Raw genomic sequence first — 144179 nt, 5'->3', positions numbered from 1 at the left:
TTTCGCCTGCCATATGAGTTCTGTTATACTCACAGACATCATTCAAACAGTTTTAGAAACTTCAGAGTGTTTCTATCCAATACTAATAATTTGCATATATTAGCATCTGGGACAGAGTAGCGGCAGTTTACTCTGGGAACATTATTCATCCAAGCTACTCAATTACTGCCCCCCTGTCACCAATAAGTTAAAGGTGACCAAGTAATTCTGCCATCTAACCTCAAACAGTTCATAAATGACCTTGTACAGCAAACCAAAGACAATCTAATCAATAATAAGTTGAGGATGATACAATAGAACAATGTACCAGAAAACAGGCCACAATAGACTCCCAGAAGGACTGTACCGACTGGCTCACCTTTTTTGCTTCGCTGTAGAATGTCGTTAGCCTCTTTCAGCGTGACACCGGCTGGGGCCACCACTAGCTCCTCCCTCTTAGTCATGGCCTCCTCCAGTGGTCGGCTGTGGTCCTTCTCGGAGAGGAAGTCGATGTCTCTGGAGGTGATGATGCCCACCAGCTTGCTGCCCATCTTGCCAGTCTCGGTGACAGGGATGCCAGAGAAGCCGTGGCGAGTCTTGGCCTCGAACACGTCCGCCACCGTGTGACGCGGACTCATTACAAGAGGGTCTGTGATGAAGCCCTGCTCAAACCTCTGGACAAACAACAAATATCTGTTAATCAACCATTGTGTGTATAGATGCACCGCAACCCATTTAATACCAATCAATCTAAAATGATGCAAGTCATTAACTACAAAGGGTAAATGCTTTCATAGGCGTTTATGGGGTCTCACCTTAACCTTGCGGACCTCGTTGGCTTGGAATTCAGGGGTGCAGTTGTGATGGATGAGGCCGATGCCTCCCATGAGCTAAAAGGCAGTCAAAAACACCCGACAAATAAAACACACTTTTGGGAGACGGAATACTGTTTATGGTACGTTTCCCCCCCAGCAACACAAAACACTTTGATTGGGGCAGATGTGGAAAGCACACAGTAATTTCTAGCATAGAGGACACACATATATATATATATATTTTACTGGCTCGAATGTCAGGCTGCAAGGTCTCACCGCCATGGCGATGGCCATCGATGACTCTGTGACTGTGTCCATCGGGGAGGAGATGAGAGGCGTCTTCAGGGTGATCTTCCTGGTCAGGGCAGAGGTCAGGTCCTGGTGGAGAAAGTAAGGAGGACATATTGGCTCAATAACCCACAACATGTTCAGGAAATCAGTCACTCAGCACAATAGATAATATTAAATCAAATCAAAGTTTATTTGTCACATGTGCTGAATACAACAGGTGTAGTAGACCTTACAGTGAAATGCTTACTTACAAGCTCTAAACAAAAGTGCAAAAAAGGTATTAGGTGAACAATAGGTAAGTAAAGAAATAAAACAGTAAAAAGAAAGGCTATATACAGTAGTGAGGCTATAAAAGTAGCGAGGCTACATACAGACATCGATTAGTCAGGCTGATTGAGGTAGTATGTACATGTAGACATGGTTGAAGTGACTATGCATATATGTTGAACAGAGAGTAGCAGTAGAGTAAAAGAGGGGTTGGCGGGTGGTGACCATCATTGCTTGTAATGGTAAAGGTTGCTTTCTCAGTTGTCCACTAGGGGGCAGACATGCTCCAACAAGCAAATTTGTCCTATGTGGATTGGCCTAAGGAAAATGACAGCTTTTGGTCACGGCTCTCAGGCATGTTTCCAATGGCTGACTGGACGATGAGTCTCAAAGTCTCAGATGAGAGTTGCAACAGCAAGTAAAGAACATGCAACTGGAAAGCAGACATCGCCATCTGGCCTAAATGTAAATTATCACATTTTATCTGGGCTCCCGAGTGACGCAGCGGTGTAAGGTACTGCATCTCAGTGCACGAGGCATTACTGCAGTCCCTGGTTCGAATCCAGGCTGCATCACATCCGGCCGTGATTAGGAGTCCCATAGGACAGCGCACAATTGGCCCAGCATCATCCGGGCTAGGGCGTCACTGTAAATAAGAATTTGTTCTTAACTAACTTGCCTAGTTAAATAAATGTAAAAAATAAATAAATGTATAAACCTTTCATCAGAGAGACAAGACCGATGTTGCTTTGACTAAACTGATGCATGTGACTGAGGGGACCCAAGTCTTTCTGGAGACGTTTTTGCACAATCAGTTTTTAACAAGGTCACGGCCTATCTGCCAACACACTGGGAAAGTTCCCTTTTCTAAAATAAAACAATCACGGCCACTTCCACAGTCTTCTCAGCTGGGAGGGAAAACATGGCATGAGAAAACCATGAGAAAACCATGAGAAAACCAGAGTGTGCATTTTATGACATCAAGAGCTGTCCTCCCTCATCTTTGGCAAATGTAAACTACCATACCAACTATTGTGTTTCTGAAATGGGGGGGTGAAGAAAAAGGCTGGACACTGGCAGCCATTTTGTTAGCTCAACTGCACCACCCTGCCAAATTCTACTAACCTTTAAAATGGAGAGACCACCTCTGCACATGGTGTGACCAGCAATAATTTCCCCATTGAAACACCAGACAGAGGCCCACCTCACACGTATAAAACATCCCTGTGTGGAAGAGGGTGGGGGGGGTCTATTTTAAACTAGTCTAAACAAATATTATTGCATGAACTCTGACTGTATTCACAGTTGAGACAGACAAACACAGGCTCGTCCAAGTTACCAGACTGACTCCACCGTCAAGAAAATAGACCGGGTTACAACCCTACGGAGACTACCCACAACGCCACGGCAACAACGCAGACAGGCACCTTCCACAGCAACAAGGGCTGTGTTCTAGTCTGGACAAAAAAGGAGATTAGAGATATCAATTAGATTAAAAACTCCTGATGGACAAGAGAGAAGGGCATGGGGATTTCACATAAAGCCTGAGATTAACACTCACATCATCCCCTGAGAGAAGAGTGAGCAACCAACCAACCAGGCACAACCGTAAACAGAGAGAGACAGAAAGACAGAGAGACCAGATGTGGGAGGCCATCTTGGTAAAAAATAGGGTGGCTAGGAGGTTAGGGATGACGAAGGAAGCTGAGAGCAAAAAAATATTTTTGAAAAAGCTGCAATTACAGAATGAGGTTTTGGCTTTGAATGCAGAGGGTTGTTTGTGCATCTGTGTGGACACAGCAGACTGTAAAAGGCTTTGGTTTCAGAAGTGGCTCTGGCAAGGAGTGTCTGCTGAAATAATAAGAAATGTGTAGGAAGCAATACTGCTCCCACTTGGTGCACCCATAGTCATTATCCCTGTAGTTTTCAGAGATCTGGAAGGACCAGTCTGGGGCGGCAGGTAGCCTAGAGGTTAGAGCGTAGGGGCGGCAGGTAGCCTACTGGTTAGAGTGTAGGGGCGGCAGGTAGCCTAGTGGTTAGAGCGTAGGGGTGGCATGTAGCCTAGTGGTTAGAGCGTAGGGGCGGCATGTAGCCTAGTGGTTAGAGCGTAGGGGCGGCAGGTAGCCTAGTGGTTAGAGCGTAGGGGTGGCAGGTAGCCTAGTGGTTAGAGTGTAGGGGCGGCAGGTAGCCTAGTGGTTAGAGCGTAGGGGCGGCAGGTAGCCTAGTGGTTAGAGCGTAGGGGCGGCATGTAGCCTAGTGGTTAGAGCGTAGGGGCGGCAGGTAGCCTAGTGGTTAGAGTGTAGGGGTGGCAGGTAGCCTAGTGGTTAGAGTGTAGGGGCGGCAGGTAGCCTAGTGGTTAGAGTGTAGGGGCGGCAGGTAGCCTAGTTTTTAGTAGGGTCGGCAGGTAGCCTTGTGGTTAGAGCGTAGGGGCGGCATGTAGCCTCGTGGTTAGAGTGTAGGGGTGGCAGGTAGCCTAGTGGTTAGAGTGTAGGCGTGGCAGGTAGCCTAGTGGTTAGAGCGTAGGGGCGGCAGGTAGCCTAGTTTTTAGTAGGGTCGGCAGGTAGCCTTGTGGTTTGAGTGTATGGGCGGCATGTAGCCTAGTGGTTAGAGTGTAGGGGTGGCAGGTAGCCTAGTGGTTAGAGTGTAGGGGCGGCATGTAGCCTAGTGGTTATGGTGTAGGGGTGGCAGGTAGCCTAGTGGTTAGAGCGTAGGGGCGGCATGTAGCCTCGTGGTTAGAGTGTAGGGGTGGCAGGTAGCCTAGTGGTTAGAGTGTAGGCGTTGCAGGTAGCCTAGTGGTTAGAGCGTAGGGGCGGCAGGTAGCCTAGTTTTTAGTAGGGTCGGCAGGTAGCCTTGTGGTTTGAGTGTAGAGCGTAGGGGTGGCAGGTAGCCTAGTGGTTAGAGCGTAGGGGCGGCAGGTAGCCTAGTGGTTAGAGCGTAGGGGCGGCAGGTAGCCTAGTGGTTAGAGTGTAAGGGCGGCAGGTAGCCTAGTGGTTAGAGTGTAGGGGCGGCAAGTATCCTAGTGGTTAGAGCGTTGGGCCAGTAACCAGCAGGTAGCCTAGTGGTTAGAGTGTAGGGCCGGTAACCAGCAGGTAGCCTAGTGATTAGAGCGTTGGGCCAGTAACCAGCAGGTAGCCTAGTGGTTAGAGCGTTGGGCCAGTAACCAGCAGGTAGCCTAGTGGTTAGAGTGTAGGGGCGGCAAGTATCCCAGTGATTAGAGCGTTGGGCCAGTAACCAGCAGGTAGCCTAGTGGTTAGAGTGTAGGGCCAGTAACCAGCAGGTAGCCTAGTGATTAGAGCGTTGGGCCAGTAACCAGCAGGTAGCCTAATGGTTAGAGTGGAGGGCCAGTAACCAGCAGGTAGCCTAGTGATTAGAGCGTTGGGCCAGTAACCAGCAGGTAGCCTAGTGGTTAGAGTGTAGGGGCGGCAGGTAGCCTAGTGGTTAGAGCGTAGGGGTGGCAGGTAGCCTAGTGGTTAGAGCGTAGGGGTGGCAGGTAGCCTAGTGGTTAGAGTGTAGGGGCGGCAGGTAGCCTAGTGGTTAGAGCGTAGGGGCGGCAGGCAGCCTAGTGGTTAGAGCGTAGGGGCGGCAGGTAGCCTAGTTTTTAGTAGGGTCGGCAGGTAGCCTTGTGGTTTGAGTGTAGAGCGTAGGGGTGGCAGGTAGCCTAATGGTTAGAGCGTAGGGGCGGCAAGTAGCCTAGTGGTTAGAGTGTAGGGGCGGCAAGTAGCCTAGTGGTTAGAGTGTATGGGGCGGCAGGTAGCCTAGTAGTTAGAGTGTAGGGGCGGCAAGTAGCCTAGTGGTTAGAGCGTTGGGCCAGTAACCAGCAGGTAGCCTAGTGATTAGAGCGTTGGGCCAGTAACCAGCAGGTAGCCTAGTGATCAGAGCGTTGGGCCAGTAACCAGCAGGTAGCCTAGTGATTAGAGCGTTGGGCCAGTAACCAGCAGGTAGCCTAGTGATTAGAGCGTTGGGCCAGTAACCAGCAGGTAGCCTAGTGATTAGAGCGTTGGGCCAGTAACCAGCAGGTAGCCTCGTAGTTAGAGTGTAGGGCCAGTAACCAGCAGGTAGCCTCGTAGTTAGAGTGTAGGGCCAGTAACCAGAAGGTTGCTGGATCGAATCCCTGAGCTGACATGGTAAAAATTTCGTTTTTTAAAATTTGATTTAGTAGTTCTGCCCCGGAACAAGGGAGTTAACCTACTGTTCCCAGGTAGGCCGTCATTGTAAATAAGAATTTGTTCTTAACTGACTTGCCTAGTTATATAAAGGTTATATGAAAAGTAAATGTAAAACTGGAGGACACTAACCAGTTCAACAGGCTAAGAGCAGCCTTCATCGTATGGCTTGTACCTACCCATTACTCTACCCCATTACTCTGAACACTTAAGAGGAATGGGCTAGGGAAGAGGGTCTCAGAACAAAGTTGAATTGAGCCCATGAACAGAACAGTAGGCTGAAGCTTGGTCGAAGGGTAGTCTGTAGCTCAAAACCTATATTGAATTTTATTCGCTTTCTAGAAGTTCTTGAGAGTCAGAGAAGAGAGGACTACTCACCACATCGTCTGAGGTAAAATCAATGAAGCCCGGCAGAATCAGGAAGTCGCTGAAAGACAGACAGAGCAAAAAGTCAGGGGTCAAGGTTCACAGGTTGTCATGACTAAAGAAAGATGGCTTAAGACAAGAGGACTACAATATTCATAGTGCAGTGCAATGCAACTGCCAGCCAACTGGTGACAGTGGGTCAGAAGTGGCCTATTATAAACCCCTCACCCTTTTCCCCACCCAATTTCAACGTTTACAAGTACCTCCACCATGTTGGAGTTGGGTCCAAAGCAGGAAGTGTTGAAAGCCAAAAGGGGAATATGTGCAAATTAGCCCCTAGAACTGCCACTTCGACCGAGCCTGGTAACGATATAGGAAAAACTAGTTCTCACAATGGTTGAGGAGTCTGACCCGAAAGTTGCCTGTGATATACATTTGAATCAACTAAACTACAAGTGAGTTTGCGTTAAGAACTAAATAGAAAATGTCTTGATCCCAAAAATGGTACGTTCATAAGTTCGCCCTCTAGTGATCGCTGATCAAGCTGCCCCTTCCCTTTGCCTTGTACTCTAGTCTAAAGAGAAACACTGTCTCACCCTGTTAGTCCAGTGCTTCACAAAAGCATCTGGGGTTCAACTTCATTTCTTACACTGTATGAACACAATGGCAGGCAGAGAGAGAGCGGTAGAGAGCATATGAGACAGAGGGAAAAAGAAGGATGATGTGTTTTTCACAGATGGGTGGATCTGGTGGTTTGGCAGATGGGTGTGAAAACACAGACAGACTGGACAGAGAGGGAGAGACGAATAAGTGAGTCTTTGTCTGAGAGAGAGAGATGGGGAAAAAGTGAAAACCAGAATAAGAGGGAGGACAGGAGAGAATGGGCTCTAAATCAGATAGAACGGGAGGAGCGAGCGAACGGGAGGAGCGAGCGAGAGAAACAAAAACAGAGAGAGAGAATGGCCCCCTGTCCTTCATCATCCGTCAGACCATTCCTCTCTCTCCTCCGCCTGTGTGGGTGAAGAGATGGGGCCTAAAATATGTCTACCAAACGGGACAGGGAGGGGTCCGCCTGCAACCGCCAGACACCTCACAAACATCAACACAGTCTGGCACAGGGAGGCAGAGGGGAAAATATCTGCCAGCATTTAAGGAAACCACAAACCTCCACTGGTTCTGGATCAGCTCTCACTTGCCAGACCAACCCCTAACCAGCATGAGCCAAACAGTTATGACCATTCAACCACTAAGTAGAGAAAGTGGGTAGGTCTGATTTAGAGTGCACTTACCTGTCTAGTCTTGCATACTATTAATGTTTAAATATCTATTGCCTGACAGTTCTGTTATTAAAACCGCTTCGGGCCCTAGTAATGCTGGGTGCGACGTGATTCATCTTCATTTCATGCAGACAATTTGACACAAGCCTGGATAGCACTACTTCATAACGTGGTTCTACACTTCTGCAAAGGCAGTGCACTACACATGAAGAATTATGTCACGATTGTAATCTTTTCATTTCTCGTCCCTTTGCCACATAAGTGGATTGAGAATACATTATCTTCTACACCAATGTTCCGGGAGAGAATTGCGTTGGAGAGATGAGGGGGCTTGAACAGGGCTAATTAGAAGCCGAGGATGATTAGGTGGTTGTGATCATAAGACATCATCATGGAATCATCCCATGAAGCCATTGACAGAAAATGACTGCATTGATGAATACTTTATGACAGGGGTAATATATGATATTAACACGCAGCAGAGTCATCTGCAGTACTAGAAAATGTTGAGTTGCTGAAAGAATATTGATCCAGCTTGGTGAAATGGTCTTGAGACCCTGACAGAGCATCTCAGCTCACCCTGATCCAGCTTGGTGAAATGGCCTTGAGACCCTGACAGAGCATCTCAGCTCACCCTGATCCAGCTTGTTGAAATGGCCATGAGACCCTGACAGAACATCTCAGCTCACCCTGATCCAGCTTGGTGAAATGGTCTTGAGACCCTGACAGAGCATCTCAGCTCACCCTGATCCAGCTTGGTGAAATGGCCATGAGACCCTGACAGAGCATCTCAGCTCACCCTGATCCAGCTTGGTGAAATGGCCTTGAGACCCTGACAGAGCATCTCAGCTCACCCTGATCCAGCTTGGTGAAATGGTCTTGAGACCCTGACAGAGCATCTCAGCTCACCCTGATCCAGCTTGGTGAAATGGTCTTGAGACCCTGACAGAGCATCTCAGCTCACCCTGATCCAGCTTGGTGAAATGGCCTTGAGACCCTGACAGAGCATCTCAGCTCACCCTGATCCAGCTTGGTGAAATGGCCTTGAGACCCTGACAGAGCATCTCAGCTCACCCTGATCCAGCTTGGTGAAATGGTCTTGAGACCCTGCCAGAACATCTCAGCTCACCCTGATCCAGCTTGGTGAAATGGTCTTGAGACCCTGACAGAACATCTCAGCTCACCCTGATCCAGCTTGGTGAAATGGCCTTGAGACCCTGACAGAACATCTCAGCTCACCCTGATCCAGCTTGGTGAAATGGCCTTGAGACCCTGACAGAACATCTCAGCTCACCCTGATCCAGCTTGGTGAAATGGTCTTGAGACCCTGACAGAACATCTCAGCTCACCCTGATCCAGCTTGGTGAAATGGCCTTGAGACCCTGACAGAACATCTCAGCTCACCCTGATCCAGCTTGGTGAAATGGTCTTGAGACCCTGACAGAACATCTCAGCTCACCCTGATCCAGCTTGGTGAAATGGTCTTGAGACCCTGACAGAGCATCTCAGCTCACCCTGATCCAGCTTGGTGAAATGGCCTTGAGACCCTGACAGAACATCTCAGCTCACCCTGATCCAGCTTGGTGAAATGGTCTTGAGACCCTGACAGAACATCTCAGCTCATCCTGATCCAGCTTGGTGAAATGGTCTTGAGACCCTGACAGAGCATCTCAGCTCACCCTGGCGAACACTTTCATAAGGGAGCGTGTATTCAGCTCCAGCGTGTTGGTGTGGACAGTAAACCTGCCAGATTACAGCAGCAACAGGTAAGCAAACACCTCAATGCCAGTAGGCCTTAGAGCCAGTGAGAATACATCTGGCTTTCTCAATTTATCTTGCCTTCGATTCCTTGCATCCCCGCCTCCCTCTCAAAATACATTGGAGAAGAAAGTCAGAGGGGAGTGACTTTAGACCCTCTCCTTTAATAGGGTTAAAAAGGAGCCGAGGAGATAGGGAAAGACGAATTGAGATTGAGCCACTGTCGCTACCGTCCTGGGTAGCCATGTTTGTGAGGCAGTTGTCTGTGGTTGCCATGGTGGAGACAGCTGTATGATACAGGTAATACGGGCCCAGACTTCCTCTGATGTCGTCCCCCGAGACGCTCACATGACAGTACCTTGGGCTAGTCATGTGCTCTGCCTTGCCTTTAAGCAGGACGTGCTTCATTAAGGAGTGGAGGGACGCGTCGGTATCACACACACTGCCTAATCAATTAACCCTTGTGAACTGGGACTAACTCTCCATTCAAATGTGTAATGTAAATAGTGAATACACTTATTGTGTGGATGTTAAGTCTGAACCATAACATTTAGTCATTTAGCAGACGTTCTTATCCAGAGCAACTTACAGCAGCAATTAGGGTTCAACTGTAAGAAACAAAATGGTTGAGTTGTACCTGCTTGTTGTCTAAATATTGTTTTTCTCACAAACGCCACATAATCGGTTTAGAATGAATATATATAGATTTTTTTTTAACCCCCCCTCCCCTCCAATTTCATGATATTTCATTGGCAGTTACAGTCTTGTACAATTGCTGCAACTCCCCTACTCTGTTTAGGCGAAGGTCAAGAGCCATGCATCCTCCGAAACACAACCCTGCCAAGCCGCACTGCTTCTTGACACACTGCTCGCTTAACCCGGAAGCCAGCTGCAGCAATGAGTCGGAGGAAAGACCGTCCAACTGGCTACCGTGTCAGCTTGCAAGCGCCCGGCTCGTCAGAGCACTGCTGCACCACTTGGGAGGCCCTACGGTATCCATTTAATCTGTAACATAGGTTCCATAATAAATGGCACCCTATTCCCTATAGTCAAGAGTAATGCACTTTGTAGGGGACAGGGTACCATTTGGGACGGAGCCACATATAGTCAAAAGACATAGGCTACAACATCAACACAAGGACGTGAATGTTACTCTATTTTAACAAGTAGGTGTTGGAAGCATTTTATAGCAGATAGTCATTTTTGTAAAGTCCTCTAGCCAGAGGTATGTTCAAGAAGCAAAACGATGCACAGAGTTTTGGGCAACAGTCTTGGGCAAAGGGGTGAAATTAGTGAAGTAGCTTGCTGTGGCAACATACCAATGCAATGACCGTCTGCCATATTGGGGCAGTCCAATGCATTGCTTGTTGAAATCAAGTTAGTTTTAAACAGAGTGAAAGTGGATTGAGGGTTATTCAGTGAAAGTAAAAACAAGTGAATATGAAATGAGCAGATAAAGGGCCTTAGGATATGAGTGCAGTCAGATGTCATTACTGGATAGATTAGACAGTGATTGAATGTCTCAAAGAATCAAATAGCAGTTCATGCACTATGATTCTTCAGAGCAGTTAAAGATGCAGTCATATCATTACCAGAAGCAAATATCATCCTATGGTGCAGATCAGGTTAATAAGCAATCAACCCCCACCACCCCTGTCCTACTCATTCATCTGTAAAGATCAGTGTTTTTCTCAGCCAGCTAAAAATTAAAATACAATTGGTGGCGAATGTAGTGTTTACTTCTGCCAAATTCATCAACAAGGTACTTTATTGATTCAAATCTATTTTTAATGGGACAATCATTTGCTTCCCCTATATGAACTCATCGTTTGGAGACAATAGGTTTTTACAGTATAGTGTATATAGTGTCAAAATGGTTGAAAAGTCAACCGTTTTACTCACTTGTAAGTCAACCCGTCGCCTTTAGAGCATAGCTCTTCTGCCGTTTGACCATCAGCGACAACAGACTGTTGTTGAGCAGATCTGCGATTCAAAACGTGTTGGCCATCATTACAAAGCGCCGCCCGCATATCGTCCATCATCGCTTGCGCTTAGGTTTGGACAGTTCGAGAGCGTACTTGCACAATACGGTTCTATTTGGCATTTGTATTGTGGTTGAACTGAACTTACTTGTAGGTGAGGCCGTCTCCAACGGAGAAAAGCTGTTGTGCGGAGAGTCCGTCTTCTGGGACATAGCCCGTACCACCACTGATCAGGTAATCAGCCATGCTGTCAAATGAAAAGGACGACAAGCAGGCATTAGATTGTAGCATTTGATGCATTTTCAAATATAATTAGCCATCAATAGATGAAGGGTTAAAAGGTGACGACGCTTTGCGCCTGTGAATGACTATCAGTGCTGAGTGATTAACCCAAAACGCTGGTGTTTTGTTATTGTATTATTTAAACAAGGCATTTCGTTCAGGTTTCTTCTGTGATAGCAATGCGCATATTGCGCAGTTTCTCTAGAGACAAATGATATCAAGCCCGAACTGTTCGATGTAGTAGGGAGTTGTAGTTTCCAAAAGGCCAATATTCCTTAGTTTAGCATGGAAAACGTGGCATTTACCTATAATGACCATAATCCATTTCATGCCTACTTGTCCATCTGTGTTTCTTTTAGCTTGCCTCATTAAAGAGACAAGAAAGCTCGTTTGAAAAGGAGAGCAGTTGCTTCACGAGGTACACTACACAACCAAAAGTATGTGGACACCTGCTCGTCAAACATCTCATTCCAAAATGATGGGCATTTATACGGACACATTGCTGCTACAATACAAACATCTCATTCCAAAATGATGGGCATTTATACGGACACATTGCTGCTACAATAGCCTCCACTCATGAAAAACAGCCCCAGACCATTATTCATCCTCCACCAAACTTAACAGTTGGCACTATACATTCAGGCAGGTAGCGTTCTACTGGCATCTGCCAAACCCAGATTTGTCCATCGGACTGCCAGATGGTGAATCATGATTCATCATTCCAGAGTCCAATGGCAGCAAGCTTAACACCACTCCAGCCAACGCTTGGCATTGTGCATGGTGATCGTGGGCTTGTGTGCGGCTACTCGACCATGGAAACCCATTTCATGAAGCGCCAGACGAACCGTTCTTGTGCTGATGTTGCTTCCATAGACAGTTTGGAACTTGGTAGTGAGTGTTGCAACCGAGGACAGAATGTTTACACACTATGCGCTTCAGCACTCCTGCTTTGTGTTCTTGTGTGGCCTACCACTTCGTGGCTGATCCGTTTTTGCCCCCAGACATTTCCACTTCACAATAACAGCACTTACAGATGACCGGGGCAGCTCTAGCAAGGCAGAAATGTAACTGCCTTATTGGAAAGGTGGCATCCTATAAAGGTGCCACGTTGAAAGTCACCGAGCTCTTCAGTAAGGCCATTCTACTGCCAATGTTTGTCTATTGAGATTGTGTGGCTGTGTGCTCGATTTTATACACCTCTCAACAACGGGTGTGGCTAAAATAGCTGAATCCACTCATTTGAAGGTGTGTCCACATACACAAAAGTATCTCTACCTGAAATTGACAGTTGGTATTCAGCAGTCAAAAAAGTATGCCTTGTTTTACATTGAAGAAATACTCAAATTGTGATTTTGTCAGACAGCAGCTCTATAGAGGTGAGATGACTTGGAATGAAATAGTCATCAAATAAAACAAATGGAATATACCAAACTGAAATATTGCATTGAAGTAAAATAATGTGAATAAATGGTTAAGTGATAAGCAGCCACTACCATCATGTACATTTTATTCAGTTTCATTATGTGTTGTTATTATGGAACCTGAAATCATGATTTCTTTAAATAGTCCAACTGAAACCTAGCCGAACTTACAAACCCAGATCGCTGCGCCCTAACGACTATGGGTTTTCAAAATGTGGATGACCCACTAACATCTATAAGAAACCTTTCTATTAGAGGGGGCATGCTGGCAAAATATAGCCTTACGAAATTAACCCTTTCATGCACGGTTGTGTAAATATACATGCCTAAAATAGCAGCAGCACTAATGTTAAATAAAACACGTTGCTTTACATTTTTTCATGTTTGATATATATAGATATATATATATATATTACAATTTACTGTATAAACACCAGGAACATAGAGTAGTTCTTTATCTTTATTGCTTGTGGTGGCTGTCCATGCAAACAAAACAGCCATCAAGCGTGTTAAACAGTGATGTGTTCAGCAAAAACGTTTCCTTCAAGCACATATTTATCCAGACTACCTACAGTGTTCTGGATAGCTGCTGAAAGGCAACCGTGAGCAATGCCTGTCAATACCATAGCTAGCTTCAGTAGTTAGCTAGCACTTACAACCGTTATCTGGCTACTGTACAGCTGAGTACCTAACAATGGTTACAATGCCTTGAGCTCAAAATACATGCGGGGAGAATAAAACATGGCTATATTAACGATTAATGACTAATCTAGCCAACTGTCCACAGCCTAAGTATTTATAGATTTCCATCCATCATATGATGTCTTTAACATATCGTTTGCATTGTATTTTATCACCAAAGCTGCACTATAAATTAGCCATCTAATTTCTTGCCACGCAGGTCAAAATGATCAGTGCGTTATTCAGCAGGAGCATGTGTCAGCTAGCGGTAGCCGGCTAGCAAGCTAACTAACATGTTTCAACTCATTACTGAAGATGCTCTGTATTCTATGCAATTAGCCACCTCACCACGTTCTTAGTCTTACTTACAGTTACATAGTGTTAGCTACGTTAAGAAAATGTGAAACAAAAAATCAATTCCAGCCCGTTTTCTACCTCTTGAAGCTGACCACGTTGAAGGTGTTCGGAAATGCGAACTTTCCAGCTGTAGCTAGCAAGTCCAAAATGAGCGGAAGCAATGTGTGCTTTCTCTATTATGGAGGTAACCAACCCACAATTAATTCCCCTACTACAAACGCAAGTGATGATGCGAGGCTGGTCCAAATTTGATTGCCTGTCGCTGCTAGTGTATCCGCGTTAATAAGAAGAAGAATATTTTCGCAGAAGCGTCGAAAACGGATGCGTCACATCCCCTCTCCTCCCACGTGGGGCGCTCATTGAATACGAAAACATGAGGGTAAAATCCCAACTCAATCACAGATTTTACAGGTTAGTGAGATTATATGTCCTTGTAATTTATGTAATATACCTAATATGCAGAGTGCAGACCATACATCTTTTGGAGGAGAAAATCATGCATTTAGGCTACAGGGAAATTGGCACTATAGTCTGGCAGTGCCAATGTCCATATATTATCATTTTATAACCCACATATAACCACATATACAGCCCTCCTACCATCCGTTTTTGGATCAATCAAGAATCATAAATCATTCAAATGTGTAGAAATCAACTTTTATAATGCTTATCTACTTGTATTTTGACAAAACCCACAAATCAACTATTCTCAGATGGTTCAGTGAGGTGCAACGTTTGGTGGTATTAACTGAACAGCACCACTGTTAGATTTACAAGTCACATGCCACCAGTTACTAGTAACCAATTATACGGACGACAGTGGCATTTTCTAGTCTAGATTGACTTCAATTGACCAGTAGAGCCAGCCAGGCTACATACCTCCTTTAAATAGCCTGGATCACATTTGACACATTTACAGTAGATGAGGCTACACATTGACGGAATTTACCCTAATTTTCTCCTTCTTATCTTGTATATCATGGCCTATGACTTTCACTTCCAAATACAGGACAGACTATTTAAAACAGAAAGAGAGAATGGCCCCGTCCTTTATCATCTGTCGAGACCATTCAGATAATAAAAGCACAAAAGTCAATAGACCATTGGTGTTCAAGCTGACGGATTTGGGAGAATCAGACTGAGTTATTTAGGCTTGGCCTATTGTGCTGTATGTTGACCTGTGAATCCACAAGCATTGCATACCGAACAGTTCCACACTCTCCCATGTCTGTGATGGTTCAGGGTTGGGAAGAGGAGCACACACACACACGTACACAGACATACACAGGCAGATGAAGTAGACCTCCCTCACAAGCACACACCTTTGTAAAAGGAGGACGGACAGCTCACTGCTGTCAATACCATCAGTGGCTGACGGTAGTCACTGATAAACAATTGCAACCTACCATCACGCAAGCAATGTCGCAATAAATTTACATTTTGTTCTTCCTTGTCACCATCGTTTTCTGGAGAGTGGAGAATTCTAACCCATGCACTCTTGATCCTGTGCATGAAATGGAGTGGGACTGCTGTCGCTGTGTGCACTCAACCAACACACAGATATTCAGAGCAAATAAAACCAAATGCATTTGTAATGGTGACTAGTGATCCACCCTGCATTAAAACAGAATTTACCCCAAGTACATTTATCATGGGGATGTATATTGTCCCTTGGCCTACTCCCTGTGTGGCACTATACCAGGAGCCCCTCGTCCAGTACTATGCAAAACACAGAGGGCCTTCCCAGCCTTGAGAAGTACCAAGGTGATCTGGCGGGTACTGTGTGCTTGAGTTCATTGCTTTAAATGTGGGTCACCCACAATATGGGTCAGAGATTCCTCTATGCACACCCGGTGGCTATTTCAAGCATTGATTCAAACCCAATCCCATTAAGCTCTCCACCTGCTGCCCTAGCTGCAAGGCATAAGGGGGACCTGCCACTCCAAAAATAGCCTTGAGGCAGTTTCTGTTGTTTTGGCATCAGAGTACGCCACTGAATCATAGCTTTTCAATGTGTTTAGGGGCCACGCTCAGAATGACTCGCCATAAACCATATAAGACACAGGCGTCCTAGAGCTTCATTATGGGCTAACAAGGAGATTTAACTTCAAGGTTATTGACAAGCCAGGCTAAACACAGGGCTATGTGGCAGTGTAAACTGATACTACTCAATGGGCTGTATTTACATATTGTAACCATGGTGAAAGCAGAGTAATGAAAAGTAGTCAAAACAAGTGGGAGGAACTAATGCCACAGCTTGAATGCTCATCAGTCAAATATACACTGAATATACAACAAATTAGAAACACCTGCTCTTTCCATGACATAGACTGACCAGGTGAATCCAGGTGAAAGCGATGATCCCTTATTGATGTCACTTATTACATCCACTTCAATCAGTGTAGATGAAAAGGAGGAGACATTGAGACATTGATTGTGTATGTGTGCCATCGTGAATGGGCAAAACAAAATATTTAAGTACCTTTGAACAGGGTATGCTAGTAGGTGTGAGGCCACTGGTTTGAGTGTCTCAAGAAGTGCAATGCTGCTGGGTTTTTCATGCTCAACAGTTTCCCGTGTGTATCAAGAATGGTCCACCACACAAAGGACATCCAACCAACTTGACTGTGGGAAGCATTGGAGTCAACATGGGCCAGCTTCCCTTTGGAACGCTTTCGACACCTTGTCCATGCCCCGACCAATTGAGACTGTTCTGAGGGCAAAATGGGGTGAAACTCACAGGAAGCTGCCGAGGGCAGGACAGCTCATAATAATGGCTGGAAGGGAGTAAATGGAATGGCATTAAACACATTAAAACCATGTGTTTGATATATTTGATACCATTGGCTCAAGTCAATATCATGAGCCCGTCCTCCCCAATTAGGTGCCACCAACCCCATGTGGTGCAACTCTAACTCAGGTTGGATTTCAACATGAGTCAGCTCCAGAGTTGCTACGCTAGTAAACTATTCTACATTTCAGCAAGAATCTAAAAATCTTCTTTGCCTGGCCCTTCACTAATATGTTGTTCTTTTCAAATGGATGCCAGTTTATTTCACTAAGTAATACTCTAGTACAGCTTTAACCATAATCTTGCTTTGCCCAACTCACCTCTCAGGGCCAAAGCCAGCTTGGATGCGGGTGGCGCTGTATCGCTGTGCGGCCGTCTCATGCCCGTGCCCATGTCCATGCCCATGGGGGCTGAGGCGGAAGAGGTGCTCCGCATCTTGTGGTGAGGGGTTGGAGCTGGGACAGGGTAGCTCTGTGTCCCCTACGATCCTCCGGTAGTCCATCTGGTGGCTGTCTCGCTCTCCATCCACCCCAAAGTGTTCGTAGCCGTATCCCTCCATGTTGGGTCCAATTGCCAAGCTCTCTTGCTCCAGTCTCTCACTCTTGTCGGTGACCTCACCGTTGCACTCTGACCCTCCTGTCGGTGACGTCCCTCAAGTGGACTCAAGTCACGTAGGGACTGGGTGTTCCTGAACCGGGCTACCAGCTCAAAACAATTCCAACAGAACAGAACGAATTAGAACGATCTCAGCCAACCAACCAGACGAGTCAAAGGAGCTGAGGACCTGAGTTTGAAAAACAGAGCTACTTGTGAGAGACACAACACATTCTCTGGTTCAACACATTCTTATCTTGGTCTCATAGCTCCAGTGTTGTCTTTACCGTCAACTTTGTTTTCGAATCCCAGGTCAGATACAAAAATACTCAGAGAGATATGAGAGAGAGAGAGAGAGAGAGAGAGAGAGAGAGAGAGAGAGACAGAAAGAAAGAAGGTAGTTATGTCCCTCCCTCCCCCGTCTCTGTGCAGGGTGCACCTGCAAACCAACCCACAGTGTCCGCTAGGCGTGTCAGGAGAGGGTGTCACCGTGGTAATGCTCCTGCCTGGATGGCGTCGTCGTGGAAATGATGCCGGAGAGGCTTGTCGTCGTGGAGTCGTTGCCGTCCCAACGTTCCCCTTGTCCCTGTGAGAGAACTAATAGTCACTGACCTGAAGGGAGATTGTGGTGGGAATGGGAGGAGTGAGATGGCAGAGAGATATGGCCCAGACTAATAGAGGGAGGGAGAGGTGGATAGAAAGAAAGATAATGCCTGCAGGGATAGAGGAGAAGCAGAATGGGATACTCAGTGTGTTTTTGTCCAGTCGAGTGCTGCTCTATGAATCTCTCTGCGTACAGCTTAACCCTGTTTTCTGTCAGTGGCACACGTCGCTTTCACAAAGAGGATTGGGGAATTAGAATACAGTGGGCTGGAGATACATGCAGGAGGCAGAGAGGGCACTTAAACACACTCCAAATAGACTAGCACTGTCGCCAATGTGTGTGTGTGTCTGTGTGTGTGTGTGTGTGTGGCCGTGGGACAAACCCACAGTAATATAAAATAATTCCACAAACTGCTTGAGATAGTACCAAAGTATGGCCTTGAGGAGGATGCCTGGCTTGCCCTGGGCACAGACAGGTTCAGGGAGGTACAAACAGTGCTCACAATGCACCACAGGAGAGAGTGTAGCTAACACAAGGGTGACAGCTTCTTACATAGCCCCTGAAATACTCCTCAAATGTTCAGTACAATCTACAGTATATGCACAGTACAAACCATTCTGCTCCCAAAAACGGTGTGTGGATGTACCTTTAAATAGGCCAGTCTGAGGCCTGTACTCTTAACATCTTCCAGACAGGGTTTTACAAGCTTACAAAATAGAATGTTAAAGGCTCATTTGACATGGAGCTTGGAGCTAGCTATAGCAACAACCAAGGTAGTGGGTTCAATTCCAGCATGGGCCCCACATACCGTGCATTCAGAAAATACTCAGACCCCTTGACCTTTTCCAAATTTTGTTACGTTACAGCCTTATTCTGAAATGGATTCACATGTTTTCCCCCTACACACAATACCCTATAATTGCAAAGCAAAAACAGCATTTTAGAAATGTTTGCTAATAACAATGGAATTATCAGATTTACATAAGTATTCAGACCCTTTACTCAGTACTTTTTTGAAGCAAACTCCCTCCAGTCTTCTTGGGTATGACGCTACAAACTAGACACACCTGTATTTAGGGAGTTTCTCCCATTCTTCTCTGCAGATCCTCTCAAGATCTGTCAGGTTGGATGGGGAGCGTCGCTGCACAGCTTTTTTCAGGTCTCTCCAGAGATGTTACATCAGGTTCAAGTCCGGGCTCTGGTTGGGCCACTCAAGGACATTCAGAGACTTGTCCCGAAGCTACTCCTGTGTTGTCTTGGCTATGGGCGGCAGCGTAGCCTAGTGGTTAGAGCGTTGGACTAGTAACCGGAAGGTTGCGAGTTCAAACTCCCGAGCTGACAAGGTACAAATCTATCGTTCTGCCCCTGAACAGCCAGTTAACCCACTGTTCCCAGGCCGTCATTGAAAATAAGAATGTGTTCTTAACTGACTTGCCTGGTTAAATAAAGGTAAAATAAAAAATAAAAAAATGTGCTTAGGGTCATTGTCCTGTTGGAAGGTAAACCTTCGCCTCAGTCTGAGGTCCTGAGCGGTCTGGAGCAGGTTTTCATTAAGGATCTCTCTGTACTTTGCGTTAATTTTCCCCTCGATCCTGAATTGTCACTCAGTCCCTCCCGCTAAAAAACATCTGCACAGCATGATGTTGTCACCACCATGCTTCACCGTAGGGATGGTGCCAGGTTTCCTCCAGACATAAAGCTTGGCATTCAGGCCAAAGAGTTCAGTCTTGGTTTCATCAGACCAGAGAATCTTGTTTCTCATGGTCTGAGAGTCTTTTGGTGCCTTTTGGCAAACTCCATGTTCCTTTTACTGAGGAGTGGCTTCCGTCTGGCCACTCTACCATAAAGGCCTGATTGGTGGAGTGCTGCAGAGATGGTTGTCTTTCTGGACAGTTCTCCTATCTCCACAGAGGAACTCTGGAGCTCTGTCAGAGTGACCATTGGGTTCTTGGTCACTTACCTGACAAAGGCGCTTCTCCGCCAATTGGTCAGTTTGGCCAGGTTGCCAGCTCTAGGAAGAGTCTTGGTGGTTCCAAACTTCTTCCATTTAAGAATGACGGAGGATCACTGTGTTCTTGGGGACCTTCAATGCTGCAGACATTTTTTGGTATCCTTCCCCAGATCTGTGCCTTGACACAATCCTGTCTCGGGGGCTCTGCGGACAATTCCTTCGATTTCATGGTTTGGTATTTGCTCTGACATGCACAGTCAACTGTGAGACCTTATATAGACAGGTTTTTGCCTTTCCAAATCATGTCCAATCAATTTAATTTACCACAGGTGGACCCCAATCAACTTGTAAAAACATCTCAAGGATTATCAATGGAAAAGGGATGCACCTGAACTCAATATCGAGTCTTATAGCAAAGGGTATGAATACTTATGTAAATAAGATATTTCTGTTTTTTATAAATTTACAAACCTTTCAAAAACCTGTTTTCGCTTTGTCATTATGGGTATTGTGTGTAGATTGATGAGGGAAAAAATTATTTAATCCATTTAGAATAAGGCTGTAATGTAACAAAATGTGAAAAAATTCTAAGGGTCTTAATACTTTCTGAATGTGTCGACAGAAAGTTGCAATGGGGAAAACATCTCTTAAATGGGCTCTTCTCTTCATTTGTAAAAAACAATGTCAGAGGAAGAGGCTGAGAAAGAGAAAGGGAAAGAAATAGGTACCAGTGAGAAAGAGGTATCTCCCCATCACCCCTTTCTCCCACTCCAGACCTGGTGTCTGAAAGGGGTCAGGAACAGGTGACTGAGTGTTTGTGACAGTTGCTCAGACTCGAGGACGGAAAATCCTCTTATGCTGCCTGTGGAGAGCATAGCAACGCCCCATCCTTGTCCGTGCAGTCAACCCCTCCATGGAACCCTCTTTTCGCAGCTAGGTCAACACTGGAGCCGAAGCCTAACGCGAGATCAGCACGCTTGTTACTGTAAACTTTTGTGGAAATCACACACTGCTATCTATGTGATATGCGTCTCAATTCAAGTTCAGATGTGCTCCTCTGTGTTGTTTACCTCGAAAGCATATATACAAATGCACGCACGCACACACACGCACGCACACACACACACACACACACACACACACACACACACACACACACACACAATGGCATAGGGAGTTGGGTCACTTTAGTCCATTATCTGTACACCGTCTTTGTGACCCTTCCGCTCATGTATTCATGTGTGTGAACCCCCGCACACATGCACTGGATTACCATAATGTTAATGGGTTTCATGTGCAGTATGTGGCAAGGTGGTGTTGGCCGTACCCCTTTCCTGCAGTCAGTGATCAAAAGCACCCTTTTTGGTCTCATGTGTGGAATGTTTTTAATTATCAATTTGTAAGTCGCTCTGGATAAGAGCGTCTGCTAAATGACTTAAATGTAAATGTAAATGTATTATTATTTATTTATTTTTACAACAAAAATCCAGTGTTTTCTATGTCAAACAGTTGTATTATATTTCAGTCTTCTAACGTAGACACTGGCAGTGGAGAACAGGTGCAGGTGGTAAGTGTAATACAACAAACATGGAACAATACCACACAGGAGTAGCATCTTGACATGAAACACAAGCAATACTGCCTGGGGAAAGAACCTAAGGGAGTGCCAGATAGAGGGGAGGTAATAAGTGAGGTAATGGAGTCCAGGTGTGCCTCATGAAGCACAGGTGCGTGTAATGATGGTTGCCAGGACCGGTGGGTAGTACACCGGGACTCCACACCAACCTTTGGAGACCACCCTTGAGGAGAGAGGAGCGGCGATGGAGCTAAAGAAGACCGGTGGGTAGTACACCGGGACTCCACACCAACCTTTGGGGACCACCCTTGAGGAGAGAGGAGCGGCGATGGAGCTAAAGAAGACCGGTGGGTAGTACACCGAGACTCCACACCAACCTTTGGGGACCACCCTTGAGGAGAGAGGAGCGGCGATGGAGCTAAAGAAGACCGGTGGGTAGTACACCGGGACTCCACGCCAACCTTCGTGGACCACCCTTGAGGAGAGAGGAGCGGCGATGGAGCTAAAGAAGAACGGTGGGTAGTACACCGGGACTCCACACCAACCCTTGGGGACCACCCTTGAGGAAAGAGGAGCGGCGATGGAGCTAAAGAAGACCGGTGGGTAGTACACCGGGACTCCACACCAACCTTTGGGGACCACCCTTGAGGAGAGAGGAGCGGCGATGGAGCTAAAGAAGACCGGTGGGTAGTACACCGGGACTCCACACCAACCTTTGGGGACCACCCTTGAGGAGAGAGGAGCGGCGATGGAGCTAAAGAAGACCGGTGGGTAGTACACCGGAACTCCACACCAACCTTTGGAGACCACCCTTGAGGAGAGAGGAGCGGCGATGGAGCTAAAGAAGACCGGTGGGTAGTACACCGGGACTCCACACCAACCTACGGGGACCACCCTTGAGGAGAGAGGAGCGGCGATGGAGCTAAAGACGACCGGTGGGTAGTACACCGGGACTCCACACCAACCTTTGGGGACCACCCTTGAGGAGAGAGGAGCGGCGATGGAGCTAAAGAAGACCGGTGGGTAGTACACCGGGACTCCACACCAACCTTTGGGGACCACCCTTGAGGAGAGAGGAGCGGCGATGGAGCTAAAGACGACCGGTGGGTAGTACACCGGGACTCCACACCAACCTTTGGGGACCACCCTTGAGGAGAGAGGAGCGGCGATGGAGCTAAAGACGACCGGTGGGTAGTACACCGGGACTCCACACCAACCTTTGGGGACCACCCTTGAGGAGAGAGGAGCGGCGATGGAGCTAAAGAAGACCGGTGGGTAGTACACCGGGACTCCACACCAACCTTTGGGGACCACCCTTGAGGAGAGAGGAGCGGCGATGGAGCTAAAGAAGACCGGTGGGTAGTACACCGGGACTCCACACCGACCTTTGGGGATGTTACGAATCCCTTTTGGCCCGACGGTCTAGGGGGGATGGTAATGAGACCCGTAACATAACTCATGCAAATTATTATTGTGACAAAGTAAAAGTGTGAACGAAATAACCACGACAACAGAAATCTACCGTCAAACTCTAGGTTTATTTATAAACACATGGTAAGGGGGGAGCAGGAAAAGGGGCTGAGCTGGACCCAAGGAAAGAAACAATAAGTATTCAAAAACACCCCTAAGCTAGACTAGCCTACTTTAACAACAGCTAACTAACTAACCAAAAATACAGTGGGTGGTCCGCCCAGTTCTAACTAGTGTATTTAACAAAGTTCACCTACGGGTAGTGTATGCCCATGGGCGACTTGTCTTGGTTTCCCCCTTTTCCCACCAGCAACAAACAAACACCATAACCAAAAACAATACTCACAGGTGATGACAAAGTGCTATGGAGGTGCTTTAAACAAAAGAGAGGTTTAAGACACAAAGCGAGAGTGAAACACAGAGACCTACAGACATGGCATTTACAAAGAGATTGAGCTGAGCTGAGCTGAGCTGAGCTCTAGAACAAACAAATGATGGGGTTTTTAAACCATGGGGAAGGAACTGTGATAGGTCAGGAAATAGGAGGAGGTGTGTCTTCTGATTGATGATTGATTGGGGAGTGATGATTTTCACCTGTGATGTGAGAAGGAGAGAAAAGAAACACACACACAGGATACACACAGACACAGGATAACTGTATCCGTAACACTCCCACCCTTAAAAGAGCAACCCTAGGGGTTGCGACTACAGTATTTCAATGAATACTCACAACAAAGCAACAACCTTGCTAAACATACAGAAATCATTTTCACACACGAGACAAAGCATCTGCCAACACATTATCGTTAACAAAAAACTGGTTACCCGATTTTGTCTTCGGTAACGGTCCGACACAATCAACCACCACATGCTCGAATGGTTCACCTATGACAGGTATGGGACAAAGAGGAGCGGGAGGAATAACCTGATTTGGTTTTCCTGTTATCTGACATGTGTGGCATGTCCGACAGAACTGAGCCACATCTTGTTTTAAACCCGGCCAAAATAAATGTCGAAGGATCCGATCATAAGTTTTTATGATTCCTAAATGACCAGACCACTGGTGATCATGAGCAAGGGATAACACATTTTGTCAAAAGGCTGTAGGAATCACTATTTGGTAAACAGCATTCCAATCTCCATCCGCGTCAACATGGGATTTCCATTTACGCATGAGGAGATTACCATCAATGAAGTAAGCCACGTTCTTCTTCTTCACATCTTCCAATGAGACAACACTAGAAAAACATTTAGCAAGCTTGTTGTCAACCTTTTGGTTAGCAATCAGCTGCTCACGAGTGACTGGTAACTGTATTGCATCAGCAATAAGTTCAACGTTCTTTGATTCTTTCCTGGGCTGTTTGTCAGAGGTGATCAGCTTCTCAGAGGTATCACACAATCCATCCTCTTGATCAACCTCTTTGAACAGAACAGTGTTCGACAAATCTATCTCGTCACCCTCTTGTAGTGCCTGAGCACGAGTGACAGCACAAGCGGGGAACACATGTGGATAACTCTGTGCCAGCTCATTCGAGAGAGAGTGGTCACTTTTATCCAATACTTCCAATACGGGTACTACCTTTCCTCCGGCAATATCGTTACCCATTATAAAGGTCACACCTTTCACTGGCAACATAGGGCGTACCCCCACTCTGAATATTCCACTGATTAACTTTGAGTGTACTTTCACAAAATGCAATGGCACTGGGACAAAACCCATTTCAATACCCTGCACTAACACACTGGAACCACAGTATGTATCGTCAGATAAGGGCAACACATCAGACAATATAAACGACTGCGCCGCACCAGTATCTCTAAGGATTTTAACCGGTCGTTGAGACGCTTCGTCATTCGTTAGGGACACAAACCCCTCGAAAATGAACGGTTCATAACTGCGGTCGGGGACTGAGACTTTCAAACTACAGTTACCCTGAGGCACCTGTTTTGTTGCCGACCTCTTAACCGTACGAATTAGAGCAACACCTGTTGGTGGCTTGGCACGAAGAGGCATCCCTTGTTTGCGTTTAAGCAGGAAGCAATCATTAATCATATGTCCTACTTTATGACAATAGAAACAGGGACGCTCATTCTTCTGGCGTGCTTGATATACTACTGCTGGCCGACTAGGGCTAAAGGTAGGAAACTCAGTGGCTCTACTCTCGGTTTGAGCCGAAAACACACTCTTGTGGGTCAACACAAACTCGTCTACCAACACAGACGCTTCTGCCAGACAGGATACTTTCTGTTCGTTTAGGTAAACTACAATGCGTTCGGGTAAGCAATTTTTAAACTCTTCCAACAAGATTAACTCCCGGAGAGAGTTGAAATCAGTTACCTTACTAGCAGCATGCCATTTATCAAACAGATTTCCCTTGTCTCTAGCAAATTCCACATAAGTCTTACTAGAAGACTTTCTATGAGACCTAAATCTCTGTCGGTATGCCTCAGGCACAAGCTCATATGCACGAAGAACAGTAGCTTTGACCACTTCGTAATTCAAACTGTCCTCCAGAGGTAACGCTGACAAAACCTCTTGGGCTTTACCAGTTAATTTACACTGAAGTAATAGGCACCATACCTCTTCAGGCCATTTCAATGCTACGGCTATACGCTCAAATACACAAAAATAGGAGTCAACCTCTGACTCTCTGAACAAAGGTACTAAGGCAATCTGCCTACTAATGTCAAACGTGTTTGAGGACACAGTAGGTGAGGACGGCTCACAAACAGGCACAGTAGGACCGGAGGCTAGCCTCGCTGTCTCTGCCTCCAGTTCCATCTGGCGCATTTTGAACTCCAACTGCCTTTGTTCTCTGTCTGCCTCAATTTTACACATCTCCAAATGCCATTGTTCTCGTTCTTTTTCTGCCTCTATTTTACACATCTCCAACTGGAGAGTCTCTCGCCTAATTTGGGCTCTCTCTTCCACCTCCAGTTGGAACTGTGCTAAACGGACATCCCTCCTGGCATCACCATTTGACAGTGGGGAGAGTGGATCAAAACGGGACAATGTGGCTGGTGTTTTAGCCTCTCCCTCATTATCAGACACCAATGGGCTCACAGGAGCAGCAACATCCCCTACAGGTGTAGTAGGCTCAGGCAGCGGTAACACAAGCACCTGCTCTTCCAACAATACATTTAATACTAGCCGTTTAACCTCCGCCTTAACTAAACTCTGCGGAATCGATACTGAATAATGGTCAGCCAAGGTCATTAAATCAACTCTACGACATTTGTCAAAAACCTCCCACGAAGGGTTATCCAAAAAGGATTTCAAATCAAAAGTAGTCATTTTACACTACTTCACAAGTGCCAAAGAAAATAGCAAACACTAATGCTACTTCAGCTATGACGCTCAACACTGAACTATACCACTACAACAATCTACATGAGCGGCATGGGTGTCAGTTATGACAGATCCCGGACGAGCCCCCACTTATGTTACGAATCCCTTTTGGCCCGACGGTCTAGGGGGGATGGTAATGAGACCCGTAACATAACTCATGCAAATTATTATTGTGACAAAGTAAAAGTGTGAACGAAATAACCACGACAACAGAAATCTACCGTCAAACTCTAGGTTTATTTATAAACACATGGTAAGGGGGGGAGCAGGAAAAGGGGCTGAGCTGGACCCAAGGAAAGAAACAATAAGTATTCAAAAACACCCCTAAGCTAGACTAGCCTACTTTAACAACAGCTAACTAACTAACCAAAAATACAGTGGGTGGTCCGCCCAGTTCTAACTAGTGTATTTAACAAAGTTCACCTACGGGTATTGTATGCCCATGGGCGACTTGTCTTGGTTTCCCCCTTTTCCCACCAGCAACAAACAAACACCATAACCAAAAACAATACTCACAGGTGATGACAAAGTGCTATGGAGGTGCTTTAAACAAAAGAGAGGTTTAAGACACAAAGCGAGAGTGAAACACAGAGACCTACAGACATGGCATTTACAAAGAGATTGAGCTGAGCTGAGCTGAGCTGAGCTCTAGAACAAACAAATGATGGGGTTTTTAAACCATGGGGAAGGAACTGTGATAGGTCTGGAAATAGGAGGAGGTGGGTCTTCTGATTGATGATTGATTGGGGAGTGATGATTTTCACCTGTGAGGGGAGAAGGAGAGAAAAGAAACACACACACAGGATACACACAGACACAGGATAACTGTATCCGTAACAGGGGACCACCCTTGAGGAGAGAGGAGCGGCGATGGAGCTAAAGAAGACCGGTGGGTAGTACACCGGGACTCCACACCAACCTTTGGGGACCACCCTTGAGGAGAGAGGAGCGGCGATGGAGCTAAAGAAGACCGGTGGGTAGTACACCGGGACTCCACACCAACCTTTGGGGACCACCCTTGAGGAGAGAGGAGCGGCGATGGAGCTAAAGAAGACCGGTGGGTAGTACACCGGGACTCCACACCAACCTACGGGGACCACCCTTGAGTAGAGAGGAGCGACGATGGAGCTAAAGAAGACCGGTGGGTAGTACACCGGGACTCCATACCAACCTTTGGGGACCACCCTTGAGGAGAGAGGAGCGGCGATGGAGCTAAAGAAGACCGGTGGGTAGTACACCGGGACTCCACACCAACCTTTGGGGACCACCCTTGAGGAGAGAGGAGCGGCGATGGAGCTAAAGAAGACCGGTGGGTAGTACACCGGGACTCCACACCAACCTACGGGGACCACCCTTGAGTAGAGAGGAGCGACGATGGAGCTAAAGAAGACCGGTGGGTAGTACACCGGGACTCCATACCAACCTTTGGGGACCACCCTTGAGGAGAGAGGAGCGGCGATGGAGCTAAAGAAGACCGGTGGGTAGTACACCGGGACTCCACACCAACCTTTGGGGACCACCCTTGAGGAGAGAGGAGCGGCGATGGAGCTAAAGAAGACCGGTGGGGAGTACACCGGGACTCCACACCAACCTTTGGGGACCACCCTTGAGGAGAGAGGAGCGGCGATGGAGCTAAAGAAGACCGGTGGGTCGTACACCGGGACTCCACACCAACCTTTGGGGACCACCCTTGAGGAGAGAGGAGCGGCGATGGAGCTAAAGAAGACCGGTGGGTAGTACACCGGGACTCCACACCAACCTTTGGGGACCACCCTTGAGGAGAGAGGAGCGGCGATGGAGCTAAAGAAGACCGGTGGGTAGTACACCGGGACTCCACACCAACCTTTGGGGACCACCCTTGAGGAGAGAGGAGCGGCGATGGAGCTAAAGAAGACCGGTGGGTAGTACACCGGGACTCCACACCAACCTTTGGGGACCACCCTTGAGGAGAGAGGAGCGGCGATGGAGCTAAAGAAGACCGGTGGGTAGTACACCGGGACTCCACACCAACCTTTGGGGACCACCCTTGAGGAGCGAGGAGCGGCGATGGAGCTAAAGAAGACCGGTGGGTAGTACACCGGGACTCCACACCAACCTACGGGGACCACCCTTAAGGAGAGAGGAGCGGCGATGGAGCTAAAGAAGACCGGTGGGTAGTACACCGGGACTCCACACCAACCCTTGGGGACCACCCTTGAGGAGAGAGGAGCGGCGATGGAGCTAAAGTAGACTGGTGGGTAGTACACCGGGACTCCACACCAACCTACGGGGACCACCCTTGAGGAGAGAGGAGCGGCGATGGAGCTAAAGAAGACCGGTGGGTAGTACACCGGGACTCCACACCAACCTACGGGGACCACCCTTGAGGAGAGAGGAGCGGCGATGGAGCTAAAGCTCCTGAGGAAACGGCGTTGTAACCCGTTTATGGTGGTTGGGACTGGCCATAACCTGACTGCATCTACCTTCTTGACGTCCATATTCACTCCTTGCGGGCTGATTTGGTCGTCTAGGAAGGAGACAGCCTCCTGATGAAACTGGTACTTCTCAGCCTTGACAAACAGGTGGTTAGCCAGGAGGCGTTCCAGGACTACTCGGACTTGAGCGATGTGATCCTCCAAGGTAGCCAGGATGCCGTTGATATACACGACCACCTGGCGTCTTAGCATATCCCGGGACACCTCGTTGACGAATGCCTGGAACACTGACGGAGCATTGGCTAATCCAAATGGCATCACCAAGTACTCGTAGTGACCAGACATTGTGCTAAAAGCTGTCTTCCATTCGGCCCCCTCCCGGATGCGGATGAGATTGTATGCACTCCGCAGGTCCAATTTGGTAAAGAACCGGGCCACATGGAGCTATTCGATGGCACCAATGGGAGAAGGTACTTGGTGGTGATGTCATTGAGTCCTCTTGTAATCAATACACAGGGGTAACCCTCCAACCTTCTTGGCCATGAAGAAGAAGCCTGCAGACGTGGACGTGGGGATGAAACCTTGTTGGAGCGCTTCATGGATGTGCTCCTCCATGGCATTGGTTTCAGCCACCGACAGAGGGTAGATGCATCTGGGTGGGGGCGCAGAGCCTGCAAGCAGGTTGAGGGCAAAGACCCAGGGGCGATGAGGAGGGAGACAGGTAGAGCAGATTTTGGAAAATACCTTCCCCAGGTCCTGGTATACCTTCGGGATGTTGGGCTGAAGGGCAACCACAGGACTCTCAATCGACGTGGATCCAAAGGGGATGGGAAAGCAGGCCCTTCGGCATTCGGGTGCCCAGTCGATGATTTTCATCCTCGACCATGAGATGGCTTTGAAGCCAAGGGAGGCCGAGGAGGATCTTGTGAGCTGGTGGTGAAGGGAATGTTCTCCTGATGGATGGACTCCACAGTGAAGGTGAGGGGTTCGGTGATGTGTGTGATGGTCCCGGGACCTAATGGCCGATTATCGAGGGCTTGAACATGGAAAGGAGAGGAGTGCAGGTATGAGGTGATGTTTAAGAGAGGAGGCAAGAGTCTGGTCAGTAAAGTTCCCCGTGGCACCGGAATCCACTAATGCTGTAGAAACAGACGCTGGGAGTCGAGAACCAGGTGCAGGTGGTAAGTTTAATATAACAAATAACTATACAACATAGGAATAGTGTATTGACATGAAACACAGAAACAATACTGCCTGGGGAAAAAAACCTAAGGGAGTGCAAGATAAATGGGAGGTAATAAGTGAGGTAATGGAGTCCAGGTGTGCCTCATGATGAAGCACAGGTGTGCGTAATGATGGTTGCCAGGACCGGTGGGTAGTAAACCGGCGACGTCGAACGCCAGAGGGGATTAGCGGGAATAGGCGTGACGGTGATGTATATAAAGTGTAATATTGGGATGCAAACTCAAAATGTCAACTCTATATCTGACATGGTAAAGGTGTCTTCTTTTTTCTTAAGCCCATAACCATGTGTGTGAGGTGTATACTTTTGTTTCAAAGTGTATGTCACTGTGTGTGACCCTGATTTAGCCCACTCCAGTAAAAGGTTATTAACCTTCTGTCTTATGTAACCATACCAAACGTAACATATACTAATTTGAGTGCCCTTGATTTACATTTACTGTTACATCCACTCTACACTAAGTATACCAAACATTAGGAACACCTTCCTAATATTGAGTTGCACCCCGCTTTTGTCCTCAGAACAGCCTCCATTCATCGAGGCATGGACTCTACAAGGTGTCGAAAGCGTTCCACAGGGATGCTGGTCCATGTTGACTCCAATGTTCCCACAGTTGTGTCAAGTTGGCTGGATGGGCCATTTGGGTGGTGGACCATTCTTGATACACACAGGAAACTGTTGAGTGTAAAAACCCAGCAGCATTGCAGTTCTTGACACAAACCGGTGCACCTGGCAACTACTACTAAACCCCAATCAAAGGAACTTAAATATGTTGTCTTGCCCATTCACCCTCTGAATGGCACACATACACAATCAATGTCTCAATTTTCTCAAGGCTTAAAAATCCTTATTTGACCTGTCTTCTCCCGTTCATCTACACTGATTGAAGTAGTATAGTGACATCAATAAGGGATCATAGCTTTCACCTGGATTCACCTGGTCAGTCTATGTCATGGAAAGAGCGAGTGTTCTTAATGTTTTGTATACTCAATGTATGAGACCAGTCTTTGTGTGGACACTCATTGAGCAGAACTAAGACAAACATCGGGCACGAGACTCCTCAACCCAGCGATGACCGAGCCCGACAACAGAGCCATGTGTGTGTGTGTGGAGACTGAGGACAGCCTCCATCAGATGACTTGAATACAGCCTAACTCATGTCACATTTAGCCACTTTGATAGAACAGTGCTCTCTCTTCACAGAACACTCCCTAGGCCAACACTAGGCTACTTTGTCAAATTCACTTTCTGCTCTTTTATTCTAGACATAATCCTATCTGTTGGCCTTCACATCTCTCAAAGCCTAAGTTACATATGCATGCAATGCAAGAACTGCAAGTAGATAAGCAAAACGACGTTGCGTAGCAAAAGTACGCAGATGTGCAGCCATGCAATTTTAAACTCAATGCAAGTACTGGTACGCTGGATCGCCATGAGATGCAAACATTTTGTCCAAACATTCACTGCTTGATCCTCATGTTTGCCAGCTTTGACCATGAATAGTCTAATGGAGGGCATGGCCACAGAATATGGCCCACAATCTTGTGACCATCAGCTCTCAACCAGAGGAGGCTGGTGGGAGGAGATATAGGAGGATGGGCTCATTGTAATGGCTGGAATGGAATAAATGGAACAGTACCAAAAACATCAAATATATGGAAACCACATGTTTGACTCCATTCCATTTATTCCATTCCAGCCCGTTCCTCTCACCAACCTCCCCTGCAATATAGCCTCGTTGAATACAGTATTTAAAATGTGCTGTTTTCGTTGAGTTACTGCTTTAATGTATATTGTGTTACATTAGGTTATCTTTATTCTCCTGCTGGCATTATGTTATCTTTATTCCCCTGCTGGCATTAGGTTATCTTTATTCCCCTGCTGGCATTAGGTTATCTTTATTTTCCTGCTGGCATTATGTTATCTTTATTCCCCTGCTGGCATTAGGTTATCTTTATTCCCCTGCTGGCATTATGTTATCTTTATTCCCCTGCTGGCATTAGGTTATCTTTATTCCCCTGCTGGCATTAGGTTATCTTTATTTTCCTGCTGGCATTATGTTATCTTTATTCCCCTGCTGGCATTAGGTTATCTTTATTCCCCTGCTGGCATTAGCTGGAACAGAAATATAGTAATCTGAGTCAAATGACTTTGACACCCCTGTGCCAGTATTTATCAAGAGTCTCAGAGCTGGAGTGTGGATCTAGGAGCAGGTCCTCTACCCCTGTCCATGATAATCTGATCCATTGTAATCTGAAAGGTAAAAGTGATACCTGATCATCATTCCTACTCTGAGGCATTGTTAAATATACATTTTTCATTCAGAAGGGTTGGGTTAAATGCAGAAGACACACTTCGGTTGAATGCGTTCAGTTGTACAGCTGACTAGGTATTCCCATTTCGCCAATAGACTGAGACGCTTACAAAACGGGCCCAGGTTGCTGCCCTGGTGTTCTACTGTTAATCATCGCTATCTACTTACGAGCCCCTAAGCAACAATGCAGTTTAAAGAAAAAAATATGAATAAGAATAAGAAATAAAATTAACAAGTAATTAAAGAGCAGCAGTAAAATAACAATAGCGAGACTATATACAGGGCCATCAGCTCTGTACAGAGCTCTGTACCTGTACAGAGTCAATGTGAGGGGGCACCAGTTAGTTGAGGTAATATGTACATGTAGGTAGATGTATTAAGTGACTATGCATAGATGATAACAACAGAGAGTGGCAGAGGTGTAAAAGAGGGGGGGACAATGCAAATAGTCTGGGTGGCCATTTGATTAGATGTTCAGGAGTCTTATGGCTTGGGGGTTGAAGCTGTTTAGAAGCCTCTTGGACCTAGACTTGGCGCCACCTCTTGCTGTGCGGTAGCAGAGAGAACAGTCTATGACTAGGGTGGCTAGAGTATTTGATCATTTTTAGGGCCTTCCTCTGATACCGCCTGGTATAGAGGTCCTGGATGGCAGGAAGCTTTGCCTCAGTGATTTACTGGGCCCTACGCACTACACTCAGTAGTGCCTTGCGGTCGGAGGCTGAGCAGTTGTCATAGCAGGCAGTGATGCAACCAGTCAGGATGCTCTCCACGGTGCAGCTGTAGAACCTTTAGAGGATCTGAGGACCCATGCCAAATATTTTCTGTCTCCTGAGGGGAAATAGGTTTTGTCATGCCATCTTCAAGACTGTCTTGGTGTGCTTGGACCATGTTAGTTTGTTGGTGATGTGGACGCCAAGGAACTTGAAGCTCTCAACCTGCTTTACTACAGCCCCGTCATTGAGAATAGGGGCTTGCTCGGTCCTCCTTTTCCTGTAGTCCACAATCATCTCCTTTGTCTTGATCACGTTGAGGTAGAGGTTGTTGTCCTGGCACCACACGGACTCTAACCTCCTCCCTATAGGCTGTTTCATCGTTGTGGGATGATCAGGCCTACCACTGTTGTGTCATCGGCAAACTTAATGCTGGTGTTGAAGTCGTGCCTGGCCGTGCAGTCATGAGTGAACAGGGAGTACAGGAGGGGACTGAGCACGCACCCCTGAGGGGCCCCTGTGTTGAGGATCAACTTGGTGGATGTGTTGTTACCTACCCTTACCACCTGGGGGCGGCCTGTCAGGAAGTCCAGGATCCAGTTGCAGAGGGAGGTGTTAAGTCCCAGGGTCTTTAGCTTGGTGATGAGCTTTGAGGGCACTGTGGTGTTGAACGCTGACCTGTCAATGAATAGCATTCTCATATAGGTGTTCCTTTTGTCCAGGTGGGAAAGGGCAGTGTGGAGTGCAATAGAGATTGCATCATCTGTGGATCTGTTGGGGCGGTATGCAAATTAGAGTGGGTTTCTGGGATAATGGTGTTGATGTGAGCCATGACCAACCTTTCAAAGCACTTCATGGCTACAGACGTGAGTGCTACGGGTCGATAGTCATTTAGGCAGGTCCTTGTCCTTCGAGAATATTAAATATGGTGTGACTCATCTTTGGAGAGCTATCCTTTAGAAAATACTGTTAGGCCTACTAATACAGTTACTAGTTTTAGTTTGTAGGGTTCTATATTATGTCTGGTGGGGATTGCCCAGTGGTGGAAAAAGTACCCAATTGTCATACTTGAATAAAAGTAAAGATACCTTCATAGGAAATGACTCAAGTAAAACTGAAAGTAACCCAGTAAAATACTACTTAAAAGTCTAAAGTTTAATTCCTTATATTAAGCAAACCAGACAGCACAAATTGTATTCATTTTTTTACGGATAGACAGGGGCACTCTAGGGGCACGTCATTTCAAGGTCTAGTTTTTATTTACATTTGGTCGAGTTGTCAACTAACGTGAATTCAACTTGAAATCAACAAAATATGTCACCATGTCATTGGACAGGTTGAAAAAAAGGGAAAACATATTTTATTTGGATTACTTTTTGCAAATCCAATCAGTTTTACACATTGATTCAAAATCAGCAATTTAAATGTTTTGTTAAATTACATGGAAACAACATTGATTCAACCAGTTTTAGCCCAGTGTGCGTGACCAGAAACAAAACAATGTGACCAAAGTCATATAATTGATATGCTATTATTCAGAATATTATTTGTTTATTTAACCTTTATTTAACCAGTAAGTCCCATCCTTGGTTAACTTTTACCCAGAGTGCCTTTAGCAGCTAGGTGAATTTCCGTCCATTTGCTCCCTGTGGTCAATGTCAAGTCCTTGGAGAAACATGAGAGTGTATGACTGACTGACCGCAAATAGCAGGAGACAGGCCACAATAGGCCTACAACAATACTGACTCATTGGTGGATTCACTGATTCTACAGAAAGCTGAAGCTTAAATTGTGAAATTTGCTGGGTGAAACTAGTACCCAAATCACCAGCCTAATGTGGAAGTCCCCTTTTCAGTGTACATCTGTCTGATTATATATGAAAGCCGAAAGGTTACTCGAGGGGTATGTTGGTGTATGTTAATAGCACTGTAAAAGAAAACCACAGAGTATGAAGCTGAACCTATTAATGTATGTGTAATCACTCTCTTTGACGCACACAGAAAATAGCCTAAAGCAAAATGTGTCTCAGAACTGTGGGTTAGAATGCATTGTGCAACAACTCCTAACTTCCCAGAGCTACTTATTGAGTGGATTGTCAAACAACTAGAGTCTATGGTGGTTATATCCTTAACTGCTATGTCATTTTATTTCTTGGTGGAATGGGAATAGGCTAAATATAAAATATGTAGAGCACTTGTCTTATCACACAGGCAAGTAGTCCATCTAAGTCCAATCAGACTTCGGTAGCATTTTCTGCCATCTTTCGTGAGTTATCTGTGAAAGAGACGAAAATTAAATAATTTGCAGGCCTATGTATCAACAATTGGAAATTCCCATCGATTTGATGATGTCATTACACACATGCTTTGAAGCAAGAGAGCGCTGCGATGCATCATGACATTGCCGTCTGATATCAAGAGGAGAGTAACGTATTTACCTCGACTGTTTTAAAGAAAACTTGAGGAATATCTAAAGCCTGTGTCGTCATAACAAGGAAAGTCTGTCTTCCACGCCAACCTTGGATCGGGAGTTAAACTACTCTGCACAAATTGAAGTTTAAAATCGTACCCATGACGTTGAATGAGTGGAAAACGGATTGGATTTGCAAAAAGTCATCAACGTAAGGGCGGGCACTCTGTCTCATTTTTAACCTGAATCCAATGACATGGTGATATTTTTTGTTGAATTGTGCCATTCAGAACTAGACGTGTAACTGACGTCTGTGCGCAATGGGGTTTGATTTATACAGGTCACACGGGTTTGATGAGGTCATATTGACAGCTATTATTATGTATTTCTATCCACTATATACTATACTAATACTTACTTGGTAGGACAGCAGGTAGAGCATTGGGGCTGTAACTGAAAGATCGCAGGTTTGAATCCCCGAGCTGACGAGGGGGGAAATCTGTCTGTGCCCTTGAGCAAGTTACTTAATTTAGCAAACGCTAAATCGCTCTGGGATGGGAGCTAAATGACAAAAATGTACTAATCTGTATACATGGTATTTGCCTATATCATGTAGGCTATTTGTTGTATATTGAAGATCACATCATGTGTAAAAGAAAAAGGGCTACATTATGCACTAATTGACTCTTCATCATGCACTGTAATATTGTGTCATAAAGAAAGTTGTAAAGAATAAACACTTTTATAGGCTATTGTCAATAAAATGAATAGACACTATTGCTTGTCTTTTGACCACTCCCCTTTTTTTGTATGAATGAATGAGGATGCAGGAGAAACCAAGCCGGATGCCATATCCTCACATAGCTTTGCTTTCAAATATACAGTAACATGAGTAATCTGCTTCATTGATCACACAGCATAAACTAGGGTATAGTATAGGCTACATGTGTTTTCCATCACAGATCACACAGGAAACAGAATAAAGTAAATTAACTGAAAATGCTAAATGATGAGAAAACATGACACAGTAGATGTCTAACTATTCTCAATGTTCTATGTATCAGTTTCATATTGACCAACTTCTGTAATGATGTAGGCCTTTACATCATTCAGAATCACTATAGTCTTCAGGTTGGCCTTTTTAGCCACTGGGGCTATTAGACAATGCTACTGTTGACTGAAATGCAATGCTTTTATGCCAGGCTATTAGCCACTGGTGCTACTAGCCACATCATTTTGTACTATGCCCTTGCATCTAAGATGTAAGTTGCTCTCTCATCTTGCATATCATTTGATTTGATATATTTCATTGTCCCAGAGGGGAAATTTGACTTGGACAATTAAAGAGTGCTGCTGATTCCACATAAATACATACAATCAATTGACACAACAGACATTTGAATGTATGCCAGCAAGGCTGGGACTTGTTATCTCCCTAATCAACTTCTGTGTTTCCCCTGCTGTTTACAAAATCTATTGACACGGGGACAAAATAATGTTTATATCTGTTCAGCCTGCATCTTGGCATAACGGGTTCTCAAACTTTTTGGGGCCATGGAACCCTTTTGTGACAGCAGATTTGTAAGGGACCCCCCTGATAATCAGAACACAACTCCAGTGTTGTACATGGCCGGACGAACCAAGTCTCAGGCCTTGTGATGGAACATTTTAAAGGCCCACCTACTGGCATCGGAGAGAACATTTAGCAGTTTTCTAGCTAATTTCCTGCAGTTCTATGCATTTTATCATGGGGCAGAAAAATTGTTTGTTGGTCCAACTTTAAAGCTAATATCCTGCAATTCTACACACATTGTACAGTTTTTCCCGAGTAGCACAGCGGTCTAAGGCATTGCATCTCAGTGCTTAAGGCGTCACTACAGACACCCTGGATCGAATCCAGGCTGTATCACAACAGGCTGTGATTGGGAGTCCCATAGGGCAGCGCACAATTAGCCCAGCGCCGTCCGGATTTGGCCTGTATAGGCCGTCATTGTAAATAAGAATTTGTTCTTATCTGACTTGCCAACTTAAATAAAGGTTCAATAAAAATATATTTAAAAATTGCAGTGCATTCATGTAAACAAATAAATAACTGATAATTGATGGAGCACTGTGGATACCAATATCCCTGTGAGTCTCCCATGCCCATGTTGCCCATGTTAACCTTTTACTCAGTGGGCTAACACAGGGTCACAGAGTGTTTCTTGGCAGTCTTAAACAAATCTACATTGAAACCAAAGTATACACCTCACACACATGGTTATGGGCTTTAAAAAAGGAGACACCTGTACCATGTCAGATATAGAGTTGAAATCTATTGAATTTTGAGTTTGCAACCCAATATTACACTTTATATACATCACAGAAGACTGAAATATAACAAAACCAGTTGTTAAAAAAAACGAGGTTTATTTATGAAAAATATGAATATCATTGCACCCATGAGGCCAGTAGTCATTTGACTGCAGGACAGGGCTACCAACCTGAATTGTAGATTAATAATATTAGGCCTACATGTATTGTCCCCTCTGAACTTAATCCACAGATCCCTTGGCCAAAATGTGTTTAATCTGTTGTTATTAGTAACATTCTTCAAATAATTACATGTAAATATATATATATTCGTCTGTAATATATATACATTACCGTTCAAAAGTTTGGGGTCACTTAGAATTGTCCTTGTTTTTGAAAGAAAAGCACATGTTTTGTCCATTAAAATAACATACATTTGATCTGAAATACAGTGTAGACATTGTTAATGTTGTAAATGACTATTGTAGCTGGAAACGGCAGATTTTTTATGGAATATCTACATAGGTGTACAGATAGATGCCCATTATCAGCAACCATCACTCCTGTGTTCCAATGACATATTGTGTTAGCTAATCCATGTTTATAATTTTAAAAGCCTAATTGATAATTAGAAAACCCTTTTTAAATTATGTTAGCACAGCTGAAAACTGTTGTTCTGATTAAAGAAGCAATAAAACTGGCCTTCTTTCGACTTTCTTCTGAAACTCATCAGTCTATTCTTATTCTGAGAAATGAAGGCTATTCCATGAGAGAAATTACCAAGAAACTGAAGATCTCGTACAACGCTGTGTACTACTCCCTTCACAGAACAGCGCAAACTGGCACTAACCAGAATAGAAAGAGGAGTGGGAGGCCCCGGTGCCCAACTGAGCAAGAGGACAAGTACATTAGTGTGTCTAGTTTGAGAAACAGACGCCTCACAAGTCCTCAACTGGCAGCTTCATTAAATAGTACCCGCAAAACCAGCCTCAACGTCAACAGTGAAGAGGCGACTCCGGGATGCTGGCCTTCTAAGCAGAGTTGCAAAGAAAAAGCCATATCTCAGACTGGGCAATAAAAATAAAAGATTAAGATGGGCAAAAGAACACTGACACTGGACAGAGGAAGATTGGAAAAAAGTGTTATGGACAGACGAATCAAGGTTTGAGGTGTTCGGATCACAAAGAAGAACAATCGTGAGACGCAGAAATAGAAAAGATGCTGGAGGAGTGCTTGACTCCATCTGTCAAGCAAGGTGGAGGCAATGTGATGGTCTGGGGGTGCTTTGGTGGTGGTAAAGTGGGAGATTTGTACAGGGTAAAAGGGATCTTGAAGAAGGAAGGTTATCGCTCCATTTTGCAACGCCATACCATAGCCTGTGGACGGTGCGTAATTGGAGCCAATTTCATCCTACAACAGGACAATGACCCAAAGCACAGCTCCAAACTATGCAGTAACTATTTAGGGAAGAAGCAGTCATCTGGTATTCTGTCTATAATGGAGTGGCCAGCACAGTCACCGGATCTCAACCCTATTGAGCTGTTGTGGGAGCAGCTTGACCATATGGTACGTAAGAAGTGTCCATCAAGCCAACTCGAATGCCTAAGGTCTGCAAGGTTGTAATTTCTGCAAATGGAGGATTCTTTGACGAAAGCAAAGTTTGAAGGACACAATTATTATTTCAATTTAAAATCATTATTTATTAACCTTGTCAACGTCTTGACTATATTTCCTATTCATTTTGCAACTCATTTCATGTATGTTTTCATGGAAAACAAGGACATTTCTAAGTGACTTTTGAACGGTAGTGTATATACAGTGGGGCAAAAAAGTATTTCGTCAGCCACCAATTGTGCAAGTTCTCCCACTTAAAAAGATGAGAGAGGCCTGTAATTTTCACCATAGGTACACTTCAACTATGACAGACAAAATGAGAAAAAAAATCCAGAAAATCATATTGTAGGATTTTTTATGAATTTATTTGCAAATTATGGTGGAAAATAAGTATTTATAGTATTTTGAGATTTGGCCAGTGGTCCCCGGACCCCACATCGAGAAATCTTGCCCTATAACGCCTTCCTGGTTGCATCAACTGGGACTCAATGTTCAGTACACGTGTGGAGTCCGATATGATCTTTCTTGCCTGTTTAATGATGGTCTCCTCAAAAATGTTATTAAGCACTGAGGGACTTATTGAATGTAAATGTTACTAAGTCTCTCCTCTCTCTCTAGCAAACTCAACTCATCAGAAACAACAGGTCTACATGAACTTGTAAAAAAAAAGATCACAAAAGGAATTGATACGAGTGGCTACAGTGTTCTCTTATAGGCCAACTGCGTCATCTCGCGGTGTTGGAACAGTTGTTTCACTGTCTGCCGGACAAGGGAGAAGCGCATAAATAGTTGCTGATGACATTACATCTATTAGGTAGGTTGCTTAGTTCTATGTAGTAATACTTTGCAGACTACTGTATATATATGTTGCTATGGTGGGAGATACTTTTCTCACACTTGTAATACATAAATTACTTGTTATGCTACAGGGAATTTAGCCTATAGCTACTATAGCATTAACATTGAGTTATAGGCTGATATATGCGTAGCTTACTATTAGTATTTGCAAAGGCGTTATAGTGGCTGATGTGAAGGAGGTTTTGTAGCCTATATATGTATGGACATCACTTGGATGTGGCATGGGGGCGAACAACCGTTCATATATCCACTGGCAGCAGAATTTAGGTAAATGACTCGTCAAACATGTGTCTCTCCGCCCATATCCATTCAAGTGCGACACTTGTCATTTGTCACCTGAAGCGACAGGCAGTGCTAGTCTGTAATACCCGACCCGAACTGTGGGATTTAGGATTTTACAGTTATTTAGCCCACCACATCAAAATGACTTGGAGACTTTTGGTCCTCGGGGGGGCATGCTTGCTTCTTCTGGGTGTGAGGGGTCAGTGCAAAGAGCAACGAAACCGGAGAACGGTGTCTTTCCATCAGACTCAGCAAGATGGGGACCAACGCCAAGTCCTCTCACGACCAGAAAGGGATACCACAGCTTCTCCAAGACCCACTTTCACCGCTTGTAAACTCCCTCTCACACCATTAGAACACCGGGTGTTGGATCAAAATACACACGAGGTGAGAGCATATATCAGTGCTGTTTTTGACGTACTTTATCAATTACTATAGCATCAACACCGCAGTTTTACTTTTGCAATTGCATTATGAATGATTTTGTGTAGGGCTACTTGGGGTTTTTTGGGGTAGGGCTACCTGGATTGTCACAAGGTTCATCAGCTCTGAAGGTGTGATGTTATGGGTGTATGTGAGGAAAAATATTAAGTTGAGTCTCACTCCCTCTTTCTCAATTCAATTTGCTTTACTGGCATGACGTGACAATGTGCCAAAGCTTTCTTTGGAGATTTACAATATTTACATAATTAATAATAATCGATATTGTCAACTGGACAACAGTAACAAAAATAACCAAGGGTAAAAATAACCATGCATTGAATAATAACAATAAGCATAGAGGACATGTGCAGTTTGGTTGGTCAGTCAGACACTGTCCCTCAACTTCTCTCTCTCTCTCTCTCTGTCTCTCTCTGTCTCTCTCTCTCTGTCTCTCTCTGTCTCTCTCTGTCTCTCTCTGTCTCTCTGTCTCTCTCTCTGTCTCTCTCTCTCTCTCTCTCTCTCTCTCTCTCTCTCTCTCTCTCTCTCTCTGTCTCTCTCTGTCTCTCTCTGTCTCTCTGTCTCTCTCTCTGTCTCTCTCTCTGTCTCTCTCTCTCTCTCTCTCTGTCTCTCTCTCTCTCTCTCTCTCTCTCTCTCTCTCTCTCTCTCTCTCTCTCTCTCTCTCTCTCTCTCTCTCTCTCTCTCTCTCTCTCTCTCTCTCTCTCTCTCTCTCTTTCAGACAGGGTTTCATGGTGACGATGGCTCCAGTTTTACTGTCACATGGGTTGGAGACGGGACAGGGGTACGTATGGTCGTCACTTCATGGATGATGGATGTAGCATCATTGTCATCATCACTCATTGGGTGCATCTGAAAGGGGTGCAGCTCAGTACGCTGGAGTAGCTTCCTCCCATCGTTTCCTCTCTTCCACCTGCGGTAACCAGACAGTGAGGCAACGTGATCATTTGCTTTCACCTGTCCAGTTCTCTCACACCGATGCAGATGAAGGAAAGGAAAGGGGACGAGGAGAGAGGAAACCTTTTAAACCTTTGACAACAGTTTTTTAATTTGGTTGATTGAGTGATTGGTTCATTTATTGATTTGTTGATTGAGTGATTGATTGAGTGAGTTACTGAGTGAGAGATTGAGTGGTTGCTTGTAGTGACGGGTGGATAAATGCGAATTGCTAACTGCATAAACTGGTAATAGTACAGTCATGGTGAAGTTTAGCCAAGTGTTCATTTGTGTCCCACCAGGTAATCTTGGTGTTGTCTACAATCAGTGCTCCTCTAGATTCCTTCTTCGAGGGCGGTTCTTCACGATTGTACCGCAGGTTAGTGGATGGTGGCAATATGTCTGTCTGTCTGTTTGTGTCTCTAGATGAACCGAGCCAGTGTTCTGACATTTTGGCTCGTTATACTCCCCTCTCAGTGCAGACTATGGCAAGTCTTTCCATGATATTTCTCATCTCATCAATAACACCTTCATAAGGAAGGAATTTGGACTTCTGGCTGGACCAGGGAACTCTCAACAGGTAAGCTGCCTGATCACAAGTGTACATGCAGGAAAGCATTCTGGCTGATGACAGTCTGTGTGTGTGTCTGTGTGTATGTGTGTTTGTGACTGTCTGGCGTGCATGTGCAGACACGTCAGCCGTCTTGGTTCTTGCTGTCCAATCAGCTTGAGCCACCACAGCTCAGTTTCAACACTCTCCTCCACATGCCACTGTGGTCATGCTGCTCAGAACACTGGTGTGAAGACAGTGAGAACAACAAAACCACCAAACCCATTGCACCTAAACAACCACATCAGGGTGGTATCCATTAGGGCACAACGTAGCAAAACAATTTGCAACGGAAAATGTTCAGAAACAAAAGCAAGCGTTTCTTATTGCACAAATTCAGGTCTGTTGCAGTTTGTTTTTGTCTGTTTGGCATCTAATGAATACACCCCAGGATGAGGCCTCATAGTTTTATGTTGGGGGAGGTGATTTATATGAAGACAATAGAGAAGACAAGGGGAGGAAGCCAGTTTAGACTATTGAGATGCACGTTAAGGCAACCTTCCATCACGTATGGTGCTTGTTCTGATTGACAGGTGATTCTGACTGCAGACACACCGGTTTTGGACAACCCCGGTGGCGTCATCTTTACCTCAACTGACGCCGGAGTGTCGTTTAAGTCTGTCCAGCTGCCTTTTCACCCGGCCCAGCCAATCACCTTCCACTTCTTGAATCCCGAGTACTTAGTGGTCATCAGCATAGATGTGAGTAAATAAACAAACATGCTCTTTATCTCTTTGTGATCACACTCACCTCACACATACGCACACATGATCACACACGGCACATACACACACAAATACACACACATACAGTACATACATACATACATACATACATACATACATACATACATACATACATACATACATACATACATACATACATACATACATACATACATACATACAGTACATAAAGGTGCCATTTGTAAAAAAATGGTAGAAAAAATTATAATAGTTAACCTAATTTCAGTTTATGTGACAAAACAAGCAAGTATAGTGTAGAGAATCATCTAAACCGCTGTGAAATATATTTTCCATAACCAAAAAGATCGTATTTTCAGCTATTTGAAGCTGGTGTACAAAACCAAAAGTAAAAGATGCTAGAACTAAACTTAATAACAGAAGGCATAGTAATAGCACAGATAAAACAGATCTACCACTTCTTAGACTTGCTTTCAATGAGAATTACAGATCTATAACTCACATTTCTATGGGAATTTGGTCGGGTCGCCCAAAAAGTTACATATTCCAGCATTAAATACACATTCTCCTATGCTTTTCTCACTTGCAGGGCAGCCTGTGGCTTTCTCTGGACTTTGGGACTGTGTGGAAAAAGGTTCACGAAGGAACACAATCTTTCACGTGGTGAGAACAAACGGGACACACACACACACACACACACACACACACACACACACACACACACACACACACACACACACACACACACACACACACACACACACACACACACACACACACACACACACACACACACACACACACACACACACACACACACACACACACACACACACACACACACACCACGGAGCTCAGTTTGATCAGCCGTGCCCAGACAAAGAGAGGTGTGTCGTGTTCAATCTAAATACTGACTTCAATACATCAATGTAGTAAACACACAGAGCTCATAAAGCACACATGTCTACAGTCTGTTGTCTGTTGTTTGACTGAATTGGAATGTTTAGCCCAGGCTGGTGGCAACTATAGTGTGTCTGGTAGGAGTGAGAAGCTCCTATTTGTTAAGTCCCTAAAGACATTTTCACTTAGTCATGCATTGACATCAATCTGTGGGAGCCTCAGTGAAAATGACTTGAGTGTAAGTTATAGGATTTGCCCCTATGTAATAAACAGTAACAACATGTAATAAATATGATTATTAACTGGGTCTCTCTCTCTCTCTCTCTCTCTCTCTCTCTCTCTCTCTCTCTCTCTCTCTCTCTCCTTATTTTGCCAGGGGCTCCGGCATCACTCTCTTCTTCAGCTTCAGTCCCAAAGGAACAGGTGAGCGGGGTCGTATTTATTAGTACACACCGTAGCAACACGTTCGTTTTGTTCTGTTTGGGCGCTGGTCTAGTAATGTGTTGTTAGTGGAGTCAGACAGAAGAGGAGAGCTGTTCCTAAAGAGGACAGAAGACCTGGGGAAGACGTTCACCACCGTGGCACACAGCATCTTCTCCTTCGGCTATGTAGGAGGCTTCCTCTTCACCTCAGTCATAGAGACACTGGTGAGACACACACACTGATGCAACCACACACACACACACACACACACACACACACACACACACACACACACACACACACACACACACACACACACACACACACACACACACACACACACACACACACACACACACACACACGGGTATCAACATATAAGCTGACATATACTGTACAATCATTTACACTCTGTGTTATTCTGTGTTATTTCCACTCACTCTGCCTTTCATTGGTCCAGTCAGTCAACAGTCCTACACCACAATGTGGTTCTTGCTTGGTTAGATCTGTGTTGTGACTAAGTGATTCTCTCCCAGGGAGCCTTGATTAGATCTGTGTTGTGATTCTCTCCCAGGGAGCCTTGGCTAGATCTGTGTTGTGACTAAGTGATTCTCTCCTAGGGAGCCCCACGTGTCATCTATGTGTCCTCAGACCAAGGGGACCAATTCAACAAGGCCCAGCTCCCCTCCGCCTCCACTGAGCAGGTAGGACAGGCTCTTGTCTGTCTGTCTGTCTGTCTGTCTGTCTGTCTGTCTGTCTGTCCATTATGTCCCTCTGTACCCCACTATTTCCCCTCAGTCCTCACTTCATTCTATTGTCCCCTGTCTATGGCTATTATGGTAACCGTATTACCACCACACCTGAATTCGGAGTTACGTCCCCCTATGTGTCTGTCTTCATTCACTTGTATCCTACTTCTTAGCTGAAATGCCTGTGAGAAGGACCCGATCACGTGACGGGCATTGGATATTAAAAATGTAGATATCTGAGAGAGCCATGTGAGTGAGAGGTGCTTCGGAGCATGGCAGCTGGGAGAAGGGAATTATAATTATTATATTCAGCCAAAGGGCACAGCGGCCACTTTGGCCACAAAGACATGGATTTTTTAGGGGGCATTACAGGCACACAAAGGGGGTTGCCGCCGGGAAATTTGAGGCCTGGTTAGAAAACTATCAAGTGCTTGTCAAATTGTGAATGAGAGACTGATGAAGTGTGTGTAGCTTGAACAATAAACAAATAAGAGCTCATGCCTTTCATGCAACTATTTTTCAAATCAATATTAGAGTCGCATCATACAGCCTTAGAATGTATAAACATATGAACATATAGCCCAACGTTTGTGTCACAACTAAAGTTACATAAATAACTCTAAATGAAGCATATAGGAGGACCAGTTTCTTTGTTAACCACTCAACACAGAATAGCGCTTCCTTTGAAATCGTTTGGAGAAAAGATCCTTTCTATTTTATGAATCTATGTTTGATTGTATTCTTCATACTATAAAATAATACAATTAATAACGTTCATTAACCGTGAGACTGGCAGTTATTTGCTTGACAATCTCCGTCTGAAAAAATGTCATGACCGCCACAATCCTACCCTTGTCCATCTCTCCTGTTTCTCTGTACTGTTGTCTTCCTGTCCCTGTCTTCTCCTGTCTCTCTGTTCCCCCTGTCCCTCTGTCTCTGTTACTCTATCTGTCCCCCTGCCATAAATTCATTTTAAAATATCTCAAAATTCCAGATCAGGGTGACAGCATTTCGTCAAGTACACGGTAAAGAATCTGTCACAACAATTGACAAGACATAGTACAGATTAAAAACCACATTGTGACAAAGTAACTACAAGATATAGTAACTGTCACCAAGGGTCTGGTCTAGAAGCTCTTGAAAGGGGAAGTAGGGGTTTGGAAGACGTTTACTCATATCAGGAGGAGACCGTTTGGCAACTTTCCATTACAACACATAATGTAATGACAGATGCACACACCTGGTCTTGCCACAGACAAAGACACACACACATACCATCCCCTGCTCTCCTCTCTCTCCCTCAACTCCCTCCCAAACTGTATCTTGCTGACGAGACAGAAACAAAGATATTCTCTCACGATGACTAAAGGCTTAGAAATGGGAGAACACACACACACACACACACACACACACACACACACACACACACACACACACACACACACACACACACACACACACACACACACACACACACACACACACACACACACACACACACTAATTGGGGGAGGCATTACAATAACGCAAACGGTTCCACACATGTCTTAATGATTCATTTTCTCACCTGTATACATGTGTGTGTTTCCAGTTCTACTCGGTTCTGGATGGGGATGAGGACATGATTTTCATGCATGTGGACAATCCAGGAGGTACTGTAGGGGAAAGGAGTGAACTTCATCGCAACTCACTCAAACACACACATCTTACACACACTCTGTCACACGCACACACTCTAGTCTCTGTTTCTCACATTCTCTCCCTCTCTCTTTCACACATTCTAACTCACACACTCACACATGCTTTTCAAGTACAGACAAAGGACATATGAGCCACATGGATCCGTCTTTAGATCAAACATTAAAGTTTACTCATGTATTTTGCTCAGCAGCGATCGTGTCTGAAACTGTACATCCATCTCATCTAGATCTATGGCTGTCTCAGTTGTACTAACCCTGATATGTCTGTCTCAGTTGTACTAACCCTGATATGTCTGTCTCAGTTGTACTAACCCTGATATGTCTGTCTCAGTTCTACTAACCCTGATATGTCTGTCTCAGTTCTACTAACCCTGATATGTCTGTCTCAGTTCTACTAACCCTGATATGTCTGTCTCAGTTCTACTAACTCTAACCCTGATATGTCTGTCTCAGTTCTACTAACCCTGATATGTCTGTCTCAGTTCTACTAACCCTGATATGTCTGTCTCAGTTCTACTAACCCTGATATGTCTGTCTCAGTTGTACTAACCCTGATATGTCTGTCTCAGTTCTACTAACTCTAACCCTGATATGTCTGTCTCAGTTGTACTAACCCTGATATGTCTGTCTCAGTTGTACTAACCCTGATATGTCTGTCTCAGTTCTACTAACCCTGATATGTCTGTCTCAGTTCTACTAACCCTGATATGTCTGTCTCAGTTCTACTAACCCTGATATGTATGTCTCAGTTCTACTAACCCTGATATGTCTGTCTCAGTTCTACTAACCCTGATATGTCTGTCTCAGTTCTACTAACCCTGATATGTCTGTCTCAGTTCTACTAACCCTGATATGTCTGTCTCAGTTCTACTAACCCTGATATGTCTGTCTCAGTTCTACTAACCCTGATATGTCTGTCTCAGTTCTACTAACCCTGATATGTCTGTCTCAGTTCTACTAACCCTGATATGTCTGTCTCAGTTCTACTAACTCTAACCCTGATATGTCTGTCTCAGTTCTACTAACCCTGATATGTCTGTCTCAGTTCTACTAACCCTGATATGTCTGTCTCAGTTCTACTAACCCTGATATGTCTGTCTCAGTTCTACTAACTCTAACCCTGATATGTCTGTCTCAGTTCTACTAACCCTGATATGTCTGTCTCAGTTCTACTAATCCTGATATGTCTGTGTCAGTTCTACTAACTCTAACCCTGATATGTCTGTCTCAGTTCTACTAACCCTGATATGTCTGTCTCAGTTCTACTAACCCTGATATATCTGTCTCAGTTCTACTAACCCTGATATGTCTGTCTCAGTTCTACTAACCCTGATATGTCTGTCTCAGTTCTACTAACTCAAATCCTGATATGTCTGTCTCAGTTCTACAAACCCTGATATGTCTGTCTGAGTCCTAATAACTCAAACTCTGATATGTCTGTCTCAGTCCTACTAACTCTAATCCTGATATGTCTGTCTCAGTTCTACTAACCCTGATATGTCTGTCTGAGTCCTAATAACTCAAACTCTGATATGTCTGTCTCAGTCCTACTAACCCTGATATGTCTGTCTCAGTCCCACTAACTCTAAACCTGATATGTCTGTCTCAGTTCTACTAACTCTAACCCTGATATGTATGTCTCAGTCCTAATAACCCTGATATGTCTGTCTCAGTTCTACTAACTCTAACCTTGATATGCATGTCTCAGTTATACTAACCCTGATATGTCTGTCTCAGTTCTACTAATTCTAACCCTGATATGTCTGTCTCAGTTCTACTAACCCTGATATGTCTGTCTCAGTTCTACTAATCCTGATATGTCTGTCTCAGTTCTACTAACTCTAACCCTGATATGTCTGTCTCAGTTCTACTAACCCTGATATGTCTGTCTCAGTTCTACTAACTCTAACCCTGATATGTCTGTCTCAGTTCTACTAACCCTGATATGTCTGTCTCAGTTCTACTAACCATTATATATCTGTCTCAGTTCTACTAACCCTGATATGTCTGTCTCAGTTCTACTAACCCTGATATGTCTGTCTCAGTTCTACTAACTCAAATCCTGATATGTCTGTCTCAGTTCTACAAACTCTGATATGTCTGTCTCAGTTCTACAAACCCTGATATGTCTGTCTCAGTTCTACTAACCCTGATATGTCTGTCTGAGTCCTAATAACTCAAACTCTGATATGTCTGTCTCAGTCCTAATAACTCAAACTCTGATATGTCTGTCTCAGTCCTACTAACCCTGATATGTCTGTCTCAGTCCCACTAACTCTAAACCTGATATGTCTGTCTCAGTTCTACTAACTCTAACCCTGATATGTATGTCTCAGTCCTAATAACCCTGATATGTCTGTCTCAGTTCTACTAACTCTAACCTTGATATGCCTGTCTCAGTTATACTAACCCTGATATGTCTGTCTCAGTCCTACTAACTCTAACCCTGATATGTATGTCTCAGTCCTACTAACCCTGATATGTATGTCTCAGTCCTACTAACTCTAATCCTGATATGTCTGTCTCAGTCCTACTAACTCGAATCCTGATATGTCCGTCACAGTTCTACTAACTCGAATCCTGATATGTCTGTCTCAGTTCTACTAACTCTAATCCTGATATGTCTGTCTCAGTTCTACTAACTCTAACCCTGATATGTCTGTCTCAGTCCTACTAACTCTAATCCTGATTTGTCTGTCTCAGTCCTACTAACTCTAATCCTGATATGTCTGTCTCAGTTCTACTAACTCGAATCCTGATATGTCTGTCTCAGTTCTACTAACTCTAATCCTGATATGTATGTCTCAGTCCTAGTAACTCTAATCCTGATATGTCCGTCTCAGTCCTGCTAACCCTGATATGTCTGTCTCAGTCCTTCTAACCTTGATATGTTTGTCTCAGTCCTAATAACTCAAACTCTGATATGTCTGTCTCAGTCCTACTAACTCTAACCCTGATATATCTGTCTCAGTTCTACTAACCCTGATATGTCTGTCTCAGTTCTACTAACCCTGATATGTCTGTCTCAGTTCTACTAACCCTGATATGTCTGTCTCAGTTCTACTAACTCTAACCCTGATATGTCTGTCTCAGTTCTACTAACCCTGATATGTCTGTCTCAGTTCTACTAACCCTGATATGTCTGTCTCAGTTCTACTAACCCTGATATGTCTGTCTCAGTTCTACTAACTCTAACCCTGATATGTCTGTCTCAGTTCTACTAACCCTGATATGTCTGTCTCAGTTCTACTAATCCTGATATGTCTGTGTCAGTTCTACTAACTCTAACCCTGATATGTCTGTCTCAGTTCTACTAACCCTGATATGTCTGTCTCAGTTCTACTAACCCTGATATATCTGTCTCAGTTCTACTAACCCTGATATGTCTGTCTCAGTTCTACTAACCCTGATATGTCTGTCTCAGTTCTACTAACTCAAATCCTGATATGTCTGTCTCAGTTCTACAAACCCTGATATGTCTGTCTGAGTCCTAATAACTCAAACTCTGATATGTCTGTCTCAGTCCTACTAACTCTAATCCTGATATGTCTGTCTCAGTTCTACTAACCCTGATATGTCTGTCTGAGTCCTAATAACTCAAACTCTGATATGTCTGTCTCAGTCCTACTAACCCTGATATGTCTGTCTCAGTCCCACTAACTCTAAACCTGATATGTCTGTCTCAGTTCTACTAACTCTAACCCTGATATGTATGTCTCAGTCCTAATAACCCTGATATGTCTGTCTCAGTTCTACTAACTCTAACCTTGATATGCATGTCTCAGTTATACTAACCCTGATATGTCTGTCTCAGTTCTACTAATTCTAACCCTGATATGTCTGTCTCAGTTCTACTAACCCTGATATGTCTGTCTCAGTTCTACTAATCCTGATATGTCTGTCTCAGTTCTACTAACTCTAACCCTGATATGTCTGTCTCAGTTCTACTAACCCTGATATGTCTGTCTCAGTCCTAATAACTCAAACTCTGATATGTCTGTCTCAGTCCTACTAACTCTAACCCTGATATATCTGTCTCAGTTCTACTAACCCTGATATGTCTGTCTCAGTTCTACTAACCCTGATATGTCTGTCTCAGTTCTACTAACCCTGATATGTCTGTCTCAGTTCTACTAACTCTAACCCTGATATGTCTGTCTCAGTTCTACTAACCCTGATATGTCTGTCTCAGTTCTACTAACCCTGATATGTCTGTCTCAGTTCTACTAACCCTGATATGTCTGTCTCAGTTCTACTAACTCTAACCCTGATATGTCTGTCTCAGTTCTACTAACCCTGATATGTCTGTCTCAGTTCTACTAATCCTGATATGTCTGTGTCAGTTCTACTAACTCTAACCCTGATATGTCTGTCTCAGTTCTACTAACCCTGATATGTCTGTCTCAGTTCTACTAACCCTGATATATCTGTCTCAGTTCTACTAACCCTGATATGTCTGTCTCAGTTCTACTAACCCTGATATGTCTGTCTCAGTTCTACTAACTCAAATCCTGATATGTCTGTCTCAGTTCTACAAACCCTGATATGTCTGTCTGAGTCCTAATAACTCAAACTCTGATATGTCTGTCTCAGTCCTACTAACTCTAATCCTGATATGTCTGTCTCAGTTCTACTAACCCTGATATGTCTGTCTGAGTCCTAATAACTCAAACTCTGATATGTCTGTCTCAGTCCTACTAACCCTGATATGTCTGTCTCAGTCCCACTAACTCTAAACCTGATATGTCTGTCTCAGTTCTACTAACTCTAACCCTGATATGTATGTCTCAGTCCTAATAACCCTGATATGTCTGTCTCAGTTCTACTAACTCTAACCTTGATATGCATGTCTCAGTTATACTAACCCTGATATGTCTGTCTCAGTTCTACTAATTCTAACCCTGATATGTCTGTCTCAGTTCTACTAACCCTGATATGTCTGTCTCAGTTCTACTAACCCTGATATGTCTGTCTCAGTTCTACTAACCATTATATATCTGTCTCAGTTCTACTAACCCTGATATGTCTGTCTCAGTTCTACTAACCCTGATATGTCTGTCTCAGTTCTACTAACTCAAATCCTGATATGTCTGTCTCAGTTCTACAAACTCTGATATGTCTGTCTCAGTTCTACAAACCCTGATATGTCTGTCTCAGTTCTACTAACCCTGATATGTCTGTCTGAGTCCTAATAACTCAAACTCTGATATGTCTGTCTCAGTCCTAATAACTCAAACTCTGATATGTCTGTCTCAGTCCTACTAACCCTGATATGTCTGTCTCAGTCCCACTAACTCTAAACCTGATATGTCTGTCTCAGTTCTACTAACTCTAACCCTGATATGTATGTCTCAGTCCTAATAACCCTGATATGTCTGTCTCAGTTCTACTAACTCTAACCTTGATATGCCTGTCTCAGTTATACTAACCCTGATATGTCTGTCTCAGTCCTACTAACTCTAACCCTGATATGTATGTCTCAGTCCTACTAACCCTGATATGTATGTCTCAGTCCTACTAACTCTAATCCTGATATGTCTGTCTCAGTCCTACTAACTCTATCCGGGATATGTCTCTCTCAGTCCTACTATCTCTAATCCTGATATGTCCGTCACAGTTCTACTAACTCGAATCCTGATATGTCTGTCTCAGTTCTACTAACTCTAATCCTGATATGTCTGTCTCAGTTCTACTAACTCTAACCCTGATATGTCTGTCTCAGTCCTACTAACTCTAATCCTGATTTGTCTGTCTCAGTCCTACTAACTCTAATCCTGATATGTCTGTCTCAGTTCTACTAACTCGAAACCTGATATGTCTGTCTCAGTTCTACTAACTCTAATCCTGATATGTATGTCTCAGTCCTAGTAACTCTAATCCTGATATGTCCGTCTCAGTCCTGCTAACCCTGATATGTCTGTCTCAGTCCTTCTAACCTTGATATGTTTGTCTCAGTCCTAATAACTCAAACTCTGATATGTCTGTCTCAGTCCTACTAACTCTAACCCTGATATGTCTGTCTCAGTTCTACTAACCCTGATATATCTGTCTCAGTTCTACTAACCCTGATATGTCTGTCTCAGTTCTACTAACCCTGATATGTCTGTCTCAGTTCTACTAACTCAAATCCTGATATGTCTGTCTCAGTTCTACAAACCCTGATATGTCTGTCTGAGTCCTAATAACTCAAACTCTGATATGTCTGTCTCAGTCCTACTAACTCTAATCCTGATATGTCTGTCTCAGTTCTACTAACCATGATATGTCTGTCTCAGTTCTACTAATCCTGATATGTCTGTCTCAGTTCTACTAACTCTAACCCTGATATGTCTGTCTCAGTTCTACTAACCCTGATATGTCTGTCTCAGTTCTACTAACCCTGATATGTCTGTCTCAGTTCTACTAACTCAAATCCTGATATGTCTGTCTCAGTTCTACAAACCCTGATATGTTTGTCTCAGTCCTAATAACTCAAACTCTGATATGTCTGTCTCAGTCCTACTAACTCTAACCCTGATATGTCTGTCTCAGTTCTACTAACCCTGATATATCTGTCTCAGTTCTACTAACCCTGATATGTCTGTCTCAGTTCTACTAACCCTGATATGTCTGTCTCAGTTCTACTAACTCAAATCCTGATATGTCTGTCTCAGTTCTACAAACCCTGATATGTCTGTCTGAGTCCTAATAACTCAAACTCTGATATGTCTGTCTCAGTCCCACTAACTCTAAACCTGATATGTCTGTCTCAGTTCTACTAACTCTAACCCTGATATGTATGTCTCAGTCCTAATAACCCTGATATGTCTGTCTCAGTTCTACTAACTCTAACCTTGATATGCATGTCTCAGTTATACTAACCCTGATATGTCTGTCTCAGTTCTACTAATTCTAACCCTGATATGTCTGTCTCAGTTCTACTAACCCTGATATGTCTGTCTCAGTTCTACTAACCCTGATATGTCTGTCTCAGTTCTACTAACCATTATATATCTGTCTCAGTTCTACTAACCCTGATATGTCTGTCTCAGTTCTACTAATTCTAACCCTGATATGTCTGTCTCAGTTCTACTAACCCTGATATGTCTGTCTCAGTTCTACTAACCCTGATATGTCTGTCTCAGTTCTACTAACCATTATATATCTGTCTCAGTTCTACTAACCCTGATATGTCTGTCTCAGTTCTACTAACCCTGATATGTCTGTCTCAGTTCTACTAACTCAAATCCTGATATGTCTGTCTCAGTTCTACAAACTCTGATATGTCTGTCTCAGTTCTACAAACCCTGATATGTCTGTCTCAGTTCTACTAACCCTGATATGTCTGTCTGAGTCCTAATAACTCAAACTCTGATATGTCTGTCTCAGTCCTAATAACTCAAACTCTGATATGTCTGTCTCAGTCCTACTAACCCTGATATGTCTGTCTCAGTCCCACTAACTCTAAACCTGATATGTCTGTCTCAGTTCTACTAACTCTAACCCTGATATGTATGTCTCAGTCCTAATAACCCTGATATGTCTGTCTCAGTTCTACTAACTCTAACCTTGATATGCCTGTCTCAGTTATACTAACCCTGATATGTCTGTCTCAGTCCTACTAACTCTAACCCTGATATGTATGTCTCAGTCCTACTAACCCTGATATGTCTGTCTCAGTCCTACTAACCCTGATATGTATGTCTCAGTCCTACTAACTCTAATCCTGATATGTCTGTCTCAGTCCTACTAACTCTATCCGGGATATGTCTCTCTCAGTCCTACTATCTCTAATCCTGATATGTCCGTCACAGTTCTACTAACTCGAATCCTGATATGTCTGTCTCAGTTCTACTAACTCGAATCCTGATATGTCTGTCTCAGTTCTACTAACTCTAATCCTGATATGTATGTCTCAGTCCTAGTAACTCTAATCCTGATATGTCCGTCTCAGTCCTGCTAACCCTGATATGTCTGTCTCAGTCCTTCTAACCTTGATATGTTTGTCTCAGTCCTAATAACTCAAACTCTGATATGTCTGTCTCAGTCCTACTAACTCTAACCCTGATATGTCTGTCTCAGTTCTACTAACCCTGATATATCTGTCTCAGTTCTACTAACCCTGATATGTCTGTCTCAGTTCTACTAACCCTGATATGTCTGTCTCAGTTCTACTAACTCAAATCCTGATATGTCTGTCTCAGTTCTACAAACCCTGATATGTCTGTCTGAGTCCTAATAACTCAAACTCTGATATGTCTGTCTCAGTCCTACTAACTCTAATCCTGATATGTCTGTCTCAGTTCTACTAACCATGATATGTCTGTCTCAGTTCTACTAATCCTGATATGTCTGTCTCAGTTCTACTAACTCTAACCCTGATATGTCTGTCTCAGTTCTACTAACCCTGATATGTCTGTCTCAGTTCTACTAACCCTGATATGTCTGTCTCAGTTCTACTAACTCAAATCCTGATATGTCTGTCTCAGTTCTACAAACCCTGATATGTTTGTCTCAGTCCTAATAACTCAAACTCTGATATGTCTGTCTCAGTCCTACTAACTCTAACCCTGATATGTCTGTCTCAGTTCTACTAACCCTGATATATCTGTCTCAGTTCTACTAACCCTGATATGTCTGTCTCAGTTCTACTAACCCTGATATGTCTGTCTCAGTTCTACTAACTCAAATCCTGATATGTCTGTCTCAGTTCTACAAACCCTGATATGTCTGTCTGAGTCCTAATAACTCAAACTCTGATATGTCTGTCTCAGTCCCACTAACTCTAAACCTGATATGTCTGTCTCAGTTCTACTAACTCTAACCCTGATATGTATGTCTCAGTCCTAATAACCCTGATATGTCTGTCTCAGTTCTACTAACTCTAACCTTGATATGCATGTCTCAGTTATACTAACCCTGATATGTCTGTCTCAGTTCTACTAATTCTAACCCTGATATGTCTGTCTCAGTTCTACTAACCCTGATAATGTCTGTCTCAGTTCTACTAATCCTGATATGTCTGTCTCAGTTCTACTAACTCTAACCCTGATATGTCTGTCTCAGTTCTACTAACCCTGATATGTCTGTCTCAGTTCTACTAACTCTAACCCTGATATGTCTGTCTCAGTTCTACTAACCCTGATATGTCTGTCTCAGTTCTACTAACCATTATATATCTGTCTCAGTTCTACTAACCCTGATATGTCTGTCTCAGTTCTACTAACCCTGATATGTCTGTCTCAGTTCTACTAACTCAAATCCTGATATGTCTGTCTCAGTTCTACAAACTCTGATATGTCTGTCTCAGTTCTACAAACCCTGATATGTCTGTCTCAGTTCTACTAACCCTGATATGTCTGTCTGAGTCCTAATAACTCAAACTCTGATATGTCTGTCTCAGTCCTAATAACTCAAACTCTGATATGTCTGTCTCAGTCCTACTAACCCTGATATGTCTGTCTCAGTCCCACTAACTCTAAACCTGATATGTCTGTCTCAGTTCTACTAACTCTAACCCTGATATGTATGTCTCAGTCCTAATAACCCTGATATGTCTGTCTCAGTTCTACTAACTCTAACCTTGATATGCCTGTCTCAGTTATACTAACCCTGATATGTCTGTCTCAGTCCTACTAACTCTAACCCTGATATGTATGTCTCAGTCTACTAACCCTGATATGTCTGTCTCAGTCCTACTAACCCTGATATGTATGTCTCAGTCCTAAACTCTAATCCTGATATGTCTGTCTCAGTCCTACTAACTCTATCCGGGATATGTCTCTCTCAGTCCTACTATCTCTAATCCTGATATGTCCGTCACAGTTCTACTAACTCGAATCCTGATATGTCTGTCTCAGTTCTACTAACTCGAATCCTGATATGTCTGTCTCAGTTCTACTAACTCTAATCCTGATATGTATGTCTCAGTCCTAGTAACTCTAATCCTGATATGTCCGTCTCAGTCCTGCTAACCCTGATATGTCTGTCTCAGTCCTTCTAACCTTGATATGTTTGTCTCAGTCCTACTAACTCTAACCCTGATATGTCTGTCTCAGTTCTACTAACCCTGATATATCTGTCTCAGTTCTACTAACCCTGATATGTCTGTCTCAGTTCTACTAACCCTGATATGTCTGTCTCAGTTCTACTAACTCAAATCCTGATATGTCTGTCTCAGTTCTACAAACCCTGATATGTCTGTCTGAGTCCTAATAACTCAAACTCTGATATGTCTGTCTCAGTCCTACTAACTCTAATCCTGATATGTCTGTCTCAGTTCTACTAACCATGATATGTCTGTCTCAGTTCTACTAATCCTGATATGTCTGTCTCAGTTCTACTAACTCTAACCCTGATATGTCTGTCTCAGTTCTACTAACCCCCTGATATGTCTGTCTCAGTTCTACTAACCCTGATATGTCTGTCTCAGTTCTACTAACTCAAATCCTGATATGTCTGTCTCAGTTCTACAAACCTGATATGTCTGTCTCAGTTCTACTAACCCTGATATGTCTAACTAACTGATATGTCTGTCTCAGTTCTACTAACCCTGATATGTCTGTCTCAGTTCTACTAACCCTGATATGTCTGATATGTCTGTCTCAGTTCTACTAACTCAAATCCCCTGATATGTCTGTCTCAGTTCTACAAACTCTGATATGTCTGTCTCAGTTCTACAAACCCTGATATGTCTGTCTCAGTTCTACTAACTCCTGATATGTCTGTCAAATAACTCTGATATGTCTGTCTCAGTTCTCCTAATAACTCAAACTCTGATATGTCTGTCTCAGTCCTACTAACCCTGATATGTCTGTCTCAGTCCTACTAACTCTAAACCTGATATGTCTGTCTCAGTTCTACTAACTCTAACCCTGATATGTCTGTCTCAGTCCTAATAACCCTGATATGTCTGTCTCAGTTCTACTAACTCTAACCTTGATATGCCTGTCTCAGTTATACTAACCCTGATATGTCTGTCTCAGTCCTACTAACTCTAACCCTGATATGTATGTCTCAGTCTACTAACCCTGATATGTCTGTCTCAGTTCTACTAACCCTGATATGTCTGTCTCAGTCCTACTAACTCTAATCCTGATATGTCTGTCTCAGTCCTACTAACTCTATCCGGGATATGTCTGTCTCAATCCTGTATGTCCGTACTACTAACCCCTGATATGTCTGTCTCAGTTCTACTAACCCCTGATATGTCTGTCTCAGTTCTACTAACTCTAACCTGATATGTCTGTCTCAGTTAGTAACTCTAATCCTGATATGTCTGTCTCAGTTCTACTATATGTCTGTCTCAAACCTGATATGTCTGTCTCAGTTCTAACTAACCCTGATATGTCTGTCTCAGTTCTATGATATGTCTCAGTCTACAGTTCTAGTTCTACTAACTGATATGTCTGTCTCCTGACTATGTATGTCTGTCTCAGTTCTACAAACCCTGAACCTGATATGATATGTCTGTCTCAGTCCTACTAACTCTAACCTGATATGTCTGTCTCAGTTCTACTAACCCTGATATGTCTGTCTCAGTTCTACTAATCTGATATGTCTGTCTCAGTTCTACTAACTCTAACCCTGATATGTCTGTCTCAGTTCTACTAACCCTGATATGTCTGTCTCAGTTCTACTAACCCTGATATGTCTGTCTCAGTTCTACTAACTCAAATCCTGATATGTCTGTCTCAGTTCTACAAACCCTGATATGTTTGTCTCAGTCCTAATAACTCAAACTCTGATATGTCTGTCTCAGTCCTACTAACTCTAACCCTGATATGTCTGTCTCAGTTCTACTAACCCTGATATATCTGTCTCAGTTCTACTAACCCTGATATGTCTGTCTCAGTTCTACTAACCCTGATATGTCTGTCTCAGTTCTACTAACTCAAATCCTGATATGTCTGTCTCAGTTCTACAAACCCTGATATGTCTGTCTGAGTCCTAATAACTCAAACTCTGATATGTCTGTCTCAGTCCCACTAACTCTAAACCTGATATGTCTGTCTCAGTTCTACTAACTCTAACCCTGATATGTATGTCTCAGTCCTAATAACCCTGATATGTCTGTCTCAGTTCTACTAACTCTAACCTTGATATGCATGTCTCAGTTATACTAACCCTGATATGTCTGTCTCAGTTCTACTAATTCTAACCCTGATATGTCTGTCTCAGTTCTACTAACCCTGATAATGTCTGTCTCAGTTCTACTAATCCTGATATGTCTGTCTCAGTTCTACTAACTCTAACCCTGATATGTCTGTCTCAGTTCTACTAACCCTGATATGTCTGTCTCAGTTCTACTAACTCTAACCCTGATATGTCTGTCTCAGTTCTACTAACCCTGATATGTCTGTCTCAGTTCTACTAACCATTATATATCTGTCTCAGTTCTACTAACCCTGATATGTCTGTCTCAGTTCTACTAACCCTGATATGTCTGTCTCAGTTCTACTAACTCAAATCCTGATATGTCTGTCTCAGTTCTACAAACTCTGATATGTCTGTCTCAGTTCTACAAACCCTGATATGTCTGTCTCAGTTCTACTAACCCTGATATGTCTGTCTGAGTCCTAATAACTCAAACTCTGATATGTCTGTCTCAGTCCTAATAACTCAAACTCTGATATGTCTGTCTCAGTCCTACTAACCCTGATATGTCTGTCTCAGTCCCACTAACTCTAAACCTGATATGTCTGTCTCAGTTCTACTAACTCTAACCCTGATATGTATGTCTCAGTCCTAATAACCCTGATATGTCTGTCTCAGTTCTACTAACTCTAACCTTGATATGCCTGTCTCAGTTATACTAACCCTGATATGTCTGTCTCAGTCCTACTAACTCTAACCCTGATATGTATGTCTCAGTCCTACTAACCCTGATATGTCTGTCTCAGTCCTACTAACCCTGATATGTATGTCTCAGTCCTACTAACTCTAATCCTGATATGTCTGTCTCAGTCCTACTAACTCTATCCGGGATATGTCTCTCTCAGTCCTACTATCTCTAATCCTGATATGTCCGTCACAGTTCTACTAACTCGAATCCTGATATGTCTGTCTCAGTTCTACTAACTCGAATCCTGATATGTCTGTCTCAGTTCTACTAACTCTAATCCTGATATGTATGTCTCAGTCCTAGTAACTCTAATCCTGATATGTCCGTCTCAGTCCTGCTAACCCTGATATGTCTGTCTCAGTCCTTCTAACCTTGATATGTTTGTCTCAGTCCTAATAACTCAAACTCTGATATGTCTGTCTCAGTCCTACTAACTCTAACCCTGATATGTCTGTCTCAGTTCTACTAACCCTGATATATCTGTCTCAGTTCTACTAACCCTGATATGTCTGTCTCAGTTCTACTAACCCTGATATGTCTGTCTCAGTTCTACTAACTCAAATCCTGATATGTCTGTCTCAGTTCTACAAACCCTGATATGTCTGTCTGAGTCCTAATAACTCAAACTCTGATATGTCTGTCTCAGTCCTACTAACTCTAATCCTGATATGTCTGTCTCAGTTCTACTAACCATGATATGTCTGTCTCAGTTCTACTAATCCTGATATGTCTGTCTCAGTTCTACTAACTCTAACCCTGATATGTCTGTCTCAGTTCTACTAACCCTGATATGTCTGTCTCAGTTCTACTAACCCTGATATGTCTGTCTCAGTTCTACTAACTCAAATCCTGATATGTCTGTCTCAGTTCTACAAACCCTGATATGTTTGTCTCAGTCCTAATAACTCAAACTCTGATATGTCTGTCTCAGTCCTACTAACTCTAACCCTGATATGTCTGTCTCAGTTCTACTAACCCTGATATATCTGTCTCAGTTCTACTAACCCTGATATGTCTGTCTCAGTTCTACTAACCCTGATATGTCTGTCTCAGTTCTACTAACTCAAATCCTGATATGTCTGTCTCAGTTCTACAAACCCTGATATGTCTGTCTGAGTCCTAATAACTCAAACTCTGATATGTCTGTCTCAGTCCCACTAACTCTAAACCTGATATGTCTGTCTCAGTTCTACTAACTCTAACCCTGATATGTATGTCTCAGTCCTAATAACCCTGATATGTCTGTCTCAGTTCTACTAACTCTAACCTTGATATGCATGTCTCAGTTATACTAACCCTGATATGTCTGTCTCAGTTCTACTAATTCTAACCCTGATATGTCTGTCTCAGTTCTACTAACCCTGATAATGTCTGTCTCAGTTCTACTAATCCTGATATGTCTGTCTCAGTTCTACTAACTCTAACCCTGATATGTCTGTCTCAGTTCTACTAACCCTGATATGTCTGTCTCAGTTCTACTAACTCTAACCCTGATATGTCTGTCTCAGTTCTACTAACCCTGATATGTCTGTCTCAGTTCTACTAACCATTATATATCTGTCTCAGTTCTACTAACCCTGATATGTCTGTCTCAGTTCTACTAACCCTGATATGTCTGTCTCAGTTCTACTAACTCAAATCCTGATATGTCTGTCTCAGTTCTACAAACTCTGATATGTCTGTCTCAGTTCTAAAACCCTGATATGTCTGTCTCAGTTCTACTAACCCTGATATGTCTGTCTGAGTCCTAATAACTCAAACTCTGATATGTCTGTCTCAGTCCCACTAACTCTAAACCTGATATGTCTGTCTCAGTTCTACTAACTCTAACCCTGATATGTATGTCTCAGTCCTAATAACCCTGATATGTCTGTCTCAGTTCTACTAACTCTAACCTTGATATGCATGTCTCAGTTATACTAACCCTGATATGTCTGTCTCAGTTCTACTAATTCTAACCCTGATATGTCTGTCTCAGTTCTACTAACCCTGATAATGTCTGTCTCAGTTCTACTAATCCTGATATGTCTGTCTCAGTTCTACTAACTCTAACCCTGATATGTCTGTCTCAGTTCTACTAACCCTGATATGTCTGTCTCAGTTCTACTAACTCTAACCCTGATATGTCTGTCTCAGTTCTACTAACCCTGATATGTCTGTCTCAGTTCTACTAACCATTATATATCTGTCTCAGTTCTACTAACCCTGATATGTCTGTCTCAGTTCTACTAACCCTGATATGTCTGTCTCAGTTCTACTAACTCAAATCCTGATATGTCTGTCTCAGTTCTACAAACTCTGATATGTCTGTCTCAGTTCTACAAACCCTGATATGTCTGTCTCAGTTCTACTAACCCTGATATGTCTGTCTGAGTCCTAATAACTCAAACTCTGATATGTCTGTCTCAGTCCTAATAACTCAAACTCTGATATGTCTGTCTCAGTCCTACTAACCCTGATATGTCTGTCTCAGTCCCACTAACTCTAAACCTGATATGTCTGTCTCAGTTCTACTAACTCTAACCCTGATATGTATGTCTCAGTCCTAATAACCCTGATATGTCTGTCTCAGTTCTACTAACTCTAACCTTGATATGCCTGTCTCAGTTATACTAACCCTGATATGTCTGTCTCAGTCCTACTAACTCTAACCCTGATATGTATGTCTCAGTCCTACTAACCCTGATATGTCTGTCTCAGTCCTACTAACCCTGATATGTATGTCTCAGTCCTACTAACTCTAATCCTGATATGTCTGTCTCAGTCCTACTAACTCTATCCGGGATATGTCTCTCTCAGTCCTACTATCTCTAATCCTGATATGTCCGTCACAGTTCTACTAACTCGAATCCTGATATGTCTGTCTCAGTTCTACTAACTCGAATCCTGATATGTCTGTCTCAGTTCTACTAACTCTAATCCTGATATGTATGTCTCAGTCCTAGTAACTCTAATCCTGATATGTCCGTCTCAGTCCTGCTAACCCTGATATGTCTGTCTCAGTCCTTCTAACCTTGATATGTTTGTCTCAGTCCTAATAACTCAAACTCTGATATGTCTGTCTCAGTCCTACTAACTCTAACCTGATATGTCTGTCTCAGTTCTACTAACCCTGATATATCTGTCTCAGTTCTACTAACCCTGATATGTCTGTCTCAGTTCTACTAACCCTGATATGTCTGTCTCAGTTCTACTAACTCAAATCCTGATATGTCTGTCTCAGTTCTACAAACCCTGATATGTCTGTCTGAGTCCTAATAACTCAAACTCTGATATGTCTGTCTCAGTCCTACTAACTCTAATCCTGATATGTCTGTCTCAGTTCTACTAACCATGATATGTCTGTCTCAGTTCTACTAATCCTGATATGTCTGTCTCAGTTCTACTAACTCTAACCCTGATATGTCTGTCTCAGTTCTACTAACCCTGATATGTCTGTCTCAGTTCTACTAACCCTGATATGTCTGTCTCAGTTCTACTAACTCAAATCCTGATATGTCTGTCTCAGTTCTACAAACCCTGATATGTTTGTCTCAGTCCTAATAACTCAAACTCTGATATGTCTGTCTCAGTCCTACTAACTCTAACCCTGATATGTCTGTCTCAGTTCTACTAACCCTGATATATCTGTCTCAGTTCTACTAACCCTGATATGTCTGTCTCAGTTCTACTAACCCTGATATGTCTGTCTCAGTTCTACTAACTCAAATCCTGATATGTCTGTCTCAGTTCTACAAACCCTGATATGTCTGTCTGAGTCCTAATAACTCAAACTCTGATATGTCTGTCTCAGTCCCACTAACTCTAAACCTGATATGTCTGTCTCAGTTCTACTAACTCTAACCCTGATATGTATGTCTCAGTCCTAATAACCCTGATATGTCTGTCTCAGTTCTACTAACTCTAACCTTGATATGCATGTCTCAGTTATACTAACCCTGATATGTCTGTCTCAGTTCTACTAATTCTAACCCTGATATGTCTGTCTCAGTTCTACTAACCCTGATAATGTCTGTCTCAGTTCTACTAATCCTGATATGTCTGTCTCAGTTCTACTAACTCTAACCCTGATATGTCTGTCTCAGTTCTACTAACCCTGATATGTCTGTCTCAGTTCTACTAACTCTAACCCTGATATGTCTGTCTCAGTTCTACTAACCCTGATATGTCTGTCTCAGTTCTACTAACCATTATATATCTGTCTCAGTTCTACTAACCCTGATATGTCTGTCTCAGTTCTACTAACCCTGATATGTCTGTCTCAGTTCTACTAACTCAAATCCTGATATGTCTGTCTCAGTTCTACAAACTCTGATATGTCTGTCTCAGTTCTACAAACCCTGATATGTCTGTCTCAGTTCTACTAACCCTGATATGTCTGTCTGAGTCCTAATAACTCAAACTCTGATATGTCTGTCTCAGTCCTAATAACTCAAACTCTGATATGTCTGTCTCAGTCCTACTAACCCTGATATGTCTGTCTCAGTCCCACTAACTCTAAACCTGATATGTCTGTCTCAGTTCTACTAACTCTAACCCTGATATGTATGTCTCAGTCCTAATAACCCTGATATGTCTGTCTCAGTTCTACTAACTCTAACCTTGATATGCCTGTCTCAGTTATACTAACCCTGATATGTCTGTCTCAGTCCTACTAACTCTAACCCTGATATGTATGTCTCAGTCCTACTAACCCTGATATGTCTGTCTCAGTCCTACTAACCCTGATATGTATGTCTCAGTCCTACTAACTCTAATCCTGATATGTCTGTCTCAGTCCTACTAACTCTATCCGGGATATGTCTCTCTCAGTCCTACTATCTCTAATCCTGATATGTCCGTCACAGTTCTACTAACTCGAATCCTGATATGTCTGTCTCAGTTCTACTAACTCGAATCCTGATATGTCTGTCTCAGTTCTACTAACTCTAATCCTGATATGTATGTCTCAGTCCTAGTAACTCTAATCCTGATATGTCCGTCTCAGTCCTGCTAACCCTGATATGTCTGTCTCAGTCCTTCTAACCTTGATATGTTTGTCTCAGTCCTAATAACTCAAACTCTGATATGTCTGTCTCAGTCCTACTAACTCTAACCCTGATATGTCTGTCTCAGTTCTACTAACCCTGATATATCTGTCTCAGTTCTACTAACCCTGATATGTCTGTCTCAGTTCTACTAACCCTGATATGTCTGTCTCAGTTCTACTAACTCAAATCCTGATATGTCTGTCTCAGTTCTACAAACCCTGATATGTCTGTCTGAGTCCTAATAACTCAAACTCTGATATGTCTGTCTCAGTCCTACTAACTCTAATCCTGATATGTCTGTCTCAGTTCTACTAACCATGATATGTCTGTCTCAGTTCTACTAATCCTGATATGTCTGTCTCAGTTCTACTAACTCTAACCCTGATATGTCTGTCTCAGTTCTACTAACCCTGATATGTCTGTCTCAGTTCTACTAACCCTGATATGTCTGTCTCAGTTCTACTAACTCAAATCCTGATATGTCTGTCTCAGTTCTACAAACCCTGATATGTTTGTCTCAGTCCTAATAACTCAAACTCTGATATGTCTGTCTCAGTCCTACTAACTCTAACCCTGATATGTCTGTCTCAGTTCTACTAACCCTGATATGTCTGTCTCAGTTCTACTAACCCTGATATGTCTGTCTCAGTTCTACTAACCCTGATATGTCTGTCTCAGTTCTACTAACTCAAATCCTGATATGTCTGTCTCAGTTCTACAAACCCTGATATGTCTGTCTGAGTCCTAATAACTCAAACTCTGATATGTCTGTCTCAGTCCCACTAACTCTAAACCTGATATGTCTGTCTCAGTTCTACTAACTAACCCTGATATGTATGTCTCAGTCCTACTAACTGATATGTCTGTCTCAGTTCTACTAACCCTGATATGTCTGTCTCAGTTCTACTAACTCAAATCCTGATATGTCTGTCTCAGTTCTACAAACCCTATATGTCTGTCTGAGTCCTAATAACTCAACCTGATATGTCTGTCTCAGTCCTACTAACTCTAAACCTGATATGTCTGTCTCAGTTCTACTAACTCTAACCCTGATATGTATGTCTCAGTCCTAATAACCCTGATATGTCTGTCTCAGTTCTACTAACTCTAACCTTGATATGTCTGTCTCAGTCTGTCTACTAACCTAACCCTGATATGTCTGTCTCAGTTCTACTAACCCTGATAATGTCTGTCTCAGTTCTACTAATCCTGATATGTCTGTCTCAGTTCTACTAACTCTAACCCTGATATGTCTGTCTCAGTTCTACTAACCCTGATATGTCTGTCTCAGTTCTACTAACTCTAACCCTGATATGTCTGTCTCAGTTCTACTAACCCTGATATGTCTGTCTCAGTTCTACTAACCATTATATATCTGTCTCAGTTCTACTAACCCTGATATGTCTGTCTCAGTTCTACTAACCCTGATATGTCTGTCTCAGTTCTACTAACTCAAATCCTGATATGTCTGTCTCAGTTCTACAAACTCTGATATGTCTGTCTCAGTTCTACAAACCCTGATATGTCTGTCTCAGTTCTACTAACCCTGATATGTCTGTCTGAGTCCTAATAACTCAAACTCTGATATGTCTGTCTCAGTCCCACTAACTCTAAACCTGATATGTCTGTCTCAGTTCTACTAACTCTAACCCTGATATGTATGTCTCAGTCCTAATAACCCTGATATGTATGTCTCAGTTCTACTAACTCTAACCTTGATATGCATGTCTCAGTTATACTAACCCTGATATGTCTGTCTCAGTTCTACTAATTCTAACCCTGATATGTCTGTCTCAGTTCTACTAACCCTGATAATGTCTGTCTCAGTTCTACTAATCCTGATATGTCTGTCTCAGTTCTACTAACTCTAACCCTGATATGTCTGTCTCAGTTCTACTAACCCTGATATGTCTGTCTCAGTTCTACTAACTCTAACCCTGATATGTCTGTCTCAGTTCTACTAACCCTGATATGTCTGTCTCAGTTCTACTAACCATTATATATCTGTCTCAGTTCTACTAACCCTGATATGTCTGTCTCAGTTCTACTAACCCTGATATGTCTGTCTCAGTTCTACTAACTCAAATCCTGATATGTCTGTCTCAGTTCTACAAACTCTGATATGTCTGTCTCAGTTCTACAAACCCTGATATGTCTGTCTCAGTTCTACTAACCCTGATATGTCTGTCTGAGTCCTAATAACTCAAACTCTGATATGTCTGTCTCAGTCCTAATAACTCAAACTCTGATATGTCTGTCTCAGTCCTACTAACCCTGATATGTCTGTCTCAGTCCCACTAACTCTAAACCTGATATGTCTGTCTCAGTTCTACTAACTCTAACCCTGATATGTATGTCTCAGTCCTAATAACCCTGATATGTCTGTCTCAGTTCTACTAACTCTAACCTTGATATGCCTGTCTCAGTTATACTAACCCTGATATGTCTGTCTCAGTCCTACTAACTCTAACCCTGATATGTATGTCTCAGTCCTACTAACCCTGATATGTCTGTCTCAGTCCTACTAACCCTGATATGTATGTCTCAGTCCTACTAACTCTAATCCTGATATGTCTGTCTCAGTCCTACTAACTCTATCCGGGATATGTCTCTCTCAGTCCTACTATCTCTAATCCTGATATGTCCGTCACAGTTCTACTAACTCGAATCCTGATATGTCTGTCTCAGTTCTACTAACTCGAATCCTGATATGTCTGTCTCAGGAGTTCTACTAACTCTAATCCTGATATGTATGTCTCAGTCCTAGTAACTCTAATCCTGATATGTCCGTCTCAGTCCTGCTAACCCTGATATGTCTGTCTCAGTCCTTCTAACCTTGATATGTTTGTCTCAGTCCTAATAACTCAAACTCTGATATGTCTGTCTCAGTCCTACTAACTCTAACCCTGATATGTCTGTCTCAGTTCTACTAACCCTGATATATCTGTCTCAGTTCTACTAACCCTGATATGTCTGTCTCAGTTCTACTAACCCTGATATGTCTGTCTCAGTTCTACTAACTCAAATCCTGATATGTCTGTCTCAGTTCTACAAACCCTGATATGTCTGTCTGAGTCCTAATAACTCAAACTCTGATATGTCTGTCTCAGTCCTACTAACTCTAATCCTGATATGTCTGTCTCAGTTCTACTAACCATGATATGTCTGTCTCAGTTCTACTAATCCTGATATGTCTGTCTCAGTTCTACTAACTCTAACCCTGATATGTCTGTCTCAGTTCTACTAACCCTGATATGTCTGTCTCAGTTCTACTAACCCTGATATGTCTGTCTCAGTTCTACTAACTCAAATCCTGATATGTCTGTCTCAGTTCTACAAACCCTGATATGTTTGTCTCAGTCCTAATAACTCAAACTCTGATATGTCTGTCTCAGTCCTACTAACTCTAACCCTGATATGTCTGTCTCAGTTCTACTAACCCTGATATATCTGTCTCAGTTCTACTAACCCTGATATGTCTGTCTCAGTTCTACTAACCCTGATATGTCTGTCTCAGTTCTACTAACTCAAATCCTGATATGTCTGTCTCAGTTCTACAAACCCTGATATGTCTGTCTGAGTCCTAATAACTCAAACTCTGATATGTCTGTCTCAGTCCCACTAACTCTAAACCTGATATGTCTGTCTCAGTTCTACTAACTCTAACCCTGATATGTATGTCTCAGTCCTAATAACCCTGATATGTCTGTCTCAGTTCTACTAACTCTAACCTTGATATGCATGTCTCAGTTATACTAACCCTGATATGTCTGTCTCAGTTCTACTAATTCTAACCCTGATATGTCTGTCTCAGTTCTACTAACCCTGATAATGTCTGTCTCAGTTCTACTAATCCTGATATGTCTGTCTCAGTTCTACTAACTCTAACCCTGATATGTCTGTCTCAGTTCTACTAACCCTGATATGTCTGTCTCAGTTCTACTAACTCTAACCCTGATATGTCTGTCTCAGTTCTACTAACCCTGATATGTCTGTCTCAGTTCTACTAACCATTATATATCTGTCTCAGTTCTACTAACCCTGATATGTCTGTCTCAGTTCTACTAACCCTGATATGTCTGTCTCAGTTCTACTAACTCAAATCCTGATATGTCTGTCTCAGTTCTACAAACTCTGATATGTCTGTCTCAGTTCTACAAACCCTGATATGTCTGTCTCGGTTCTACTAACCCTGATATGTCTGTCTGAGTCCTAATAACTCAAACTCTGATATGTCTGTCTCAGTCCTAATAACTCAAACTCTGATATGTCTGTCTCAGTCCTACTAACCCTGATATGTCTGTCTCAGTCCCACTAACTCTAAACCTGATATGTCTGTCTCAGTTCTACTAACTCTAACCCTGATATGTATGTCTCAGTCCTAATAACCCTGATATGTCTGTCTCAGTTCTACTAACTCTAACCTTGATATGCCTGTCTCAGTTATACTAACCCTGATATGTCTGTCTCAGTCCTACTAACTCTAACCCTGATATGTATGTCTCAGTCCTACTAACCCTGATATGTCTGTCTCAGTCCTACTAACCCTGATATGTATGTCTCAGTCCTACTAACTCTAATCCTGATATGTCTGTCTCAGTCCTACTAACTCTATCCGGGATATGTCTCTCTCAGTCCTACTATCTCTAATCCTGATATGTCCGTCACAGTTCTACTAACTCGAATCCTGATATGTCTGTCTCAGTTCTACTAACTCGAATCCTGATATGTCTGTCTCAGTTCTACTAACTCTAATCCTGATATGTATGTCTCAGTCCTAGTAACTCTAATCCTGATATGTCCGTCTCAGTCCTGCTAACCCTGATATGTCTGTCTCAGTCCTTCTAACCTTGATATGTTTGTCTCAGTCCTAATAACTCAAACTCTGATATGTCTGTCTCAGTCCTACTAACTCTAACCCTGATATGTCTGTCTCAGTTCTACTAACCCTGATATATCTGTCTCAGTTCTACTAACCCTGATATGTCTGTCTCAGTTCTACTAACCCTGATATGTCTGTCTCAGTTCTACTAACTCAAATCCTGATATGTCTGTCTCAGTTCTACAAACCCTGATATGTCTGTCTGAGTCCTAATAACTCAAACTCTGATATGTCTGTCTCAGTCCTACTAACTCTAATCCTGATATGTCTGTCTCAGTTCTACTAACCATGATATGTCTGTCTCAGTTCTACTAATCCTGATATGTCTGTCTCAGTTCTACTAACTCTAACCCTGATATGTCTGTCTCAGTTCTACTAACCCTGATATGTCTGTCTCAGTTCTACTAACCCTGATATGTCTGTCTCAGTTCTACTAACTCAAATCCTGATATGTCTGTCTCAGTTCTACAAACCCTGATATGTTTGTCTCAGTCCTAATAACTCAAACTCTGATATGTCTGTCTCAGTCCTACTAACTCTAACCCTGATATGTCTGTCTCAGTTCTACTAACCCTGATATATCTGTCTCAGTTCTACTAACCCTGATATGTCTGTCTCAGTTCTACTAACCCTGATATGTCTGTCTCAGTTCTACTAACTCAAATCCTGATATGTCTGTCTCAGTTCTACAAACCCTGATATGTCTGTCTGAGTCCTAATAACTCAAACTCTGATATGTCTGTCTCAGTCCCACTAACTCTAAACCTGATATGTCTGTCTCAGTTCTACTAACTCTAACCCTGATATGTATGTCTCAGTCCTAATAACCCTGATATGTCTGTCTCAGTTCTACTAACTCTAACCTTGATATGCATGTCTCAGTTATACTAACCCTGATATGTCTGTCTCAGTTCTACTAATTCTAACCCTGATATGTCTGTCTCAGTTCTACTAACCCTGATAATGTCTGTCTCAGTTCTACTAATCCTGATATGTCTGTCTCAGTTCTACTAACTCTAACCCTGATATGTCTGTCTCAGTTCTACTAACCCTGATATGTCTGTCTCAGTTCTACTAACTCTAACCCTGATATGTCTGTCTCAGTTCTACTAACCCTGATATGTCTGTCTCAGTTCTACTAACCATTATATATCTGTCTCAGTTCTACTAACCCTGATATGTCTGTCTCAGTTCTACTAACCCTGATATGTCTGTCTCAGTTCTACTAACTCAAATCCTGATATGTCTGTCTCAGTTCTACAAACTCTGATATGTCTGTCTCAGTTCTACAAACCCTGATATGTCTGTCTCGGTTCTACTAACCCTGATATGTCTGTCTGAGTCCTAATAACTCAAACTCTGATATGTCTGTCTCAGTCCTAATAACTCAAACTCTGATATGTCTGTCTCAGTCCTACTAACCCTGATATGTCTGTCTCAGTCCCACTAACTCTAAACCTGATATGTCTGTCTCAGTTCTACTAACTCTAACCCTGATATGTATGTCTCAGTCCTAATAACCCTGATATGTCTGTCTCAGTTCTACTAACTCTAACCTTGATATGCCTGTCTCAGTTATACTAACCCTGATATGTCTGTCTCAGTCCTACTAACTCTAACCCTGATATGTATGTCTCAGTCCTACTAACCCTGATATGTCTGTCTCAGTCCTACTAACCCTGATATGTATGTCTCAGTCCTACTAACTCTAATCCTGATATGTCTGTCTCAGTCCTACTAACTCTATCCGGGATATGTCTCTCTCAGTCCTACTATCTCTAATCCTGATATGTCCGTCACAGTTCTACTAACTCGAATCCTGATATGTCTGTCTCAGTTCTACTAACTCGAATCCTGATATGTCTGTCTCAGTTCTACTAACTCTAATCCTGATATGTATGTCTCAGTCCTAGTAACTCTAATCCTGATATGTCCGTCTCAGTCCTGCTAACCCTGATATGTCTGTCTCAGTCCTTCTAACCTTGATATGTTTGTCTCAGTCCTAATAACTCAAACTCTGATATGTCTGTCTCAGTCCTACTAACTCTAACCCTGATATGTCTGTCTCAGTTCTACTAACCCTGATATATCTGTCTCAGTTCTACTAACCCTGATATGTCTGTCTCAGTTCTACTAACCCTGATATGTCTGTCTCAGTTCTACTAACTCAAATCCTGATATGTCTGTCTCAGTTCTACAAACCCTGATATGTCTGTCTGAGTCCTAATAACTCAAACTCTGATATGTCTGTCTCAGTCCTACTAACTCTAATCCTGATATGTCTGTCTCAGTTCTACTAACCATGATATGTCTGTCTCAGTTCTACTAATCCTGATATGTCTGTCTCAGTTCTACTAACTCTAACCCTGATATGTCTGTCTCAGTTCTACTAACCCTGATATGTCTGTCTCAGTTCTACTAACCCTGATATGTCTGTCTCAGTTCTACTAACTCAAATCCTGATATGTCTGTCTCAGTTCTACAAACCCTGATATGTTTGTCTCAGTCCTAATAACTCAAACTCTGATATGTCTGTCTCAGTCCTACTAACTCTAACCCTGATATGTCTGTCTCAGTTCTACTAACCCTGATATATCTGTCTCAGTTCTACTAACCCTGATATGTCTGTCTCAGTTCTACTAACCCTGATATGTCTGTCTCAGTTCTACTAACTCAAATCCTGATATGTCTGTCTCAGTTCTACAAACCCTGATATGTCTGTCTGAGTCCTAATAACTCAAACTCTGATATGTCTGTCTCAGTCCCACTAACTCTAAACCTGATATGTCTGTCTCAGTTCTACTAACTCTAACCCTGATATGTATGTCTCAGTCCTAATAACCCTGATATGTCTGTCTCAGTTCTACTAACTCTAACCTTGATATGCATGTCTCAGTTATACTAACCCTGATATGTCTGTCTCAGTTCTACTAATTCTAACCCTGATATGTCTGTCTCAGTTCTACTAACCCTGATAATGTCTGTCTCAGTTCTACTAATCCTGATATGTCTGTCTCAGTTCTACTAACTCTAACCCTGATATGTCTGTCTCAGTTCTACTAACCCTGATATGTCTGTCTCAGTTCTACTAACTCTAACCCTGATATGTCTGTCTCAGTTCTACTAACCCTGATATGTCTGTCTCAGTTCTACTAACCATTATATATCTGTCTCAGTTCTACTAACCCTGATATGTCTGTCTCAGTTCTACTAACCCTGATATGTCTGTCTCAGTTCTACTAACTCAAATCCTGATATGTCTGTCTCAGTTCTACAAACTCTGATATGTCTGTCTCAGTTCTACAAACCCTGATATGTCTGTCTCAGTTCTACTAACCCTGATATGTCTGTCTGAGTCCTAATAACTCAAACTCTGATATGTCTGTCTCAGTCCTAATAACTCAAACTCTGATATGTCTGTCTCAGTCCTACTAACCCTGATATGTCTGTCTCAGTCCCACTAACTCTAAACCTGATATGTCTGTCTCAGTTCTACTAACTCTAACCCTGATATGTATGTCTCAGTCCTAATAACCCTGATATGTCTGTCTCAGTTCTACTAACTCTAACCTTGATATGCCTGTCTCAGTTATACTAACCCTGATATGTCTGTCTCAGTCCTACTAACTCTAACCCTGATATGTATGTCTCAGTCCTACTAACCCTGATATGTCTGTCTCAGTCCTACTAACCCTGATATGTATGTCTCAGTCCTACTAACTCTAATCCTGATATGTCTGTCTCAGTCCTACTAACTCTATCCGGGATATGTCTCTCTCAGTCCTACTATCTCTAATCCTGATATGTCCGTCACAGTTCTACTAACTCGAATCCTGATATGTCTGTCTCAGTTCTACTAACTCGAATCCTGATATGTCTGTCTCAGTTCTACTAACTCTAATCCTGATATGTATGTCTCAGTCCTAGTAACTCTAATCCTGATATGTCCGTCTCAGTCCTGCTAACCCTGATATGTCTGTCTCAGTCCTTCTAACCTTGATATGTTTGTCTCAGTCCTAATAACTCAAACTCTGATATGTCTGTCTCAGTCCTACTAACTCTAACCCTGATATGTCTGTCTCAGTTCTACTAACCCTGATATATCTGTCTCAGTTCTACTAACCCTGATATGTCTGTCTCAGTTCTACTAACCCTGATATGTCTGTCTCAGTTCTACTAACTCAAATCCTGATATGTCTGTCTCAGTTCTACAAACCCTGATATGTCTGTCTGAGTCCTAATAACTCAAACTCTGATATGTCTGTCTCAGTCCCACTAACTCTAAACCTGATATGTCTGTCTCAGTTCTACTAACCCTGATATGTCTGTCTCAGTTCTACTAACTCTAACCCTGATATGTATGTCTCAGTCCTAATAACCCTGATATGTCTGTCTCAGTTCTACTAACTCTAACCTTGATATGCCTGTCTCAGTTATACTAACCCTGATATGTCTGTCTCAGTTCTACTAATCCTGATATGTCTGTATCAGTTCTACTACCCTGCTTGCTGCAATGGAAAAGCTTGAGTTTGTTTGAGAGAAAGAGGAACGACTGGTTTCACAAGTTCTCAGTATTGCTGACAAATCATACAGGCTGTGTGTGTCTTCTGTGTCAGTACATACAGTAGGTGTCTATGGGTGGAGGGCCGAGGCGTTTGTGCTTTCAGCTGAATGGAGAAGATAAGAAGGAGGGGTTTTATCTGAGTGGGGGAAGGTTAGAGGTAGATAGACACATTAATAGGCTAGAATAACAGCAGACACAGCTCTGGGCATCAGGGTACACACACACACACACACACACACACACACACACACACACACACACACACACACACACACACACACACACACACACACACACACACACACACACACACACACACACACACACACACACACACACACACACACACACACACACACACACACACACACACACACGGTATAAAGGGATTTTAAGGCCAGAAGGTTATATGCATACTATTTACCACTAAGTGCTGACGTAAGTTGTTTCTACATCTTTGATGTCAGGAGGGATCTTGACACCATTTATTGATGTTTACAGCCCCTCATCACTATGCCGACTCATAGAGGGCTGTGTCAGCACAGTTGGGTTTGTTCCCAAGCCTACAGAAGACACTGTATTTCTTCCATCCGTGTGTGTGTTGTCTCATGGGGTCGGGATAGAGTAATGATAAATGACTATTCCTTCTTTATTAAACTGTTTGATTCTATTGACTTTCTATTCTATTGTACCATACTCTACTGTCTTCTATCCTCCAGAGGAAAGCTACTTTGGGACGGTGTACACATCAGATGACCGGGGCATCCTGTACTCTAAGTCTCTAGAGCGTCACCTGTTTGGTGGGGAAGGGAAGAGCGACTTCACCAACGTCACCTCCATGAGAGGAGTGTACCTCACCAACATACTGGAGGAGGGTACGCAACTACGCATCAACACAATCTGGGTCCTATTCTTTAGGAACGTTACCAGTCCGAAACGGGGAGGGACTCTTATAATCTACACCCGTCACAGCCAGAAGAGGACTGGCCACCCCTCAGAGCCTGCTTCCTCTCTAGGTTTATAATCTACACCCGTCACAGCCAGAAGAGGACTGGCCACCCCTCAGAGCCTGGTTTCTCTCTAGGTTTATAATCTACACCCGTCACAGCCAGAAGAGGACTGGCCACCCCTCAGAGCCTGCTTCCTCTCTAGATTTATAATCTACACCCGTCACAGCCAGAAGAGGACTGGCCACCCCTCAGAGCCTGCTTCCTCTCTAGGTTTATAATCTACACCCGTCACAGCCAGAAGAGGACTGGCCACCCCTCAGAGCCTGCTTCCTCTCTAGGTTTATAATCTACACCCGTCACAGCCAGAAGAGGACTGGCCACCCCTCAGAGCCTGGTTTCTCTCTAGGTTTATAATCTACACCCGTCACAGCCAGAAGAGGACTGGCCACCCCTCAGAGCCTGCTTCCTCTCTAGATTTATAATCTACACCCGTCACAGCCAGAAGAGGACTGGCCACCCCTCAGAGCCTGCTTCCTCTCTAGGTTTATAATCTACACCCGTCACAGCCAGAAGAGGACTGGCCACCCCTCAGAGCCTGCTTCCTCTCTAGGTTTATAATCTACACCCGTCACAGCCAGAAGAGGACTGGCCACCCCTCAGAGCCTGCTTCCTCTCTAGGTTTATAATCTACACCCGTCACAGCCAGAAGAGGACTGGCCACCCCTCAGAGCCTGCTTCCTCTCTAGGTTTATAATCTACACCCGTCACAGCCAGAAGAGGACTGGCCACCCCTCAGAGCCTGCTTCCTCTCTAGGTTTATAATCTACACCCGTCACAGCCAGAAGAGGACTGGCCACCCCTCAGAGCCTGCTTCCTCTCTAGGTTTATAATCTACACCCGTCACAGCCAGAAGAGGACTGGCCACCCCTCAGAGCCTGCTTCCTCTCTAGGTTTATTCAAATGGTTCTGGCCTTTCTAGGGATTTTTTCCAAGCCACTGTGCTTCTACATCTGCATGGCTTGCTGTTTGGGATTTTAGGCCTGGTTTCTGTTTAAGCACTTAGTGACACCTGCCAATGTTAAAAGGGCTTTGTAAATACATTTGATTGATTGATACCTGAACTTGTCCAATATAAAATGCATGTAGTTTATAGGTGGGGTTTCAACTTGCTGATTAAAGTGTGAATGCAAGTATTTTTTAGTGGCAGAAATATGACAATTACTAATCTAATTACTAATTACTAATCCAAATTAAAACGTTTTTTCCTGGGTATTGTTTTTGACAGACGGCCGCATTCGGACAGTCATTTCATTTAATCGAGGGGGAGAGTGGACACTCCTCAACAAGCCCCAGAATGTTGAGTGTGGTGAGGATTCAAGAAATGATGTGAGAACTAACTTCATTCCCTCCTCTGACAATTAAGTGTCTCGAGTAGAGTATGTTGATGCTTATTATATGATTGTGAACACTGGATTCGTGTGTGTGTGTGTGTGTGTGTGTGTGTGTGTGTGTGTGTGTGTGTGTGTGTGTGTGTGTGTGTGTGTGTGTGTGTGTGTGTGACAGTGTAACTTGCACATCCACGGTGAGCACAGTCGCTACAACGGCATCACTCCAATGCTGCCTCTCTCTGACCCCACTGCCGTTGGCCTTGTCATCGCCCACGGTAACCAAACTGTCAATCATACATATCAAAGACATGTTGCATTGTGAAACTTCTGTATTACCGTAGTGTACAGGATGTTGTGCACTACATTTAGCATTGTAGGGAATCTTGAATAGACTACACAGGAAATTCTCCCTCCCTAATAATTCAGTCATCACTACAAAAAGCTGATCCCATATATAGTCCACTATATATGCCCGGTCCCCATTCGTTCCCTTACCATTTAATGTTTGCAGATCAGTAATGTGAGATCAGTATGGTGAAAGCTCTCTATCCAGGCCCTTCAGGTCAGAAAACATTGGAGGGTTAGGGCTAAATGGAGGGGTAGGAAGACATTTGGGACCGGATGACTGACAGATAGAACATGCTTTCGGACACATCCCCCACCCTCGAGCTGTCCCAGAATGTGTGTGACCTTTCTATGACCTCTGCCCTTTGACCGGTCAGGCAGTGTGGGGGACTCCATCTCGTCAACACGGCCTGACGTGTACGTGTCGGAGGACGGGGGGTACAAGTGGAGGGGATCCTTGAGGGGCCCTCATCACTACAGCATCCTGGACGCTGGGGGGCTCGTCGTGGCTGTGGAGGCCCACCCCATGGACGGCCAAATCAACACCATCAAGTACTGAACACCCCACGCACGCACACACACACAGTCGGTGGCATGTAGAAAGATTGGGTGTAAGAAAGATGCTTTTTATTCACACCCCCACCCAAGTGACATCCTCTGAGTGTTTTGTTTGTGTGTGTGTGTGTGTGTGTGTGTGTGTGTGTGTGTGTGTGTGTGTGTGTGTGTGTGTGTGTGTGTGTGTGTGTGTGTGTGTGTGTGTGTGTGTGTGTGTGTGTGTGTGTGTGTGTGTTTGACTATGGAGTGTGTATGTGTCTATCCGCTCTTCTCTCCCGATGAAGTTGTGAATGTGTCTATAAGCAGTCCACTATCCGGTAACTCTGTATGTGTGTGTTTTAATCCTGTGTACTTCATGCGTGTGTGTGTGTGCTTGCATGTTCACAATCAGATGTTTATACAGGGCCGTATTCATTAGGCACCAAACGAAAGAAATCAACCTTAACTTTGTCCAATAGAAAGGCTCGTTTTAGTTTTCTGTTGCAAAGCGTTTTGTGCACTACTGAAAACGACCCTGTATGTCATTGTCCAGGTTCTCCACAGATGAGGGCCAGTGTTGGAAGGTGTACAACTTTACAGAGCAGCCCATCTTCTTCGCTGGCCTGACATCCGAGCCGGGCACCAAGACCATGAACATCAGCGTGTGGGGCTACCGGCCTGAGGACGACCACCAGCCCATGTGGGTGGTGGTCACCATTGACTTCCAGAGTCTCCTCACTAGAGAGTGTGGGTGAATCTCAATGATATTTTCTTGATTTTTTGTGTCCTGTGACTACTCGTCTCCTTGTCAAAACTCAGTGGAGGAGAATGTCTGAGAGGAGGAACCTTGGATCTTCTACTCCAATGCTTTTTGAGAAGGAGGTGAGGAGAGTGGTCACGAGGAATCAAGGAAAGATGATTGAGATTCCCCCTGTGAGTCACTTGTTTGTTGTCAAATATAATATCTCCAATGATCATAATCATTAAACCAACAACAGACATTTCACAAAGAATGAAACAGTAGCTAGCTTTCTATTGTGAGAATTCCCAAAGAGTGTCGTCAAATATGTGGTTTCCATATGTTTGATGTGTTTGATACCATTCCATTGATTCCATTCCAGCTATTACAATGAGTTTGCCCTCCTATAGATCCTTCCACAAGCCACCTTTGGTGTGCACCCCTGTGGGTCACTAGGAACGGAATTGAACATACTGATATCGATAAATATATCCTAAAATTGGCAAGTCTCAATAGTCTCTCTCTATTGGTTAACGTTGCTTTCCTATAGGTGGTAACCAGGACTATGTTCAGTGGTTGGCCCATGCCACAGAGGGCGGGGACTTGGCCACAGAGGGGTGTGTCTTGGGCTACAAGGAGACCTTCAGGAGGCTGAGGAAGCTGTCTGTCTGCAGGAATGGACGGGACTACGTGGTGAGCAGGCAGAAAAGCCCCTGCCCCTGCACCAGAGAGGACTACCTATGGTAAGAAACACTGTCAGGGGTCCAGTCTAAACTGACAAGGATATTCAGTTATGGTCCTGGAGGACCGTAACACTACTGGGTCGTAATTCAGTAGTAACCAGAAGAAAACAAACTGAAACAGAAAGGAACTACCTGAACTTAGAACTCGTTTTCATTGTCTGTTGAAAAACAAAATGCTTTGTTGTGCCCTAATAAATTCAACCCTGGTTTTCATTCTCTCCCTCTAGTCAGGGATACATTCAGATACAGGAAACCAGAAGTTGAAAGCTGTCCATTTAAAGGCACAATCTGTTACTTAATTTATAGTAAAAAAGCATTTTTTTCTCTAATTGTGCCTTTGAGGCAAAGGCAGAGTCAACGCAGACCCAAACATAACATTACTAACAAGGCATATGCTGTGTCTGTGGTTGAAATGGCCTAACATGTCTCTCCTTTCCAACAGTGACTATGGTTACTATCGTCATGAGAACAGCTCAGAGTGTATGAGACAACTGGACACTGCAGACCACGCCCTGGAGGTGTGTCTAAATGGAGAGGAGGAGGAGCTTAGGACATCCGGGTAATTATGACACACACACATTTGTTTTATTATCCTTGTGGGCACCAAACAATTGATTCCCATTGAAAATCCTATTTTTCCTGACCCTAACCCTAACCATAACCCCTAACCATAACTCCTAACCCTATCCCCTAACCCTAATAGTATCCCTAACCCTAAACTTAACCCCTAAGCCTTTTTAACCTTTTTCCTTGTGGGGACCGGCGAAATGTGGTCCCCACAAAGATAGTCAAACCAAACGGCAGCGTAGCCTAGTGGTTACAGCGTTGGACTAGTAACCGGAAGGTTGTGAGTTCAAACCCCCGAGCTGACAAGGTACAAATCTGTCGTTCTGCCCCTGAACAGGCAGTTAACCCACTGTTCCCAGGCCGTCATTGAAAATAAGAATATGTTCTTAACTGACTTGCCTGGTTAAATAAAGGTTAAAAAAATAAAATAAAAAAAATAAAAAAACACACAGTTCACCATGTGGTCTCCATGTGTAGGTACCGTAAGGTTCCCGGTGATAAGTGTGAGGGAGGTTTCACTCCCCTGCACATAAAGGAGACAGTCAACAGGCATTGTGGGAACTCCAGTCATCCCCCCACTGCCAGCCCATATTCTGAAACCCCGGTGAGTGTGACCTGTGCATCTGTGTGGGTCTCCTTTGAGTGTGTGCTTGGGTTATTGCTCACGGTGTGAAAGGTGTGAATTAATGTATAATGTAACAGTGTTCTTCATTCTCGGGAGACACACGTTGTGAGCTGGGTTTTGTTCCAGCCCAGTACTAACACACCTGATTCAATCAATCAATGGCTTGATAACTGGTTGATGAGTTGAATCAGTTGTGTCAGCGGTGTGCTGGAACAAAAGCCTACACACCCTCTGGGTACTTCCGCATCAGAAAATACAGCCCCACATATTAGATGATTCATTGCGTCACATGATAAAGGTTTATAGCGTTTAGAATATTATGACCAGAAATATGATAATGCTATGTCTGTATTTCAGAGAGAGAAGATGCTGTTGATCGTAGTTTGTGTTGGATCGGGGATTGTCATTCTGGTGGCTGTTGCCACTGCTGTCTATACTGTAAGGAGAATGGGCTATGGAAATAGGTGAGCCTCGTACACATTTATGCGCACGAGCATGCAAGAACACACACACACACACACACACACACACACACACACACACACTGCTCAGGTACAAGTGCACATTGAAATGCCTGCTTCCGTTCTGGTCCTAAATATTGACATGCCTTGTGGCTCTGCTCCGCCCCCTACAGGGCGCCAACGTATCGCTTCTCTGTCCTGCAGCTTCAGGACGACGACTGCTCCATTGCCGCCGACCCAGAGAGTGTCGCCAGTAGCAACGGAACATCAGTCTTCCCAGTGGATTCAGATGATGTGAGTGTTGTTGGCTTTAACATGGTGGCTAAAGGCACTTAGGATTTATAGGACATTTTGTGTGCATAGCAAAAAGGCTGAATGTGTGTGAACTTGTGCATTTAAGGGCAGTGTTATGGTCATGTTGGCCCGTCAATTGTTTTAAATGAACGATGATCCATTTACAAGACGTAATGTGGAAAATAGTGATACCTTCCCTCTGTTGTCCCCCCGTTTTGTAGGATCTTATTGAATGAACAACATGAGATGAAATATCTTGACGATGATCTCCAGAGCTTGGCCATTTGGATGCACGACATTCCACTTGTTGTATTACGTACCTGCTGCATCTCAATGGAAAGATGTCTAGGGTTTGTAAGGAACAAATTGCAGATATCATGTAGATGGTATGCAGATGTCCCAAGCTATTTATTGAGCGAAGAACACTTCCCACTGGACACTGGTTGAACCAACGTAGAATAGACGTTGAATTGAGTTTATTTCAAGTTTCACTGCTCTGTTTTTAAGTATTTCATGAATTAACAGTTTGTCTCTGTCTGATGACATTATCTATGTGTGGAACACTTTCTTCAACTTGCACAATTTTGTATGGTGCTTGCAACGCAATTGATAGTGGGTTGGATTCTCGATTTGGATAAAAGCGTCTGCTAAATGGCCTATATTTATTATTATTATTATTATTACCACTGTTCACTAGTCTGTATTTTGATGAGGCCCTGAATAATGTGCATTCCTAATAAATCAATACAGTAATGTTAGAATAGCGATGTAATGGAAATAAAGTGCCTGATTACCTCAATTATTCTGTATTTACTCTGCAGGAACAATCAACTGTTATCTGTTATTCATTGTAAATGTATTCCTCATGTCTCTACTCCTTTATCTTTAACTCTGCATTGTTGAAAAAGGCCCCGTAAGTCTACACCTGTTGTTTATGAAGCATGTGACAAATAACACATGATTGATTTGACATGTAGAGTGGATCCACAGCAAGTAGGAGATTACTATCAACTTGTTTTGTATTTGAATAGATTACCTTCTGTTAGTCAGCACCTCACCTAAAGTGTCTATGTTCTTTAATTGTTTTACTTCCTAGGTGGAGTTTTTTGTAGCCTTATTGCTTACCTGTACAATGTGCCATATGGGTTAGGGCTCCACCCAATGGGTTCTACTTGTTCTTTCTGGACAGGACCACCCACAAATGATATCCCTGTTTGAATTCTTTAAAAGTGCATCATTCCTTCCTCGTTGATTAGACATAATTGGAAAGGTAAAAGCCACGTGATGGTGCCCTTGCATTTACTTGTCCAATCTGGTAATAATGATCAATGATTGCCGGGTGCAGGAGGAAGGATGCACTTTTCATTCAACTACTCTCCCCACACAAGAGGGCGCTGTGCAGCATATCCTCTCCCGATGGGTCTTTGCCAAGTCTTGTGCCTATGCTTTGCCCCTCCTTTAGAGCTGATGTGACTTCGAGTGTGTGTCATGAACAACAGCACTAGCAACAAAAGTGAAATTGGCTGTTTCCTTCTAAATAAAAGTCCCCCATTGAAACTGATGCCAAAGTATGAAAATAGTAGAATTATGCCACAATTGGACTAGATAATGGTAAACGAGTTTGTTTTATAATGTTGGTATAAACATTTAACGAAAGACAATTTAACACAAAACATAAAATTCAGTTGAAATTGCACTGTGGATGTATATAGACTTCAAAATTGCATTGGAGGCATACTTAAATTGCAATGTACAGCCTTACCTATGGATCTTGGGTCCATGAAATTGGGTATCAGCCTATTCAGTGACACCAACAGATTACAATTTACACAAATATTATCTTTGTTGCTCTAATTGCGGGACTTTAACTGGGGAGTATTTTTCTCTGCTCATGCAGGAGTAATAAAGGCCTAGTTAACTAATTTTGTAAAATAAAAATATACGATTATTACTTTTATTTTGAGTTATCAGGGGCTACCCGCGGATATACAACGCACACTGTAGAACAGTATGTCGAAACACAGAGCTAGATAAGAGGAACAGGTGGCCGTGTTCAGGTTGTAAAATGGCAGTGAGTAGCGTGGATTAAAAGGAGGAAATTGAGAAAAGGTTGGAATGGCAACAGCTGTGCTGGAATGAGAACAATATGGGTGTCAGTTCTGATTATATAGAGCGGGAGAATGAGGGTCAAGGACTTAAATGGTCTGTAGTGGAGACACACAGGAAGAAGAGAGATCATGATACAGAAAGCAGTGGAGCGTCTAGGAAAGAAAGCATAAAGATGGCCAAGGTTGGAAGCAAGAGTCATAATGTGTCAGAGTGGAAAGTGGTGATGGTGTTTGATGAGACCAAAGGGCCTCATTTACACCCTATCTGACTAACCAATGCTTTGGAGAAAGAGATTGGTGAAGTCAAACTATCCCGGTTCATTGGAAAGGTAAATTGCTAATATTTTGTGGTAGCCAGGCTCAGAAAGGGAAGATTCTGCAAATGGAAAAGCTTATTGGGATGAAGCTCAAAAGCCATATCCCTGGGGCTTATGCTAGGTTGAGGGGAGTCATCACTGGGGCCCCAATATCTATGTTCATAGTTGATATTAAAGAAAATGTGAAGGGAGGCAGAGTGATTGAGGCCAAAAGTTTGCTCAGTAGGAAAGAGGGTCAAAGAAGTGAAAGTTTATCAGTGCTGCTGAGGTTTCAGAAGGTTTTGCCTGGAACAGTACAGATAGCATTTTCTTATTTCAATGTTGACATGCTGAATAATTATAATGGTGGATTGTTTCAGCAGGTTATAGATAAAGTTGAATTGATTCGGGGGCATGGGATGGGTTTTTAGCAGGTATTGATTTGTTTTTTATTTTTTACTTTCTAGGTAGACCGTGATTCATCGCAAACTTCAGGACAGTACGTTAGCAGTATGCACCTTGAACGTTTGTTTGACCGCTATGATTTCAAGATGAAGATAATGGCCACACACTCCAGTACAGTAGGTGGCAGTGAAGAATAATGTTTGGACGTCCTTTATGTTTAGTAGATTATTGAAGTACCACAAGAGTAAATAGCGATTTTCTGAAACAGGGAAGAAGAGTCTGTCATCGTATAGGCAAGTCTTTTAACCGTGGCGTTTCTCAGGTAAAGTTGTCAGCTATCTTGCTAACGTTGGCTTTTTAAAATTGTAGCTCTTGCCAATTAAGTCGACTTGCTGCTGGGGCAATCAGGTTTATCTAACTATTTTGACTAGAGTTGGCTAGCTAGCTACTGTTAACGGAATCGAACTAAATTGTGAATCGCTGTAACTAGCTAGTTTTGGCTAAATCTAACCATACCTTAACGTTACTTATTTGGGGACGATACTTTATTCAGAAAAGTTGATGTCTAGTTTGCACAGTTAGCTGACTACTGTTAGCCAAACACTAACATAAAACTAATTGTGTAGATCAGATCTGACCCGATTGTTTAAACTGTAACAGGGTCGGACAGGCTTCCTATGTAGATTAAAGCTGAAATGTATAACTTCCGGTGTAGATTAAGACTGGAGCCAGTGTGAGAAGGTTTGGAAAGCGTAGCTAACAACCTCAATCCGATTTGTTCCAAATGGCTGCTGTCCTGCTAACTCACATGAGGACAACATAGCAGTCATTAAATCTTCTTGGTATGACTACAAGGCATTTCCCATCCCTGTTTTGAGGTATGTTTTCTGAACCATATCTCGTGCCGGCTCCAACCCTAGTGCAGCTAAGCAATATAGTCGGATCTGCTGGCTAACTAATTGTACAAACTAGGACGTTTTCATTCAGCTGCCCTGAATGTGTCTGTGGGTGTTTCCTTTCAATTAAGGCATAGACGACCAGGTGAGGGGAGTTCTTTGCTAATTAGCGACCTTAATGGAATGAGTTTGACATGTACCCTGAGAGACTAACAGTGAAATGCTTACGGCCCTTCCCAACAATGCAGAGAGAAAGAAATGAGAAATAACAGAAAAGTAATAATAAATGCACAACTAGTAACAATAACTGAGGTAGATATGTACATCTGACTAGTTATAAAATAAACAATAGCAGCAGGGTATGTGATGAGTAAAAAGGGTAAATTCAGATTGTCCAGGTAGCTATTTGGTCAACTACTTAGCTGTGGCTTGGGGTTATAAACTGTTCAGGATCCTGTTGGTTCCAGAGTTGATGCATCGGTACTTCTTGCAATGCGGTAGCTGAGAGAACAGTCTATGACTTGGGTGGCTGGAGTCTTTGAAAATGTTTATGGCCTTCCTCTGACACCGCCTGGTATAGAGTTCCTGGATGGCAAGAAGCTTGGCCCCAGTGCTGTACTGGTTACACACTACCCTCTGTAGCGCCTTGCGGTCGGATGCCAAGCAGTTGCCATACCAAGCGGTGATGCAACCAGTCAAGATGCTCTCAACGGTGCAGCTGTATGACTTTTTGAGGATCTGAGGACCCATGCCAAATATATTCAGCCTCCTAAAGAGGCATTGTGCCCTCTTCACAATGTGGACCATGATAGATCCTTAGTAGAGTGGAGACAGAGGAACTTGAAGCTCTCAACCTGCTCCACTACAGCCCTGTCGATGTGAATGGTGATGTGCTTGGCCCTCCGTTTCCTGTAATCCATGATCAGCTTCTTTGTCTTGCTGACATTTGATTGAGTTGTCCACAGGTCTGATAGAATAGATGTATAACACATAGGAATAGGTCTAGGGGAAATGTGCTATAGTTAAAGGGAATACCTAGAACCATACCACCCTGTTCACATTACTTGGCAGTTTGTCAACAGTGTCAAGCTGTCTCTGAACCCCACCTTTTGTTCTGTAGCTTGACACATTTTTGTTACCGCCAGGTACAATCCAGGACACATACTTGCAACTTGTCTAGCTTCCTCAGTGGGTTGTGGGAATTGCGGTTGAAGAATCATTAATGTATGAAGGTTTTCTGTGGTCATTGACCTGCAGTAGAATCTGTCTAACACTTGTAAGGAGACAACTTCACCTGTGTCAGATAAGGGAGGAACAAAATGTTCCACGTGACAGCATTCCCTTGCAGTAATCTCCAGCCCAAAGCCCTGTGATGTGTGACTGGAAGTGAAACAGGCTGACGGTTGCTAATCCACAGAATACAACCTTGATCCAAGCATCAGATTCTCAATGCACAGCAATCAGACACTAAGACTTTGAGAGGTGATGTCAGGACAGGTGGGAGCAGAGAAGGGTGATCGTGACAGTAATCACTTAGGTAGGTCTTATCTCTGCTTCATCTTACTGTCATTACCTCTCATTCCCCTCCCAATGCAAAAGCCTCAGTATAGATGAATACATGACAGGTTGTATATAACCCCACCACGCATGCTGCTATTAGCACAGAGTCAAAAAGAAGGTGGAATTCACACGGTACCTCAGAGCCTGGGATTTCTCACATTGTCTGCTCTCCTGACCTTAAACACACCTGCATAGTGTGTTAATCAGCTTCCACCAGTCACTCAACATTGCTTATTGTTTATTACTTTTGCTGTGTTGGATCCAACATTATGACACTTTAGACAATGGTAGCATATTTTCACCGATGCCAGGTATCAAGTCCTCTCAAAGATGCTTATGAATGTCCTAATGCTCTACCCATTGACATTGTCAGAACAAGCCTCTTAAAATTGCTCAAAAACAAACTCCTCCAATTAGCTCTTTCTCGAAAGCCCTGCTTTATATTTCACAGGCACGGACATAAATGAATCACGCTGTATATTAAACACTTCAGTTTCCCACGTTTCTCTCAACTGGTCTCTGACCTCCCTGAATGCTTTCTCATCGTCGTGGGTGATCAGGCATACCACCATGGTGTCATCAGCAAACGTAATGATGGCGTTGGAGTCGTGTGTGTGTGTGTGTGTGTGTGTGTGTGTGTGTGTGTGTGTGTGTGTGTGTGTGTGTGTGTGTGGGGCTATGCAGTCGTGGTTGAACAGGGAGTACAGGAGGGCACTAAGCACTCGCCCCTAAGGGGCCCCAGTGTTGCGGATCAGCGTGGGGGATGTGTTGTTGCCTACCCTCACCACTTGGGGGGGGCGGCCTGTCAGGAACTCCAGGATCCAGTTGCAGAAGGAGGGATTCAGTCCCAGGATCCTTAGTTTCAGTTAGCTTCACAGTGTAACATTTTAATTTCTGCCGAAATCAAAAGAAAAGTTATCTTGCACCTTCAGCAGGCTGTGCTGTTAAATAGGCTTTTAGAAGTGGCGTCTTTATTTTGTTACTTATCGTTAATGCCGTCTTTGGTGTGCTGATTAATTCACAAGCACGCTTTTTTCCCCACTACTAATATTTATTTTGATTAAGTCATACAAGTGTTACATTGTGTGAAGTTTAAAATACATTATCATTACTATTAACACCAAAAAACATTTTATGTAATAAAATATTTTTAGTCGTCTTCCTCAAATGAACGGGAAGATGATGCTAGCAAGAGTATGGAAATCTAATTTCATTGGTCCTCAACTCGTGGCTCAGTCATTTCATTCAGGTGTTAGTGGAGTTAGCAGGGAGTTTAGCCTTCCCTGGAGCATGTTTCCTTCTGAAGACTTTTGGCTGAAAGGTGAGACACATTTGTATGACTGGTTGACCAAAATTGCCTCTTCGTATGATAGCCCTCTAGCTTGTGGATGTATTTCTGGCAATATTTATTTAGCCATCCCATTATTAACTACCGCTCTTCCTTGTTCTCAGTTAGATGCCAAAGTGAGTCATGTTTTAAACCCAGGAGGAAAGGCCAATGTCCAAGTCGTAGTGTGAGATGATCATATCCAACCAACCAAAGTTAACTAGCTAGTCAACCTCACTGTCGACCCACTGTCTCTCCCTCTGTATGTCTCTCCACACTGGAGAATATTGACATGTTGCTTTGTCTTTCAACAGGGGCATACATTGTGTTGTACTCACTGCAGATTCTTGGGACCAACATGAGAGCTGGAGGTGGGTTTTGCTATAATAGGTACCTGTTTTTCTGACAATTAGCATAACTTTCATCACATTTACTTGGGTCAGTGTGTGACAATTGTTTATCTTGGCTATTCTGTCCACAAACCATATTCTTAATCACAGGACAACATAGCTATGCCTATAGCCTACTTGTTTATAGGAACCCCATTAGCTACTGCCCATGTAGCAGTAGCTAATGGGGTAGCAGCTACTCTTCCTGGGGTCAAAGAACCCTGTCATAAACCTTAGAGAACTTGCAATATTCTATATTACGTCCGGGGGGATGTATAAATTAGTTTTGGGGGGGGGATGTTCCTAGACAAAGGCTTTGAAATGTCCAAAAATATTCTCTGCTAAATGTCACAGGTACCCCGCAAAATCAATACAGTTCAAGCAATAATAAACAATAAACCGTCACGCAACCTTACTTTAACCTTACCATTCTGTATACATCTGGCCCTTCTTTCTAGAATCTGCTTTCTATTTCGCAACAAAGCATCCTTCACTCATGCTTACCCTCGTAGAACTGACCATCCTACTGATCCTCGACTTCGGCGATGTCATTTAAAAATAGCTTCCAATACTCTACTCAGCAAACTGGATGTAGTTTATCAGTGCCACCCATTTTGTTACCAAAGCCCCATATACTACCCACCACTGCGCCCTGTATGCTCTAGTCGGCTGGCCCTCGATACATATTCGTCGCCAGACCCACTTGCTCCAGGTCATCTATAAGTCTATGCTAGATAAAGCTACGCCTATGCGCTCCAGCAGGTACAAATTGCAAAAATCGCTGAAGCTGGAGACTTATTTCCCTTACTAACTTTGAACTTTTTTGCCCCACTGTATCTGAGCAGCTGACCGATTGCTGCAGCTGTACATAGTCCATCTATAAATAGCCCACCCAATCTATCTACCTCATCCCCATATTGTTTTTATTTACTTTTCTGCTCTTTTGCACACCAGTATTTCTACTTGCACATCATCATCTGCTCATTTATCACTGGTGTTAATTTGTTAAATTGTAATTACTTTGCTACTATGGCCTATTTATTGCCTTACCTCCTCATGCCATTTGCACACACTGTATATAGACTTTCTTTTTTTTGTATTGTGTTATTGACTGTACGTTTGTTTATTCCAGATGTAACTGTGTTGTTGCACTGCTTTGCTTTATCTTGGCCAGGTTGCAGTTGTAAATGAGAACTTGATCTCAACAAGCTTACCTGGTTAAATAAAGGTGAAATAATAAATGAACTAAAATGTCAACCCAAATCCATCCGGCAGGGCAATAATAGTCCAGCGACACTGAACATCAAAGGGAAGCGCAGTGGGGAAAGTATGTTTGCTGGAGCGATAGAGGGAAAGTTAGTGAGTGAGGGGGGTTTAGCTGTTGACTTCAGCCTTGCAGTTGCACTGTCTGTCAGTCTGATACACCTGATGGTTTGTTTGTCAAAGCTTCGCAACACTGTTGCTACTAATCCATTCGATCAATGACAGGAGCGGGCCCCAAAGATTCCAAACATGACCTAGAGCGTTAACACCGCCGATCAACTTCAACACTTTACAAACGAATCACGCTGAAAATAAACAGGACTTCTGCCAGGAGTTAAACACACTGTCAAAACTGCCACGCCGACCGAGAGACTCCATACAGAGTCGGAAGAGCCATTGTTATTATCTCCCTCCTGACTGCTGCTGTGCTCTTAAAGGGGCAGCCCACGGTGAAGGCTTCGTGCAGGATTTCGCTACGAATGTTCAACCTTTATGGACATCTCCAGTTAAGGTCTAAGAGAATGCTTTGAACCAAATATAATGCTTTTTGGTTTCAGATGAATTTAACACCAGATTATTGTAATTTGACTGTAAATCCTTGCTAAGAGTCTCTGAGCTCATTGCACACATCACCATCTACAGCCAATCAGCATGCATAGTAATTCTATGTCCACGGCCCAAGGAAACTGTCCTGAGGGGAACTACTGTACGTATCTGATGTTAGAGAAGCTTCCATTGAAGCTCTGGGTTCTGTTGGGTAATTAACTCTCCAACCGTGTGATGGCAGGGGACGTAAAGTCATTCCAAGTGAGTTTTTTTCAATAAGAAATGGTGATCAATAACACAAGGCTTCACTGAAATCTAACAATACAGCTCCAACTATCATCTAATCCATTTATTTTAGCCAGTCATGAGTCAGTGCAGTACAAGTTGAGTGCCTTTCCCTATATGCATGCTGAAAGTCATTATAAAATAGCATTGCATTTGTTCAAACGCAGTTCTCCATCAGTTTACTGAAAACAGGTAGCACACTGACTGGGTGGATGTTAGAGGCAGCAAAGGGTGCTTTACTATTTGTAGGTAGTGAAATTACTTTAGCTTTCTTTCACACCTGTGGACACAATCCTGGTTAAAGACATGGTAACTTGGGGTGGCAATACAGTCTTAACATTCTCAGTAGTTTCCTATCTAGGTTGTCTATACTTGGTGGCTTGTCATTGATGGATGCTAACTGTTTTTCCACCTATTCCACAATAACTTGACCAAATTCAAAACGGCATTCCTGCTCTTTCATTATTAGATCTTCAATGCACATATGGTGGTTCAATGTTTTAACTAACTAATGTTTGTATTCTTTACTGGTGAAATAGTCATTGAAATTATTTTGCTATATCAAAAGGTTTTTTGCTAAAATGGCCCATCAACATCAATGAACGATGTAGATTTAATTGGGTTTTCTGTCCATGATATAACTTAAGGTGATCCAAAGTATTTTCCCATAGTTTAAATGTAATTGATCTTGTTTTAGTAATATTATTTTTTCTTAAAAAAATTAAAAAATAATTGAGTCACAATGTCTCAGTTGACAGTATGTCAACCAATCAGCTGAGCAGCCTGAATTGTTTGTCACTTTTTTCTTCATTTCTTTGAACCATACCATTTTTCAGTTCATCGACCGAGGGGGCTCTAACAGTTCTCAGTTTCTTAACAGGTACATGCTTGTCAACAATTGGCAAGAATAATTTTACAAATATTAAGTGCTGCATTTGGTTTCTCCTCATACACATCAGGCCAACAAATGTTTTTCATCTTAAACAAGAGTCCTGAGAACATTTTGTAAGATCTGTTATAAATAGCTTGAGACCCTGCCTTTGGTACTTCTGGCTTTTCTTATTATTGCCACAATGTTATGGTCACTACAGCCAATGGGAACTGATATTGCTTTGGAGCAAAGCTCTGCAGCAGTGGTGAAGATCTGATCAATACAAGTGGATGTCACAGATCCAACACTATTGGTTTACACTCTAGTTGGTTGAGTGATAACCTGGGTCATGTTACAGGCTTTAGTCACAGTAAGAAGCTTCCTCCCGAGAGGATAACCAGTCAATGTTCAGGTCACCAAGCACATTTAATTTCTCTGTTAGCATCAGAGACCTTATCTGACACGCACACATTAGACATGGTGTTGAAATAGTGTTCCATTTCCTCTCTCCTCTCTCCCGCTGTCTATTGATCTCTCTTCATTCTCTTTCTTTGGTCTATGTATCTTATTTCCTTCAGGCATCTTGAAGTTGGCTGCATTGGTTTCTGTCTTTTTCCTGGCAGTTTTCCTTGCCTTCCAGCTGCTGGAAATGAACATGGACTTCAATCTGGGGAATGTGTTTGGTGAGTTTGGTTACAGGTGTTTTCCAGTGTTGTAACTGTGCATATCAATCTATTGCCTGATCTTGCATGGAATTCCAAAGAGGAATCACTTAGTTTCAAAGGCTATTGTTTTGAATACATCTCTCAATAGATGGTATTAATAATCTTCCTCAGGGATTCTAAATTTAGGCCTTCAGAAACACCGTGTCTGCATGCGACACCCCTTAGTCTCTGGCTGAAACTAAATTCACACACTACGGAGATGGAAGGTGTGTAGCGCAATGTTGTTTTTCGTCACAAAAGGGGTGGCTCCTTGTGATATTTTCTGGCATTCGGCCGTACTTTTGTGCTATCTGGAAATTGAGACACTCGGTATCATTCCTTCCGCAGCCGTGGGGCCAGTGTTGTCGCTCGGTTCCTTGTTCTGATCTACAGGTTATTCATCAAAGTAGCCTATTTTGTATTTGTAACCAAATATCATTTCTGTGACTGTTCAAACGCTAAACCAAACAACAAGAATCCACCCCCTGAAAATATTTAGTTTATTAGTAATAACCAGTGATTCCAGGCTATTGTGAAGTGGTAGAACCTGCTTTAGCCAACTAGCTAGCAATGTGCTTTTATCTGATATCTGAATGAGTACACAAGCAGGATATCAAACTGGGATAATGTTTTAGGTTGTACCGGCAAGTAGGAGAGTATTTGCTCGGGCATGTTTGAAAAAAAAAAAAAGAAGCTAAACCTGATTTCACATGGAGCTGTGTGATGCTAAAAGGCCTGGCCAGCTTGCTATGTTTTTAGGCAGGCTAAAGCCAGATTTAGTGCAAAGCTCAATGTTTTAACTTTCTTAAATAAGGAACTCATGAGCTCACGGGCTAATGTCATAAAGACATCTGGAACTGGAGTCTATAACTTGTCTGTATCTGTCCCTCCACAACAGGGTCTATGCCTGTAGAGGAAGGCCGTAAGTATACTTCAATAACTTCTCCTGCTGCATCACTTTAACCTGATTTCCTCAATCAATCAAGTTACATTTCTTCTTTTCTTTCCTCCCTGTGGTATATGAAAATCAGAACTTATCTTCTCTTAACAGTCCATGGAAACACCTTGCCATGTATGCTTAACTGTTCGGAGCTAAGTAGTTAATCTGTGTGTATTGTGAATGTTTTGGTTCTTTAGCTGTTGAGTTCTATGTAAATAGTCTGGTTTGTTCTGTAGGTGTGTGAGTTATATTGTGCGTGAGAGAGATTCAAGCTGTGTGTAATAGTAGACTGTGTTTGCAGGGCCTAGATATGTACGTGTTCGCTGATATTGTGTGTTTTTGATGGGGGGGTGCTAAAGTGTGTTGGTATTGTATACTCTGTTTGGAATTCCATTCACAGCTACCAGGCAGGAACGCTACAAGTGTGGCCTCTCCAAGCCATGTCCCGAGGGACACTTCTCCTTTAAGATGGCCAGCGGAGCAGCCAGTGTTGTCGGTCCCAAAATCTGTCTGGAGGACAACATGTAAGAGACATGATGGACCAATAATAACAGTACAACCAAAGACCCACATCTCTCAACCCATAATAACAGTACAACCAAAGACCCACATCTCTCAACCCATAATAACAGTACAACCAAAGACCCACATCTCTCAACCCATAATAACAGTACAACCAAAGACCCACATCTCTCAACCCATAATAACAGTACAACCAAAGACCCACATCTCTCAACCCATAATAACAGTACAACCAAAGACCCACATCTCTCAACCCATAATAACAGTACAACCAAAGACCCACATCTCTCAACCCATAATAACAGTACAACCAAAGACCCACCCACATCTCTCAACCCATAATAACAGTACAACCAAAGACCCACCCACATCTCTCAACCCATAATAACAGTACAACCAAAGACCCACCCACATCTCTCAACCCATAATAACAGTACAACCAAAGACCCACATCCCTCTCAACCCATAATAACAGTACAACCAAAGACCCACATCCCTCTCAACCCATAATAACAGTACAACCAAAGACCCACATCCCTCTCAACCCATAATAACAGTACAACCAAAGACCCACATCCCTCTCAACCCATAATAACAGTACAACCAAAGACCCACATCCATCTCAACCCATAATAACAGTATAACCAAAGACCCACATCCCTCTCAACCCATAATAACAGTACAACCAAAGACCCACATCCCTCTCAACCCATAATAACAGTACAACCAAAGACCCACATCCCTCTCAACCCATAATAACAGTACAACCAAAGACCCACATCCCTCTCAACCCATAATAACAGTACAACCAAAGACCCACATCCCTCTCAACCCATAATAACAGTACAACCAAAGACCCACATTCCTCTCAACCCATATTAACAGTACAACCAAAGACCCACATCCCTCTCAGCCTATATTGACAGTACAAACAAAGGCCCACATCCCTCTCAGCCTATAATGACAGTACAAACAAAGGCCCACATCCCTCTCAGCCGATACGCAGGGGCCTAATTACAAACAAGTATTTTAACTAAGACGTTTTATCCCCCACACACACACAAAATAACCTTGCACTTGACTTTTCCTACTTGCACTGACTTTGCTGATAACTACTTTCTATTTTGAAAGAATTTACAGCACTTACAATGACTTATGTAGTTGTATCACTCTGCTAAATGACTAAAAGGTAAACATCTATTGCCAGGTAGAAATCTAGCGTGCAAAGCTGACACAATAGGATATTCTACAACATAATTATCCATGTCTGTTTTACAGGATGCATTTCTATTCTTATTTTATAGATTCCTAGACAGACTCGTGTAGACCGGTATGAACTATCTTGTAACTGAGGTGGAGATTCAATTTAAACATGTCTGAAGCAACCTGTTGACTGTTAACCCTCTATTTAATGAACTGTTGTTGTGGCATTCTGCATCCGTGTTATTGAAATCCAATTCCTCAGGCATTGCTTCAAGGGAATCAAGTCTGGTTAGGAATAAGTATTATATTTTTGTGTCGACGCTATACGGCCAGGGTGTGACAAGTCTCAGTGCAGTGTTGAAGAACACGGCCGGGAACAAAGACAAGGATGGGACTAACCTAACCACAAAGTACCCAATAAAATACATGCAGGCTCACTGTCACATAATGCTTAATTTGTCCTTTCAGTTTGATGAGTGGAGTCAAGAACAACGTGGGCAGAGGAATTAACATCGCCCTGGTTAACGGTAAACTAGCCTTGTCACTGCTACATGCCATAGACAAACAGTACTTCTCCTTGTAGTCAAATCGGTTGTTTTACATGACTACATCTGTGAGTAATATGACAATTGAAAATGACATCTGGTGTGAAACATTTACTTTGTTCAGCGATTGGCAGCTCGAGTCCTTCGAGGATGTGTAGAGTGCCTAGATGGCTGTTAGTGCTGGGCTGGAACAAAAGCCTGCATACAACATGGCCCTGGGTTAACTACTTCAATACTAACTCGTCCATACCGCTGTTGTACAAAACATTAAGAACACCTTCCTAATATTGAGTTGCACCCCCTTTTGCCCTCAGAAAAGCCTCAATTTGTCGGGGCATGGACTAATCTACTACTCTGAATGCACTATTCATGATAGGAGTTAGCCTGTGATCGTACATTAGCTTGTCGTGAACAAGTTGTTTGTTCTCCACAGGAAAAACGGGGGACCTCATCAAGAGAGACCACTTTGACATGTGGGCGGGAGGTGAGGCCTTAGTTTCACTTAGATTTCCCGTGTTTCCGTGTCATGGAGTGCCTCTTGACTAGGCAGGCGGACCAGGCAAACCAGTCTTGTACCTGTGTATTTGTTGTGTGTGCAGATGTCAACACGCTCATCACATTCCTGAAGACTATTGAAGAAGGAACAGTAGTGATGATGGCCACGTTTGATGACTCGGCCTCCAAGTAGGTGTTTTATGAACTGAAAAAAAGATGCACATTCAGCATTTAACTTTCCGTGAACTCTTAGATTAGAATTTTAAGCTTAGGCAAATACTTCAGTTAAGTGTCTTGATCAATCTGTTTCGTTAACAAATTAACAAATAACTATCACATAAATAAACCCGTTAACTGACTGGAAATGTAAATGAATTTCGCCCTAACTGCTGATATTAAAGGAGTCACCAATTACTGATGTATAACAATGGTGACTAATAGCAAAGGTTCAAGTAAAGGAAAGAGCTGTAGGTAGAGATATGTAAGTGTCTAGTCTCAATGACATTCTAGCTGTGTATTCACTAGCAAACGGACAGAAATGGTGAGGGACTACCTGAACTTGTCCAATAACCTTTATTTTTGTTGTGAAACATTTCAATACGGTGTGCACAAATGAATACGACCCTGCTTTGCGGTCCACAGGCTGAATGACGAGTCCAGGAAGATGATTGGTGAACTTGGCAGTTCCAGCATCAGCACATTAGGTTTCAGGGACAACTGGATCTTTGTGGGAGGCAAAGGGATCAAGACCAAGAGTCCCTTTGAGCAGGTAACTTCACCCCCCCCCTTTAAAAACAAATCTTCATCCTCCTTAACCTGGTTTGTTCACATTTTTTCTTTCTGGTCCGTTCACATGGGACTTTTTCACCTCTCCCCGTTGAAATATCAAGGCTTCAGTGGAGCACAGCTGATGGAACGTTGTCTATAGAAATACCATTTATCATGATACAGACTCATTTTCTAGCCCTGTCATAAAGAGTTGCGCGACATCCAGATGCATTTCATACATGTCATCGTCTACAACCCTCAGACTCCACTCTGGACCGCCAAGCCAATCCCACTGCATTTTTTCATTGTTCCCCTCTAATCAGGGACTGATTTGGACTCGAGACACTGTGTGTGTGTGTGTGGTGTGTGGTGTGTGTGTGTAATTGAATTATCAGGTAGAACAGAACCAGCAGACTTAGGACTTGTAGGTTAAGAGTTGAACACCCCTGGTCTACAACGTCGCAGATGTCATTGGAGGATTGATTACCTAGAGAGGCAAGGTGAAATATCCCAAATGGAGCTAGATGAAGCCAGAACAATAATCTACTTGTTGAGCATAGCTATAGCCTTCAGTCTGGTGTTCATGGTCAGTTTATCAAGGTCCCGACATCAGCGGATAACTGTCCTGCAACAGGGCACTTTGACGCGAGAATGAACTCGAACGTGACGTTTGTTTGTAAACTAAAAACTTGCTCTATAAGATATGTAAAACACAGCCGTTCCATGATTTAGTTTTCGTTCTTTACAGTCCTGAACTATTGATTTCATTATGAGTTTCACCAGACAAGACAATTTTGAGAATACTGTCTTTTTCCATTTCCATCTGACCCTTAAACATGTTGTCCCAGAGTGAACAGGCACTCCTTCAATATTGACTTTCCATCCTCCCTCATGTGTTCTTGGGACATTGTTTGTGATCGCTGTGCCGGTACACACACAGCCTTATCAGACAAGAGGGGCCATGCAACGTGCTTCCCAAATGGTGTCCTATTCCCTTGTAGTGCACAAAACACTTGCACTATATAGGGAATAGGCTGCCATTTGGGATGCTACCATTGGGTCTAATCCAAAACTTCTGTCTCTGCCTCTACAGCACATAAAGAACCATGCCGAAACCAACAAGTACGAGGGCTGGCCCGAGGTGCTGGAGATGGAAGGCTGCATACCCCAAAGACAGGAGTGATTTTTTCACTTGATCCCTCGACCGTTCCCTTCATAGCCGACCCCTTCACGCCTTTGGTTGCGTCTCCCATTCTTCTCTTAAAATAGTGTACTTGCACACTTTCCTATGATGGCTCTAGCAATTGAACCTCCCTCCACCCAATGCTAACACCAACGCAGCCTTGGTATTTTAGAGACTGTCCCTCTGCGTTGCAGCTGTCAATGTTTGCAGCAATCGGTGACGTCAGGAAGCATCCTTGTTTGTTTGTGTCAAGGTATTGTCTACATACAGAAGAGGAATGGTATGGCAGGGGGTTATTGGTTATTCAGCAGAATGTACCAAGATCACTGTGAAATTTGTAAATAGAACTACAAAAGTATCTAACTTTTGAACATCCATATTGTAATATAACATCTTGGAAAGCTATATGGCTTAAGATCCTTGTTACTTAAGAGTGAATTTATATTATTGCTTTTTATCTTTAGTGATTGTTCTTTTAAATTGTTAGTTTTTGTGTGGTTTGGGAGTGGAATGAATGAGGAAGCGTGTAGCTAAAGCTTGGTAGTGGGATTTTGACTTGTGTGCATCTTCCTTGGATAGAATGACAATCATTGGTTTCAGTAACACTAAGTGTTTCAGTAAAAATAGATATTTTAGGGAAATATTTAGCTGGTTTTGCTGATTTGATAAACAAATCACTTGCGAATTTATTGGCACGTTGACAGCCTTGGAAAAACCATTCAAGAAATAGGTTGATACAGTACAAAGATGACTAGGTTTTGATTTTGTGGCTAGATCTTACTTTCCCCAGTATCTCTGGTTTACTTTAAAGACTAACTCTGCATCACATCTCTTCCACTAAAGCTTTGATTACCTCATTGCGACTGACTTTTTTGTTCTTATCATATAATGCAAGAACTGCCTAGGCTGAAGCTCATAGCTTTTAGCTGAGTTACTGTTTGCTTTTGCAACATTGCATCATGTCCCCCCTGAATCTTCTTTAGTGAGCGGTCTCACTACCACTACCACTGTTCATTAGCTGTGGTCATATTAGCTACAATTCAACCCAGCTGTCATTTTGTTACACTTGGAATGGAGTAAGCTACATATAACAAATAATACATTTGACGTTTTATTTAAAGAATTAAGAACTAATTCTTATTTACAATGAAGGCCTACACCGGCCAAACCCAGATGACGCTGGGCCAATCGTGTGCCGCCCCATGGAAATACCAATCAGGACCAGTTGTGATACCGTCTGGAATGGAACCAGGGTGTCTAGTGACTCCTCAAGCACTGAGATTCAGTGCCTTAGACCGCTGCACCACTCGGGGACCCATGGATTGATTCAGTGGATTAATTCCTGTTCTGTGTGTGAAATTGAATCCATTGGGAGATTATTGCATATGCAGTTATGTCATGTGCTTTAACTACGGTAACACCTGGTGCTGAAAGTAGCACACGTTTCAGAGTGTAATGTAAAACTCTTGTTGCCTAAAACATCTCAGCTCGGTCCCCTAGTTGGTTCAAAGGATAACTGTTTTTGGTCAAATGGCAGGAATACAATCCTGTTTCTGTTTGCTTTTAGGGCAGTACATGTAACCTAACACAATGGGATTGTGGAGGCTATTCTGAAACCTGTTCCCCCATCCACTTGTCTATGGAGTAATTGCAATGAAGGATTTCTCCTTTTGTCTTGACATTGGCAAGATATTTAACACAATGAATGACATCCTCTACATTGCCGTTTAAAAAAAGATCTGCGTTCTGTTTTTTGGTTTCATTTGAGGACCTTGACTGAAGTGAAAAGCCCAAATCGATACCCCATCGTTGCCATTCCAAAAACAAGTGTGTCCTTCCTGCTCTAAATGGAATTCATCCCACCAATGTGCCTTGTCTGACTTACAAATCCATAGACAGTCTGTAATATTCATTATTTCTCCATCTACTAAACTACTGATTTGTTAATCATTCATGTTGTTGCAAGGAAGTTAAATGGGGAACAATTCTGATAATTGTGACTCATTTTGTTGCAATGTCTTACATCTGTGTCGTGAAACATTTCAAACAACTTCCCATTCATGAGTATGATTAATAAAGCTCAACCTGTCATTGTACATGTGACATCTATTTCTCTCAATGCCTTAAACATCTTAAATCCTTTATGTTGGCAGATGAAGTTGACTTGATTTTAGGGAGGAAAGGAGTACATCCGGCTTCTTCACCTGTGGGGTCGTATGAGGGGGTGCCGAGGCATATTTCTGTCTGTAGTAAAGCCCTTTTGGGAGGAGAAACTCATTTTCATTGGCTGTGCCTGGGCCCACCCGACCCCTGCCCAGTCATGTGAAATCCATAGATTAGGGCCTAATGAATTTATTTCAATTGACTGAATTCCTTATGAACTTTAACTCAGTCAAATCTTTGAAATTGATACATGTTGCATTTTTATATTTTTGTTCGGTATAGTCATCTGCATCAATCTGGCTTGTCTTCAGGAGGTTGCATCATACTCAATGTTGCAGATGGAAATGGCATGAATAGATATAGCTCTTTGTTTTGTTACTGTGACACTGTCCGTTCTACATAGCCTAATGTTTCTAAACTAAGAACATTCCACAAGGTTGTGCTGGGATTCTATTATATAATAACCAAATACCCTATTCTCTTTGCAAACAGTCAGCAGTAATTTACCACCTGGTTTTTAATAATAATTATAAACTGGGTGGTTTGAGCCCTGAATGCTGATTGGATGACAGCTGTGGTATATCAGCCTAGGGGTCCCAAATGCTCAAGACTATTTCGCTCTGGACAGGTTATAGTCAATACTTAATATTTTGTTTTGTCTCATTTATTGTTATGGATATAGCCTCTGCGTGATGGGGTTGTGCGATGCAGATGGCTATAACAAGCCTACATACAGGGTGGAATTAAGCAAATACAACAGTCAAAATGCCTAATGTAAGGCCTACACTACAGTCCGTGCTCCCAAATACTGGAAAAAGTGTGATTCATTCGGTTACATCAGTGGTTTACCAAACTTTTTATAGTCCCGTACCCCTTCAAACATTCAACCTCCAGCTGCATACCCCCTCTAGCTCCAGGGTCAGCGCATTCTCAGATATTGTGTTTGCCAGACAGAAGAACTCCAACTTCTTAATCATAGCCTCAATTTTGTCCCACACATTGAATATAGTTGCAGAGTCCCTGTATTCCTAGATTCAGATCATTCAGGCAAGAAAAAACCTCACCCAGAAAGGCCAGTTGTGTGAGAAACTCATCATCATGCAAGTGGTCAGACAAGTGAAAATTATGGTCAGTAAAGAAAACTTTAAGATCGTCTCAATTATTATTATTTTTTTAAAGTGTCAGTACTTTTCCCCTTGATAACCAGCGCACTTCTGTATGTTGTAAAAGCGTTACATGGTCGCTGCCCATATCATTGCATAGTGTTGAAAATATACAAGAGTTCAGGGGCCTTGCTTTAATTAAGTAAACCATTTTCACTGTAGTGTCCAAAACGTTTTTCAAGCTGTCAGGCATTCGCTTGGTAGCTAGAGCCTCGGATCGGAAGCAACTGCTTGCACGCGCGTTACCACTCCACTATGTCTCCCTGTCATGGCTTTTGCTCCATCAGTACAGATACCAACACATCTTGACCATCAAAGTCCATTTGATGTCACAAAGCTGTCCAATACAAAGCTGTCCAATATCCTCCCCTGTTGTCCTGGTTTCCAGTGGTTTGCAGAAGAGGATGTCTTTCTTAATTGACCCCCCATAAACGTAAAGGACATATACCAGGAGCTGTGCCAGGCCCTCCACCTCTGTTGACTCATCCAGATGTAACATATAGAATTCACTGGCTTGTATGCGAAGCAGTAATTGTTTCAAAACATCTCCTGCCATGTCACTGATGTGTCGTGAAACAGTGTGTTGTTTGAGGAAGACGTTGTCTGTATAGTTTTCCCCCCAGCATTGTCCCAGCCAAATCTGTGGCAGCAGGCAGAATGAAGTCCTCCACAATAGTATGGGTCTTGCCTGTCCGAGCCACTCGGTAGCTCACCATATAAGATGCTTTAAGCCCCTTCTTTTTAATGGTATCTGTTGCTTTAATACATGTCTTACTACTCGAAAGTCATTTTAATTCTTGCTAAAAAAAAAAAACGGGTTTATTTTTCAAATTGGCATGTTTTGTTTCTAAATGTCTGCGCTCGAGTTGTGAGATGGCTCTTCGGCTGCATCAGATTCACAACTGTCAGTGTCTATGCTAGCTGGGCTAACAACAAATGTAGAATTACTGTTGCTAGCATTGGATGTGCTGTGGAAGCAGAACAACTTGTGTCGTCAACCGGTGCAGGTGTAGTACTGCTGGTAGTAGCAGTACTACCAGTAGAGCTGGTATGTGTCTCTATGGACGCTGGCCTTACTTCATCAATCAATTCATCAATTTTCTAGCAAACGGAATGAATAGCAGATACGTTTGGCTACATACGGACCGTTAGTGGAATTCCCGCGAGAGAGTAACGGTTAATGTGACTAGGCTACCTGTATTTGATGTTGTGATGTTATTTTGCTGAACACTAGATGGTTTAATTTGATTTTTGGTAGTGAAACGAGGCTACTCAGGCGAGAAAACCTCACTCAAATGTACAGCCCCGTTGGAAAATATAAATGGACTGTTAGAAAATGTGAAAAAAAAGAAAATATATATATTTGGCGTATCCCCGATGGCATTCCAGTTTGGGAATACCTGCGTTACATGATCACTACAGTAGCCCCAAGTGGCTATAAATAAATTATGCGATTATATGGCCATTAAATAACACATCATAGCATGGCATATTTAGATTACGGAATAGGCCTAAATCATATTAACTTTATATTTTGCAGACAAGACTCTTCTGTGTCTTTAAAGTCATTTGCTGAAGGCCCAAGCCTATACTACGCTATCTACTGGAATAACGTCGTTATCGAATGCCGTTCTACAACAAGCTCTAAACTTTTATTAGGGAAATTAAACCGGAAATAGCAAAGCAACTCTAAAATCTGGGCTAGAGTTGCTTGATTGACTAGCTACGTTCAGTTCATGTCCTTTGTGGATGCCACATCCCTGACAAAAGTTTGTACATATTGTAGCGACCCGCACAGACAGCTGTGTGTTGTGTTAGGCTAGGAGGTGGTTGTGTTGTACTGACCAGTACCCGGTGTTCGCGGGGTCCGACATGTCAATCAACCTGCTATCTGCCAATCACGGGAATGCCTGGAATGTTCTGATGCCGGGCATCCTGGTGGTTGGCGGAGTGGCGTGGAGGGGGGTTGGGCAGGGGGGTGGAGCATTGGAAGTTAAGACCAGGTTCAGCCTTTGTTCTCTCTCTCTTACGTCTGGGTTTCACAAGAGAAGGTCACGATTGGCTTGTGGGTTATCTGTCATCTATTTGGCGTGTGCTACGGCCCAAACAGTAGCCTGTGTAAAGTTGGTTTAATAAACCGTCAATTCGCAAACTCAAGCCTCTGTCTGGACAATTGTTCATTTATGATCTAGTCAGGTCATTACAATATAAAAAAGATCTGTAAGCGAGTAAAGGGAGATTGATTTTCATAGTTGTAATGTTTACAGATCTAATTTAACGGTTACTGCATGGCTTTTCTTACTATCCTAACAATTTACGCATGGCTTTTCTTATGATTCTAACGATATGCACGTTCAACCTATTGGCAGCTATCTGGCTCCATATGATGTTTTTCTCCCAATGTTTGTCGCTGGTCAATCATAAAGTGTTGTTGCAAATAGGCATGTTTATTTTTTACATGCACAAGTAACAAACCACAACCACTGTGTAACAACACTTAGCTAATGATATTGTTCAAGCTATGGTTGTTCAAGGTCGACATTTTTCCAGTTTGTTACTCCCACTTGAAAAGCAAGGAACAAATACTTGGCTTCTCTTGGACATTTTGACATGTTGCGGGCCTGTGACTCACGTAGTGCTGAGCGATTAGAGTGCTTTCTGAGGTCGATTTGGTTTCGGTTCAATTATTGAAATCACGGGTTTCGATTATTTGGGTTGAATGCTGTGACACAGAATCAAACAATGACTAAAAGTCCCATGGTGGTAGTGAGTTTTGACTGCCCCGTACAGCTTATCACTTATTAACCATAATTATTAATTATTCATTAATTATTTACTTTAATAAAATATTTCAGTATTTCATATTACATTTGTTTTATTTGATGTCTTATTTCATTCCAAGTCATCTCACCTCTATAGAGCTGCTGCATATTATTCAAAGTAAATGAGGCAGACTTTTATGACTGCTGAATACCAACTATAAACCACTGAGATCATGTATTTTCAGGTAGAGATACCTCGCGAAGCAACAGCTCTTCTATATATCCCCAATCGCGCATTCTTCTGCTTCTTCCGTAGCAGGCATAAACCCAGACCAGACAATGGAATATAGTCATTGTCGTTAATTACCACGTTTTATGCGCTAAACTATTTAAAATATTGACCTGCTGGAAACTACAACATCGCACAGTTCAGACTGGATCTGATTTGTCTCTTATTAGTTGTTTAAAAAACGTGTCTCTCAGACGGTACAACTCGCTCAGGCAGTATTGTAAGACAGGGGGCGCCATTGACCTATTAACGGTCCGCCTGTAAACTACTTTCCTTGAGGCTCTGCTGTTGAGGTTGCTAGCAGGCATCATCTGTTGGAGGCACATGTCTAGTTTTATGGTGACGGGATATGTTTATTTCTGTATGACTAGGCCTATGAGTGCCCCTGAGTGTGCGTCCTATTTAAGTGTATGATGCCATTTGCCACCAGTATGTTGTACACTGCCTATTGTAAACACGTAAGAAATGTACAGTTGGAAGTTTACATACCGTTAAGTTGGAGTCATTAAAGCTCGTTTTTCAACCACTCCACAAATTTCTTGTTAACAAACTATAGTTTTGGCAAGTCGGTTAGGGCTTCTACTTTGTGCATGACACAAGTCATTTTTCCAACAATTCTTTACAGACAGATTATTTCACTTATAATTCACTGTATCACAATTCCAGTGGGACAGAAGTTTACATACACTAAATTGACTGTGCCTTTAAACAGCTTGGAAAATTCCAGAAAATGAAGTCATGGCTTTAGAAGCTTCTGATAGGTTAATTGACATCATTTGAGTCAATTGGAGGTGTGCCTGTGGATGTATTTCAAGGCCTACCTTCAAACTCAGTGCCTCTTTGCCTGACATCATGGGAAAATTAAAATAAATCAGCCAAGACTTCAGAAAAAAAATTGGAGACCTCCACAAGTCTGGTTCAACTTTGGAAGCAATTTCCAAATGTCTGAGGGTACCACATTCATCTGTACAAACAATAGTATGCAAGTATAAACACCATGGGACCACGCAGCCATCATACCGCTCAGGAAGGAGACGCGTTCTGTCTCCTCGAGATGAACGTACTTTGGTGCGAAAAGTGCAAATCAATCCCAGGACAACAGCAAGGGACCTTGTGAAGATGCTGGAGGAAACCAGTATCTATGAAATGAGTCCTATATCAACATAACCTGAAAGGCTGCTCAGCAAGGAAGAAGCCACTGCTCCAAAACCAACATAATAAAGCCAGACTACGGTTTGCAAAAGCATGTGCAGGCAAGGAAGCTTACAAACCTGACTCAGTTACACCCGCTCTGTCAGGAGGAATGGGCCCCCCAAAAAATACTGTGGGAAGCTTGTGGAAGGCTACCCGAAAAGTTTGACCCAAGTTAAACAATTTAAAGGCAATGATACCAAATACTTATTGAGTGTATATAAACTTCTGACCCATTGGGAATGTGATGAAATAAATAAAAGCTGAAATAAATCATTCTCTCTACTATTATTCTGACATTTCACGTTCTTAAAATAAAGTGATGATCTTAACTGACCCAATACCATTTTTACTAGGATTAAATATCTGGATTGTGAAAAACTGAGTTTAAATGTATTTGGCTAAGGTGTATGTAAACTTCTGACTTCAACTGTATTTGCATGTCTTAAACAGCAGTGGATTCACTTAGCATGCTACCAGTATCGGGACACTACGATACTAGATTTTCCTATGCAAAAAAGAAAATAGGAAGACAATTCAATTATATGGTTCTTTATAACCTACTTTTGTAAAACACTGTCATGTAGCTTGCAAAATAAACATATGACTCCTGATCACAACATAAGACAGTTTTTTTCCATCTCCATTCTCTCCCCAAACTCTTATACCACCCCTTCCACCTCTTATCTACCCCATGACCCTTCTGCCATTTCCCCCTCTCCCCCTCTCCCTCAAACGTGATGGCCTCCAAAGCCCCTGATTCAGCCAGCTGTGTTTACGCTCCCTGTGTTTCTCTGGGAGATTCTGCTGATTTCTGCACAGCCACAGCTTATTCTCTCTCAGCCCCACATCAGATCAATGAGTGACCATGTCACTGTCAGGCAAGCACATGCACGCTCCGTAGCCTATAGTCTACACACAGGTCTATGTGTTTGAAGTAGACTGGCAGATAACTGCATTTTCTCTTTGTTTTGCTGTTTCGCCCACTCAATGGGAAACCTTGTGTTGTGTTTTGATCCTGGTTAGGCCCTACATCATTCCTGTAAGTTCCTTTCGTTTTTTTTTCTGAGAAACCCAGGGTTTTAACAGAGTTACACTAATTTCCCGCTAATCATTTCAGAGTGCTGCCCTCTTGGCACATGAAAATGGCTGACCTCTCTCTCTCTCCCCACACAACACACACACGTAAACACACACAAACAGAGGCCTCTACTCTTATGCACAGAACAAAGATCTCATTGACGTCTGACATTTTGGTTTCCCAGTCGACTTTACCTCAGATGTAAACAACAGGGTCAGGAAGTTGAAGTGGCTCAGGGCCTGCTGAAAATTGTCCCGTCCATCCCCCATCTAAGCATCTTCTACTAGTAGAAACTGCCTCACTTCCTCTTTCGGTGCTCCCCACTGCCTCACCAAGAAGAGGAACTGCAAGGGGAGATGGTCAGTGGTTAGACTGGAGAGAGTGCAGCAGTACATCATGTATTTGTATTAGAACAGGGACCGTCAATTAGATTTAACCGCCAATGGTTGGGGGGCCAGAACATAAATACAAATCATTGTATACCATAACGTGTCTCTATGCGTGGGAATATTGGGAACAGATCTCCAAAATCACTTTCCTAGGGTTTTTTACAGTCTTTTATGTCCAACAATGAAGATTTAAAAATTTAAAAAATTGCTCAGAAAACTTGAGGGGCCCTTAAAAAAACACTCACAGGCTGCCAGTTGGTGAACCCTGTTTTAGAGGCTAGTGTCCACTGTCCTGTACTTAATACTTCCTGGAAACGACATCTGTTGGTGAACCCTGTTTTAGAGGCTAGTGTCCACTGTCCTGTACTTAATTATTCCTGGAAACGACATCTGTTGATGAACCCTGTTTTAGAGGCTAGTGTCCACTGTCCTGTACTTAATAATTCCTGGAAACGACATCTGTTGATGAACCCTGTTTTAGAGGCTAGTGTCCACTGTCCTGTACTTAATAATTCCTGGAAACGACATCTGTTGATGAACCCTGTTTTAGAGGCTAGTGTCCACTGTCCTGTACTTAATAATTCCTGGAAACGACATCTGTTGATGAACCCTGTTTTAGAGGCTAGTGTCCACTGTCCTGTACTTAATAATTCCTGGAAACGACATCTGTTGATGAACCCTGTTTTAGAGGCTAGTGTCCACTGTCCTGTACTTAATAATTCCTGGAAACGACATCTGTTGATGAACCCTGTTTTAGAGGCTAGTGTCCACTGTCCTTCACTTAATAATTCCTGGAAACGACATCTGTTGGTGAACCCTGTTTTAGAGGCTAGTGTCCACTGTCCTGTACTTAATAATTCCTGGAAACGACATCTGTTGGTGAACCCTGTTTTAGAGGCTAGTGTCCACTGTCCTGTACTTAATAATTCCTGGAAACGACATCTGTTGATGAACCCTGTTTTAGAGGCTAGTGTCCACTGTCCTTCACTTAATAATTCCTGGAAACGACATCTGTTGGTGAACCCTGTTTTAGAGGCTAGTGTCCACTGTCCTGTACTTAATAATTCCTGGAAACGACATCTGTTGGTGAACCCTGTTTTAGAGGCTAGTGTCCACTGTCCTTCACTTAATAATTCCTGGAAACGACATCTGTTGGTGAACCCTGTTTTAGAGGCTAGTGTCCACTGTCCTGTACTTAATAATTCCTGGAAACGACATCTGTTGATGAACCCTGTTTTAGAGGCTAGTGTCCACTGTCCTGTACTTAATAATTCCTGGAAACGACATCTGTTGGTGAACCCTGTTTTAGAGGCTAGTGTCCACTGTCCTGTACTTAATAATTCCTGGAAACGACATCTGTTGGTGAACCCTGTTTTAGAGGCTAGTGTCCACTGTCCTTCACTTAATCATTCCTGGAAACGACATCTGTTGATGAACCCTGTTTTAGAGGCTAGTGTCCACTGTCCTTCACTTAATAATTCCTGGAAACGACATCTGTTGATGAACCCTGTTTTAGAGGCTAGTGTCCACTGTCCTGTACTTAATAATTCCTGGAAACGACATCTGTTGATGAACCCTGTTTTAGAGGCTAGTGTCCACTGTCCTTCACTTAATAATTCCTGGAAACGACATCTGTTGGTGAACCCTGTTTTAGAGGCTAGTGTCCACTGTCCTGTACTTAATAATTCCTGGAAACGACATCTGTTGGTAAACCCTGTTTTAGAGGCTAGTGTCCACTGTCCTGTACTTAATAATTCCTGGAAACGACATCTGTTGATGAACCCTGTTTTAGAGGCTAGTGTCCACTGTCCTGTACTTAATAATTCCTGGAAACGACATCTGTTGGTGAACCCTGTTTTAGAGGCTAGTGTCCACTGTCCTGTACTTAATAATTCCTGGAAACGACATCTGTTGGTGAACCCTGTTTTAGAGGCTAGTGTCCACTGTCCTTCACTTAATCATTCCTGGAAACGACATCTGTTGATGAACCCTGTTTTAGAGGCTAGTGTCCACTGTCCTGTACTTAATAATTCCTGGAAACGACATCTGTTGGTGAACCCTGTTTTAGAGGCTAGTGTCCACTGTCCTGTACTTAATAATTCCTGGAAACGACATCTGTTGATGAACCCTGTTTTAGAGGCTAGTGTCCACTGTCCTTCACTTAATAATTCCTGGAAACGACATCTGTTGGTGAACCTTGTTTTAGAGGCTAGTGTCCACTGTCCTGTACTTAATAATTCCTGGAAACGACATCTGTTGGTGAACCCTGTTTTAGAGGCTAGTGTCCACTGTCCTTCACTTAATAATTCCTGGAAACGACATCTGTTGGTGAACCCTGTTTTAGAGGCTAGTGTCCACTGTCCTGTACTTAATAATTCCTGGAAACGACATCTGTTGATGAACCCTGTTTTAGAGGCTAGTGTCCACTGTCCTGTACTTAATAATTCCTGGAAACGACATCTGTTGGTGAACCCTGTTTTAGAGGCTAGTGTCCACTGTCCTGTACTTAAAAATTCCTGGAAACGACATCTGTTGGTGAACCCTGTTTTAGAGGCTAGTGTCCACTGTCCTTCACTTAATCATTCCTGGAAACGACATCTGTTGATGAACCCTGTTTTAGAGGCTAGTGTCCACTGTCCTTCACTTAATAATTCCTGGAAACGACATCTGTTGATGAACCCTGTTTTAGAGGCTAGTGTCCACTGTCCTGTACTTAATAATTCCTGGAAACGACATCTGTTGATGAACCCTGTTTTAGAGGCTAGTGTCCACTGTCCTTCACTTAATAATTCCTGGAAACGACATCTGTTGGTGAACCCTGTTTTAGAGGCTAGTGTCCACTGTCCTGTACTTAATAATTCCTGGAAACGACATCTGTTGGTGAACCCTGTTTTAGAGGCTAGTGTCCACTGTCCTGTACTTAATAATTCCTGGAAACGACATCTGTTGATGAACCCTGTTTTAGAGGCTAGTGTCCACTGTCCTTCACTTAATAATTCCTGGAAACGACATCTGTTGGTGAACCCTGTTTTAGAGGCTAGTGTCCACTGTCCTGTACTTAATAATTCCTGGAAACGACATCTGTTGGTGAACCCTGTTTTAGAGGCTAGTGTCCACTGTCCTTCACTTAATAATTCCTGGAAACGACATCTGTTGGTGAACCCTGTTTTAGAGGCTAGTGTCCACTGTCCTGTACTTAATAATTCCTGGAAACGACATCTGTTGATGAACCCTGTTTTAGAGGCTAGTGTCCACTGTCCTGTACTTAATAATTCCTGGAAACGACATCTGTTGGTGAACCCTGTTTTAGAGGCTAGTGTCCACTGTCCTGTACTTAATAATTCCTGGAAACGACATCTGTTGGTGAACCCTGTTTTAGAGGCTAGTGTCCACTGTCCTTCACTTAATCATTCCTGGAAACGACATCTGTTGATGAACCCTGTTTTAGAGGCTAGTGTCCACTGTCCTTCACTTAATAATTCCTGGAAACGACATCTGTTGGTGAACCCTGTTTTAGAGGCTAGTGTCCACTGTCCTGTACTTAATAATTCCTGGAAACGACATATGTTGGTGAACCCTGTTTTAGAGGCTAGTGTCCACTGTCCTGTACTTAATAATTCCTGGAAACGACATCTGTTGGTGAACCCTGTTTTAGAGGCTAGTGTCCACTGTCCTTCACTTAATAATTCCTGGAAACGACATCTGTTGATGAACCCTGTTTTAGAGGCTAGTGTCCACTGTCCTTCACTTAATAATTCCTGGAAACGACATCTGTTGATGAACCCTGTTTTAGAGGCTAGTGTCCACTGTCCTGTACTTAATAATTCCTGGAAACGACATCTGTTGGTGAACCCTGTTTTAGAGGCTAGTGTCCACTGTCCTGTACTTAATAATTCCTGGAAACGACATCTGTTGATGAACCCTGTTTTAGAGGCTAGTGTCCACTGTCCTGTACTTAATAATTCCTGGAAACGACATCTGTTGGTGAACCCTGTTTTAGAGGCTAGTGTCCACTGTCCTGTACTTAATCATTCCTGGAAACGACATCTGTTGGTGAACCCTGTTTTAGAGGCTAGTGTCCACTGTCCTTCACTTAATAATTCCTGGAAACGACATCTGTTGATGAACCCTGTTTTAGAGGCTAGTGTCCACTGTCCTTCACTTAATAATTCCTGGAAACGACATCTGTTGATGAACCCTGTTTTAGAGGCTAGTGTCCACTGTCCTGTACTTAATCATTCCTGGAAACGACATCTGTTGGTGAACCCTGTTTTAGAGGCTAGTGTCCACTGTCCTGTACTTAATAATTCCTGGAAACGACATCTGCTGATGAACCCTGTTTTAGAGGCTAGTGTCCACTGTCCTGTACTTAATAATTCCTGGAAACGACATCTGTTGATGAACCCTGTTTTAGAGGCTAGTGTCCACTGTCCTGTACTTAATAATTCCTGGAAACGACATCTGTTGATGAACCCTGTTTTAGAGGCTAGTGTCCACTGTCCTGTACTTAATAATTCCTGGAAACGACATCTGTTGATGAACCCTGTTTTAGAGGCTAGTGTCCACTGTCCTGTACTTAATAATTCCTGGAAACGACATCTGTTGATGAACCCTGTTTTAGAGGCTAGTGTCCACTGTCCTGTACTTAATAATTCCTGGAAACGACATCTGTTGATGAACCCTGTTTTAGAGGCTAGTGTCCACTGTCCTGTACTTAATAATTCCTGGAAACGACATCTGTGTGCGTTTAGAGCAGGGCGATATGTTAAAAAAAAATCCACATTGTGATAAATTGCCTGAATTAATGCGATAACGATGAATAAAACTATACATTTATAACAATGTGCACGGCCGTTTTATTTTATTGTGTTATCCTTTAAAGTACTACTACTAGTTTGATGGTTGTAGCCATCATTTGTCCCATTAACCCATATTAGCAAACTTATTTCATTTCAAACTTCACATTTCTATAGTATAGGCTACCTATCATAATGAACGATATCAGCCAAATGCCTGCGATAAGTGATCGGTATGGTCGGTGTCAATCATTTTTGGTATATCTTCCCAGCTCTAATGTGTATGTGTGTGTGTGTGTGTGTGTGTGTGTGTGTGTGTGTGTGTGTGTGTGTGTGCCTGCCTGCCTGCGTGCGTGGAGAACAGAATGGTGCCTCAGACAAGGGTGTTACATTTAGTCCCCCATTGACCTCCCCTTTGGCTACAAGGTATTTTTACATTCATTATGGAACTCCTTAGCAGCCACTTTCCAATATTCTTGGATGGCCTCCTTTCTTCTCGCTCTCTTTTCCTTCATGACAGCTAACAGATGAAAGGCTTGATGGATTCTCACCAGATGAATGTCACCTATCCAATGTTTTCAGAGCAGTGACAGTGAGTGGAGATTAAATGACAACCCGATTTGGGCATAGTGAATATCTGCCCATTTGCAAGTGAGTTAAAGATGCACTCTCAAACTTTTGTATAATTTCAGCCAGTAGTTTTGAAAGTGGTGCTCACGATCAAATTCTGTACATCATCCATTTTGTATATATGTTACACCCTGCAAAAAACATTATTAAATTTTGTGGTGCAATTTATATGATATGTTACGAATCCATTTGATGCTATAGGTTATGAATTTGTTGTGCTTAAGATCCTGGACTGCATCTTTAAATATAGACTCTAGTGATCGAGAGGGATTCATAAGAGTTACTGATGACTGATGTATTTTGGAGGACAGAGTGGATGGGTTTCATTACCTCTGATCTATGTGGCATGACAGCGGCAAGACAATCATTTGTCCCATTTGTTTGCTTTTGAGACCATAATGGCGTGACTGTCCTGAATAAGTTGTGAGAGCAGAACTGGGAAGCAGTTCGGTCTTTTCCCATAAATAGAACCGCGCCGGCCCTCGCCTCCCAAACCACGTGTAACAAACACAATACCCATAAATACCCATGGAGAAAACAGAAACGGTGAACGGTTTTCCTTCACATCGTGCCTTGTCATCACATAGTTTTCTTGGTCCCCATGTGCAACACAGGTTGGATTCCGCTCCAGATCGATCTCCCTAGTGGCGGTTCTGCATTTGGGCCCCAAACAGTAACATTTCCTCAGCGTTGTGCCAACATTTCTACTAGTGTGTTATGTGTCGGGTGGTCTGGCCTTGGTGTCCATATGGGGAGGTTGAGTGAAGTACGTGCCTTGGAGGAGACATTGACAGTGATCGGTTTATTTGGATTGCTGGACTCAGCCCATTCTATTAAGTTCTAGGAGCAGAAACTCAGCCAAAAACATATTTCATGGAAACACAGACCCCGTGAAATGGTGTCACTTACTGACATATTCTCAGCCGGTCCTTAGCTCTACAAACAATCAGATTAGTTTTCCTGATCTTTTAAATTCCATTTTCCAGTGTATGTTTTGGTTGGTCCCAAGAGTTACAAAAGGTTTTAAGCCTATTCTCAGGGAGGTGGCTCCAGACTGGCTGTTATTAGTTGTGAACTCACTTCCTGGAACTACTGGCTATAGCTTATAGTACAATATGTGGACTCCACTTGGTAGCAACACACAGTGGTATGAAACCTGGAGTCCATCTGTGTCTGCTATGATGTCTTCATCAGGAAGCTAGGCTCACTCTTTCCTGTGTTACACTCCAGGGTCCTAATCATTTAAGTGCACCGGAACAAAAAAGTTCACATAGAGAGCCTGCTTCCCAGTTTTGTCCTGTTTGCTTCCATTTCATGCCTAGTGAATAAGACCCTGGTATTTAAACAAGCTTTATTCAGAGTTATGCATGCCAAGTTGTTATTGTCTGGAGCCCCTCATCCTTATTTGCCTTAATATTGTGACAGTACACAGATCTTTTCTAATCAAAGATTTTCAATCCAGGAAGTTGAGGTAGCGCAATCTGAGGCCAGTCAACTTCTTCGGGATCGGTGTCCCTTCCACGGGATGGTTGAGGTAATGTAGACTAATGCGATTATCAAGAGGTAGTAAGTAACAAGAAAATTTCCCAGGACATAGACATATCTGATATTGTCAGAAAGCTTACATTCTTGTTAATCTAACTGCACTGTCCTATTTACAGTAGTTATTACAGTGAAATAATACCATGCTATTGTTTGAGGAGAGTGCACAATTTTGAACGTTATTTATAAACAAATTAGGCACATTTGGGCAGTCTTGAGTCAAAATTTTGAACCGCAATGCAATGGTTCATTGGATCAGTCTAAAATGTTGCATATACACCGCTGCCATCTAGTGGCCAAAATCTAAATAGCATATGGGCTGGAATAATACATTATGGCCTTTCTCTTGCATTTCAAAGATGATGGTAGAAAAAAATACAAATTGTTGTTTTTTTCTTTGTATTATCTTTTACCAGATCTATTGTGTTATATTCTCCTACATTCCTTTCACATTTCAACAAGCTTCAAAGTGTTTCCTTTCAAATAGTACCAAGAATATGCATATCCTTGCTTCAGGGCCTGAGCGACATGCAGTTAGATTTGGGTATGACATTTTAGTCGAAAATGGAAAAAAAGGTGCTTAATAACGTATTACTTGAGACCTGGCCAGCCATAGCAAACCCCAGACAACTATACTAGGGGTATTTAAAGTGTAGACTAGTTGATGGCTTTTCACAGCCCCCTTCAGCACAAAAGTGCCCCTGTCTTCTGTCCCTTATTTTGGTTTCCATAAAAAGGCCAGGTGTGTGAGTTTAACCTGTGTCTACACCCTCTTGTAACCCACCTCCATGTCTCCCCCTCAGACACACACACTCAACCCTCCTGAGGGTCTGTTGGCTTGTCGTGCTAGATGAGTTACCTATAGCTTTCTGTAAAAATAACCCCTAGCGCTTCTCAGCCACGGGCCCCTTAAATGTCAACTGACTTGCAGTTCGAGTTGATTTAATCTCATTGGCTTGTGTTTGCGTTCACATGCATGTACACTCATGCACACACATACTGCCTAAACATATTCATTCTGAGAATTATATTTGAATTAGAACTAGGTCGACTTGAGATGGAATGAAGCTTTTAAAAGCTTTTTAGATTTGAACAAGATTAACTAGGAAATGTAACAAACGATCAATCTGTCTTTAGGCCTATTTTGTAAAACAGGACAGTGGAACAGAGGAATGTAGCCCAACTTTTATTATGGTCTGTGTATGTAGAAAATATCTGACTAATCTCAAGTCACTGTGTGTGTGTGTATTTACGGCGTCCTGCTCCATTTCTGCCTTGTCCCACCCAGTTGTTGTTGACGTTCGGCTGTGTTGAGAGCAGAGGTCCCTGAACTCCTTGAGGCTGCTGTTTTGCATCGTTATCTGAGATCTAGCTCTCTCCTCAGGCCTCCAACAAGAACACTGAAACACCTGGTGATAGTGGAGCAGAGGCGGGGTAACGCCCATCCCCCTCCCCCTCCCAGTAAACACAAGATCAGTAAACGTGTGTGTGTTGAGAGATTGACAGGGGCGGGGAGCAGAAGTTTAAATGGCTGATAGACTGAATGAAAACAGAGTGTGTTTTGCCTTAGCGTTACTTAGGTGACATTGGAACCACCACTCTAAGTGGTACCACATGGTGGTGTGTGTTCATACGCGCATTCCTGTGTTTTCACCTATTGCCCAGGACCTGCACCCAGTATCAAATACAGGAAGTAGCATATATGGAGATAGAGCACTGTTTGGCTAAAGTTGTCCAAATAGGAACGCCAGCTCAATTTGTGATACTTGCCAAACTTGCCAATTCAATCCATTATATACAGCATTTCATTAACAGAACACACAAGTCAGATGATGATTCCACACTGCTTTAGAAACTATTCAAGTGTTTTGAATAGAGAACATAATTGCCAACGGCACATCTTGTCAACGCAAACAGCCAAATAGTCTCAAAGACAAAAGAAAATCCAGTCTCCATTCGTTGGACATTGTGTGTATCTGTGTGGCAGAAAATCAGCTCATTCAGAGTCTCTACAGTACCACCACACTGACCCAATATCAAGCCTGTCATTTTCTCAGCCATTGTTAAACCCCCATGGTTGGTTGAGCCTAATCTCTCTCTCTCTCGCTCTCTTTACTGTGTGAGATAAACAGCTACAGTATTGTCTTATCTCTCTCTCTCTCTCTCTCTCTCTCTCTCTCTCTCTCTCTCTCTTTACTGTGTGAGATAAACAGCTACAGTACTGTCTTTACTATGTGAGGTAAACAGCTACAGTATTGTCTTTACTGTGTGGTAAAAAGCTACAGTACTGTCTTTACTGTGTGTGATAAACAGCTACAGTACTATCTTTACTGTGTGGTAAACGACTACACTACTGTCTTTACTGTGTGAGGTAAACAGCTCCAGTACTGTCTTTACTGTGTGAGGTAAACAGCTACAGTATAGTTTTTACTGTGTGAGGTAAACAGCTACAGTACTATCTTTACTATGTGAGGTAAACAGCTACAGTATAGTTTTTACTGTGTGAGGTAAACAGCTACAGTACTGTCTTTACTGTGTGAGGTAAACAGCTACAGTATTGTCTTTACTGTGTGGTGAACAGCTACAGTATTGTCTTTACTGTGTGAGGTAAACAGCTACAGTACTGTCTTTACTATGTGAGGTAAACAGCTACAGTACTGTCTTTACTGTGTGAGGTAAACAGCTACAGTACTGTCTTTACTGTGTGAGTTAAACAGCTACAGTACTGTCTTTACTGTGTGAGGTAAACAGCTACAGTACTGTCTTTACTATGTGAGGTGAACAGCTACAGTACTGTCTTTACTGTGTGAGGTAAACAGCTACAGTACTGTCTTTACTATGTGAGGTAAACAGCTACAGTATTGTCTTTATTGTGTGGTGAACAGCTACAGTACTGTCTTTACTGTGTGAGGAAAACAGCTACAGTATTGTGTGGTGAACAGCTACAGTACTGTCTTTACTGTGTGGTGAACAGCGAAATAAAGTTATTGTGGCCTCCCGAGTGGTGCAGCGGTCTAAGGCACTTCATCGCATTGCTAGAGGCGTCACTACAGACCCGGATTCGAACCAGGGCTGTATCACAACCGGACGTGATCGGGAGTCCCATAGGGCGGCACACAATTGGCCCAGCATTGTCCGGGTTAGGGGAGGGTTTGGCCGGGGGGGCTTTACTTGGCTCATTGTGCTCTAGCGACTCCTTGGGTCGTCAGGTGAACGGTGTTTCCTCTGACACATTGGTGCGGCTGGCTTCCTGGTTAAGAGGACGGGTGTTAAGAAGCGTGGTCTTCGAAGGACGCATGATTCAACCTTCACCTCCCGATCCCGTTGGGGAGATGCAGTGATGAGACAAGATCGAAATTGGGGGGAGAAAAAAAATGAGGATATCGATGTATAGCATTTGTATAATCCTTTTATTAAACCGGCCCTGCCCCTTTCTCTCACTCACTCACTCACTCACTCACTCACTCACTCACTCACTCACTCACTCACTCACTCACTCACTCACTCGTGCAGCTTGGCACAAAGGTCCTTTGTCTAGCCATGCATGTAGGGAGAAATTAAATTACAGACCAGAAGTGGGGGGTGAGTGTGTGGGGGTGTGGGGGTGTGGGTGGAGGAGGGGTCAGCTAGTCTCTTAGGTACTCCAGCATCTGATCGTGTTAGACTAATGGTCACATTGCCTTTCCCTGCACTAATGGCATCTTGGGGGTCAAAGGGGAAGGGTGGTATGACAAGGCATGAGAAGCTATAGGACAGGGGTAGGAAACTACATTCAGCCGCTGGGACGAGTTTTGATGGTCGGGGGGGCTGGAGCATAATTGTAATAATTTGTACACTGTAAATTGAACACAACTAAAGCCAAAACGAGTTTGCATTTGAAAACAAGAAACATTTCATACATTGATGACATGCTGACTACAGTGGCCACGCGCGTGTTGATTATGTACATCCCCAACAGATGTGTTCATGACACGCATGTTGAAAATGCAAAACCAACTATACCAGTTTTGGCACAAAAACACATTTAGCTAGCTTGCTATTGCTAGCTAACTTTTCCTGGGAGATCAACATTGGCTTATTATTTTAGCTGAAATGCATATGGTCCTTTTTTTAGCTGGATCTTGTCATATAATATTGTGTATATCTGACACTAAAAAAGTATGCATCTAGTAATCTGTTCTGAGCCAATACATTCTAACAGTCTAATAAATACATGTCATATATTGCAAAAAGAATAATTTGGTTGTGTTGATGAAGGTTTTAGGTAGGCCTACCATTTAGAAATCAATACTTTTATTTTCTTCGTATTCTCTGTCTCAACCTATAGCTGTTATTGAAACGTTCCCCCCCGGAGCTCGACTACAGGATGCATCTCCCTTGGTGATGGAGAATGTCCCTCTGTTCTGCAGATGTTTATGCTGTAAACCTTTTCACCGCAGGCCTATAGTGGATAAAGGGCCCACTGCGGGCTTAAAGCTACCAATTAGACCTGGCTTAGATTAGACAGGTAGTTAGGTGCCGTAAATTAACTAGCAGCACCGTGTGTTTCTGTGTGTGCATCTATTTTGGCCATGGGTCTCATTACTGTGTGTTTCTGTGTGTGCATCTATTTTGGCCATGGGTCTCATTACTGTGTGTTTCTGTGTGTTCATCTATTTTGGCCATGGGTCTCATTACTGTGTGTTTCTGTGTGTGCATCTATTTTGGCCATGGGTCTCATTACCGTGTGTTTCTGTGTGTGCATCTATTTTGGCCATGGGTCTCATTACTGTGTGTTTCTGTGTGTGCATCTATTTTGGCCATGGGTCTCATTACTGTGTGTTTCTGTGTGTGCATCTATTTTGGCCATGGGTCTCATTACTGTGTGTTTCTGTGTGTGCATCTATTTTGGCCATGGGTCTCATTACTGTGTGTTTCTGTGTGTGCATCTATTTTGGCCATGGGTCTCATTACTGTGTGTTTCTGTGTGTTCATCTATTTTGGCCATGGGTCTCATTACTGTGTGTTTCTGTGTGTGCATCTATTTTGGCCATGGGTCTCATTACTGTGTGTTTCTGTGTGTGCATCTATTTTGGCCATGGGTCTCATTACTGTGTGTTTCTGTGTGTGCATCTATTTTGGCCATGGGTCTCATTACTGTGTGTGTTAGACTTGAGGCTCCTGTATGTCTCCTCTGTGCGTATCAGCTCGAGAACCCCATTCCAGACAGACCTGCTGCTTCCAGTTAAGGCCCAGTTTTTATCACGTGTAAATGACGCTAAACCGCTCCGCTGCGCTTGTCCCTGGTTACCCAACACCCAGGCTCACACCAGCCCACCACACCGCTTCGAAACACCTTTACAGGAATTGTTGTTGAATTACAGAATGGGAGACAAGCTATTTTGCTACCTCAACAGTTGGGGAGCTAAACAGCCCTGTGCTTTATTACCTTGGTGCTAAACACTGGTCATTTCTGTTCATTCTCCATAAACACTATGACCACCTCTTCATTATTAGATTGGTTTCCAGGAAAACAGACTGTTTAGGGAGGTTTCGTTGGTGCACCACTGGTTCAATTCTCTCTTTCACAAACTGTCCTTGGTGGTTTCGATGTCCAGTCGTCTGCTGTAGTGTCTGAAGACACCCCAGATGACTAGGTTGGGGGTAGGGCCTACATCTCGTTAGTCTAAAGTTGCTTCCTCTCCTTGCTTCCTCTCTGTGCTTCCTCTCATTGCTTTCTCTTCTTATTCCTCTCCTTGCGTCCTCTACTATATCAGCGCTGATCTGTAAACACATACAGTACCAGTCAAAAGTTTAGACACATCTACTCATTCCAGGGTTTTTCTTTATTTTTACTATTTTCTACATTGTAGAATAATAGTGAAGATATCAAAACTATGAAATAACACATATGGAATCATGTAGTAACCACAAAAGTAGCCACCCTTTGCCTTGATGACAGCTTTGCACACTCTTGGCATTCTCTCAACCAGCATCATGAGATAGTCATCTGGAATGCATTTCAATTAACAGTTGTGCCTTGTTAAACAGTAATTTGTGGAATGTTTTTCCTTCTTAGTACGTTTGAGCCAATCAGTTGAGTTGTGAGAAGGTAGGGGTGGTATACAGATAGCCCTATTTGGTAAAAGATCAAGTTCATATTATGGCAAGAACAGTGCAAATAAGCAAAGAGAAATGACAGTCCATCATTACTTTAAGACATGAAGGTCAATCAATGTGAAAAATGTCAAGAACTTTGAAAGTTTCTTCAAGTGCAGTCACAAAAACCATCAAGCGCTATGATGAAACTGGCTCTCATGAGTACCGCCACAGGAAAGGAAGAACCAGAGTTATCTCTGCTGCAGAGCATAAGTTCATTAGAGTTAACTGCACCTCAGGTTGCAGCCCAAATAAATGTTTTACGGAGTTCAAGTAACAGACACATCTCAACATCAACTTTTCAGAGGAGCCTGTGTGAAACAGGCCTTCATGGTTGAATTGTTGCAAAGAAACCATTACTAAAGGACACTAATAATAAGAAGAGACATGCTTGGTCCAAGAAACACGAGCAATGGACATTAGACCGGTGGAAATATGTCCTTTGGTCTGATGAGTCCAAATTTGAGATTTTTGGTTCCAACCGCCATGTCTTTGTGAGACGCACAGTAGGTGAACAGATGATCTCTGCATGTGTGGTTCCCATCGTGAAGCATGGAGGAGGAGGTGTGATGGTTTGGGGGTGCTTTGCTGGTGACACTGTCTGATTTATTTATAATTCAAATGACCTGGCCTCCACAATCACCCGACCTCAACCAAATTGAGATGGTTTGTGATGTGTTGGACCGCAGAGGGAAGGAAAAGCAACCAACAGGTCCTTAGGATATGTGGGAACTCCTTTAAGACTGTTGGAAAAGCATTCCTCATGAAGCTGGTTGAGAGAATGCAAAGAGTGTGCAAAGCTTTCATCAAGGGAAAGGGTGGCTACTTTGAAGAATCTCAAATATATAATATGTTTTGATTTGTTTAACACTGTTTTGGTTGCTGCATGATTCTGTATGTGTTACTTCATAGTTTTGATGTCTTCACTATTATTATACAGTGTCGAAAATAGTAAAAATAAAGAAAAACCCTTGAGTGAGTAGATGTGTCCAAACCTTTGACTGGGACTGTATGTGATGGATATCTACAGAGCGGTTGCTTTCCCCTGTTTACGTGCTTTCATACCAGTTACAGATGAAGGGAAAGGACTCCAGACTGATACGATGCCGTCTGCCCTCTCTGTCAGCATCAACAGTGTCGTGTCTGGTTTCATCTTTCAGCCCGGCACCTGCTGCTTCCATTACATCATCAAACTCTTGATCAACAAAGTGATTCATTTCTTCAAGGAACATCACCTGGTCGACCGTAGCGGAGAGGATGACCAATGAGCACTCGGCACCTCCTCTGCAGTGATGCTTTGTCTTTGGCCCCGTGTCCGGTGGTTGTTTTAGACCTCTATTGATGTCCACAAAAGGCCAGGTTTGTTACCAACCAGCTGTGTTTCGTGCTCCCTGCTTTGAGGAGGCACTCTGTGTATCAGAGGCCTGAGTCCTTCTATTTCTGCCGATCCCCTGTGTGTGTCACACACACACACACACACACGCACACGCACACACACACACACACACACACACACACACACACACACACACACACACACACACACACGCAATATTTGCTTAACTCTACAACAAGCTCATCAACTGTCATGTTGTCCCTGAGTGGGACTTCCTACCCTAGTCTGTTCACGTATAACAGGTAGGGCCAGTTCCCAGTAACACTGCTGCATCTGTGGAAAACAGGGTGCCACAGCCAGTATCTCTGGGTTATAAATATCCAACAGTGTTTGCCTGGTATACAATGGCTGATGACAGAGCTGCTTTTCCCATGGAAAGTAGCAGGTGGTCACTTCTCACTGGCTTGTAGCCACTGTTAGAGTTGGGTTTGAGAACAGTCTGTCAGGGTGTAGGTCCTAGCTGCAACATACCAAGAGCCTGTATTATTATGTGAATAATATAATAACAATGTGAAGTAATACATAACTTGAAGTCTACATCAGTTTGAGAAAACCAACGCGCTCTGCTGCCTTACTCTTCCCAGCCCCTCACTAATTACATTGTTCTCATTGCAGTGTATTTATCACTGTGAACGTCGTTAGTGAAGAGTAATGAGGTATCAGGGAACCGCTGCCTCCTCTCTCTATCCATCTCCCTTATCCCTGGATTCCATTATAGTCTAGCTTCTATAATGCATCTCCCACTGGGTGCATCTCAGTAGTCTAAAGGGGTTCCCTATAATGCATCTCCCACTGGGTACATCTCAGTAGTCTAAAGGGGTTCCCTGTAATGCATCTCAGTAGTCTAAAGGGGTTCCCTATAATGCATCTCCCACTGGGTATATCTCAGTAGTCTAAAGGGGTTCCCTATAATGCATCTCCCACTGGGTACATCTCAGTAGTCTAAAGCGGTTCCCTGTAATGCATCTCAGTAGTCTAAAGCGGTTCCCTGTAATGCATCTCAGTAGTCTAAAGCGGTTCCCTGTAATGCATCTCAGTAGTCTAAAGGGGTTCCCTGTAATGCATCTCCCACTGGGTACATCTCAGTAGTCTAAAGGGGTTCCCTATAATGCATCTCCCACTGGGTATATCTCAGTAGTCTAAAGGGGTTCCCTGTAATGCATCTCCCACTGGGTACATCTCAGTAGTCTAAAGGGGTTCCCTATAATGCATCTCCCACTGGGTACATCTCAGTAGTCTAAAGGGGTTCCCTATAATGCATCTCCCACTGGGTACATCTCAGTAGTCTAAAGGGGTTCCCTATAATGCATCTCCCACTGGGTACATCTCAGTAGTCTAAAGGGGTTCCCTATAATGCATCTCCCACTGGGTACATCTCAGTAGTCTAAAGGGGTTCCCTGTAATGCATCTCCCACTGGGTACATCTCAGTAGTCTAAAGGGGTTCCCTATAATGCATCTCCCACTGGGTACATCTCAGTAGTCTAAAGGGGTTCCCTATAATGCATCTCCCACTGGGTACATCTCAGTAGTTTAAAGGGGTTCCCTATAATGCATCTCCCACTGGGTACATCTCAGTAGTCTATAGGGGTTCCCTGTAATGCATCTCCCACTGGGTACATCTCAGTAGTCTAAAGGGGTTCCCTATAATGCATCTCCCACTGGGTACATCTCAGTAGTTTAAAGGGGTTCCCTGTAATGCATCTCCCACTGGGTACATCTCAGTAGTCTAAAGGGCTTCCCTATAATGCACCTCAGTAGTCTAAAGGGGTTCCCTATAATGCACCTCAGTAGTCTAAATGGGTTCCCTGTAATGCATCTCCCACTGGGTACATCTCAGTAGTCTAAATGGGTTCCCTATAATGCATCTCCCACTGGGTACATCTCAGTAGTCTAAAGGGGTTCCCTATAATGCATCTCCCACTGGGTACATCTCAGTAGTCTAAAGGGGTTCCCTATAATGCATCTCCCACTGGGTACATCTCAGTAGTTTAAAGGGGTTCCCTATAATGCATCTCCCACTGGGTACATCTCAGTAGTCTAAAGGGGTTCCCTATAATGCATCTCCCACTGGGTACATCTCAGTAGTCTAAAGGGGTTCCCTATAATGCATCTCCCACTGGGTACATCTCAGTAGTCTAAAGGGGTTCCCTATAATGCATCTCCCACTGGGTACATCTCAGTTGTCTAAAGGGGTTCCCTATAATGCATCTCCCACTGGGTACATCTCAGTAGTCTAAAGTGAAGTGGTTCCCTTTCCTTTCCATCCTTTTGTTGTTTTCATTGACCTTAAAGATTTTGAGGTAAAATGAAATAGGCTGATAGTTTTCAGCCATATCGCTTCAACTATCCTGTGTTTTCATATCAGAGTAAAGAAGAGGAAGCAATTTTAGACCATTGAGATACACCCCTGTGTGTCCTGCCTCAAGTCCCCCAACTAACCGCAGGAGCACTTGTTCGAATAGGCCATTTTTTATGATGGTTTAAACTGCACCCTGGATATTTTCCTTGGCGTCGTGAAGATAGAGAACAGTCACCGCTGGCTGTGAAATGCAGCCCGGCATGCTCCAACTGACCACAGTCTGCACCAAAATGGCCGTCCTCACAGGGCTCAGGCAAGGCCTCATTAGTAATGTTTGGCCCCACACGCAAAGGGGGCTTATTATGGATTAATGACGTCTAGTTAAGCTTAGGAGTTGTTATAGTCCCTGTGGAAGGAGGCAAGCACAAAAATCTGCTGTTTGTTTCCCGTGTTGGCAGTAATGTTATTCAGCTGGCAAGGTGATGCCTTCATGGCCACTTGAGTAAAAAACAATGTGGTTATTAACAGATCATTTATGAGTTTGTGTTGAACCATTTTTGCTTGTTTTTATCGTTCTCCAAATAGCATTTTAGAGTTTTTAAATAGTATAGAAATGCAGTACATGAGCTTCATTAACATTCAGACCCTGGTTACGGCCCTGGTAACATCTACCTCACTATAACTCAAACCCTGGTCACGGCCCTGGTAACATCTACCTCACTAAAACTCAGACCCTGGTAACATCTACCTCACCATATGATCCAAGATGGCGTAGCAGTAAGTCGTCCTGTCGTATCGTCTCTCTGTAAATATCTGTAAATATCGTCTCTTTTTCGTTTTAGATATTTTTCTTCGCATATCTTTAAAAACATTTTGCTAAACCTAAGCTTCCAAATACTCTCCTGCAATCCGCCTCACCCAATGTAGCTACTTTTCCTAAAGTATTTATATTTACTTCGGAACCGGAACCTGAAGCTAGCCAGCTAACCACCAGCTATGCTCGCAGTCTTCAGCTAACCGGTCATCAGCTAACCTTTAGCTCGGAAAGCTCTCGCCAGTTCGAACAACGCGACGCTAACCAGAGCATAACGGACCTATTTATTTTTTATCCCCGGATTCCCTCCGCAAACGGAACATTTTTTTTCAGCTGGATCTTCACAACTAGCTATCGAGCTAAACCGCAACCCTGCTTGATTACTCCTGGCTAGCGTTTCCACCCACGTAGCTTGAAGCAAGCCCGGCCAGAGCTCCTGTGTTCCTAGCATACTCCTGGGCTTCTATACCCGGATCCACGACCGATCTATCGATGTCACTGCATGAAGAGGAATAAACAGACTCACCCCATCGCGACGTCCTCCAAAGGCTAACTCTCTAGCCCTCGCTATCTCCTTGCTTGCTAATTCGGCATGCTAACTGCTAGCTTGTTTAGCCCAGGTCCGCTAACTACTACCTTGTTTACCCCGGCCTGCTAATCTGTTAGCTTGTTAGCACAGGCATGTTAACCGTCTGCATCGCAGTGGCCCATATGTACTTTCTATCTCTTCCCGATTTTTAAAATTTGTTTATACCTTCTGGAAACCTGCCTCACCCAATGTGATACGGAATCGCTATTATTTTTAATTTTTAGAACACACTCAAGAACCTCCAGAAGCGAACCAGCTAACTAGCTACAAGCTACTTAGTCATTGTTAGTTTTTTTTTTTACCTGGATAACACTCGCCAGTCCAGCCCCCCTGCCCCATCCACCGCTGCCCCCTGGACTCTGATCACTTGGCTACATAGCTGATGCACGCTGGACTGTCCATTAATCACGGTACTCCATTCTGCTTGTTTGATTTATCTGTCGGCCCCGTTGCCTAGTCAATGCCATTTTACCTTCTGTTGTTATGCTAGCTGATTAGCTGTTGTCTCACCCACTGTTTTAGCTAGCTTTCCCAATTCAACACCTGTGATTACTGTATGCCTCGCTGTATGTCTCTCTCAAATGTCAATATGCCTTGTATACTGTTGCTCAGGTTAGTTATCATTGTTTTAGTTCACAATGGAGCCCCTAGTCCCGCTCCTCATACCCCTGATACCTCCTTTGTCCCACCTCCCACATATGCGGTGACCTCACCCATTACAACCAGCATGTCCAGAGATAAAACCTCTCTCATCATCACCCAGTGCCCGGGCTTACCTCCGCCGTACCCGCACCCCACCATACCCCTGTCTGCGCATTATGCCCTGAATATATTCTACCATGCCCAGAAACCCGCTCCTCTTATTCTCTGTCCCCAACGCTCTAGGCGGCCAGTTTTGATAGCCTTTAGCCGCACCCTCATACTACTCCTTCTCTGTTCCGCGGGTGATGTGGAGGTAAACCCAGGCCCTGCATGTCCCGGGGCACCCTCATTTGTTGACTTCTGTGATCGAAAAAGCCTTGGTTTCATGCATGTCAACATCAGAAGCCTCCTCCCTAAGTTTGTTTTACTCACTGCTTTAGCACACTCTGCTAACCCTGATGTCTTTGCCGTGTCTGAATCCTGGCTCAGGAAGGCCACCAAAAATTCAGAGATTTCCATACCCAACATCTTCCGTCAAGATAGAACTGCCAAAGGGGGAGGAGTTGCAGTCTACTGCAGAGATAGCCTGCAAAGTAATGTCATACTTTCCAGGTCCATACCCAAACAGTTCAAACTACTAATTCTGAAAATTACTCTCTCCAGAAATAAGTCTCTCACTGTTGCCGCCTGCTACCGACCCCCCTCAGCTCCCAGCTGTGCCCTGGACACCATTTGTGAATTGATTGCCCCCCATCTAGCTTCAGAGTTTGTTCTGTTAGGTGACCTAAACTGGGATATGCTTAACAACCCGGCAGTCCTACAATCTAAGCTAGATGCCCTCAATCTCACACAAATCATCAAGGAACCCACCAGGTACAACCCTAACTCTGTAAGCAAGGACACCCTCATAGACGTCATCCTGACCAACTGGCCCTCCAAATACACCTCCGCTGTCTTCAACCAGGATCTCAGCGACCACTGCCTCATTGCCTGTCTCCGCTACGGTGCCGCAGTCAAACGACCACCCCTCATCACTGTCAAACGCTCCCTAAAACACCTCTGTGAGCAGGCCTTTCTAATCGACCTGGCCCGGGTATCCTGGAAGGACATTGACCTCATCCTGTCAGTTGAGGATGCCTGGTCATTCTTTAAGAGTAACTTCCTCACCATTTTAGATAAGCATGCTCCGTTCAAAAAATGAAGAACTAAGAACAGATACAGCCCTTGGTTCACTCCAGACCTGACTGCCCTGCATGCACGACTAGCATCACCACACTGGATGGTTCCGACCTTGAATATGTGGACACCTATAAGTACCTAGGTGTCTGGCTAGACTGCAAACTCTCCTTCCAGACCCATATCAAACATCTCCAATCGAAAATCAAATCAAGAGTCGGCTTTCTATTCCGCAACAAAGCCTCCTTCACTCACGCTGCCAAGCTTACCCTAGTAAAACTGACTATCCTACCGATCCTCGACTTCGGCGATGTCATCTACAAAATCGCTTCCAACACTCTACTCAGCAAACTGGATGCAGTTTATCACAGTGCCATCCGTTTTGTCACTAAAGCACCTTATACTACCCACCACTGCGACTTGTATGCTCTAGTCGGCTGGCCCTCGCTACATATTCGTCGCCAGACCCACTGGCTCCAGGTCATCTACAAGGCCATGCTAGGTAAAGCTCCGCCTTATCTCAGTTCACTGGTCACGATGGCAACACCCATCCGTAGCACGCGCTCCAGCAGGTGTATCTCACTGATCATCCCTAAAGCCAACACCTAATTCGGCCGCCTTTCGTTCCAGTACTCTGCTGCCTGTGACTGGAACGAATTGCAAAAATCGTTGGAGACTTTTATCTCCCTCACCAACTTCAAACATCTGCTATCTGAGCAGCAAACCGATCGCTGCAGCTGTACATAATCTATTGGTAAATAGCCCACCCATTTTCACCTACCTCATCCCCACAGTTTTTATTTATTTACTTTTCTGCTCTTTTGCACACCAATATCTCTACCTGTACATGATCATCTGATCATTTATCACTCCAGTGTTAATCTGCAATATTGTAATTATTCGCCGACCTTCTCATGCCTTTTGCACACATTGTATATAGACTCCCCTTTTTTTCTACTGTGTTATTGACTTGTTAATTGTTTACTCCATGTGTGACTCTGTGTTGTCTGTTCACACTGCTATGCTTTATCTTGGCCAGGTTGCAGTTGCAAATGAGAACTTGTTCTCAACTACCTGGTTAAATAAAGTTGAAAAAAAACACCAAAAAAACTATAACTCAAACCCTGGTCACGGCCCTGGTAACATCGACCTCGCTAAAACTCAGACCCTGGTACCATCTACCTCACTAAAACTCAGACCCTGGTACCATCTACCTCACTAAAACTCAGACCCTGGTCACGGCCCAGGTAACATCTACCTCACTAAAACTCAGACCCTGGTAACATCTACCTCACTAAAACTCAGACCCTGGTAACATCTACCTCACTAAAACTCAGACCCTGGTAACATCTACCTCACTAAAACTCAGACCCTGGTACCATCTACCTCACTAAAACTCAGACCCTGGTCACGGCCCTGGTAACATCTACCTCACTAAAACTCAGACCCCGGTAACATCTACCTCACTAAAACTCAGACCCTGGTAACATCGACCTCACTATAACTCAAACCCTGGTCACGGCCCTGGTAACATCGACCTCACTAAAACTCAGACCCTGGTAACATCTACCTCACTAAAACTCAGACCCAGGTTACGGCCCTGGTAACATCTACCTCACTAAAACTCAGACCCTGGATACGGCCCTGGTAACATCTACCTCACTATAACTCAAACCGCATGGTTACTGCCCTGGTACCATCTACCTCACTATAACTCAAACCCTGGTCACGGCCCTGGTAACATCTACCTCACTATAACTCAGACCCTGGTCACGGCCCTGGTAACATCTACCTCTCTATAACTCAGACCCTGGTAACATCTACCTCACTAAAACTCAGACCCTGGTAACATCTACCTCACTATAACTCAGACCCTGGTCACGGCCCTGGTAACATCTACCTCACTAAAACTCAGACCCTGGTCACGGCCCTGGTAACATCTACCTCTCTATAACTCAGGCCCTGGTAACATCTACCTCACTATAACTCAGGCCCTGGTAACATCTACCTCACTATAACTCAGGCCCTGGTAACATCTACCTCACTATAACTCAGACCCTGGTAACATCTACCTCACTATAACTCAGACCCTGGTAACATCTACCTCTCTATAACTCAGGCCCTGGTAACATCTACCTCACTATAACTTAGGCCCTGGTAACATCTACCTCACTATAACTCAGACCCTGGTAACATCTACCTCACTATAACTCAGACCCTGGTCACGGCCCTGGTAAGATCTACCTCTCTATAACTCAGGCCCTGGTAACATCTACCTTAATTTAACTCAGGCCCTGGTAACATCTACCTCACTATAACTCAGACCCTGGTAACATCTACCTCACTATAACTCAGACCCTGGTCACGGCCCTGGTTACATCTACCTCTCTAAAACTCAGACCCTGGTTACATCTACCTCACTAAAATTCAGACCCTGGTTACATTTACATCTACCTCTCTAAAACTCAGACCCTGGTCAATGCCCTGGTAACATCTACCTCTCTAAAACTCAGACCCTGGTCAATGCCCTGGTAACATCTACCTCACTATAACTCAGACCCTGGTAACATCTACCTCACTATAACTCAGACCCTGGTCACGGCCCTGGTTACATCTACCTCACTATAAGTCAGACCCTGGTAAGATCTACCTCTCTATAACTCAGGCTCTGGTAACATCTACCTCACTTTAACTCAGGCCCTGGTAACATCTACCTCACTATAACTCAGACCCTGGTAACATCTGCCTCACTAAAACTCAGACCCTGGTCAATGCCCTGGTAACATCTACCTCTCTAAAACTCAGACCCTGGTAACATCTACCTCTCTAAAACTCAGACCCTGGTCAAGGCCCTGGTAACATCTACCTCACTATAACTCAGACCCTGGTCACGGCCCTGGTTACATCTACCTCACTATAAGTCAGACCCTGGTAAGATCTACCTCTCTATAACTCAGGCTCTGGTAACATCTACCTCACTTTAACTCAGGCCCTGGTAACATCTACCTCACTATAACTCAGACCCTGGTAACATCTACCTCACTAAAACTCAGACCCTGGTCAATGCCCTGGTAACATCTACCTCTCTAAAACTCAGACCCTGGTAACATCTACCTCTCTAAAACTCAGACCCTGGTCAAGGCCCTGGTAACATCTACCTCGCTAAAACTCAGACCCTGGTTACGTCCCTGGTAACATCTACCTCTCTAAAACTCAGACCCTGGTTACGTCCCTGGTAACATCTACCTCTCTATAACTCAGACCCTGGTTACGTCCCTGGTAACATCTACCTCTCTAAAACTCAGACCTTGGTTACGTCCCTGGTAACATCTACCTCTCTAAAACTCATGCCCTGGTTACGTCCCTGGTAACATCTGTCACGTTCTGACCTTTATTTCCTGTGTTTTGTATTTAGTTAGTATGGTCACAGTGTGAGTTGGGTGGGCAGTCTATGTTTGTTTTTCTAGGTTTTGGGAATTTCTATGTTTCGGCCTAGTATGGTTCTCAATCAGAGGCAGGTGTCATTAGTTGTCTCTGATTGAGAATCATACTTAGGTAGCCTGGGTTTCACTGTGTGTTTGTGGGTGATTGTTCCTGTCTCTGTCTTTGCACCAGATAGGACTGTTTTGAGTTTTCACATTTCTTGTTTTTTGTAGTCAGTTGTTCATGTGTACCTTAACGTATTAAATAGAACCATGGACACTTACCACGCCGCGTATTGGTCCTCTGATCCGTTTCGCCTCTCCTCTTCGGAAGAAGAGGAGGAAATTCATTACAACATCTACCTCTCTAAAACTCAGACCCTGGTTACGTCCCTGGTAACATCTACCTCTCTAAAACTCAGACCCTGGTTACGTCCCTGGTAACATCTACCTCTCTAAAACTTAGACCCTGGTTACGTCCCTGGTAACATCTATCTCACTAAAACTCAGACCCTGGTTACGTCCCTGGTAACATCTACCTCTCTAAAACTCAGACCCTGGTTACGTCCCTGGTAACATCTACCTCTCTAAAACTCAGACCCTGGTTACATCTACCTCACTAAAACTCAGACCCTGGTTACATTTACATCTACCTCTCTAAAACTCAGACCCTGGTCAATGCCCTGGTAACATCTACCTCTCTAAAACTCAGACCCTGGTCAATGCCCTGGTAACATCTACCTCACTATAACTCAGACCCTGGTCAAGGCCCTGGTAACATCTACCTCACTATAACTCAGACCCTGGTAACATCTACCTCACTAAAACTCAGACCCTGGTCAATGCCCTGGTAACATCTACCTCACTATAACTCAGACCCTGGTAACATCTACCTCTCTATAACTCAGACCCTGGTCACGGCCGTGGTAACATCTACCTCTCTATAACTCAGACCCTGGTAACATCTACCTCACTAAAACTCAGACCCTGGTAACATCTACCTCACTATAACTCAGACCCTGGTCACGGCCCTGGTTACATCTACCTCACTATAACTCAGACCCTGGTCACGGCCCTAGTTACATCTACCTCACTATAACTCAGACCCTGGTCACGGCCCTGGTAACATCTACCTCACTATAACTCAGACCCTGGTCACGGCCCTGGTTACATCTACCTCACTATAACTCAGACCCTGGTCACGACCCTGGTTACATCTACCTCACTATAACTCAGACCCTGGTCACGGCCCCGGTTACATCTACCTCACTATAACTCAGACCCTGGTCACGGCCCTGGTTACATCTACCTCACTAAAACTCAGACCCTGGTCACATCTACCTCTCTATAACTCGGACCCTGGTAACATCTACCTCACTATAACTCAGACCCTGGTCACGGCCCTGGTAACGTCTACCTCACTAAAACTCAGACCCTGGTCACGGCCCTGGTAACATCTACCTCTCTATAACTCAGGCCCTGGTAACATCTACCTCACTAACTCAGGCCCTGGTAACATCTACCTCACTATAACTCAGGCCCTGGTAACATCTACCTCACTATAACTCAGACCCTGGTAACATCTACCTCACTATAACTCAGACCCTGGTCACGGCCCTGGTTACATCTAACCAGCCTATAACTCAGACCCTGGTCACGGCCCTGGTTACATCTGCCTCACTATAACTCAGAGCCTGGTCACGGCCCTGGTAACATCTACCTCTCTATAACTCAGGCCCTGGTAACATCTACCTCACTATAACTCAGACCCTGGTCACGGCCCTGGTAACATCTACCTCTCTATAACTCAGGCCCTGGTAACATCTACCTCACTATAACTCAGGCCCTGGTAACATCTACCTCACTATAACTCAGGCCCTGGTAACATCTACCTCACTATAACTCAGACCCTGGTAACATCTACCTCACTATAACTCAGACCCTGGTAACATCTACCTCACTATAACTCAGACCCTGGTCACGGCCCTGGTTACATCTACCTCACTATAACTCAGACCCTGGTAACATCTACCTCACTATAACTCAGACCCTGGTAACATCTACCTCACTATAACTCAGACCCTGGTAACATCTACCTCACTATAACTCAGACCCTGGTAACATCTACCTCACTATAACTCAGACCCTGGTAACATCTACCTCACTATAACTCAGACCCTGGTCACGGCTCTGGTTACATCTACCTCACTATAACTCAGGCCCTGGTAACATCTACCTCCCTATAACTCAGACCCTGGTAACATCTACCTCACTATAACTCAGACCCTGGTAACATCTACCTCACTATAACTCAGACCCTGGTAACATCTACCTCACTATAACTCAGACCCTGGTAACATCTACCTCACTATAACTCAGACCCTGGTAACATCTACCTCACTATAACTCAGACCCTGGTCACGGCCCTGGTTACATCTACCTCACCATAACTCAGACCCTGGTTACATCTACCTCACTAAAACTCAGACCCTGGTCAATGCCCTGGTAACATCTACCTCACTATAACTCAGACCCTGGTAACATCTACCTCACTATAACTCAGACCCTGGTAACATCTACCTCACTATAACTCAGACCCTGGTAACATCTACCTCACTATAACTCAGACCCTGGTCACGGCCCTGGTTACATCTACCTCACTATAACTCAGACCCTGGTAACATCTACCTCACTATAACTCAGACCCTGGTCACGGCCCTGGTAACATCTTCCTCTCTATAACTCAGGCCCTGGTAACATCTACCTCACTATAACTCAGACCCTGGTCACGGCCCTGGTAACATCTACCTCACTAAAACTCAGACCCTGGTCACGGCCCTGGTAAAATCTACCTCTCTATAACTCAGGCCCTGGTAACATCTACCTCACTATAACTCAGGCCCTGGTAACATCTACCTCACTATAACTCAGGCCCTGGTAACATCTACCTCACTATAACTCAGACCCTGGTAACATCTACCTCACTATAACTCAGACCCTGGTAACATCTACCTCACTATAACTCAGACCCTGGTTACGGCCCTGGTTACATCTACCTCACTATAACTCAGACCCTGGTAACATCTACCTCACTATAACTCAGACGCTGGTAACATCTACCTCACTATAACTCAGACCCTGGTAACATCTACCTCACTATAACTCAGACCCTGGTAACATCTACCTCACTATAACTCAGACCCTGGTAACATCTACCTCACTATAACTCAGACCCTGGTCACGGCCCTGGTTACATCTACCTCACTATAACTCAGGCCCTGGTAACATCTACCTCACTATAACTCAGACCCTGGTAACATCTACCTCACTATAACTCAGACCCTGGTAACATCTACCTCACTATAACTCAGACCCTGGTAACATCTACCTCACTATAACTCAGACCCTGGTAACATCTACCTCACTATAACTCAGACCCTGGTAACATCTACCTCACTATAACTCAGACCCTGGTAACATCTACCTCACTATAACTCAGACCCTGGTCACGGCCCTGGTTACATCTACCTCACTATAACTCAGACCCTGGTTACATCTACCTCACTAAAACTCAGACCCTGGTCAATGCCCTGGTAACATCTACCTCACTATAACTCAGACCCTGGTAACATCTACCTCACTATAACTCAGACCCTGGTAACATCTACCTCACTATAACTCAGACCCTGGTAACATCTACCTCACTATAACTCAGACCCTGGTAACATCTACCTCACTATAACTCGTGGTCCTTCTGTAGCTCAGTTGGTAGAGCATGGCGCTTGTAACGCCAGGGTAGTGGGTTCGATTCCCGGGACCACCCATACGTAGAATGTATGCACACATGACTGTAAGTCGCTTTGGATAAAAGTGTCTGCTAAATGGCATATATTAACTCAGACCCTGGTCACGGCCCTGGTTACATCTACCTCACTATAACTCAGACCCTGGTAACATCTACCTCACTATAACTCAGACCCTGGTCACGGCCCTGGTTACATCTACCTCACTATAACTCAGACCCTGGTAACATCTACCTCACTATAACTCAGACCCTGGTAACATCTACCTCACTATAACTCAGACCCTGGTCACGGCCCTGGTTACATCTACCTCACTATAACTCAGGCCCTGGTAACATCTACCTCACTATAACTCAGACCCTGGTAACATCTACCTCACTATAACTCAGACCCTGGTAACATCTACCTCACTATAACTCAGACCCTGGTAACATCTACCTCACTATAACTCAGACCCTGGTAACATCTACCTCACTATAACTCAGACCCTGGTAACATCTACCTCACTATAACTCAGACCCTGGTAACATCTACCTCACTATAACTCAGACCCTGGTCACGGCCCTGGTTACATCTACCTCACTATAACTCAGACCCTGGTTACATCTACCTCACTAAAACTCAGACCCTGGTCAATGCCCTGGTAACATCTACCTCACTATAACTCAGACCCTGGTAACATCTACCTCACTATAACTCAGACCCTGGTAACCTCTACCTCACTATAACTCAGACCCTGGTAACATCTACCTCACTATAACTCAGACCCTGGTAACATCTACCTCACTATAACTCAGACCCTGGTCACGGCCCTGGTAACATCTACCTCACTATAACTCAGACCCTGGTAACATCTACCTCACTATAACTCAGACCCTGGTCACGGCCCTGGTTACATCTACCTCACTATAACTCAGACCCTGGTAACATCTACCTCACTATAACTCAGACCCTGGTAACATCTACCTCACTATAACTCAGACCCTGGTCACGGCCCTGGTTACATCTACCTCATTATAACTCAGACCCTGGTCACGGCCCTGGTAACATCTTCCTCACTATAACTCAGACCCTGGTCATGGCCCTGGTAACATCTACCTCTCTATAACTCAGGCCCTGGTAACATCTACCTCACTATAACTCAGACCCTGGTCACGGCCCTGGTAACATTTACCTCACTATAACTCAGGCCCTGGTAACACCGACCTCACTATAACTCAGGCCCTGGTAACATCTACCTCACTATAACTCAGACCCTGGTAACATCTACCTCACTATAACTCAGACCCTGGTAACATCTACCTCACTATAACTCAGACCCTGGTCACGGCCCTGGTTACATCTACCTCACTATAACTCAGACCCTGGTAACATCTACCTCACTATAACTCAGACCCTGGTAACATATACCTCACTATAACTCAGACCCTGGTAACATCTACCTCACTATAACTCAGGCCCTGGTAACATCTACCTCACTATAACTCAGACCCTGGTAACATCTACCTCACTATAACTCAGACCCTGGTAACATCTACCTCACTATAACTCAGACCCTGGTAACATCTACCTCACTATAACTCAGACCCTGGTAACATCTACCTCACTATAACTCAGACCCTGGTAACATCTACCTCACTATAACTCAGACCCTGGTAACATCTACCTCACTATAACTCAGACCCTGGTAACATCTACCTCACTATAACTCAGACCCTGGTTACATCTACCTCACTATAACTCAGACCCTGGTTACATCTACCTCACTAAAACTCAGACCCTGGTCAATGCCCTGGTAACATCTACCTCACTAAAACTCAGACCCTGGTCACGGCCCTGGTGTGGGTTGAACCGTCTCAGAAACCTCTCTGCGTTACGTGCAGCAATCGTTAAGTGTTATGGAACGTTTTGAAATGTGTTTTTGTTGTTCAGAGCTCTATAGAGGAGCATCAACCATGATGTACCTGTATCTGTTGTGTCCCTTCATGATGATGTCATCCATAGCTGCATGATCAGGAAGAAATCCATTTTCATTCACTCCCAAGTCAACAGTTATAGGGTAGTGAGTCAACACTCTATAGCTAATAGATTATATCCTAGCTATATCTTAGCTGACCATCAAAGTATCCGCATTCAAGAGAGGCCAGTTCAGAGGTCAAACGATACAGGGGGGTGTGGTATCCTGACGGGACACATGCAAACGTCTTTTGATATAGACTAGTTCTTGGCTTATTAAAGAGGGATGGTGCACTAATGTGATTTATATTTCATGTGCAAAGTGGCAATTGACTCACTAAACACACGTGTGTTTAGTGAGTCCGCCAGATCAGAGACAGTAGGGATGACCAGGGATGTTCTCTTGATAAGTGCGTGAATTGGAGATAGTTTTCCTGTCCTGCTAAGCATTCAAAATGGTACGTGTACTTTTGGATGTCAGAGAAAATGTATGGAGTAAAAAGTGTATTATTTTCTTTAGGAATGTAGTTAAGTAAAAATGGTCTAAAATATAAATGAAGTATTTTTACTTAACTACTTTACACCACTGTGTGCGTGTGTGTGTGGCTTTATTAGGCTACTGCGTCTCTGTATTTCCGGCTTAATGTAAAAGCACCCAGGACCCAGACACAATCAACACCAGTATACTGGGGGCTTTTGACAAGTGAAGAAAACACTCTATTGTGGTCATGGGGATTATTGGGGTTTATGTACATTACTCCTTCCTGTTTTTATGCCCTTGTTAATCTTAGATATGTGATCTGAAACCATAACACACAGTACATAATGCTTTCTCTTTATTTTTGTCTGTGTGTGTGACTAGTGTACTCTCGAGGCGTGCGGATGTACACAATGTCCTCTACCATTATCTTTGACACACACACACACACAGACACAGACACAGACACACACACACACACACACACACACACACACACACACACACACACACACACACACACACTCACTCACTCTCTGCCTCAAGTGCAGAGGTCAGGAGATCAGACAAGGAACAAATAAAAAGGGAGGACGGAGATGGAAGACCATTGATGCTTCTCTCTTTTTTTTCTCTCTCTCTTTCTTTCTCTCCCCTCTCTCTTGCTCTCCCTTTCTCCCATCTTTACCAACCCCCTTAAGTGATTGTTCCTGCTCCTGAGATGTTTTGAAAGACCTGTCTGTGGCATTCAATGCACAGAAAGATGTGAAAGCATCCCCTCTTCCCTCTACAAGCCCTTTTTAATTCATCATCGCTGGGTTGTTTCCCTGCCGTCTCAGGGGAAGGAGCAGTTTCCTCTTTGGGACAGCAGTGATGCAATCACAACAAAGTTCGCCTCTTCCTCATTTCAGAGAATGTGGTGGATCTTTTGTAATGATTCAGCAATGAGTAATCCTCATTTGTAAATACAGAAAAATAGGGAGTGGGTAGAATTTGGTTGCAGATAAAGGGAAAATGGATCAATATTTTAGTTCTAAATGGATGTATAAATGTTATTACATTGATACATGTAGAATGTTATGAAAGGAAATAGGCCTTTAGTGATGTAACCAAATAGAGAAAGTAAGTAGTCAACATTTGGTTTTGGATTTGGCTGACTGTCAACACCAGAAACACAATAGCAAGAATGTATTCAAGCAGTGTCTGAATGTTAAACTAGCATAAGGCTAAAATCATCTGACTGCCAATGTAATCTAGTAGCCTACACTCCCACAATATGTGGACAGTACACACAGGTGAAGTCATGCAACCTTCCAAAGAAAAGCTGTTTGCTGGGACACTATATGCCTAGTGATAGTTGTATTGGATTTTACTTCTGGTACTTTCCATAGAAGAACTATTCTAACTCCGGTAGCCTACATTTCGCAATTATACAGTATCTACTGAGAGCGTTTAAATGATGAACCTATATTGGCTATTTGTGTTTATATGCCTTAGATTCCACATCAAGCTGGAACTATATTCTCTATGATTAGAGAGTGATGTCGTGTTTCTTCATGTGGTGACGGCTGTTAGGGAAACGGAGCCAAACCTAGTTTGCCATCATCTGCATCACAGAGATCAAGGGTCATTTCACAGGGCACTGTGACTCGTCGGGCTGTGAATGAGGCCCTCTGTTCCCCCTGCATGCTTGCCTCCCTTTCACTAAGCAGCTGGAGCGGGATCAGCTGACCCACCGGCCAAAAACCACTCTGTCATGTAGGACTCTGGCTGGCTGGCTGGCTGGCTGGCTGGCTGGCTGGCTGGCTGGCTGGCTGGCTGGCTGGCATTCATCTATTAATTTCTGGAGGTGTAGATAGGAAGACAGAAGCTCACCAGGATGCATGGCTCAATTAGGCCTCTTTAGCCCTCCCATACTGTCCAGTTCTGTGACCCATCCACATACTGGTAACTGACCCATCCACATACAGGTAACTGACACATCCACATACAGGTAACTGACCCACCCACATACAGGTAACTGACCCATCCACATACAGGTAACTGACCCGTCCACATACAGGTAACTGACACGTCCACATACAGGTAACTGACCCATCCACATACATGTAATTGACCCACCCACATACAGGTAACTGACCCATCCACATACAGGTAACTGACCCATCCACATACATGTAACTGACCCATCCACATACAGGTAACTGACCCACCCACATACAGGTAACTGACCCACCCACATACAGGTAACTGACCCACCCAAATACAGGTAACTGACCCACCCACATACAGGTAACTGACCCACCCACATACATGTAACTGACCCACCCACATACAGGTAACTGACCCATCCACATACAGGTAACTGACCCACCCACATACAGGTAACTGACCCACCCACATACTGGTAACTGACACATCCACATACAGGTAACTGACCCACCCACATACAGGTAACTGACCCACCCACATACAAGTAACTGACCCACCCACATACAGGTAACTGACCCATCCACATACAGGTAACTGACCCACACACATACAGGTAACTGACCCACCCACATTCAGGTAACTGACCCATCCACATTCAGGTAACTGACCCATACACATACAGGTAACTGACCCATCCACATTCAGGTAACTGACCCATCCACATACAGGTAACTGACCCATCCACATTCAGGTAACTGACCCATCCACATACAGGTAACTGCCACAACAAAGGAAACATAAAGTGTCTTAACAGGGCTTTGGGCCTCATATCTCTACATTATTACGTCTGGTCCCAGATCTGTAACAGCACAAACAGGACTGGGACAAGGCTTTGTATATTTTCACGGGCAGAACAGTGTTTGTTAACAGCAGAGCAAAAGAGGAAGTTAGAGCGTTACTCATGCCAGTTCATCTCCAGTGTTTACGTATCACATGCCTCTCTTGGGTTGGTTAATCAGAGGTCGTGTTGTATTTGCTCTGTTCGGAATACAAGCAGGGGCAAGACTGATTCGCTATTCGTTTGGTTTGGATAGGGAGATCAGCATCGACAAAAAGTTCTCTCAGAGGAGACTGTTTATGCCAATCAACAGAGCGCAACACACACGTATGGTAGCAGGAAGGAGCGAACACATTCTCTTTCACACACACACACGCACGCACACACGCACGCACGCACGCACGCACGCACGCACGCACGCACGCACGCACGCACGCACGCACGCACGCACGCACGCACGCACGCACGCACGCACACACACACACACACACACACACACACACACACACACACACACACACACACACACACACACACACACACACACACACACACACACACACACACACACACACACACACACACACACACCTCATTATTGGCCTTGAATGAGGTTACTTCAGGGACCAACAGATAAGACTAGGGGCATGTTTTGGTACCATGAATGGTTTTAAGGATAAGCAGTTGAATGCTGTCCATCCCAGGGGAGCGTCAGCCTCTGTCATGCGCCGGCCCGATTTGTTGTTTTTAAAACATCTCTGAGGTCATCTGAGACATCTGGCTTGTTTTTCCAACAAACTGCTTAGTCCTGGGGCTGTTTTTCCCATGGTTCCCTTTCCAGGACATGCAAACACAACAGATAGTATCTCCCATTGAGGCAGTCTCACTGGACCTGCATGGGAGACAGTGATTTGCATGCATGGTGAAAAACTGTCACTTTGCAAGGCGGCCATTTTTTGTCAGTGGCCCAGGGTTCATTCAAAGGTAGGCTTTTTCTTGGCCCACCGTTTTTTTGTTTCCTGAATAGCAGAGGTGTATAAAGATGGCTGCCCCTTGTACTTACCACAAATTCCTCCTTTTGCGAAGTTGTACGTTGCTCTCCATTATCTTTGTAAGGCCATTAGCACAGTAAACATGATCCCAATTTTAGCTTCAAGACGCCAGCTATTTGATAAACTGATTGTGCTGATTTAGTGGCACATTGAACCATATTGCACACCGTGGTTTAAAAACTCATTGGATAGTGCTAAAACAATGAGGTCATATCTGAATTTGTCATCTTTATGCACGTTCTCCATTGATGTCCCCCTTATGAATGTAAGCAGTTTTGATTGTGTTCTATTTTGGATACAATGCTCTGTTGTGTTTTGCTATGAAACGTAATTTAAAGTTCTATAACGGAACTGAGGGAGTCCTGTGTGAGTTTCTATGCAAATCTCAAAAATGTTGATATACAGTGGGGCAAACATGTATTTAGTCAGCCACCAATTGTGCAAGTTCTCCCACTTAAAAAGATGAGAGAGGCCTGTAATTTTCATCATAGGTACACTTCAACTATGACAGACAAAATGAGAAAAAAAAATCAAGAAAATCGCATTGTAGGATTTTTAATTTATTTATTTGCAAATTATAGTGGAAAATAAATATTTGGTCAATAACAAAAGTTTATCTCAATACTTTGTTATATACCCTTTGTTGGCAATGACAGAGGTCAAATGTTTTCTGTAAGTCTTCACAAGGTTTTCACACACTGTTGCTGGTATTTTGGCCCATTCCTCCATACAGAGCTCCTCTAGAGCAGTGATGTTTTGGGGCTGTTGCTGGGCAACACGGACTTTCAACTCCCTCCAAAGATTTTCTATGGGGTGGAGATCTGGAGACTGGCTAGGCCACTCCAGGACCTTGAAATGCTTTCTACGAAGCCACTCCTTCGTTGCCTGGGCGGTGTGTTTTGGAGGTTTTCACTCAAAATCGCACGATACATGGCCCCATTCATTCTTTCCTTTACACGGCTCAGTCGCCCTGGTCCCTTTGCAGAAAAACAGCCTCAAAGCATGATGTTTCCACCCCTATGCTTCACAGTAGGTATGGTGTTCTTTGGATGCAACTCAGCATTCTTTGTCCTCCAAACACAACGAGTTGAGTTTTTACCAAAAAGTTATATTTTGGTTTCATCTGACCATATGACATTCTCCCAATCTTCTTATGGATCATCCAAATGCTCTCTAGCAAACTTCAGACGGGCCTGGACATGTACTGGCTTAAGCAGGGGGACACGTCTGGCACTGCAGGATTTGAATCCCTGGCGGCGTAGTGTGTTACTGATGGTAGGCTTTGTTACTTTGGTCCCAGCTCTCTGCAGGTCATTCACTAGGTCCCCCCGTGTGGTTCTGGGATTTTTGCTCACCGTTCTTGTGATCATTTTGACCCCACGGGGTGAGATCTTGCGTGGAGCCCCAGATCGAGGGAGACTATCAATGGTCTTGTATGTCTTCCATTTCCTAATAATTGCTCCCACAGTTGATTTCTTCAAACCAAGCTGCTTACCTATTGCAGATTGCAGTCTTCCCAGCCTGGTGCAGGTCTACAATTTTGTTTCTGGTGTCCTTTGACAGCTCTTTGGTCTTGGCCATAGTGGAGTTTGGAGTGTGACTGTTTGAGGTTGTGGACAGGTGTCTTTTATACTGATAACAAGTTCAAACAGGTGCCATTAATACAGGTAGCGAGTGGAGGACAGAGGAGCCTCTTAAAAGAAGAAGTTACAGGTCTGTGAGAGCCAGAAATCTTGCTTGTTTGTAGGTGACCAAATACTTATTTTCCATCATAATTTGCAAATAAATTCATAAAAAATCCTACAATGTAATTTTCTGGATTCCCCCCCATTTTGTCTGTCATAGTTGTAGTGTACCTATGCTGAAAATTACAGGCCTCTCTCATCTTTTTAAATGGGAGAACATGCACAATTGGTGGCTGACTAAATACTTTTTTGCCCCACTGTAGACTAGTTCTTGGTACCGCAGTTCCTTTTAAAAATCTGTTCCCCAATTCAAGTGGTTTGTATTTGGTCTCGTGATGATCTGCAGGCACCCACCCGTGTCTTTCTCACGTGCCCACTCTCGCCCCTCTCTGGGCCAGCCCGCCCAGCTCTTCTCTGGTTCAGCCCAGCCTGTTCACTACAGTAGTTGGTACCATCATAACAGGCCCATGGAAGCTCAGCAGACAGTTTGGTGGGGGCCGAGGGCGGCGCTGAGCCACAGGCCTGCTATTGTGAAAATGTGAGGGGTGAAGAGCTGGAGGGGTTAATAGTGGTAGTAGTGGTGGCTAAAGGGGGTACTTTGGTGGTTGTTATGGAGTCACATAGATAAGCCATTGTTGATGATGTCTGCAACATGGGTCAATCCAGTCCTCCGGCCGCCCCTGCATGTTGGACTTTGTGACTCCGTCTTTTGTGAGGGGCCCTTCAGTGTCGTGACTTGGTGGTTGGGATGTCCTTGTTGATCTGCTGAAGGTTTGAATGATGTCACACTGCTGCCCCAGTGGCACAAGCACCCCCTGTTAACGTCTCGCGCCGGACAGAGGAGAAAGACCGCATTCATTGTCTAGCTATGCTAAAATGTTATTGACAACTGCCGATGCCATCCACTGCTGACATACAGAGAGCAGTGGATGGCATCTGGATGGCATCTGGGTGGCATCTGGGTGTCAGGTGGCCTAGCGGTTAGAGCATTGGGCCAGTAACAGAAAGGTTGCCAGTTTGAATCCAAGAGTTGACAAGGTGAAAAATCTGTCGGTCTGCCCTTGAGCAAGGCAGGTAACCCCCATCAACAACAGCTCCCTGGGCGCCCAAAATGTCGAAGCCCACCGCACCTCTCCGAGTCAGAGGGGTTAAAAGCGGAAATTGTGTTTTAGTTGGACCATGTGTGCTGTTGATAATGTGAAGGAGGATGTACGGATGTTTCCATATTGTTCACACCAGTCCAAACAAACCCAACTAAGGGGGTAAATGCGTCAGAGTTCGGGAAAAAAACACACCAAACCATTTTGGTGTTAATGCCCCTTAAGTGCCACTTCAAGGCCAGCTTTCCTTTCCATTCCTTATTAACCATTAGGATAACACATACCTGATATATGAAGCAGACCTTACACCAGCATACAAATCAAGTCTTAGAGTGTTTGTGTCTCTGTTTTTACACCCATGCTTGGTATGGTCATGTTATTCACCGTGAAGGTGAACTGCTCCCCCACATGTAATTAACCGTGATTCTATGATCCCCTGAAAGGTCCTCTAAACCCATTGAGAAAACAACACCAACACTCATGAATATGTGTTTTTGTCCTTTTATTCTCACTGGGTTTATACGCGCGCACACACACACACACACACACACACACACACACACACACACACACACACACACACACACACACACACACACACACACACACACACACACACACACACACACACACACACACACACACACACACACACACACACACACACACACACACACACACACACACACACACACACACACACACACACACACACACACACACACACACACACACACACACACACACACACACACACACACACACACACACACACACACACACACACACACACACACACACACACACACACACACACACACACACACACACACACACACACACACACACACACACACACACACACACACACACACACACACACACATAAATAATATGTTTTACTATCCTAGTGGGGACCTAAAAATTGATTTACATTCCAAATCCTCTTTTCTCTAGCCCTAAATCTAACCTTTTTCTTAAATCCTAACTTCTAATCCTAAAACGAACCCCTAACCATAATCCTAACCCTAATTCTAATCCTAAACCTAGCACCTAAGCCTAAAATAGTCTTTGTCCTTGTGGGGGCCTGGGAAATGTCCCCATCAGGGAGAATTTTCTGTCTTTTACTTTTTACCTTGTGGGAACTTTTGGCGATTTCCGGTGTACAGGTGTTTGTTGATATAACCTGAGGGGATGAGGAAGTGATTTGCTGTTTGGGTTACATTTCTCGAAAATGTGAAATCACAAAGGTGTATAGACCCTCCTATAATATGCAATTTACATCAAAAATAGAGATTTGGTTGTCAAAAGACAACAACTTCCCCTTTAAGCCCCATTTAAACCCACAAATCTCACACTGTAATCTCTGTGCATATTTTCCCTGTTGCTCTTTCCTGGCTTTACCCTTTTAGACAAAATGCCTTCGGTTTCTCCCTACAGATTAACTCCCCCACACATCCCTCAGAAACTGCCAGCGTTCTCTGGCTGTCGTTGGACCCCCCTTTCTCTCTCTCTCTCCCTCCCTCTCTCCATTTTGGCAGGCTATGGTCTTTTATGAGTCAGTGTTACCATCATATCATAAAATCTCTAATCTGGCTCTCTCTCTCTTTTGCACTTTCTCTCAAGGCCCTTGCCAGTCCATTAAGTATTTATTAAGGTATTTTATTCCGCCAATACAACTGTCTGTGTGTCTGTGCGCTTGTGTTTGTGTGTTTCTGGAATGCCCTCCCGGACCACCTGAAGGCACCACAGACGCTGGGTTCCTTTAAAATGGGCCTAAAGACTTTTCTCTTTAGGAAGGTGTTCTGTTGACAGCTGTGCTCCTTGGTGTCCTTGTCCCTTGTAGTGTCAGCACTCTTCTTTGTTTCAGTTGCCTGTCTAGGTGTCTATTTTTGTCAATTCGTTTTTTCAATTTGATTTAATGCACTTTGAGATTAGATTATTCTGTATATTGAAAGTGTTTTACACATTTGATAAATTAATATTATTATGATTGTGTGGGTGTTTAGGGTAGCTTTGTGTGTGAGTATG

The 144179-nt window shown here is 43.5% G+C and overlaps 3 protein-coding genes and 2 long non-coding RNA genes across 18 annotated transcripts in view; 3 read left to right on the top strand and 2 right to left on the bottom strand.

Moving 5' to 3' along the window:
* Nucleotides 1–17325, bottom strand: part of LOC118365999 (inosine-5'-monophosphate dehydrogenase 1b) — a 37413-nt gene extending 20088 nt beyond the window's left edge. The window contains exons 1-7 of one of the 6 annotated variants that reach the window (XM_052492571.1): nucleotides 16754–17325; nucleotides 11047–11145; nucleotides 10819–10899; nucleotides 5894–5942; nucleotides 1071–1172; nucleotides 795–869; nucleotides 359–653 (exon numbers count right to left, since the gene is read on the bottom strand). In XM_052492571.1, coding sequence (XP_052348531.1) covers nucleotides 359–653; nucleotides 795–869; nucleotides 1071–1172; nucleotides 5894–5942; nucleotides 10819–10899; nucleotides 11047–11145; nucleotides 16754–16992 — 940 coding nt within the window. In that variant the 5' untranslated portion in view covers nucleotides 16993–17325. Of the gene's footprint in view, nucleotides 1–358; nucleotides 654–794; nucleotides 870–1070; nucleotides 1173–5893; nucleotides 5943–10818; nucleotides 10900–11046; nucleotides 11146–13654; nucleotides 13978–16753 lie in introns of those variants that run through there. The other 5 variants (XM_052492574.1, XM_052492573.1, XM_052492572.1 and 2 more) reach the window with 5 other exon arrangements.
* Nucleotides 17326–40448: 23123 nt separating this feature from the next.
* On the top strand, nucleotides 40449–81317 carry LOC118379993 (sortilin-like; the record flags this gene model as incomplete). The annotated part of the gene is made up of 21 exons (XM_052491628.1): nucleotides 40449–40500; nucleotides 41277–41335; nucleotides 41790–41866; nucleotides 41965–42067; nucleotides 42631–42798; nucleotides 43391–43464; nucleotides 44078–44124; nucleotides 44212–44348; nucleotides 44745–44828; nucleotides 46465–46525; nucleotides 74592–74747; nucleotides 76108–76208; nucleotides 76386–76485; nucleotides 76933–77107; nucleotides 77643–77836; nucleotides 78379–78571; nucleotides 79014–79130; nucleotides 79616–79742; nucleotides 80121–80227; nucleotides 80398–80518; nucleotides 80740–81317. Coding segments are annotated over 21 exons (2268 nt in total), but the record flags the coding sequence as incomplete, so codon positions are not given.
* Nucleotides 51508–66120, bottom strand: LOC127914669 (uncharacterized). Of its 2 annotated transcripts, none has more exons than XR_008089317.1 (3): nucleotides 65571–66120; nucleotides 52383–53464; nucleotides 51508–52242 (listed from the first exon to the last, which is right to left on the bottom strand). It is a non-coding gene; the product is annotated as an uncharacterized LOC127914669 (long non-coding RNA). The 2 variants fall into 2 exon arrangements; XR_008089318.1 differs by having other exon boundaries at nucleotides 51508–52207.
* LOC127914668 (uncharacterized) lies at nucleotides 74785–76098 on the top strand. 2 transcript variants are annotated; one of them, XR_008089316.1, is made up of 3 exons: nucleotides 74785–74888; nucleotides 74957–75228; nucleotides 75433–76098. It is a non-coding gene; the product is annotated as an uncharacterized LOC127914668 (long non-coding RNA). The 2 variants fall into 2 exon arrangements; XR_008089315.1 differs by having other exon boundaries at nucleotides 75365–76098.
* Nucleotides 81318–83511: 2194 nt separating the features above from the next.
* Nucleotides 83512–98920, top strand: LOC118379995 (protein FAM3C). Of its 7 annotated transcripts, none has more exons than XM_052492564.1 (10): nucleotides 83514–83649; nucleotides 87425–87481; nucleotides 91043–91147; nucleotides 92067–92090; nucleotides 92509–92632; nucleotides 94302–94360; nucleotides 94812–94862; nucleotides 94978–95062; nucleotides 95516–95642; nucleotides 96735–98920. In XM_052492564.1, the coding sequence occupies exons 2-10, from the start codon at nucleotides 87469–87471 to the stop codon at nucleotides 96822–96824; spliced, it is 678 nt and encodes a 225-aa protein (XP_052348524.1). In that variant the 5' UTR covers nucleotides 83514–83649; nucleotides 87425–87468; the 3' UTR covers nucleotides 96825–98920. The 7 variants fall into 7 exon arrangements, with proteins under 7 accessions (XP_052348527.1, XP_052348524.1, XP_052348525.1 ...); XM_052492565.1 differs by lacking the exon at nucleotides 83514–83649 and adding an exon at nucleotides 83662–83735; XM_052492566.1 differs by lacking the exon at nucleotides 83514–83649 and adding an exon at nucleotides 84018–84205.
* Nucleotides 98921–144179: the final 45259 nt, after the last annotated feature.

Source organism: Oncorhynchus keta, chromosome 33 (genome assembly GCF_023373465.1).
Source record: "Oncorhynchus keta strain PuntledgeMale-10-30-2019 chromosome 33, Oket_V2, whole genome shotgun sequence".
Lineage (NCBI taxonomy): Eukaryota > Metazoa > Chordata > Actinopteri > Salmoniformes > Salmonidae > Oncorhynchus > Oncorhynchus keta.
This window is presented reverse-complemented; position numbering and strand designations above follow the sequence as displayed.

Bases quoted from the DNA above. Each gene is read 5' to 3' on its own strand.
- LOC118379995 (XM_052492562.1), top strand. From the start codon at position 85,709: ATGTCAGGACAGGTGGGAGCAGAGAAGGGTGATCGTGACAGTAATCAC. The intron at 87,482-91,042 runs GTGGGTTTTGCT...TATTTCCTTCAG, and splicing joins GACCAACATGAGAGCTGGAG to GCATCTTGAAGTTGGCTGCA. The intron at 94,361-94,811 runs GTAAACTAGCCT...TGTTCTCCACAG, and splicing joins TAACATCGCCCTGGTTAACG to GAAAAACGGGGGACCTCATC.